Genomic DNA, 121,896 nt, shown 5'->3' on the forward strand with positions numbered 1-121,896 from the left:
ATAAAAAATGTCTTTAAACTTCCTAATGTAACACTATCAGACATTTTGCTATATTTTCCCCATATTTACTCTATGGAGATTATCTATGCAATTCATTTCAATAAATATTTATTGAGTGGTAGAATCATTTAACTTCTTGAACATCAATCTCCCCATTTATAAAAGAGGCTGCTACCAGTCCCTGAGAATAGTGGTCTTCATTGTCAGGACTGTTTATTATATAGCCTGGTAAATCATGGGCCACAGCTACACTGACGAATGAGAACTAAGTCCATATTCCTTCAGGCACCAGTGAACTGGTAAAATATGCAAGCTGAAAAGATCCAAAGCCTTGAGAATGTCCTCTGTTGATACAACCCAAATGCATGCCAGTTGTCATCCCTCATGACCAAAACACATCCCCTGGGCCACCGAATTTGCATCCAGAGGTCTGCAGCTTCCATGCTGCTGCTCTATGCATGATTCTGTGCTCCTAACATTCTGTGTTTTCTTAAAATTAATAACTTTATACTTAATAAGACAATTCTGTTTTATGAATCTGAATAATAATCCCAAACTGAAATCCACATGAATAAGATGGCTGACTTGAGACAGAGCCAACTACTCAGCAGGTGTAATAGCATCGACTTCATGGCTTTGGGTGAGGATGAGCCTGAAGGAAAATGGACGGAGTTTAGGCGTCCCAGAATTAGCAGTTAAAGTTTAAGTTGGCAAAGCATTGTTGACAAATGAGTAGGAAACTTTAATTCTAATCATGTGCTTACACCCTCATAAGTTAACACTGTGGTTCAATGAAAAATGTCCTTCTGAGAGAAGCAATTTTGGAGTGTGAAATTGATGATGACGTCTTCCAGAAAAAAGGCAGTATGCAGAAAAGTGCCTTGCACCTATAAGTTTCACAATTAGATAATTGCTTTTCAAAGCTTTCAAATTGTCCTAAAGGCACTAGGGATCATTTACTGACCCAGATAAACCCCAAGTTAATGAGATGAGTTGAAATATTCTATTTTAGTTTCAAAAATTTAAAAATAGAATTACCATGTTATCCAGCAATTCTATTTCTAGGTCTACAACATCCGCCCCCCCCCTGCCCCCCCCCCCCTCAAATTGAAAACAGAGACTCATAAATATTTATACAACCATTTTCATGGGAGCATTATTCACAACTAGAGGCCCAGTGCACAAAATTTGTGCATTGCAGGTGGGGGGTCCCTCAGCCCCGCCTGTGCCCTCTCACTGTCTCGGACCCCTCGGGGGATGTCTGCCTGCTGGCTTAGGCCATTCCCCTCAGGGAGTGGGCCTAAGCCGGAAGTCAGAAATCCCTCTCGCTGTCTGGGACCCCTCACTCCTTACCGCCCGCCTGCGTGCTGCTCTTTACCGCTCGGCTCACTGCTCCTTAGTGCTGCCACGGAGGTAGGAGAGGCTCCCACCACTGCCGCTGCACTTGGCAGCCTTGAGCTTGGCTTCTGGCTGAGCAGCACTTCCCCTGTGGGGGCACACTGACCACCAGGGGGAAGCTCCTGCATTGAGCGTCTGCCCCCTAGTGGCCAGTGCACATCATAGTGACTGGTCATTCTGGTCGTTCCACTGTAACGGTCACTTAGGCTTTTATTATAGAGATAGCTAAAAGGTAGAAGAAACCCAAGTGTCTATTAATAGATGATGGGTAATACTTGCAATAGAATATTATTAGCCATAAAAAAGAAAATCTGCCATTTGTGATAACATGGATGAAGTTTGAGGGCATTATGCTAAGTGAAATAAGTCTTACAGAGAAAGATAAATATTGTATGATATCATTTATATATGGAATCTAAAAAAATTAAACTTATAGAAACAGAGAGTAGATTCGTGGTTGCCAGGGGCTAAGAGTGGGGAAATGTGGAGCTAGTGATCACAAGGTACAGATTTCCAGTTATAAGACTAATAAGTTTTAGTGATCTAATGTGAAGTATGATGAAAATAGTTAACAAAACTGTACTTGAAAGTTGCTAAGGGAGTAGATCTTAAATGTTCTCACCACAACCTCCTCCCCCACACACATGCACACTATGTGAGGTGATGAATGTGTAAACTAACCTTACACATGCACGCTATGTGAGGTGATCATTTTACAATAAGTATATCAAGTTATCACATTTTGTAGCTTACACTTTCACAATGCTATATGTCAACTACATCTCAAAAAAGCTGGGAAAATATTTAAAGGAAGTCTTTCAACACGTGGTGCTGAAACAATGGACCCCTCAGTGTACAAAAATATAGATCAAGATACAAACTTCATACCATTCTCAAAAATAAATTGTTTAAAATAAATTTATTCCAAAATGAATCATAGATATAAATGCAAAACCCAAAACTATAAAGCTCTTACAAGATAACATAGGAGAAAATCTAATTGACCTTGGGTATGGTGAAACTTTTAAGATATAACACCAAAGGCACAATCTGTGAAATAACTAATAAGCTGGACTTCATTAAAATAAAAACCTGCTCTAATAAAGAAAATGTCAAAAGAATGAGAAGATAAGCAACACACTGGGAGATAATATTTGCTAAAGACATGTAATATTATTCAGTGCTTAAAGGAAATGAGTTATCAGAAATGCAAATCAAAACCACAGTGAACTATCACCTCACATCTGTTAGAATCAAGAAGACAAACAACAACAGGTGCTGGCGAAGATGTGGTGAGAACTTGTGCACACTTTTGTTAACTTTATTCATAAGTATATAATATTTTGATGCTAATATAAAGCATATGATTTTAAGCTTTACTTTCCAAATGTTTTTGTTGCTAATATATGGAAACACTAATATATCTACTGTCCCAGATTTATTTCATTAAAATATTTTAAGAAAATTAAAAAGCAAACCTATAACCTTAATTTTGAGAAATATAAACCATAGTGCAGGTTACTTACATATAAAATTTCTTTTTCAGATTTTATTTCCCAGTAATGTTTTCATTTATTGATTGGTTCTCCATTCATGCAAAAGTAGAGAATGTGGCAGATGGCACTATAAATAAAAACACTAAGAATTTAACTAAATGTCCAAGTTTCTATGTTCTCTGTCGTAGGCCTACCAACCAAGCTTTAATCTAGTAAATTTTAACTTAAACCAGACTATTAATCTAATAGTTAATAGTTAATCATGCCCAAATTCATATTAGAGGTTAAAAAAAAGCATTTTAGCCCTAACCGGTTTGGCTCAGTGGATGGAGCGTTGGCCTGCGGACTCAAGGGTCCCAGGTTCGATTCCGGTCAAGGGTATATACCTTGGTTGTGGGCACATACCCAGTAGGGAGTGTGCAGGAGGCAGCTGATCGATGTTTCTCTCTCATTGATGTTTCTAACTCTCTAACCCTCTCCCTTCCTCTCTGTAAAAAATCAATAAAATATTAAAAAAATAAAAAATTAAAAAAGCATTTTAAGCTTGTCTAGAAAATGTATTTGAGCAGGATAAAAACTGATTGACAAATTTAGTGCCTATGACATAAAATTTATATAATCTCCACTTCAACATTTTTCAAATAATGTAACTCTCTTTTCTTCTCTCAAATTTCTAAAGTTTTTATTCATATACTTTTTCCTTTTTTTCCAAACATCCCTATAAATTTCAACCACTTCTCATACACTGGTTTTCTTAATCCTATTTTAAAGGTAACTAGATTCACTTTTCTTGAATGAATCTTCATAAAAGAGGCTTCCTCTGGCCCCCATCATCTGGAACTCACTAACAGCATATGTCTGGAACCTAGAAAGAATTTGGGTAAATAATTTCAATGAATGAATGAACGAACGAACATATAAATGAAGTATATCTTAATCCCTTTCTCAACTTTTTCTAAATTCTCTAATTAACATCCCCATAGTCACACTCAATAATGGTTTTCAATTCCTAACTCCTATTGAACATTTTTTCTGTATTGGATATCACTAAAACCTCCCTCCTTGGTAGCTTCATCCTGTGTTTTTGCTTTAATCTCTTCTCTCTTTTCACATTATATCCCCATCATATTGTCCTGTTCCTTAATTCTCTCACTCACTTATATTGACTTTGTAGTTCTTTTCCTTTACACTCATTTCTCAAGAGTTCATCCAATTTCCAGTTTAGATTAATTTTATGGATCAGGCCTGCTAACAGCTCACAGAGCCTGTGTGAATGAATAAAAAAAAAATAAAATTAAAAAAAAAAAAAGCAGACCTTCTAGGGAGACAGCTCTATGAATGTACAAATTGTGAATATAAGCCAATAAGCCACCTTTGTGCAAATTTGAAAGATCCACCCCTTCCTTGAACTCAGCCAAGTACACAAACTATACAGAGAAGTCCTGTAAATGGTTCCCAATTCTACATTTCCAGCCAGGATACCCAGCCTGGATGACCTGTAAAGGGTTCCTATAAATACTCTACAGTCAAAATATCACAATTAGTCCCTTCCATCCAAGTTTCCGGCTCTCAAAAAGGATCCCTCATGCACTGTTAGTGGGATTTTTGTAAATTGGTGCAGCCACTATGGAAAATAGTATGGAGATTCCTCAAAAGCTTAAAAATAAAGTTGCCATATAATCCAGCAATTACACTTCTGGGTATGTGTCCAAAGAAAACAAAATCACTAATTCAAAACAACATATGTGCCCCTATGTTCACTGCAGCACTACAGTATTTGCAATAGACAAGATATGGAAGCAACTAGGTGTCTATCAATAGATAAATGAACACACACACACACACACACAGAGTGGGGCAAAAGCAGGTTTATAGTTCATATATTATATTGTATAAATAATATTGTATGCTATGATACTAAGATAAGACCCTAAAATCTGATGATTTTACTATTCTAGTCATCTCTTGTTGGAGACCATTATCATTTCAGTCTCTCTTCTTGGTGACTTTTCATGCTTTCAGAACAAAGTCTACCAAAAGCCTACAGGATTCTACATGACATGGTGCTCACTTCCCTAATCCCTGCATGAGAACTAGTGTCCTGATATCTCATATCTTTTATTTCCCCTGACAGTTTATCATCACTATAATTAGACAAATATTTATAAAATTATGTTTTATTTAACTAAGAATGTATGGATTATGTCATCTTATTCTATCTTTATGCCTAGAACCAAGTATAGCACCTAGCATATAGTAGGTAATGTGTATTTGTGAGAGAATAAATAGAAGTACCATAACAGTATAATTTTAAAAAATGAAAGGGTCTGGTAAAATATAGCCTATATTGAAAAAGCCAGAAATAACAGAGTGCAAACTCTGCCATGTAAACAGATGATGAAGTAACCATTAATCATTCCCACAGTTTGCAGAGGTCATGATTCCTCCAAGAGCACTATCAGTCTTTGCTACTGGTACAGACATTGTATACCAGTATTTCACAAGAACAGTCCCTAGTACTCACTATCTGACATTAACGTTTTAACTGGTCCATCACACTTCATTAATGAGAGCTGGCACTGACACAATTGGAAGAAGAAAAGAGCTGTTTAAAAATAAAACAATATTATTCATCTGTTTAATATTTTACAAGGAGAAATGGCATAAAAGCAAATAGGAACATATATGAACAAAATGTGCAATAGAAAATGGAAAAGGAAGTGAGTGTTGATTTATTTCTCCCTAAGTGTGTAAAACAGGAATGCCAGAACTCAAACTCCCCAGCCTCATCCATGTGGGATAGGTTCTGGCATGCCATTTTCTCTTTGTCCTGTGTCCAACTCTACTATTTACTGAATAAGCATATAACAATGTATGTAGCTCAGTTTGCTCATTTGTAAAAGTAGTATAATACTGATAACCTACCTAGTTATTTGTAATGAGATTAGAGGCTGGTGCACGGATTTGTACACTGGTGGGGTCCCTCAGCCTGGTCTACAGGAATTGGGCCGAAATCAGCTCTCCCACATCCCCTGAGGAGTCCCGGATTGGGAGAGGGCGGTTCTTAGGTGACACACCCTGGAATCGGGCTCCTTCCTCTGGTTCTGGGTATGTCACCCGAGAACCACAGCTGCCAAGTCACTGCAGCTCGACAACTCCTGCATTGAACGTGTTCCCCCTGGTGGTCAGTGTGTGTCATAGTGACCAGTCATTCCCAGTCTTTCTGCTGTTAGGGTCAGTTTTCATATTACCCTTTTATTATATAGGATAGAGGCCTGGTGCATGGGTGGGGGCCGGCTGGTTTGCCCTGAAGGGTGTCCCGGATCAGGGTGGGGGTCCCGCTTGGGTGCCTGGCCAGCCTGGGTGAGGGGCTGATGGCTGTTTGCAGCTGGTCACACCCCCTTCAGTGTGGGGGTCCCCACTGGAGTACCTGGCCAGCCTGGATGAGAGGCTGATGGCTGTTTTCAGGATGCCCGCACTCCCTTTAGGGTGGGGGTCCCCACTGGGGTGCCTGGCCAGTCTGGATGAGGGGCTGAGGGTTTTCAGGCTGGCCAAGCCTGCTGGCGACTAAAGCTCCCAGCCTCTCCTTTTTTTCTTTTTTTATTCTGGGATTTATTTACCTTCTATAATTGAAACTTTGTTGCCACTCCAGCTCCGAGACCACGGCCTGCTGAAAGCAGATATCTGGGGTTTGTTTAGCTTCTATAATTGCAACTTTGTTGCTTAGAGTGGGACTCAGAGCCTGGCCGCAGTAGGGAGGAAGCTTGGCTTCCTCCATCACTGGAGCAAGCAAGCCTCCTGCTCGCTTCAGCTGCGTGGTTGCCAGCCGCCATCTTTGTTGGTGGTTAATTTGCATATCTCGCTGATTAGCCAATGGGAAGTGTAGCGGAGGTACGGTTAATTTCAATCTTTGTCTATTATTATATAGGATAGTATTTATAGATGGAAATTTAATAAATTTTCTTGGCATCCAATTTCAATGTCAGTCACCAGTTCTATCTATCTGTTATTTCCCCAGTTAATCCTAAAAGTTTTAAATTACTATTTAAACTGATCAAAACACTACAAAGCCATAATTTAATCCCATTCACACCAATCACTGCCCCTTTGTTAAGATCTATGTCCAATGACTGTCTAATTTCCAGCCTTTAGCCCTAACTTAAGTTTGCATCTTGATTTAATAGGGTGCTATTTTAAGCCCTATACTTTTGCAATCAGCAGTCTGCTACTTACCACTCAAAGATAGATTACCAGCTGACACATGTCATCAAGACAACAAATATTTCTTCTCTGTCATGGTTTTTACAAACAAAGCAATTGACCTACTTCCCAAGACCCTATGGGATGTAAATTCTATATCAAATATATTTTATGCCCAGCTACTGTGGCTCATTGGCTAAGTGTCATCCTATAAACTGGGAGGTCACAGTTCGATTCCAGATCAGGGTACATGCCTGGGTTGTAGGCACAAACCCTGGTGTGGGGTGCAGGAGCCAGCCAGTCAATAATTCTCTACGATCTTTGATGTTTCTATCTCTTCCCCTCTCTTCCTCTCTGAAATCAATAATAAAAAATATTTTATCACAGTCATTTCCATCTTTGCCATTTTCCCCCAAAACATGGACATCTGACAGGTATGTAATGGAATTAAGAAATTTTTGCCTCTGTTAAGAGAACCTCCAGCACAGCCAGAGCCAAGTTTCAGCCAGAAAATCCCAGTGGAAATAATACCTGCTTGTCCTTATGACAAGTATGCATTGCCCAGGAATGCCAGAAATGGGAGACATATTACCTCAGCCTGGTGAGATGACTTGTCCACTCCGCCTGGCTCCTTCCATGGCAATTGCCCATCTGGTCCCACTCCACAGCATACAACATTTGAAAATAAAGAATTTTCTCAAGTTCTCAGATTAGAACATGGAAGAGGCACTTGGTAATACCAAGAGCCCTTGGCAAGAGGAAGGACTTCCCTAGGATATACATAGTTCCCAGGGAATGATATTAGACAGCAGTTCCTCAAAACTCACTTCCTGCCTCAGCAAGCACTTAAGCCATCAAGTTTTCTAGCGGTAACCCCAAGACGGAACTTTGGGAAAAAACAAATCCCTTCGAACCTTTCAAACAGATTAGGCCACCCAGCAAATATGGCAGGAACAACATCTAAATGTGTAGGTGGATAATTGGCAGTATTCTTGGTGGTTCTTTTATTCTCTAGCTCTCTGTTTCTGATCCCCTTTGAATTCTGACTTTGGCTCCTAATAATTCACCTTGGAAGTCATACACTGAGGGTTCATTTCAGACACATTCTTCTAGCTAGATCCTCAGCAATATTTCATGGTTCTGACCTAGTTTTTGCTTCTAGGCTTTAAATACTGTGAATCCTAAGAACTGTTTCCACCTTCTTTCCAGATTTTGTAAACCCGATGGGATTAGAAAGTCCTCCCAGGCCAAAGGGATCAAAGAGATTCCATTCATAGGGGATGTATAGGTATAGAGATTTACTCTTGCAGAAACAATAGTGTAAACCACTAATAAAACTCATTAAGCATGGCATAAACTTAAGAATTATACCAAAATGGTAAAATGAATAAGGTATACATTTTCTTACTTTCTTATATTAATCTTGGAAAGAGACTTACAAGAATTCAGTTTCCCCTTACCAAACAGTTCTCTTCAAATTGAATAGAGTAAATTCTTATATAATTTTAATTAAAAACCAAATGAAATTTTAAAAAATGTTTTCTTTTGTATTTCCAAATCATTTTATAGTCCTCTTTTTTATTTTTATTCATTAAGCTAGTTATATAAATTAGTGTCAAATAGTTTTACAAGGCTTGTGGGAAAAGAAATTCTCTCTCTCACCCATTTCATGCCCCACATAAGCTGCTACTTTCTTTTTTAATATATTTTATTGATTTTTCACAGAGAGGAAGGGAGAAGGATAGAGACTTGGAAACATCAATGAGAGAGAAACATTGATCAGCTGCCTCCCGCACACCTCCCACTGGGGATGTGCCTGCAACCAAGGTACATGCCCTTAGTCGGAATCAAACCTGGGACCTTTCAGTCCACAGGCCGACGCTCCATCCACTGAGCCAAACCGGTCAGGGCTAAGCTGCCATTTTCAACTCTTTGATGATTATTAATGTTAAATATCAAGCATATTCTTTGTTTTAAGTTTTAGGCATATTTCTATTGATTGTTAACTAATCAACAGTTGCATAATTTTAAATAAAGATTTTACTTAACAGTAATTGGAATGTAAGTTTTCTATTAGAAACAATCATTTCCATGGTACAATTGAGTGATATTATAATTTAATCATTTCTCTTCTGTTGGATATTTAATTTATTTACAACTTAGAGGAGAGGTGGACCTACATAAATTATAAATCAAATTACAATCCTGATTTAGGAAGCCAGGCTGCAAGATGACACTGAGTTTCTCACAGAAGGACTTTGAACCTTGAGGTGATAATTCCTTTTGGATTCTTGATAGCTTAACAGATGAACACTTGTTTCAAGAACAGGGTTCCATACAGTTGGAAGATTTACTAACGTGTCCTTAAGAACTAGCACCCAGCATGCCAGCTGGCTGGAAAATGTAACTCTTGGTGTCTTCCTGGAAAACAAAAGCAAAAATAACTAAAAAGATAGCCTATTGTTAAACAGTACTTTGAATATGATCAAAATCAAAATATTTTGAAATTTATGGTAATCTTTGCTAGCAGGAAAGCTGAAGAAGGCTTTTCAAATATGTCAATTCCTCCTCAATCGGGACAGAATGAAAGCCATCCTAACACTACTGGACAGTTGCCTGCTTTGACATCCAGAATGTGAATGGCCCACAGGGACAAGAGATGAGTGATGATGAAGATGACAAGTACTGACATCACCACAAGTCTTTTTAAAATCAGAAAAGCCAGCCAAGAAGCTATGACTTAAAGAGCCATCCAATGGCAAGTTTCAAGTTTAGTCAATTTTAAAGTTTTAAATAAAATTTTTAGTGAGGAAAATATTTTACTTCTCAAAATTATGAGAAGTAGTTATAACTCCTGCCACTATTGGTGTCTAGAACCATTTTCAATTCATTAATTAAAAATTAAAATACACAATGCATTAAGTCATAAGAGTAGTGGCATTACACAAGGATTGCGGAAACACTTTTCCCAGAATAAATACATGAGCTATTTCAAGCCTCTATGCCTTTGAATGTTTGGTTTTGTCTATCTAGACTCCTCTTCAATACTTCCCTGTATTGTCATTGGCCAGTGAACTTCTTACCACTCAAAACTCAGGCTCCAATAATCTCCTCCCCCACAGGTTTGCTAGAAGGTCATTCTCTGCCAACTGGCAGAAGCTGTTCTACCTCTCCCTCAGGACACTCAGTGAAAATCTGCCTCATCACTCTCCTCCCCAGTTGTCCTTGCTCACCCTTGTCCCAAGATCACTGCCCCTATCTCAACAAGCTCTTCCTACACCCTGTGAATTTCTCTGAGAACCTCTCAACTTGCAGCTGGAGAGGACCTAACCCAAGGACCTGCTACAGGAGGCTCACTGGGAGGCTCAGTCATCTAGCTAAGGGTTTCACATTCTAAGGTCAGAGAACCACCAAAGGCTTTGTTATCTACCTCACTGCAGGGACTACATAGAGGTGTCAGTTCAAAGACTTGCCATAACACCAACCAGAATTACAACTTCAGCACGACATTTTAAGGTGAAGACTAAGAGGAAACAGATGCCCTTTTGAGTAATTCAGGGCTTTTAAAAAGAGTCTTATTCCCATCACCGTACCGCTACCCTCCCAACAAAGCAAAGGAAGGGGATTCCAGAAGCATCACTAATAATATAACCAACATACAATGTATAATTTTATTTTCTTAATTTGGGTTCTCCTAGAAAAACTTTGAGACAAAAAATCAAATGCAAAAGTCATTTACTTGGGAGGTGCAGGAGGCACTGGTAAGAGAGAGGGGGAAGTGAGAAACGAAATAGGGGCAAGTGAAGTTAATTGTCACAGGAAAATTCAGACTCAGGGTAAAACCTATGCCTAAGAGTTTTCACCAACTCCAGTCAGCATTTTTTTAATGTAGTTAAATATTGTTTAAATGTCCAAGGATATGATTTTACTTTACTTATTTTTGTAAAGCCTTTGATATTTTTTACTTTATTTTAATTAAACTGATTGGGGTGACATTGGTTAATTATGTAGGTTTCAAGAATACAATTATATGATACATCTGTATATTGCATTGTAAACCCACCACCCAAAGTCAAATCTTCCATCACCATATATTTGACCCCCTTTAACCTTTACTATCCTTCAACCCCCTTCCCTTTTGTAAACACTGTTCTGTTGTCTGTGTCTCTGAGTTTTTCTTGTTTGTTCATTTGTTGTTTTCAGTTTTATATCCAACATCCGGGTTAAACTGTATGGTTCTTGACTTTTTCTGACTTATTTCACTTAGCATGATATTCTCAAGATCCATCCATGTTGTTGCAAATGTCAGTATTTCATCTTTTCTTATGTCTGAGTAGTATTCCATTGTATGTATGTACCATTTCTTTATCCAATTCTACTGAAGGATACTTTGGTTGTTTCCATGTCTTGGCCACCATGAATAATGCTGCAGTGAACATAAGGGTGCATATATTTTTTTCAAATAAATGTTTTCAATTTTGGGGGGTAGATACCCAGAAGAGGGCTGCTGGGTCATATGGTAACTCTGTTCTTAATATATTTTGAGGATCCTCCATACTGTTTTCCATAGTGGCTGTACCAGTTTACATTGCCATCAGCAGTAATTGCCACCAGCAGTAAATGAAGGTTCCTTTTTCTCCACAATCTCTCCAGCACTTGTTACTACTTGTTCTTGTTGATGATAGCCATTCTAATAGAGAACACAGTAATAAGAGGAAAGTTTATATCATTACAGGCCTATCTCAAGAAACAAGAAAAATCCTAAGTAAACAACCTAACATTACATCTTAAAGAAGTCAAAAAAGAAGAACAAAAGCAGCCCAACGTCAGAAGAAAAGAAATAAAAATTAGAGCAGAACTAAGTGAAATGGGGATCAAAAAGACTATACAAAAAATTAATGCAACAAAGAGCTGGTTCTCTGAAAAGATTAATAAAATTGACAACCCTCTGCAGGGATCCTCAAACTACGGCCTGCGGGCCACATGCAAATACAAATATTGTATTTGTTCCCGTTTTGTTTTTTTACTTCAAAATAAGATATGTGCAATGTGCATAGGAATTTGTTCATAGTTTTTTTTAAACTATAGTCTTGACCTCCAATGGTCTGAGGGACAGTGAACTGGCCCCCTGTTTTAAAAGTTTGAGGACCCCTGGGCTAGAGTCACTAAGAAAAAAGAGAAAAGACTCCAGTTAGTAATTTGCTAAAGTCTACCAGAGGAAGAAGTGGTAGTATTAATATCTGGACACTGTAAGTCTACCTCAGGTGACATAGTGATGGCAAAGTGGTCTCTAGTAGCAAGAGAGAAGCCCTTAACGTGTCAGGTTAATTAGGGTCACACCAAGAGTATCATCATGTAACTCAACAAGCATCTAAGTCTCCATATTTTAGCAGAGGTCAACTGCACCAATTAAGCACTTTTTTAACTTCTCAACATCCATTGCCTTCTTTTATTTCATTTGACCTCCTTCTTTATATGGAATAATGTTGCAGTCACAAGGGGAATGAAATTATATATTCATGAGGTTTTGAAAGAGTCATAGCTAGTGGCAGTTTGACTGCAAATCCAAGATTCCTAACTATTAAGTCAATTTTTCTTTTCATTTGTGAACCTCTTGGGCCTTTCCTTGACTTTCAATTTTTAAAATTATCCAAAGCCCAGGGACATTCTGACAACATTAACATCAATATATTGCTATTGTCTTGAACATAATGCTATTGATTCTGTTGTCAACCTAATGTTTATTTAATGATATCTCTACTGAAATAATACACTCTTATAATCTCAGAAATGTTAGGATAAACTGGAGGATCCACACACTTAGAGAGTTGCTATTCTAAGTTTCTTCAAAATATGCAGAACTAAAAAGATCCATTAATTTTCAGAGTGGGTTTTAAAGCCCCCTTTGGAAATATAAAAGATGATAAGCTCTTTTTATTTCCTATGTTCCCAGATGCCCCAATAGTGGAAAGAACTACCGCAGTGAAACAGGTGAAAATACACTGTCAGTTTTAAGAGCCACACATTAAGAGTGAGCACATTAGGTGGGCTTTCTTCTTACCAGGCATATTCCTATATTCCTGAAAAGGGGAATTTAGGGGAGTGAAAAATGGAGGAGAAAACCCAGACCATGACCCTGCAATAGTCAGTAAAATATTCCCCATGAGTAGTAGTTTTCCCTTGCAAAGAGCCAGCACAGAGGTATTGGATGACTGGTTACTTCAATTATTTTTTTCTCCCTAGTGTCTTGATTTTTATTTTTTACTTTCTGGAGTTTTTTCAGCTTAGAAGTACCAAGGGCTCACATTGGCTTTGTGTTTGTAAACATTTTATTTCCTTTTATTATTTCACTTAGACATATATAATGATGATTGATGGTTGTTTAGTAAGAATGATTCGTGGATGGCTATGTATTTTCAAGAGCTTCAGTGGTGCCTCTTAAAGAAAGACAACAAATACCACAGAGAGCTTTGAGCCACATATATTAATGTATACAGAGTCTACTTAATATCTAGAAAGGAAATAAAGCAATTATTGGAAAGATCGTCATTATATCTTTCAGAGATTTTCAAAAAATATTACAACACACTTTGAACATGTACATAAGAGTGGAAAAGAATGTGACTCTTCCTATCCTTCAATGTTGGAGCAGTTTTTGTGGTTTGACTCAGAGTAGTCCCCTAAGCCTACAAGGAGTATGGCAGCTCACAATTATGGCTACAGAGCAGAGTTTTCTGGGAAAACATGGTAACATGGTAAATCATTCATTCAACAAATGTTGTGAGGCACCAGGGATATAAAAGTAAAAATTTCATAGTCTTTGACCTCTCAGAGATGGAGTTCAAATGTGGAATGCAGTTAACTAAACAAGTATAATGCAAAATGAGTACAAATTAGGGTCTGTGTGAACACATAAGAGGGACAACCAATCTTAGTCTTTGGGATTCAGGGAAGGCTAGTAGTGGACCTTGTGAGACATGGAGGGGATAAAAATATATTTCAGGAAAGGGCACTATTGCAGAGGGAAAGCAAAATACAGCACTTTGGAGTAACTGAAGCTAGTTTTATTGAGTTTCACAGTAATGAGCAAGGACTAGACGCAGTGATGGCGAACCTATGACACGCGTGTCAGAGGTGACACGCAAACTCATTTTTTTGGTTGATTTTTCTTTGTTAAATGGCATTTAAATATATAAAATAAATATCAAAAATATAAGTCTTTGTTTTACTATGGTTGCAAATATCAAAAAATTTCTATATGTGACACGGCACCAGAGTTAAGTTAGGGTTTTTCAAAATGCTGACACGCCGAGCTCAAAAGGTTCGCCATCACTGGACTAGAGACTGGTAACAAATGGGGATGGGCAGGTGAGGACCTTATAAGCCATGTTAAAGAGTTAGAAATTTGTCTAAGCATAACAGTAATTTATTAAGGATGCTTAAGGAAGAAAGTATCACAATGTTGTGCACCTTTGAACAATTGCTCTGGCTGTACCATGGAGACTATTCTTGGAAAATGTAAGGCTTATAGGCAGAGAAATCCATAAGGATGCTCTAGCTATAATTCAGACAAAAGACAGTGGTAACCTGAACTAGAGTAGTGATAAGTAAAGTGAGAAATAGGTGGATTTACTAGATATTTAAAAGTAGACTTTACAGACCCTGGTGATTGGTTAGATGGGATGTCTGTAGGGAAGACAAGGAACAAATAGGACTTCTGTCTTGGGCAAATAGATAGATGCTCAGACACTTACTAAAGACTGGGAACTGAGGAAGAGATGCAGGTTTTATGTGTCTAAGCCACTCCTGAAAATGCAATTGCTGTTTTCATAATAAATAACAGCATTTATAAGTGTTTTTAAATTATATCAATGTCCTTTACTTTGCCACAAGTCACATAATACTATATATTTTACAGGTGAAGAATTCATGGCTTAAAGCAGTGGTTCTCAACCTTCCTAATGCCACGACCCTTTAATACAGTTCCTCATGTCATGGTGACCCCCAACCATAAAATTATTTTCGTTGCTACTTCATAACTGATTCATAATTTTGCTACTGTTATGAATCATAATGTAAATATCTGATATGCAGGGTGTATTTTCATTGTTACAAATTGAACATAATTAAAGCATAGTGATTAACCACAAAAACAATATGTAATTATATATGTGTGTTTTCCGATGGTCTTAGGCGACCCCTGTGAAAGGGTCATTCGACCCCAAAGGGGTCGCGACCCACAGGTTGAGAACCGCTGGCTTAAAGAAATTCAATGACTTGTCCCAGATTACACAGAGACACCAGGACTGGAACAAGACCTCATGTTGCTAATAACATTTCCTTTTGCACTCTGCCTCCCTTCCCTGCAAGCTGCATTGACTCTTATGAGCCACAGGGATAATAGCTTTAGTGGTATTATCAGTGATTTCCTAAGTGAGGTTCTGATGACCTGAGAGATACGATGCTGCCTTCCAAGCTATTCAATGCACTCATCCAGCACAGCAATTTCAATCCCCCAGATTGCTATCTTTACTGAGATCTTATTTTTAAAAGAACAACCTTGAAATAGTTTTTCTACCTTCCCCTTAAAAGTATTCCATAGCTAAGTTAGAAATACATACATGTTTTGAAAGGAATGTACACTCAGAAGTAGGTCCTTATGGAATAATTAAGTCATCACATTATGATATTTGCATGACAAAAATATCATAAAGTCTATTTTCTGACTACAGGTAGATTATTTTCCATGGCGGTTTTAATGTATTGTTCTATTTTCTGCAGCTATTTTCCTTGCATTACTGTCTCAGCATCATAGAAGTTTTCTGAGACAAGTATCCAGTATCAAAAGCTTCTCTGCTGATATAAATCAAGTGAAATCCAATTTTCCCAAGTTTTAAAAAAAACTACTACTAATAAGTGATAGATAGAATCTTCTCAATTTTAATTTTATTTCATACATATTTATTAAAATTTGGTGCCTGCTACAAATTATCTATATCAAAATTTAGTGTTAGAGGATTCTAGGAAGATGGTGGCAGCAATAAGCCTTGAATCTCAACATAACAGAACAACCACAAGGAATACACCATAGACATTAAGTGACAAACTACCCTCATGGACCTCAAAATGCAAGCAGGTCAAGACTATCTATAGCCACAAGACTTGATGGTATTAGCATTTGATGGAGAAAACAGAGAAAAGAAACAGGAAATCTGGTGGATCTAAGAATAACCCTAAAGCAGCCAACAACTAATCACTGGAAAACACAGCAGGCTGATTTGGAAACAGCAGTTAAAATCAAGAGAGGTTTGGCTCAGTTCAATATTGGATGAATGAAAGGAGTCCAATTGAGGGGAGATAAAAAGTTGAGGTGACTAGTCTCTAGACCAGTGATGGCGAACCTTTTGAGCTCGGCGTGTCAGCATTTTGAAAAACCCTAACTTAACTCTGGTGCCGTGTCACATATAGAAATTTTTTGATATCTGCAACCATAGTAAAACAAAGACTTATATTTTTGATATTTATTTTATATATTTAAATGCCATTTAACAAAGAAAAATCAACCAAAAAAATGAGTTTGCGTGTCACCTCTGACACACGTGTCATAGGTTCGCCATCACTGCTCTAGACCTTTGTACTCTTAATATATATATATATATATATATATATATATATATATATATATACAGAGAGAGAGAGAGAGAGAGAGAGAATATCACTGATCGGCTGCCTCCTGCATCCCCCCTATTGGGGATCGAGCCCACAACCTGGGCATGTGCCCTTGACCGTAATCGAACCCGGGACCCCCCAGTCCATAGGCCAATGCTCTATCCACTGAGCCAAACCAGTTAGGGCGACCCTTTGTACTCTTGAAATCAGCTTGCCAAGGCTCTATTTCAGGAGAGAGCCCACATTGAAGAGAAATTGCTGGGAGAAGAATCAAAATCAAGCAAGGTGTGTGAAACAGAGACAAAGGAAACAGAAGGTCCAGATAAAAGTGGGGAAGGGGAAGAGAGCCAGGAAACCACAGAAAGCAAGTTGCCATCTTTTGGAACACTACACTAAAACAGAAGAGGAGAGAATACTGTGAAAGGAGAAAATCTTTTTGAGCAAAGCCTCCTTCAAAAATTGCAGGAGAACTGAATTAACATAAGATTAAGTATTGGAATCAAATCCATACAAAGCTATTATAAACTAAGAAAGAGAATAAGGAGCAGGATAATATCCCTATAAATAAATTTTTAAATGATGGTGATTTGGGCAGCTTCACCAAGAAGCTGTAATTTTGCACTCCCAAGGGGTCTGACAAAGGGAAGATAGACGCATGCCCAGTAATGATGGGATGACATAGGAAAGGTACTTGCCTGTCAATGGTAGGGTCAGAGATGGTTGGCCAGAATGGGTGTGGCCACTGCAAGTGCATGAACATTTGGTAATACACAAGCCTCTAAACCAGCAGTTCTCAACCTGTGGGTCGCGACCCCTTTGGCGGTCAAATGACCCTTTCACGGGGGTCGCCTAAGACCATCCTGCATATCAGATATTTACATTACAATTCATAACAGTAGCAACATTACAGTTATGAAGTAGCAACGAAAATAATTTTATGGTTGGGTCACAACATGAGTAACTGTATTTAAAGGGCCAGAAGGTTGAGAACCACTGCACAAAGAAGTTCGCTCTCTTGGGATTCTTGTGCTCTTGCCTCGCTTTTGGCTTCCTTGCATTTGTCCATGCTTTCTCCATAGCAATGTGGCTCTGTGAATCCCACATGCAATGGACTAATGGACTGCAGCTGGAAACACAAGCTAAATAGCCTGATGCTCGACTGGACCAGGCTCCAACATGGAAAGGAAACGCAAACACTGGCTCTGATTTCAGCTCTACTGAAACCCCAGATATACTTCTTTTATAACTAGACTAAGGGAGAGCCTTTCTCAGACCCAGTGCTGCTGTTTTGGGCCCTGCAAAGTGTCTGACCAAGAAGGCAAAGAAAGTCCACCCCATGCTCTGCTCACCAAGCCCAGCACCCTGGCATGGGACTGCCTACCCCAATATGTCTTCTGATAGACAATCCATGTCACCAAGTGGCAGTTCTTCAGAAGTTGCCAGAAAGGTAATGCACCTTTACCCTAGAACCACTGAGTGAAAATATATAGGAGTGGGTCCCCATAACTTTTTATTTTTAAAATCCCCTATTGATTTCTAAGTACCCCATGGCTAAGGGCAATTTTAGAGACAGCACTGTTTCGTGTGCAACATCCTTCCAATACATAGGAATCAGTGTAGGCTGTGAGAGATGATTTCCAAGTTGAGTGCTGGCTGGTATTACACAGAAGCCTCTTCCACTTTGGTGGTCTTTATTGTCTTTGTCATGAATTGTATAATATATACTAGAAGGACAAAACTGAGTCTGTTTTGCACTGTATCCACAATGCATTCATTGCACAGAGCCTAGAACTGATTCAGTAAACATTTCTAAATTAATGTAAGTACAAATGGATAAGTGGGTGGGTGAATGGATGAATGAAGAATATGTTCAGCTGAACGTGAGTTTTTCATTAAACTGCTTTGTCTTCATAATATATGGGTTAAATCTAGGCAACACAGAATTAACCCAATTATAATGTAAAAATCTAATTATTCTACAATATGCTGGATATACATATTATTAAACAGATAGTTCAATTTTCTTCCACACTTTCAACTCCTGCCACATGGCAGGGAGAATATACATGTCATCTTGCTGCCACCCTTGCAATACATACCTCATATGTAAGTTCCCTTAATAAACTCCTGATGTAATGATAGGGTTATTAGTTTCTTTCTCCAGCCTTTGTCCCCAGGAAACTTTATATAATACTTACAGAAACGATAATTCTGAAAGCAATACGATGACAGAGAGAAAAAAGAAGACACAAATAAATTTTGAATACTCTTAAGTCAGGAGGATTTGGGAACATTTTATTTAGATAGTCTTAAATTTGCTTAAAACTGAGATTGCTCATTTAAGAAAAATGGAAACAAAGAAAAAATTAAATATTGGCAATTTAATAAACTATGGTAAGTTTAATAAAATTTATGTTTTCGTGTTATTTAACAATATGAATAAACTCCAGTAAGCCATCAACAATGACCATAGTTAGGCTTGTGTATAAACACATCCTATAAATGGAGGTAAAATAAGACTACTGGCTAAGGTAACAAGATGAAAAAAAAAAATCAAGGGTTTACAGTCAGACCTTTTAAAAAATTCCAGCTACATTAGGTGCTACCTGTATTTACATTAATTAATCTTGTTAACTTCCTTCTTCAAGCCTCAGTTTATTCATTTATAAGAGGCCCAGGGCACGAAATTCATGCACCTGTGTGTGGGGGGTCCCCTCAGCCCAGCCTGCACCCTCTTCAATCCGGGACATCCCTCTCACAATCCTGGACCGCTGGTTCCTAATCACTCACCTGCCTACCTGCCTGCCTGGTCGCCCCTAACTGCCCTGATCACCCCTTACTGCCTCTGCGTGCCGGCCTGATCACCCCTAACTGCCGGCCAAGTTGCCCCCAATTGCCCTTGCCTGCCAGCCAGATCGCTCCCAACTGCCCTCTCCTGCCAACCTGGTCACCCCTTACTGCCCCCCCCCCCCCCCGCAGGCCTGGTTGCCCCCAACTGCTCCCCTCTGCCAGCCTGGTTGCCCCTAACTGCCCCCCTGCCAACTTGGTCACACCCAACTTCCCCCCCTGCTGGCCTGGTCACCCCCAACTGCTGCCCCTGCTGGCCTGGTCACCCCTCACAGCCCCCCAGCTGACCTGATTGCCCCATGCAGCCTGCTGTTCAGTCATTTGGTTGTCCTTCACTAAACCCCTGCCAGCCTGGTCACCCCCACCTGCCCCCCCCCCACCAGCCTAGTCACCCCTCACTGCCCCTAACTGCCCCCCTGCCAGCCTGGTCACACCCAACTGCACCCCCTGCTGGCCTGGTCACCCCCAACTGTCCCCGCTGCCAGCCTGGTCACCCCTCACGGCTCACCCCACCGGCCTATTGCCCCACGCAGACTGCTGTTCAGTCGTTTGGTCGTCCCTCACTAACCCCCCTACCGGCCTGGTTGCCCCATGCATCCTGCTGTTCAGTCATTTCATCATCCCTCACTAACCCCCCTGCCGGCTGGTTGTAGGCAGCCATATTGTGAGGGTGTGAGGGTTAATTTGCATATTATCTTTTTATTATACTACCTCTTTGTTATATAGGATATTTCCTAGGATTGTGTGAAAGGCACACAAAAAGGGCCTAACAGTAGAGAGCACAGAGCAAACACACAGTATATGTTATTCTCAGCCACTGTTTTACTAACTGGCATGATTGCTGCTCCATGGCAGCACCAGTCTCTGGAATGCTGAGGAGGAAGCCAACTTCCCTGATTCCCAGAGGAATCATAGGCAGAGGAGATGGTGGGCCTGTGTGAGTGAGGGGCAAGGAAGTTTAGGAAAGAGTTATAGGGAAAAATAAAAAAAGGCTAATTTCATTGTCAAAATTTTACAGTTGTAAGCTTATAAATCTCCTCAAATTATTCACTTGCCTCTCACTCCCTCAAACTATCATTTCTGTTTATTTGTTTTAGAACATTTTTTTTTCATTTGCTCTCTCTGGTCTATCTCTAGTTTGTTTACTGCAGTATCCCTGACTCTACAAATTCATTCACCTCATGAAAACCTCTTGTTCACTGACCTTACCACTGACCAAAAATCCCTTCACGTTCTCACTTCCCTCTTTTTTTTTAAAAAAAAAAATATTTTTATTGATTTCACAGAGGAAGGAAGAGAGAAAGATAGAAACATCAATCATGAAAAAGAATAGTTGATTAACTGCCTCCTTCACACCTCACATTAAGGCTCAAGCCCAAAACCTGGGCATGTGCCCTGACCAGGAATCAAACTGTGACCTCCTGGTTCATAGGTTGGTGCTCAATCACTGAGCACACTGGCTGGGCTCACTTCCCTCTTTATCCAACTGGGTATTAAGAATCCATCTCTAGTATCACTCTTCTATATAGGTTATTCATTACCTTGCTCCTCTTTCCCTTCACCTACTCTTTTGAAAAATTCAAACTGGTTAACTCAACTCATTACACCTTATGTAGCTGAATACAACATGAGAAAAACACACAATTGTAGTCTCCCTTTAGATTTAAAATTACAGTGGGTACTCAGCACTGTCCTGCTATCCAGTTACATTCTCCTAGTAAATTAACTTCCTTTTTCTCTGAAAAAACTAATTTACACCTTTTTTTATGCTCAAATTTCCATTATCTCCTCCCTCCTTTCTCACTCTGTCCTGATGATCTAGACATCTATATCACTCAGAAAATTAAAAGCAATAGCAAAAAAAATTCTCCAACTCCCTACACCAAATCTGCTAAACTCCCTGTTCCTATACCCATATACTCTTCCCTGCTGTTGCAATAGTATCTTAACTTTTTTTGTTGTTGTTCCCTAAGGCCCACTGGCACTCTGGTGAAGCCTATGAACTGTTTTTAGACTAATGTGCTTAAATGCATAAAATAAAATGCCTAGAATACAAAGAAATGAATTATATTAAAATTCTACTATCAAAATGTTTAAAAACTTGTGATATAGTAATATGTGTGCTTCTTTATTAATGCATTATAACAGATGATCAAACAAGCAGTCTAATAATTACCCAATTTTAGTGTAGTTAGGAAAGAAAATGATATTTCATGGTATTTCCAACAGCGTTATGTGATTTGAAAATATCTGTATTGGTATCCAATTCTGATTTGTTGATTACATTCATTATTGAAGGAAATATTCCATTTCAATTGGCGATCAGTGAAAATAAAGATGTAGTTTTTCGCCCATTCAAGTTCATAAACTCTGAATTCCATCTATGGGCTTCTTGGAAGTTGATGAATACCAGATTTAAATGATCAGATAAAGCCAACTATTCTACTTGTCCAAATATTGACCATATGCTGGGCCAAAAGCAAATTTCAAGGGATTAAAATCTGACCTTGACACTGAAAGTAATTAGCTAGTTATTAATAATAGGAAAGGAGCAAAGGGGAGGCCAGACATTATCCGCATGTTATTTGGGTAGCTTCACCAGGAAGCTGCAATTTCACACTCCCCAGTGAACCACCAGCCCATTCCCCAAAGATCACTGGAGGAAAGGGTCCAACAAAAGGGAGATAGATGCATGTGCAGTAAAGTTGGTATGACATAGGGAAGATGCCTATCAAACCTGGAAACAGAGATCATTGGCCAGACAGGGCAGGGTCAATATAAGCCTATGAGAATGTGGGAATACATAAACCCCTAGACCAGTAGTTCTCAACCTTCCTAATGCCACGACCCTTTAATATAGTTCCTCATGTTGTGGTGACCACCAACCATAAAATTATTTTTGTTGCTACTTCATAACTGTAATTTTGCTACTGTTATGAATCATAATGTAAATATCTGATATGCAGGATGTATTTTCATTATTATAAATTGAACATAATTAAAGCATAGTGATTAATCCCAAAAACAATATGTAATTATATATGTGTTTTCTGATGGTCTTAGGCGACCCCTGTGAAAGGGTCGTTCGACCCCCAAAGGGGTCGTGACCCACAGGTTGAGAACCGCTGCCCTAGACAAAGGAGCTTGCTCTTGTAGCTCTTGGCTGTTGGTGCGCTCTTGGCCCTCTGGTTCCTTTGTCTTTGCTCCTGCCCATATTCCCTCCATAGCCATGTGGCCCTGTAGACCCCACATACAATGGACTGATGGACTGCATCATGGAACACAAATTATGCTAGCCTGATACTGTATTGGACTGTACAGACATGGAATGGAAACTCTGGCTTTGATCTTAGCGATATGAGACTTTTTTCTTGGTGGACATGAAGGAAATGAGACCTTGAAAACTCAAGTGTGTAATTTCACAGAAATAAAGCTTCCTACAATACCTCATCCTCCTGTGGAGGCCTCTGAAAATTCTTATTCCAACAGCACCCCCAAGAATCCCACTTCCACCAATAACAACCTCAGTGGAGTTAAACTAGAAATCAATAACAAAATGATAACTAGAAAATATATTTATATTTGGAAATTAGAAATACAAAATAGCCCATGTGTCAAGTAGTGAATTGAAGTAAAAATCAGAAAAGTTTTAATCTGAATTATAATAAAATTATAACAAAAGATGAAATATCAAAATTTATAGCCTTTAAAGTTAAATGCATGAATTAGAAAAAAAAAAAGGGGATGAAACTGAATGAACTAAGCATTCATCTCAAGAAGAAAAAGAAAAGCAAAATAAAGTCAAAGAAAATGTAAGAAAGATAAGAGCAAATATAAATAAAATAAACAAATACACATTAGAATGAATCAACAAAGCTACAGATTGATTCTTTGAAAAGGTTAATAAATTGGTAAAACTCTTGGAAGAGTGATCAAGAAAAACAAGAGATAATGTATGCTGAATAATCTAAGGAACATCACTATAGATTCTACAGACATTGAAATATGTCTGAGCATGTTATGAGAAATTTTATGCTGATAAACTATTGGAAATGTAAGTAATATGAACAAAATTATAATAAAGAACATTTACCAATATAAACAAAGAAGAAATAAAAATATGAATAGTCCTGTGACATTAAAGAAAATAAATCCATAATTTAAAACCTCTTAAAAATTCCAGACCAAGATGGCTTCTCCGGTGAATTTTTCCAAGCATTTAAGAGAGTTATCCTCAATCTTACAAAAAAACAAAAACAAAAACAAAAATCCATGTTAGAATAGAGGAGACGTGAACATCTTCATTCAATTTGTATTGTGAATCTACCATAATTTTGACATCAAAATATGACAAGGAACCACAAGGAAAGAAAATTAAGTTGAACTATACTCATGAACATAAACACAAAAATTCTAAACAAGGTATTAGCTAGTCAGAGTCAACAAACACAAAAGGAATAAAATATAATAAAATATAATAAATCAATGATTTATTCAGGAAAGCAAGATTGTTTTAACATTTAAAAATCAATTAGGCCTGGCCAGTGGTTGAGCATTGACCTATAAGCCAGGAGATCATGGTTCAATTCTTGGTAAGGGCATATGCCCGTTTGTGGGCTCGATCCCCAGTGTGGAGCGTGCAGGAGGCAGCTGATCAATGATTCTCTCTCATTATGGATATTTTTATCTCTCCTTCTCCCTTCCTCTCTGAAATCAATAACATTTTATTTTAAAAAATCAATTAGCCTAATTCATCACATTAAGAAAATGAGGAAGAAGAAAAAATCATGTGCCCTCAGCAGATGCAGAAAATGTTTCAGAAAAGTTGACATACTTTTATAATAATTTAAGAATACTTAGCATACTAGGAACTTCTTTAATATGATTTTTAAAAAATAGCTAAAATAATCTACACAATGTTAAATTTAGCTATGTTAATGAATATGAAATAGTTATAAAACCCTATTTCGTTTTCATAATACCAGCAACAATTTAGAAAATAACCTTTATAAAATAGTACCACTCGAAATAGCATCAACAAATCTATACAAATCTATATAAAAGCCTAAGTGACTGGCCGAGGCCAACTGGCCGACTGGCCAGTAGCTATGATGCGCAATGACCACCAGGGGGCAGACGCTCCAACCAGTAGCTATGATACACACTAATCACGGGGGGGGGGGGGCGGGGGGGGGGGCAGCTGACATTCAATGCAGGAGCTGCCGAGCTGTGCTGACTTGGCAGCTGTGGTACTCAGGTGACGCACCTGGAACCAGACAGGAGGGAACCCGATCCTGGGGTGCGTGACCTGAGAACCGCCCTCTCACAATCTGGGACCCCTCCAGGGATGTTGGACTGCCGGTTTCAGCCCAATCCGCACAGGCCAGGCCGAGGGACCCCAACAGTGCACAAATCCATGCACTGGGCCTCTAGTACCAAATAAGCAGCTCTAGTTACCATTTTCTCCATGAGGGAAAGCCTAAGGCACCCCAGGAGAAATGAGTAGGGAAAAACACAGTGGCAGTGTTTTTCCTGGCATTTTATGTTATATTTCACGTATTTAAAATATAAATGAATGTAAATTTAGGAAATCAATGTGTGAGATAGGAATTACACACAACTGTACACCCTACAAAATCTTCCAGATCAAAAAGATTACACCAAGAAGTATTTTAGAAAAGAAATTCAGGTTTATTTAGCTACAACATAGCAATACATTTTACTTCTTTTATTTATGAGTTTTGACAAACATTCAGTCAAAATTTATTTATGAGTTTTGACAAACATTCAGTTTGTGGTGGTATGTAACTACCACCACAAACAAGACAGAGAATAGTTCCCTTTTGTCCATTTTGGTCAGTCCTCCTCCCTCTCTCCAACCTTTGGCAAAGATCAGTATATTTTATGTTCTTAAAGTTATATATCTTACAGAATGTCACATGCCTCTTTGCTTCCAGAAATATATTTTAAAAGAATATACATAGGTATTCCCAAAACACTTCAAAATTTCCTCATTACATCATTTTATTATAGGGATTTCTGACTTTATATTCTAAGCACAATTCTAAGTAAATATCCGATGCACAGAATAGTCACATGTATTAAAACAGAAAAATGTAGCACAGACAAAAATATATAAAAATAAGTTTTAGAACACTTGCACAGTCTCTTCCATGTGCCAGATACTTTGCTAAATAATTTAATATATATTAAAAAATTTCATCCCTGTCATAAATACGTTACATGTAATACCTCATTTAATGCAAAAAATCTATATAGAAATTATTATAATCCAAATTTTATGGATGAGAAAACTGGGGCTCAGATAAAGTTATTTGCCCAAAGTCACATGGCTAGTAAATGGCAGAACAGGGTTCAAACTCAGGCAAGTTGGTTCCTTAGAAAAACACACAAATAAACAGAGTATTAAGTTCAATTTTATGTTGAATCATACAAACTTGGAAATTAAGGCTGACCCAGTCATGCAACTATGTATGCACACTAACAGATTAATGAAATCATAGCACACTGCATATGGAAAATAACTTACAACTCATCATCCTGTCAAATTCCCTCACTTTATCACCAGGGAAACAGGCTCAGGGAAAAACAAAAATTCGTCTAGTACTACTAGGCTAATTTATGGCTTACTTGGCAGTAAAATACAGGCATTCTCTTCCACGCTATCCTTAATCCCCTTGAAGCAGGTACTCATGCAAGTTGTCTATCACATACAGAGCACTCTTCTCAAAACCCTCAAGTGCCTATAGCCTCACAGACTCCGGAACAAAGATAGATGAAATGCCTTTTGCATAGGTGATTCTGCTTTATTCCAGGTGACGTGGTTATTCCAGGATCTCTGCATGACCAAAGGGGCCTATGTGATGTCTATTAGAAGAGCTGTGCCCTACAGGGTGACTCTACAGGAGAGTGACTAGAATATCCAATCAAATCATTGAAGTCCCTGGGGACTTTGAATGAGAGACACAGACTCAAGTTGACAGAGGGTCACGGAGAGAAAAAGCCAAAAGGCAGAAGTCATGAGGCACTAGATTCTATGAGTAAGCCAAGAACTTGAAGTAAAAGTAAGAACTGGTATCAGAATAAGTCAAACAGGAATGTGGAAGCAAAGTCGAAGGAACCAAGTCATTAGTACAGGACAGCCATAAGGTCAACATAGTGGCTTTTATACTACCAGGTCGGTGTGCTCAAGGTGCAGAATCAGAATCACTAACAGCATCAGAATCACTTGGAAACTGGTTAGAGGTGCAATTTCTTAGGCCCCATGCAGACTTGTTGAATCCAAAATGGAGTGGATTCATGCCAGATGATTCTGATGCACCATAAAGTTCAAGAACCAGGGCAGAGATCAGTAACTACATCCCAAAAGGACATTCATTTCCCTCCTTCCTTCCTTCCTTTTCCTAAATCCTTTAAATTAAAGCCTATCTCCCAGAGTTACCCTGGAGTTTCTGTTCCTTGCAGCAATTTAATTAACACTCATCTTCAAGTGTTGGAGAACTGAATATAATCAGTTTTAATGAATTGTTTGAACTTTGATTATTCAAATTAGGCTGCTCTTTTGCATATTAATATCTTTTCATATGTTAATTAATTCAGTAAATATTTAACTGCTTATCATGTACCGGACAGTACATAGCAGTGGACATACAAAAACCCATACCTTCCTAGAATTTAGATTATGACAAGAGGAAACAGACAATAAAGAGACAAATAAATAAAATATGAAGTGTGTCAGGTGGTGATATGTTATGGAAAAACAGTATGGGAGCAGAGAAGGTAGTAGGAAATGTGGAGCAGGCTTTGTGGACAGAAAGGCTTCTCCACTAAGGTCACATTTGAGTAATCACTTCAAGGCTACATGGGAGCGAGCCTTGTGGATATGTGAGGAACGGGGGATTGCTGAGGATTATAGGGATGGCACGGAGGCCAGCATGGCTGGAGCTGAAGCAGAGATGGGAAGAGCAGAGGGCACAGAGCCAGGGAAACTAACAGAAGGCTAGGTAGTTTAAAACTTTACAAGTGATTGTAAAGCCTTTGGGGATTATTCGTTAGTTTTGTAAGACAGGGATATTTTATTTCTCCAATCACATACTTTTGGGATTCTTTACTTGATAGGAATAAACTGCCTAGTCTTTTAACTAATGGGTTAAGTACAATTGTGCTATTTGAGAATACCAGACTGACCTAGTTGCTTTATGATTCTAATTCCAGGTTGGCCCTGGAGAGAAGAATACCCAAAGACTGATTTCAATGGTCTTAACCACCGTAACAAAGAATAAAGCCATGAATCTCCCATTTACTTCTCTGGAGATAAAACAAATTCTGTGCAGCATTTTATGTAAAGTGACTTCATCTGAGGTGAAAATGACTTCACAGCAATTCTCTTTAGGATAGAACTGATGATTGAGTTGGAAGGATGAATGGGTTACTTTCTAAAGCCTTTTGTTGCCAAGAACATAGAAAGTTCTATAAAAATGTTCAGCTTGACACAGCTCTAAGACCCAAATCCATTTAACAGATGGACCCAGAGTCAGAGTGATTGTTGATAGCACATTCCTTTATTATACACTGTCCGAGACATTGGGGGTCAGCAATGAACACAGCACAACAGTCCCTGCCCTGTGGAGCTCGCACTACAGATTAGGAAAGCAGAAAACAACACATAAACAGCAAGTAGGCTAATTTCAGATAGTTACTAGTGGTATGAAAAGAGAAGCAGGGCCAAGGAGTGACTGGTAGAGGATGTGGATTCCTACTTTAGACCAATTGTTCAGGGAAGCTCTCTCTAAGAAGGTGACATTTAAGTTAAATCTAAAGGAAGAGAAGAAGCCAGGCTTGCAAAGATCTGGGCCAAGAAGAATTCAGAGGGTTTATGATCCACAATAATTATTAACATTCATAGTGTTATCTAGGGCTGTCACTTCTTTTTCCCATACATTAAATTTTTTATCCTCACAATAATGTTGTAGAAAATTTACACTTGATATTACTTGACCTATTTTCCACATGAGAAACGACATTTCAGAGAGGTCTAAGAGCTTGCCAAAGACAGGATTAGTAGATGAGCCTTGGCAGGCATTCCTTCCTGACCCACTTTGTTGTTACTGTGATTCCAAAGAAAATGAATATTCTCTGGTTGAAAAACACCAATGTCACATAGAGGACAGGAAGAATATTATATTTAGGTTTCAGTTGTTTGCAAAAGATTAAAAAAAAAAATAAGTCACCTGTATTTTTTAACTATAGGTTTTAATTGCTCTTTATCTTTCACTTAAGAGTTTTAGTTTTGGTCATCTAGCTTTGAGGGACTATGATACTCTCTTATGCTGAGTCTTGATTTGCTACCCTTTTAATTCAAACAGTAATAGAAACTTAATATAATTTATTGAATGCTGAAGGATTTAATAAGACTTAAAGAAGTAACCTACAAAAATTTCTCCTGCATTTTGAGTTTAGGTATTCCTTATATTCATTGATTTTCAGAATAAATATATGTACAATTTCCAAATCTAGTGTTACCAGAGCAAGATCATCAAATAAGATTTAAAGCTAAATAGTTTCAAAAAATCCTATATTATAAAAGCCTAATATGCAAATTGACCAAACAGTGGAACAACCGGTCAGCAGAGGCAGGGCTGGCGAGTGGGCCACACCAGGCCAGCCAAGGTGGGTACCAATGGGCAGAGGGAGGGGACAGAAATCAGGGGGGCGGAGGTGACTGCTGTGTCAGAGGAGTGATCAGGGGTGGGGTGGGCCACTCACTGGCTGGTGCTGTTCCCTGATCAGCCCGCGTGTTGCCTCCCCCTAAACTGGCAGTCAGACATCCCCCAAGGAGTCCCAGACTGTGAGAGGGCACAGGCTGGGCTGAGGGACCGTCCCCCCACCCCACCCCACCCCCCCAGCACACGAATGTCATGCACTGGGCCTCTAGTAAAAATATAAAAAATGGGACATCTGTAATGCTTTCAACAATAAAGATTAAAAGAAAAGCTCAGGAGTCAAGTGAGAATGAACAGGTGATGTTATATGACTAGAGTCCATCCACAGTGTGAATACAGTAATATATAGTTTAAATAAATTTAACATATATGTGTTTAAAACATATTCCAAGTAAGGTTATCCCCTCAATTTTAATCAGTTAATGTGAAATTTAAAAGTAAAATCTCTTTATGTAGTTGGGTAGCAAAGTAACACTAATCATTTTTAACTACATTTTTTAAATATTTCTTTTACTGTGTTATTTATAATGTTTTATTCTTTATTGGAGATTTAAAACTATTGTAAAAACAGTTTTGGAAGCTCTGTGTCCAAAGTAGATGAGCTACTTTAACTTCTGGTAAATATAATATAGTTACACATTTTTATCTCATTTTATTGAAAATCATTAATGTGGAATAAACTGTACTCATTCAGAGTGTAAAAAAACACAAATACAAACTATTATCCTATTATTAATATTTGTATTAAGATTTATGCAATGTTATATTTTCTTCAATTTGTAGAGGCCTATATCACAGGGAAAACTGTGTTTTTCTGAAGATTCTTTTGTTCCTAGCCTCCTGAAAACATTGACTATGCAAAGAACAAAACATTTTTTCTAGCTATTATGGAAATGTTTAGTTCTCTTGATCAATTTGCAAAGATATTTCAGGCAACAAACTTAAGGAATATTCTTGTCATCTTTCGTGAAATGAGAAACTCCTTTTTGCCCCATGAATCTCAGAGGACTACAATAACACACTCAGCTGCTATGCACCACAATTAAACGAGAAAGGCTTCTAAAATTAACTGAAACATAGTATTTTGAAATTATAAGATAAAATTTTATCTCGTTTAACATTAATGCTGACTTTGCCACAGAGATCTATATTAGTACAAAATAATACAGTATGCATTGTCTAGGCTTTTGGAAAGTCACTACAAAAGGAAGGAAAACAGAGGGATAATAATAAATATTGGTAGTGATAATATGAAACAGGAAGTGCAAGTTGTGATAGTAATCCTATATAATAAAGAGCTAATATGCAAATGGTCACCACGCCCTCACGCCCTCACGCCCTCACGCCCTCACGCCCTCACGCCCTCACGCCCTAGTGCTGGGGCCTGGAGACCTGAGGCTGGGCCAGGGGACCTGAGGTCACGCCCCCCGCACTGGCGCTGGGCTGGGGGAACTGAGATTGCGCCCCCACCCAGCGGGGTTTGATGGGGGACCTGAGACTGCACCCCCCATCCTGCGAGGCTTGATGGAGGTGGGGCTGGCCGGGTCTCACACGATTTCAAGGTGTGCATGGATGAGCGGGGACTTGACTCTGGGTCCTGCGGCATGCCCCAGACTCTGACAGGAGGGAGATTTTCATATACATTTTACTAATTTTCTTTCATCTCTGACACTTCTATTATAGAGAAAGGGCAAATAGCAATATTAAAATATTTCCTCTAATTAATTCCCTTTTAATGTGCATGAATTTCATGCACCAGGCCACCAGTAGTATAATAATAAAAGACAGTATCTACTAGCAGTTGAAATGTGCCAGGTGACAGGTGTGAAGCTAAGCAGTTTGCTTGCCTGATTTAATTTATCCTAAGAACAACTCTATAATATATTTATATATGAGAACAGCATTGTTCAAATGGTATCCCACAAAATACTAGTATAAGGTAAATGGCATCTCATATCCAAAAAATACCACTGTCAAATAATCTTGAGAAACCTTGCATACAAATCCCCTTCTTACAGAATCACAATCAACATCCTATATAATAAAGAGGTAATATGCAAATTGACTGTCACACCCTCACACAAGATGGCCGCCCCCATGTGGGCACAAGATGGCTGCCACAAGATGGCTGGCAGGGGAGGGCACTTGTGGGCGATCAGGCTTGCAGAGGAGGGCAGTTGGGGGTGACCAGGCCAGCGGGGGAGGGCAGTTGGGGGTGACCAGGCCAGCAGGGGAGGGCAGTTGGGGGCGACCAGGCCCGCAGGGGAGTGAGGGCAGTTGGGGGCAACCAGGCCTGCATGAAAGGGAGGGCAGTTAGGGGTGACCAGGCCTGGTGGGGAGGGAAGTTGGGGGGGACCAGGCCTACAGGGGATGGCAGTTAGGGGCGACTGGGCCAGCAGGGGAGGGCAGTTGGGGGCAAGCGGGCCAGCAGGGGAGCAATTAGGCATCGATCAGGCTGGCAGGGGAGTGGTTAGGGGGTGATCAGGCTGGCAGGTAGAAGCAGTTAGGGGCAATCAGGCAGGCAGGTGAGCGGTTGGGAGCCAGCAATCCCGGATTGTGAGAGGGATGTCCGACTGCTGGTTTAGGCCCAATCCCACACCGGCAGTAGGACATCCCCCCAGGGGTCCCAGATTGGAGAGGGTGCAGGCTGGGCTGAGGGACACCCCCCCCCAGTGCACAAATTTCATGCACAGGGCCTCTAGTTAGTATATAAAGGCTCAAAGAATTCCTGCAGCAAAGAAATCTGCTTAAGCAGCACTTTCCAAACGCGTTATAACACTTCATGAGATCCCTGTGGAACACAGTTTGGAAAACACAACACTTTTAGGTTTTTAATAATACCCAGGTATATTCTAGTAGACTCGGGATAAGTATTTAAATCCACGGGAGCCTAATTCAAAGCATGCCATTAAAAACAACTACAGGAAATTTCACAGGAAAAACACTGGTAAATGATGTTAGTTTAATTTTTAAATAACATGCTCAATCTATTTTTAGGTTGTATACTTTCTGAAAGTAAAGATCTGAGTCTAATTGTTAATTTAAAAGAGTATAATACATATATTACTTCTTGGTATTTCCAGATTTTTGGATATCACATATCAACTTACTTTAACCCGAGAATTACTGCTAATGAAGAAATCAAGGAAAAATAAAGTTTTATCAAAGAAAGCCTTCCTCCAGTATGTGAAGTCAGTTGCAATTTGCAATAGAGAGTTCTCCATTGCAGGAAGTAGTAAAAAAAGAAGTTGATCTGCCCTGTTTGGTGTGCTAAATGCAGAATTAGTTGGGAGTTTATAGTAGGACCTTTAGTATTTTAGTAGTTCAAAGATAGTTTCTTCTACATTGGCTTGAATTCACCCTTCCTTCCTCTCCCCACTTTTACCTAAGGTTTCATCACTCCATGCCAAACTTCAGAGCAGGTCTGTGTGCCCCATTCCCTCCTCCCCAAAGTATCCACGCTGCATCTGCCAGGAAGATCTTCCTAGAAAATCACTTCAATTATGGACTTTCACATTCTGGGTTGCCAAACCAACATATCCCACAGTGAACTCCACAGAGAATGAACTCCTCAAAATGCATTTGCTATTCCAAGGGAGGGAAATATTCCAGTCAAAACAAAATTGAATTACCCTGGATGAAGCAAAGTTAAATTTGCTTCTTTACTGTAAAATTCTGTGAACTGTACTCTGCAAAAGTGGGCATATTGTTCAGAGTTTCTGAAACTTATTTGACCACAAATACCTGTTATTAAAGAGCATCTCATAGTCCCAGAATTTCTCAGAAGTCATTTCGAGAATTACTAACGCAGAATAGTAAGAAAAGGAAGATTTTGTCCCTGGTTTTAAAGTCATTATTTTTGGGCTGCATACTGCTCTGTCCAACATTTTTCCCACTACTCTCCTAAATCAATCCTGCATTACACCTCTCTCCTCACTCTACCCCTGAAAGTGCTACTCTTATTAATGCTTTATTCTACAAAGATTCCAATAAGCAAAAACCTTATTTAAATTGGAGTTTGGAGGGCCTGTAAAGGAGCTTGCATATCCTACCACTGATCATCAACTCCCCAAACAGGAAGACATGTACTTTTCATCTTAAACAGGAAGATGTTTTTAGACTCTGCTATTCCAGCAGGAAGGATGACCTTCCTCTATCCCTTCAACTACTCAGCCAATGAAAAGCTGCTACAATTCAGCCAATGAGAAGTCACTGCACTTCAAGCTCTCAGTTTCCACCAATGGACTCTTCATCTACAACAGTGCCTCTGAAACTTCCCCTTTTGTCTATAAAAGAACATTCTCTACTTTATTCTCTGGACTTACATATAGTTCAGCATTAGACTGCATGTCCTGAATCATAATTCTTTGTTGTTCCTGAAAAAACCCATTTTGATCGAGAAATATCAATTAATTCACTAAATAACTACTTATTAAATATCTATGATACATCATGCACTACTTAGTCCAATTCCTGCCTTCTAGTCAAACAGACAGACAGATAGGCAGGATTTATGCAAAATAAGTACTCTGACAGGGGAGTACCAGGTCCAATGCACAGGTGAACATCTAGCTCAGCCTTGAGAAAGCTTTCCAGAAGAAGTGTCCAAAATGAGTGAGGTGGGAATAACTGAAAACATTGTTCCAGGTAAAGGACATATGTAAAGAAATGAGAAAGACTATGTAGGATTTGGTACCAGCAAGTTGATCACATGACAGTAATGTATCCTAAGAGGGCAGAGTGCAGAACAATAAGGTGGGACAATAGGCTAAAGGCAAATTTTTCTGGTCCTATCCTTCCTAAAGAATTTGGATTTTATCCTATAATATAGACCAGGGATTGGTAAACCGTTTTCTTTTAAGATTAAGATAGTAAAAGTTTTAGACTTTGGAGGCTACATGGTCTCTGTCACAACTATCTATCATTGTCATTATAGTGAAAATGTAGTCATAAACAATAGACAACAAATGGATGTGCCTGTGTTCCAATAAAACTTTATTTAATAACAGGTAGTAGGCTGCATTTGGTCCATGGGGTGTAGTTTGTCCTACACTCACATATAGATCCTTGCTTCTCAAAGTTTTATCTGAGGTCTAGATGCAATTTCTGGAAACTTGTTATACATACAGAATCTCGGACTCCACTACGGACCTACTAAATCTGAATCATTTAATAGTTTCATTGTATATTCACATTTAAGTTTGAGAAGCATAAGTGGAAAACATTGAAAGATTTTAAGCCTGAGAATAAAATAATCAGCTTTGTTCCAGCTGCAATGTGAATCTTTCTGAACATTCCCCATCAAATATTTCCCAAATCTGTACACTGCCAACTTTGTTCAAATCCTAGCTTGAACCTAACTCACCCGTGAAACCACTTGCCACAAACCTGTAAAGATCACTTCCTTCTCTAATATCATACAGCATAAAAACGTGTTTTATCATTTGTTTCTGTGGCTTTCGTAAGTTATAATCTACTCAAGAATGAAAACTATATCCATGAATCTTTTGTATTTCCCACAAAACCTAACAATGAACTCCATGGAGGAAAAAGGTGCATTTCAAAAAGAATCTGCCAGTTTTGTAATTGGTGTCAGTAATTTAGACTGGGACTACAGAGTTGTTAACTGTGACACTGGTATCACTGTAGGGTGCATAGTTTCTTCTCCCACAGAAGCCAGCTACCATTGGGCTGGGAAATTCTCTAAAAAAGTGAACCTCTGTGCCATGAGTACTCTTGGATGCAGGAGGGCTGGGTCAGAGAAACTTCATGGCTCAGAACAAAGTTTGGGGGAAGAAAACAACTCAGAGCAAGGGCATCAACCTTGGATATTTCCTCAACTCTTTAAAGTCTGCTCTCCAGAAATATCCATCAAAACGTCGTTTCACCATGTCCTGCGCAGTTCCCAAATCAAGGCCCAAAAGTGTGTTTGGGTTCACTCGAGACATTTATGGAAATTGTTATAATCTTGTTATCATCAATCAAAGGTATCCAGCATCCCAGGGTCACCTCATCTTCTCCTTGGTGGGGATGGAAGGGGGTGTGGTGTGTGGGGATGGGTCTAAGTTGACCCTTAGCCTCATTCTTTATATCTTGGGTGATTTTGCATAAAAATAAACATGAGCTCCCAGTTCTCCAAGAAAATCTCTAGACTGGAATACTCAACATTTGGGGTGCTTACTCTCTCTCTCCAGACAGGCATGGGTCTGGAATAACTTACCAGAGCGAAGGTTCTGGATGCTAGGACAAGGAATGGAGTAGAACAATGCTGGTCCAAGGGCAGTATAACATAGAACCAAGAAGTAAGAACTGAGAGACCATCTGAGGGAACAACCAGAATTACAAAGACTGTCTGCTAACTAGAGAAGAAACTGGAACCATAAAGCAGAGAGAGCACTTGGCTAAGGGAAGGCAGACCCAGGACTGATTCCCAAAGGTATGGATGGAACTACAAGAGTTTATGGGGCACCAGAGGCCTTTCCTGTAGGAGAAGCTGCTACAGACACTCTGCATATCGGAACAATAGCAGTTTATATCTCTAGTTTTATAGGGCAGAAGATAAAAAGGATAGTGTCAGCCTATTTATCCCATAGTTGCTCTATATAATGGACATCATAATACTTTAAAAAACTTTTTCCATAAATGGTTTTAGGGAGATTTAGATTCATTACTGTTTAAAAGAAAACAGCTTTAAATTCTCTTCCCTGGCCAACTAAGTCCTTCCCCATGCTCATGTACAATGAGGACTGGCAACAAAACATACAGAAATCCCATCAGAATTGAGGCTTGGCAGCCACAGTTCAGTTTAATGTCTCAATATTATCAGGTTTTCTTCAAAGAAATTTCATCAGGGAGGCATTAGAAAAACAACAGGTTAGCTTTTCAGAAACTGCCCATAAAATGGTACAATAAATTACAGTAATGGAATAAAAGTTAACTTTGAGCACAATATACTAGGCGTTAGCACGCTATACAGATGATCTCACACTTCTCATAAAACCCTTTCAAGATAATGTTTTCCCCATTTTATAGATGAGGAAGCTGAGGCACCAAAGGGGCCAGAGCCAATCTGACTCTGCTTTTAACTAGCACACCATGCAGTGTGCCCATTACCCTAGGGAACTCTGCCTTCTGAAGTGATCATTTTTCTAATGTGACAGAACATCATCATCAGTGCAAAAAGGTTGTTTGAAACATTCCCTTATTATGACTGGAATAAAGTACCTTTAATTAAACTTAATTCTAAAACTTATAAGTTGTTTTGTTTTGTTTTTATAATGCACATCAGCCTAAATGTTTCTCCAAAGATAATTTCCATCAATTACCTCTAGGTATCTTCCTGTAAAAAGAAAACTAACAGATTCCAATAACACTGAATTTAATTGACATGCAATGATTTGCATTACATTTTAGCCCACACAGTTTTTATGTGAATGTTTCAGACTAGAATATGGTGAAGTCACAATGAAAAATAAAGATGAATGTGCTGAAAATATAGCAATTAATCAATTTTAACATGTTAAATGAAAATTAAAGAAGCTCTTTTTAACAGAACAAGTGTTTTGTTTTGTTTTGTTTGTTTGTTTGTTTGTTTTGCTTGCTTCAGAAAACCTATAGGGAAAATGGTTAAGTAAAATGTGTTACTCATTAAAGACAGTGGCTGTTTTTAAAGAATATATATATGTTTATTATTTATTTAAGTTATCTTTAAGAAACATGAGACATATGAAATTCTGTAGATTCTTATTGATAGATCTTGTTTGGAGCATAAAGAAAACTTTTAAAAACAGTTCACCGCTTTATTCCTTGAAAATCAAACTTGCTTTGTCAGGCTGGCAAGACTCAGTGGTTGAACCGTCAACCTATGAACCAGGAGGTCACAGTTTGATTCTCAGTAAGGGCACATGACTGGGTTGTGGGTTCGAACCCCAATGTGGGGCATGCAGGAGGCAGCCAATCAAGGATTCTCTCTCATCATTGATGTTTCTATCTCTCTCTCCTTCTACCTTCCTCTCTGATATAAAAAAAATATATAATTTTTTTTAAAAATCAAGCTTGCTTTAATTATATATTTTATCTTTTACAAACTTTTGTTAATTCCATAAATTCTGAATGTAAAAGAAATATAGACCATTTAGTAAGAATTTTGACCATAAGTATCTACAAAGTACCTGGAATATTTTAATGAACTTTAAAGGTAAATAAGTTAAATTATTGAGTATCAATTATGTAATAATTATACCATTTGTCCTCTTAAACACATTATCAAGAAGCTGTGTGGTGCATATTGCTATCTCCATTTTACAGATGAGAGAGCTAAGACACAAAAAATTCAAATTACCATTTGAATATTCTTCATATTCAAAATATTTTTGAATTCTTACTGATATCAAGCAAAAATCCTTTGGATCAAATAGATTACAATAACCTGGAGTGAAGTGAAAATGAGGTCAGAATAAATGATTATGATTATAATGATGTTGATAATATTTAAATTTTTTCAATGTGCCAGGCATTATGTAAAGCATAATTAAGAAACTTGTCTCACTTCAAAGTTAAATTTCTTAATTTTCCCAGGATTTGACACAAAAAAATGTGTAGGAAAATTTGTCAAACTTAATTTTATATAATACATTATAAATCTATTAAAATTATGGCTGTGAATCCTATAAATAATGGAAAATGCTTACAGTATGATAGAGTTCGAAAGGATGATACACATTTAAATGTACTACATTCTACAAACATATAAAAACAGCCTTAATTAAAGACTAGAACAACAAATATATTTGGTAGGTAGAATTCTAAAATTATCTCAAGAGGCCCATCCCTTGTTGAAACCTATGAATATGATAGAATTTCACTCCAATGATTATAGCATTTTATATAACAAAGATATTTTTGCAGATGTAATTAAGGTTCCTAATCAGTGGAGTTCATCAAAAGAAAGTCTATATTATAATTCATTCTGATCTGATGAGATCTTAAAAGAGGGATCTTGAAGACAGAAGAGATGCTCCTGGTGGCCTGGCAGAAAGAAAATACCTGGTTGTGAACTGCCTGTGAATGGCATGTGGCAAGGAACTACGGGCTGCCTCCAGCAGCTGAGAATGGTTTCTGGATGACAGCTAATAAGAATGGTTTCTGGCCCTAGCTGGTTTGGCTCAGTGGATAGAGCGTTGGACTGCGGACCAAAGGGTCCCAGGTTCGATTCCGGTCAAGGGCACATGCCTGGGTTGTGGGTTCGATCCCCAGTTGGGTTTGTGCAGGAGGCAGCCAATCAATGATTCTCTCTCATCATTGATGTTTCTATCTCTCTCTCTGCCTCTCCCTTCCTTTCTGAAATCAATAAAAATATATATTTTTTTAAAAAAGAATGGTTTTTGGATGACAAGTAAGAATGGTTTCTGATGATAGCTAGTAAGAACATGAGGACTTTATCATATAACCACAGGGAACTGAATTCTGGCAACAACTTTAAGAGCTTGGAAGAGGACTTGGAATCCAAGATAAGAACAGAGGAGCAGCTAAGTTGTGCCCAGATCCAAAATGGAGTTAAAAATAGTGTCTACCTCATAGTGTTATTATAAGAATTAATGAGTCAATTCATGTGAATTGGTTGAAACAATGAGTCCAACTTATTATCTATTGTTAGGTAATAAATTAGCCTTAAATTTAGTAGCTTAAAACAACATGCCCTGGCCTGGTAGCTCAGTTGGTTAAAGCTTCATTCTGACATGCCAAGGTTTCAGGTTTGAGCCCTGGTCAGGGCACATACAAGAATCAACCAATGAGTGCATAATAAGTGGAACAACAAATCAACCTCTCCACCTTCATCTCCCTCTGGCCCTTCTCTCTTTCTCTAAAATCAATTAAAAAAAAAACAAAAGTCACACGCTATCACCTCAAAGTTTCTGGGTCAGGAATGCAGATGAAGTTATCTAAGTGCTCTAGCTGAGTCTCTTCAAACGCTGAAGTCAAGGAGTTGGTCAGGGCTGCAGCCGAGGCATGACTAGAGAGGCATCAGCTGTCAAGTTCATTCATGTGGTTGTTAGCAAGATTCACTTTTTCTGTCATTGTTGAGCTGAGGACCTCAGTTCAATGCTAGCTACTGCCTGGAGGCTGCCCTTAGTTCCTCCTCACAAGGGCCTTTTTCACAGAGCACCTCACAGCATGGCAGCTTGCATCAGCAGAGAAAGCAAGCAAGAGAGTGTGAATAGCCCTGGCCGGGTGGCTTACTTGACTGGAGTGTTGTCCCTACACCAAAAGGTTGTGAGTTTGATTCCCAGTCAGAGCACATACCTAGGCTGCAGGTTTGATCCCCACTCAGGGTGTGTACGTGAGGCAACCAATCGATGTTTCTCTCTCTCTAATACATATATCCTCGGGTGAGGTTAAAAAACAAACAAAAATCTTACCAATTGCAACAGCATCAATGGACCTAGAGGGTATTATGCTAAGAAAAATAAGTCAGAGAAAGACAAACTCCATATGATTTCACTTATATGTTGAATCTAAAGAACAATATAAATGAACAAATAAAACAGAAACAGAGTACAGTCTGATGGTTGTCAGAGTAGGAGGGTGGCTGGACTGGTGACAAAGGTGAAGGGATTGAGAAGTACAAATTGGTAGTTACAAATAGTCATGGGATGTGAAGTACAGCATAGAAAATACAGTCAGTAATATTACAATAACTATGTATGGTGCCATGTAGGTGCCGGAATATCAGGGGAACACTTTGTAAAGTATATGATTGTCTAAACATAATGCTGTACACCTGAAACTAATACAAAATATTAAATATAAACTGTAATTTTAAACAATTAGAAGATATATTAAAACCACTTTAAATGATGCTTTAAAACATAAAAGACTGTTCTTCATTTGAAAAAAAAAAGTGTTGATAATCCAAATTAAGGACAGTAAGTGGTGATCCCCAACCAATATTTTCCTGGTGAGTCAAATTCAAGATTCCTAGCATATACAGCAGAAAACTTCCACTTTTTAAAATTTTTAAGTTTATTATAACTTCTCTTTCTGTGACAATGTGTTTTCACTGATGGGGCATCAAAGATATTTATTTTTCTCCAAAGACATTTCAGAGACCTTACAGCTTCCTCACCAGATTCACAAGGGATAAATGATTTGGCATTGCATATGTGGTTTCATTCCCCTTTAATATTTGACATTATGCCAGATCGTGATTTTAAACACCATAACTCACTCAACATAATTATGCCTATTTTATAGCTTGCTACATTATATTTGCTAGGTTATTCATTGTTGTCTGAATACTCATGGGACAAATGTGAATGTATTTCTTTAGTTAACAATGCTTCAAGCAAAATGCAGACAATATTAAAATCAATGTTTTCTTTGACTGCTAGCAACATACACATTATGGAAAATATAAAAGAAATTATTTATTTGAAGATTAGTCATGTTACACTAGTATCCAACAAAGTGACCTAAATATCAGACATTAGATTTTATTTTAATGCAATATAATGTAAAAAGAAATAGGAGATAGGATTAATGCATGGAAAAATAAGTATATTTTTACCTTCTTAAGGCAATTTCAAGATAGTGTAGTGTTAATGAAAAGACCTGGAATCTTGTACTCAAGCAAATATGATTTTCCATTTCTGCTCCACCACTAACTAGCTGAGTGATACAGCATGTACTAATTAACCTCGCTGAGACTTTATTCTTATCTGCATAATAGGAAAGTACATACTACCTTCTAGGCCATTGTGAAAATTAAATACAGTAAGTGAGTAAGGCATCTAAAAGTGACTGAGCAGTGAATAATCATTTCATGATGTTGTTGCTGTATTTATTTTTAGAATTTGAAGTGTTGAATGAACAGTTGCATGATTTGTGAATTCTTGACCTTGATGACATTCTTTTGGGTGAAGTTTTATGGTTAGAATCACGATTCTAAAAATATTAAAAGTCATTTTTAGAAAAGAATGCTGCTATGGCCTTTCTCTTAACAGTTTGATATGAGGTTACAAATAACACACAGAGGGCTTGGCAATTGTCTTGCAAATCAAAGTTGTCTAATAAATAGTGGTTCCTATTTTTAAACTAGAAGCCCAGTGCATGAATTCATGCACAGGTGGGGTCCGTCCGGCCCATCCTGATTGGGGCAATTGGGCCAGGCCAGCCAGGGGGAGGGGATGTGGGAGGTTGGCCGGCCAGCCCCCTGCCCCCTATTGTGGAGGGGACAATCAGGATGGGGGGGCCAGCCTGGGGAGGGGCTGTGGCCAGCCAGGGGAGGGGCTGCAGCTGTCCAGGGGAGGGGCTGCAGGCGATTGGCAGGACAACCCCACCCCCAATCAGGGTGAGGGGCCTATCAGGGGTGGGGCCAGTGTGGGGAGGGGCCATGGGCAGTTGGTGGGCCAGGGGGAGGGGCCTTGAGCAGTTGGCCAGCTGGCCCCGCCCCCTGGTCAAACTCCTGGTTGAACTCCTGGTTGAACTCCCAGTCGAGGGGACAATTTGCATATTAGCCTTTTATTGTATAGGAATTTGACCAGTGTAGCATACAAGATAGTTACTGCTGAAAAGACAAAGTGGAATCTTCCTGGAAACATGGCAAATTGAGATTATGTCAGAAGCGTCATTGCTGCACACGGTAGAAGAGCTATCCCCCTACCCCTCCCTAAAGGAAAACCCACAAATATCCATCATATAGAGAAACAGGTAACTTCTGTTTTAAGCCTAGTTTATATCATGTTTATATAAAGGTAACATTGGCCTTTATAAATTTAAGTTATATCCTAAATCCAAACTAAATTTGTATGCAAAGATTTAGAGTATATGTAATAGTGATTAATTTTAGTCAGCTCTCAACAACAATTTATTTAGAATTTTGATTTCTCAAAAATATACATCATTTTCCTTCCAATGTCAATTTGAGAATGTGTCAATTTCTCACAATGTATATAAACTGAATATTATTTTGCCATTAGAGTTACAGGATAATTTTTTGAATGGTATGTCTAATCTCAAAAACACGTCCATTATTAAAAGATCATAATTTACTCTGCTATGGATATTAAAAAGTATCTCTACAATGAAGAAAATCAAAACCTAAATAATTCAAATTATGTTTATATTATGACTTACAATATTCTCCTCTGGAAAAAAAATGTTGACATTTTTTAATGGTTAAGATTTCAAAAGGTCTCAATTTATTTCAGAAGGTAGTTTGTATCAGAAAACATCGACACAGTGATAATTACATCAGTAATGCTGAAGTATAAATTTCTATTTACTCAAAGCCTCACTAAAGAATTGTTCAAAAGGTGCCAGAGGAACTGAGAGTAAATTAGCTAACAAATGCAACCCACTAAATCAGCAGATAATTGATCAGACCTTTTCTTTCTCCAAGTGCTGTTCTAAATCCTTGGTATACAATGATGAATAAGATACAATAACACCCCTCCTCCTATAGTGCATGATGAAGAATGAAAGACCTCTGTCTAAATGATCACTGTAAAATATAGTGAATGCCACTCAATGCTGTACAAATGGGAAAGTGATACTAAGATTTTCTTGGGGGTCAAGAAATAATCATGAAAGTTGGTAGAATATAGAATAAGTTGTAGAAATACAGTTGACTATTAAGAGAGTCATTAGTTTTCACACTTCAAATTAATAATTCAAACTTGTAGTCATGGTGTTCATATACACATTTTTTGAAAGATTACTCCGGAAGCTTTGTGGAAATGGATTGGAGTGGGTGAGACTGGAAGCAAGAACACAGAAAGAAACATATTTCAAGAAAGGAAAATTAGTGCAGAGACAAGTAAATGGAGAGGAAAGTTGGATGTGAAGATATTCAGAAGCTAAGATTCAGGAGACTCTGTGAGTGATCAGAAAGGAGGGAATGGAGTAAGGAAAGAGGGTAAGCCAGGGTTCTTTAAGCAGGGTACCTGGAACAAAAACATCAGCATGTCCTGAGAATTTTTAGAAATATAGTAATTCTCTGGCCTCACTCCAGACCTTTTGAATCAGAAACTCTGAATATAGGAGTCAACAATTCATGTTTAATAAGCCCTCCAGGTCACCCTGATGCATGACAAAGTTTGAAAAGCACTTGAAGCTATTGGTTACCAAGCATAGCTGCACATTAGAATTGCCTGGGAAGCTTAGAATAAGAAAATTCTGGTTTAGTTGGACCAGACTATGACCCAGACAACATTATTTTTTTAAACAAATTCTTATTTAAATTTTTCATAATTTTATTAAGTTTATTGGGGTGACATTGGTTAATGTTATATAAGTTTCAGGTGTATCTACAATAATAAAAGTATAATATGCTAATTAGACCAGACATCCCTCTGGACATCCTTCCGTACAACCTCCTGGATAAAGCTGGGGCTGCGAGGGAAGCCTGGGTCCCGGGTGCCAGAGGGAAGTCAGTGCTGGCTGCTAGGGGAAGAAAGGCCTACTCTTGCACGAATATCATACATTGGGCCTCTAGTATCTTTATAATAAGATAACTGTACACTCTATTGTGTGCCCAGCTAATTCATTGTGGTAGTCCAATTGTGGTAGACTGCTGGCTCTGGTTGAGATGCTCAATGGATATTACTGATACTCACCAAGGAAAGGAGGAAGGTTTAAGAGAAAATCTGATGCCATTTACCCAGGCTAACTGTATTCTGTTGAATTTCAAAATAAGCACACCTGACATTTATTTGACTAGCTTTTCTGTAGTTTGTTTTACGCAAACATACAAAATTAACATAAGTATCAAAATATGGGCACATTACAAGGGCATCAAATTTTCAGATGTTCTCATAACACCTTTTTCATTCATTGTATATTTTTTAAATATATTTTTTATTGATTAAGATATTACATATGTGTCCTTATCCCCACGTTACCCCCTCCCCCCTCCCCCCCCACTCATGCCCTCAGGCCCCCTCCCCCCCCCCCACCCCGTTGTCCGTGTCCATTGGTTAGGCCTATATGCTTGCATATAAGTCCTTTGGTTGATCTTTCCCTCTTACCCCCACCCTCCCCTACCTTCCCTCCAAGGCGCGACAGTCCAATCAATGCCTCTCCGTCTCTGGATCAGTCCTTGTTCATCAGTTTATGTTGTTCATTATATTCCACAAATGAGTGAGATCATGTGGTATTTATCCGCTCTCCAGTTCCATCCATGCTGTGGCAAATGGTAAGGGTTCCTTTTTCTTCTTCCTCTTCTTAAAGAATACCTTTCAGCATTTCATATAATGCTGGTTTGGTGGTAATGAACTCCTTTAGCTTTTTCTTATCCGTGAAGCTCTTTATCTGACCTTCTATTCTGAATGATAGCTTTGCTGGATAAAGTAATCTTGGTTGTAGGTTCTTGCTATTCATCACTTTGAATATTTCTTGCCACTCTCTTCTGGCCTGCATGGTTTCTGTTGAGAAATCAGCTGACAGTCGTATGGGTACTCCCTTGTAGGTAACTGACTTTCTTTCTCTTGCTGCTTTTAAGATTCTCTCTTTGTCTTTTGCTCTTGGCATTTTAATTATGATGTGTCTTGGTGTGGTCCTCTTTGGGTTCCTTTTGTTTGGGGTTCTCTGCGCTTCCTGGACTTGTAAGTCTATTTCTTTCACCAGGTAGGGGAAGTTTTCTGTCATTATTTCTTCAAATAGGTTTTCAATATCTTGCCCTCTCTCTTCTTCTGGTATCCCTATAATTCTGATGTTGGTACGCTTGAAGTTGTCTGAGAGGCTCCTTACACTATCTTCATATTTTTGGAATCTTTTTTCTTTTTTGGTTGGGTATTTTTTGTTTCTTTGTATTTCAAATCTTTGACTTGATTCTTGGGATCCTCTTGTCTGCTGTTGGATCTCTGTATATTATTCTTTATTTCAGTCAGTATATGCTTAATTTCTACTTGGTCCTTTTTCATATCCTCGAGGGTCTCACTAGATTTCTTGAGGGTCTCACTAAATTTATTGGCGGTTTCCATTAATTCTTGAAAAACCTTATAAGCGTGGTTTTGAACTCTATATCCAGTCGTTTGCTTTCCTCCATTTCTGTCATTTGTGACCTGTTTCTTTGTCTCCGCATTTTTTTATGCTTCTCTGTGTTGGTAGAGTGGTTTTGTGTGCTAGGTGTCCTGTAGGGCCCAGTGACTCAGCCTCCCCCGTTACCTGAGATGGACACTCTTGGTGCACCCCCTTGTCCATTGTATCTTTTTGTAAAGTAATCTCCAGAAGCTCTACTGGTATATGCTTTAATTTCTTTGGAAGCATTATTTTTAAAAATATTTTTTATTGATTTTTTACAGAGAGGACAAGAGAGGAATAGAGAGTTAGAAACATCGATGAGAGGGAAACATCGATCAGCTGCCTCTTGCACATGCCCTACTGGGTATGTGTCCGCAACCAAGGTACATGCATGCCCTTGACCGGAATCGAACTTGGGACCCTTCAGTCCGCAAGCTGATGCTCTATCCACTGAGCCAAACCGGTTAGGGCTGGAAGCATTTTTGAGATTATGAAATTTTCCTATTCTTCTGCTAGGCTAATGGAAACTGTTTCAGAAATGACTTTCTGGGGCTCTAAGTCTAATTTTTTCCTCCACTCCAAGTGTCAGTCCCAACTTCATTTCCCTACCTCTGCCCTTCCTAGGATCTCTGATAGATCCTTCTGCAGGCCCAAATTCACCTGATTTTCTGGTTAGATCTGAATCAGGTAAGACGTGTAGCCCAACATATCTTCTGCCTCCATCTAGAGATACTTTGGTTCAAATCACCATCCCCAAACTACTTTTTTCCTCTTGGAAAATGTCATATGAGATCTCATTTTCTATATAGAATAATCAATGAATGGTTGAATAAATACCCTGTCATTAGTTCATTTATTCAACACATATTTATTATGCAATTACCATGGGCAAGACACTGTGCTTGGAAGTGGGGATATAAAAATGAATATGCCATGGCACATAGTCAAGCATTTGGCAGTCTTCTTAAAGGAGTTACAGTGTCACGTGTGTCTCCCTCCTCAAGGCACAAGTGAGGCTCACCTGATGCAAATGACCTCCCTCATACCAATAAGGCCTTGAATGGCCTCTTGGTTCACAACAAATATTCTACACTAATTTTTCTTCCTTTTTTTTTTTAAACAAACACGCACATGACACTTATCATGTGCCAGGCACTGTTACAAGAATTTTACAATTATTAATTAATCAGTCCTCAGTCAACTCTAAGAGGTAGGTTCTATTGTTATTCTTCCTTTATGATGAGGAAACTGAGGCACAGAGAAATTAAATAAATTGTCTAGTTCCACAGAGCTAGCAAGAGGTGAGGTTAGGATTTAAACCCAGATAGACTGTGTGCTTAACCACACATTAAGAACCTGGACTAAAGGAAGAGAGAGCACTGATGAATTTCATATTTAGTAATAAATGGGAGAGTAGAGAAGACAGACTTTACCAGTATGAGGCTTGATAGACTTGGAATCAGGGCCAGCTCTGCCATTAGCTGGCTTCCAAACTTAGGTGAGTCACCTACTCTCTCTAAGCATCAGTTTCCACCTGTCCAAAATAAGGCACTGACTAATGATCTGAAAGGTCTTTTGAAGCTCTGTAGTTCTTTTAAACAGCATATTGAGAATTGAAGCTCTTCCAAGGAAAAATAAAATGGGTTCTTTTTAATTCATGGAACTATTACAGGGATCCTATGTGTGCAATAATATGGTCTACTCTTAAAATTCATTGTGTTTTAGACTTTTATTTACAACTAGAGGCCTGGTACACAAAAATTTGTGCACTCGGGGGTAGGGGGTCCCTCAGCCCGGCCTGTGCCCTCTCGCAGTCTGGGACCCCTCGGGGGTGACCACTTGCTGGCTTAGGCCCGCTCCCTGGGGGATTGGACCTAAGCTGGCAATCAGACATCCCTCTGGCAGCCCGGCAGCCCTCAGGGGATGCCCATTTGCCAGCAGGGAGCAGACCTAAGCTGCAGTTGGACATCCTTAGTGCTGCTGAGGAGGCAGGAGAGGCTCCCACCACCACCGCTGTACTGGCAGCCATCAGCCTGGCTTGTGGCTGAGCAGAGCTCCCCGCTGTGAGAGCGACTGACCACCAGAGGGCAGCTCCTGCATTGAGCGTCTGTCCCCTAGTGGTCAGTGTGTGTCACAGTGATCAGTCATTCCCAGTCCTTCTGCTGTTAGGGTCAGTTTGCATATTACCCTTTTACTATATAGTATAGAGGCCTGGTGCACGGGTGGGGGCTGGCTGATTTGCCCTGAAGGGTGATCCGGATCAGGGTGGGGGTCCCACTTGGGTGCCTAGCCAGCCTGGATGACAGGCTGATGGCTGTTTGCAGCTGGTCACACCCCCTTCAGGCTGGGGATCCCCACTGGGTTGCCTGACCAGCCTGGGTGAGGGGCTGAGGCCGTTTTCGGGCTGGTGGGCGACTGAAGCTCCCAGCCTCTTTTTTTTCTTTTTTTTTATTCTGGGATTTATTTACCTTCTATAGCTTTCACTGGAGCTGAGAGCCGGCTCCAGCTCTGAGGCTGTGGCTGGCTGAAAGCAGGTATCTGGGTTTGTTTAGCTTCTATAATTGAAACTCTGTTGCCATCACTGGCGCTCTAAGCTCTGAGCCCGCGGACGCCTGAAAGCAGGTGTCTGGGTTTGTTTAGCTTCTATAATTGCAACATTGTTGCATCTGGAGCTCAGAGCTGGGCTGCGACAGGCGGGGAACCTTGGCTTCCTCCGTCACTGGAGTAAGCAAGCCTCATGTTCGCTTCAGCTGCCTGGCTGTCAGTCGCCATCTTGGTTGGCAGTTAATTTGCATATCTTGCTGATTAGCCAATGGGAAGGGTAGCAAAGTTATGGTTAATTACCATGTTTCTCTATTATTAGATAGGACTAGAGGCCCAGTGCATGAAATTCATGCGGGGGCAGGGGAGTCCCTCAGCCCAGCCTGCACCCTCTCCAATCCGGGACCCCTCGGGGGATGTCCAACTGCCTCTCACAATCCGGGACCACTGGCTCCTAACCACTCGCCTGCCTGCCTGCTTGCCCCTAACCACCTCTGCCTGCCTGATCGCCCCTAACAACCTCTGCCTGCCTGCCTCATTGCCCCTAACTGTTCCCGTGCTAGCCTGATTGCCCCTAACTGCCTCTGCTTCGCTCCACACCTGGGACCCAGGATTCCCTCCTCCGGCCAGTTGCAGGCATCCAGGACCCAGGCTTCCCTTCCTCTAGCCGGCCGCAGGCACCCAGGACCCGAGCCAGCTTCGCCTGGGCTGGCTGCAGCCGCAGAGGGCCGTGGGGCCGGTGGCTTGTCCCTCTCCTGGGCCGCAGGCGCAGGCACAGCCACTGGCACCCAGGACCACGAGGCGGGCGGCTTGTCCCTCTCCCAGGCCACAGCCTGGCTCATCCCCATTCCTCTCTCCCCACTGTTGAGTGACTGAGCCATTACACCATGATGGCATGAGGGCATGATGACCATTTGCATATTAGCTCTTTATTATATAGGATTATATAGGATAGGATGATACGAATTGACACCTAAGTCTAGGATAATTACAGTGGACCTCAAGAAGGAATGTATCTGCCAAGAAGGATTCCTCATGATTAACTGAGAACAAATGCATTACTAGAATCTAGCAGCCATTGCAGAGGACCCTCACATATGCTGCATTTCAGGAAAAAGCTGCAGACGAACCTTCAGCCTCCTTCACTCTGCTCCTGCTGTCAACCCTTATAAAGAAGTTCCTGGTATCATCTTTCAACCAATGGACTGAGACCTGCTCAGACCACTCTGAACTATGCAGCTATATTCTCTTTTGCTGACCAATCAGAGCAGCTCCATTATGACCAATCGGAATGCTCAAAGATAATATGATGCTATATGAACCAATCAGGTTGTGCAAATTTGGATTCCTCATTTGCATGAAAGTGAAGCAATTAAGAACCAGGATGGGAACGTTTGTTACAAAAGTAGCCTCCCCTTTGTCTTTGAGGAACATACTTTCGGTTTCCGGAGAAGGCTGTTTCCCCAGTTTGCAAACTGTTCTCTTGAATAAAGTTTCTCCTCTTTCTGAACCCCAGATTTGGGATTCTAGTTGATATTAGATTGGTGGCAGCGAACGTCTGTTGATGAGGATTACACCAGACTACATTTATTTTTAACTTTTGAGTCACCCATCACAACTCTGGATTCCTCATTTGCATGAAAGTGGAGAAAATGAGGTATGAAAATTCTAAGTCTCTAGAGTCTTTATAAAAACTAGCTTGAAAATATTACAATACATTTAGTTCTTGGACAGTAAGTAAAACTTAAAAGTCTATATCCATCATCTGGGTTACTCTCTAGACTTAAAAAACACACACACACACTAACTCTGAAGTGGGTAGAAAAGAAGGGTGAGTTACAATTCTATGACTTTTATGCTTACATGCAAATTGCACATGCATATCTAGGGGTTGGTGTCAAACTCAGGTTTAAGTGATGGAAACTGATTCATCTATTTACCTGGTTCATAAAGGCTCAGTGCCTAGGCAATCAATCTAACTCTTTGTAGAAAGACATGTTATTTGACATTTTTACCACAAAACCTTCTATGTCCTCAATATGCTATCTCTGGTTATTCTTAAATACAATCTCAGTTGGCAAAAAAGGTCACTATACCAGGACTCTTAAAAGCTTCAGAGAAGCACTTCACTAGATTCTAAAGCACTCAAGACATATCTCCAAAGCACAGGCAAACCTCCAGAGTCTCCTTCAAAAATTACTCACAGCCCAGCTACTATTGGGGCCATCAAAGGCATAGGCTCAGGACCACAGAGTTAAGACCAAAATGAGTTATTTATTCTGCTAATTCCACAAGGAATAGTTTCCATATTATCAATATCTCTAAAGCCCCATAAAATAACATGGTTCTGTCAACATCAACTTCAAATAAACACTCCAAACCTAAAATTCCCAGCAACAGAAAGTCAGTTTTTCTTTGACATAGAGCTGGGACTTGTCATTTCCAACACAACATTAATCATGTCGAGTATTTCTAAGCAATCCAGAAGGTTCATGCCATATACTAATTTATCAATAGTTTTGCCCAATTTGTACATGACAAGCCTTTTATGTAGGAGTAAGACATTTAGCCAGTGAGTAAATCCAGCTGAACACACAGCATCTCAAACTATACAAGAGTTTTGTTATCTAGTTGTAATCATGAAAATGTTCTTTGACTTCTCAAGAGAGTCAAATGCTTGTGATGGTGATTAAAATAGAGAGGCTCATAAACTTTCCAAAAAAGAAATCGTTTCTGAATAGAAAAAAAAAAACTCTTTGGAGAAATTTCATGCCATAGAAAATTATTATATTGTACATACTGAAGATTTTAAAATGTAGCTATTGCAAATGTTAACTATCTATTGTCATTGGCAAATGGCAAATGATAGGGAATACTGCTAACTATTGGTTAAATCAACTATACTATAGTAAGATTGTATATAATAAGATCACAGTGTAGGTGAAATTACTTATTATATTGTGAATCACTTTACAAATAAAAATAACTAAGAGAAAAATGCTAAGATGTATCATTATTTAATGGCGCTGGAGTGTAATAAAATAGACCATTTCTGTAACCCTTTGAGAAAAGAAGAAGTTATAGTTATATTTTGCCCCTACGCCACTCATGTTTCCACAAGTTTCCAAAAAGAAATTTTGTTTTTGGACAAACTACATTAGAAGCAAAAGGAGGCGAAAAGACAGAGACAGAAAAAACAGAGAGAGTAAGGTAAGGAGGAGAGAGCTAACCTAAAGAGCTAAAAGGTTTATATATTGCATGTACTTAATTGTGGAAAAGTGGAACTATAAAAAACCGCACTTTATAGTCTCATAATGTGCTTGCTGCCTTTTTCAGTAAAATGAGGGGAGTTTTATGTTTGTTATGCGCTGTTTAAATAGTAGAGTAAAATTCTCTTCTGGAGATAGGTTTAAGAGAGACAAGTGTGTTTTACTGCTTTTATTAATAAAATTCTAGCTAGCTTGCAATTTTATTACTTTAACATGTGTTCAAAAATCTTGTTGAGTAAGTTTAAATCTACTGATAACTTCAACATCTCAATATCAAAAGCCTATGTTTTTATTTCTAAAGATGTATTACTTTCTTAATGAGATCCAAGAAATGGATTTTAGCATCACAGATATTCAGAACTGGAAGAACATTTCTATGTTACTCAGTCTGACCTTCAGTTGAAATTATGAATTATTTCTGAATTGTCCCAGGCCAGTGGGAACCCAGGTGCTCTTTGAACACTTTCCATGATAGGGAATCTTACTACTTCAGGAGATCTTCAGTTAAATTTCAAAGAGTTCTGGTAGGTTCTTTTTAAAATTCATATATTCACTTTAAATTTTTCTGATCTCCACTGCTTAGACATATTTCTCCATATAGAGAAGCAAAGAATAAATCTAATCCCACTTCCACACGAAAACTCCATAAATGCTAAGGAAAGCACTTTGAAGAGGCTCTAGCACATAATATCCATTCAATAAATATAAGCTATTATTACTTTTATAATCAAAACCCTAAAAACTTTTTTTCTCAAACTTCCCATATCTAGTTTCTTTAAAATCCCCTCGTTTAGAATGTTTTAAAGACCTCTCTCAGTCTCAACTTCAAACCATGCTCAGGACACTCAAATTCTTTTCAGAGAAGTTGAGAATCTGACCTAATAAGACAGGATGCCATGATGCTATCGTCATCTTTTTACCATTTTTGTTTGTTTACAAAGAGAGCTCACTTCAACTCAATATAACAAATATTTATTGAGTGTCTACTCTACAGATGACTCAATACAATCTGAAGTTTCCCACCAGGTGGTTCTGAGAAAATTATCACACAGGTTTTCCTTTGCTCTTTTACAATCATTATATATAGCAGTGGTCACCAACCGGTGGTCCGTGAGGTCCGAAAGGTTGGCAACTGCTGATATATAGAACTGTTTATCCATTACCAATATTCAAATCCATGTTTATGCTTAATATTAATTAGTTCATTAAAAATTGATACTATTCATTGGATTTATTTAAGAAAACCTGACTATATTGATATTAGTATTATATCATAAGTATATTAGAGGCCCAGTGCACAAAATTCATACATGGGAAGGGTCCCTAGCAGCTGCCAGCTGCTACCCAGGGCCTTCCTTTGTTCTGCGCCATTCCCTGGTGATCAGCACATGTCATAGGGAGCGATCGAACTCCTGGTCGGTCAAACTCCTGAGGGGACACTTTGCCTATTAGGCTTTTATATATATGTATAGATATAAAATACAAATGCTTGTTTTTTAATAGGCTAAGTCCTAATACAATCAAATTCTATAAAAAATATTTCAGGCTTCATTCTAATAATCCTCTAAGAAGATTCCAAGAATCAAAGAATATTCAAGATAATACAATTCTAGTATAAAGAGAAAATTGGGGGAGTCCTGTAAAGTATTTCAAAGAATTTTTACTATAGAATATGAATATAACATAGGCTCTTTGCTTTAACTTGAAGCAAATAAATTCTTGAGTTCCAAATATTTAACTTAGGCTTCATTATCATTATTATCTTCAGATTGCATTTTACAATATTTACTAGGGGGATTTCCAACCAAAAGCAGTGGTAAAAAAAACAACATAGTGGTGAAAAGATATTTCTACTCAATTCTCCTCTACAAAAGAGAATGAAAAACCACCCTCCTCCAAAAAAGAAATAAAAAAGGGAACAAGACTCCATATTTAATGAAGCTAATACAGTGAGTTTTGTACTGAAGACAGTAGAATGACAAGAGCAAACTCATATCTCTGTTGTTAAATTAACTAAACAAGGAGGCTATTAGAAGGAGGTGGTCTACAAAAGCAAACCAGTATCTAAGCCTGTAAATGCCTCCAGGTTAGTAAATGGATACTTAAGGACAACTAATCACAAACAGACAACAAGGATTTAAGCTACAGTCAATCTATAATTTTCTTTATTGGCTCTTGTTGGTGAAGCACTCCTAACCACTACTGATTTGGGGCTGTTAGTTTGAACCACTTTGGAAAATACCAACTTGGTCCACCACTTCTGGCCAAACTTTCTGTTCCCACTCACATCGGAACCTATTGGTTTTAGCTAAAACAGAGTATAGATTTTAAAAAATAATAATAACTATATTACATATAATATATATATATATATATATATCCTCAAGCATTCATATTACTAAACAAGAACCAAAATAAATAAATAATAATGCAACCCAAGAAGTTAAAAAAGAAAAAAAATTGATTTAATTTAATGGGTTAAAAAGAAGAAAAGCAGTGCATTGATAAATAAATCCAAAAGCTAGTGTTTCCAATAAAATAGATACCCACTCCCATCTAATCAAGAAAAAAAATTGCTAAAACACAAATATTCAAAATGAAACCTAGGAGAGAAATAGTCAAAATATGGGAAAATTGTATGAATTATTAGAGAGTGATTAGCTCAGCTCTATGCAAATATGTTTTAAAATCCAGATAAAATAGGCAATTTCACTTCTTTTTCCTTTTATTTCTATAATTCATTCCACTTTCTCTTATCCCTTAGGGATACAATCTATTGGGTTTAATGTTTATACTTCTTGTTTGTAGTTTATGTCTTTACAAAATGTGAGTCAATGTTGCATTTATTTGTTGCATCAATTTATTTCTAACACATGTATATAGTATTGTATCATACACTTTCCTTCAGTTACTTGTGGGGGTTTTTTAAGCACCAAAGTTTCTAAGATCCATCCATACTGCTCTGTGTACAACTGACCAGTACTTTTCATTGCTATGTGTATCCACCACATTTTACATATTCTCTCTTCCAGTTATGACCATCCAGATTACCTCCAACTCACCACCCACACAGCTAATACTATAATAAATAGTGTCACATATCCACTTTTAAAGTTCTTATTTCCTTCATATACAACAGGCACTTATCTACATATATAAAAGCCTCAACGACCAAATGACTGGAACAACTGGTTGACCAGTCGCTATAGTGCACACTGACCACCAAGGGGCAGACACTCAATGCAGGAGCGACCCCTAGTGGTCAGTGCACTCCCACAGCCAACCTTCCATGGCCAGCCAACCTCCCCTGTTCCCTCCCCCCACCCGGCAGGCCCTGTCCAGCTGGCCCCGGCCAGCAGCCAGCAGCCAGCAGCTGGCAGGCCCCGGACAGCCTGGCCCTGATCAGGACTGGGCAAGACAGCTCCAATAGGCCCCGATCGCCGGCCAGGTCTAAGGACCCCACCCGTGCACGAATTTCATGCACTGGGCCTCTAGTAAATATATAATATATTTAGGTTTATGTTACTGTTCCTAGAACAACTTTTTGGTAACTACATAGTCATATTTGTCCAACTCTAAAAGCAAGATTGGGCCAACAATTCTAATGTTGAGAATTTATCTTACAAAAAGATACCTTGATATATGTATAAGGATGTTCACTCACATTCTTTTTTAGAAAAAAACTATAGGGTGAAAATTTTACATGCTCTTCAATAAGGAACTAATTAAATTATCATTTATCCATACAGTCAAATATACAACAGCTATATAATAGGAATGAAGTGCTGATATGATCTCCAAGATGAGTTGATCCATAAAAAAATAAGATATTAGTATATTACATATATAAATAGATTCTATTTGTGTATACATATGAAACTGTGATTAGTCACTACTTCTGCACAGTGAGAGCACAGTTTTCATTTGTAGTTTTGTTTGTTTTCCATTCCTTTACCATTATATTTAACCCATTTATAAGTCTGACTTAATGGCTTTTTATGTCAAATTCTCTCTGGGACAAATCAATTTTAAAATATGGAATCTGTATCTATCAATTTGTCTCTTACCCCTTACCTTTCTAGGCTGGGCATATACCCTCTAACCCCAATGCCTACCACCACCAATAACAGAATATATCAGCCCAGTTACCTCAGGTCTACTATCTCTCTCTCCCCACTCCCTTCTGTCCCCTCTTTTCATTGCACTTTTTATTAATTTGAGCATTAACTGGGAAATGGCATAATATATACAGTGACTTTTGGGGTTCTGATATGCACTGGACATGGAAGGAAAGGAGGAAATAAATGCCTCAGCACAATAGCTTCCTCTTTACTGTCATCCATCAGCGAACCCAGAACTGGTGATGGTGTAGGATTTCCCTTTGAAAGAAATTGCCAGTTATGGACTTACGTACACCATAAACTCATCATTAATTATTCTAAGCTCTTAACATGCTTTTCATCTGAGCTTTTAAAGTTCTTCAGGATAGGTATTATTATCCTGTCTATAAAGATAGAAATACTGTGCCATACACAAGATTAAGTGTCTTGTTGAAGGATTCATAGCAAGTCCAGTGAGAGCTAGAAATCACATTCATGTCGTCAGATTTCGTTTTCTCCACCACAGTGACCAGAGAATCAATATCACTTTTCACCTTTACTGGACTATTATTTCTAATCCCTTACTGTATCTCTCTTTTATTCAAGATTTTAAAAGTCTATAAATAACCTTTTCATTTTAAATACACCTAAAAACCCTGGGGTAGTTCTCTATACAAAGCCCAGAGACAACTCTGCCCTTGTGAGCAGGCAATAAATGAGGAAAAGGAAGAAGTTGATTTAATTGCCATCTCAGTCACTGAATTACAGTATCATCTTGAACAATCGATTCTGTCTGCATGCACTAACTTCTCAGCTGTTAGATTTTGGATACAATTTCACTTCCCTTAGGGAAGTAAGAGCTACTGAGATAATTTCTTTAAGATCCTTGGAGCTCAGTAATACTAAATGAAAAGAAAAAACAGGTGGCCACCTACATCATTCTATTATTCTATTAGAGTTAGGGCCTCAGAAATTTGTATTGCCTCAGGAAGTTCTCTTCCTCAGCAATCCCTCTGATTTATTGATGCACAGGATGTTTGCTATGTCAAGAAATCTAGAGAACAGGGCAGAAAAATAAAGTACATACAATCACGCTTCCATAATCCAGGGTTCTGTCTCTGGATAACCCACTAACCAGCAGTGTAACTTTAGGTGGGTAATTTACTTTCCATGCCTCAGTTCCTTCATCTGAAAAATGGGGCTAAAACTAATACCCTCATCATAGTATTGTGGGATTAAATTAGTTAGTACATGTAAATAACTAAGAAAAATGTCCAGTGCATTATAAGAACTAAATAAATGTTAGCCATTTTTAGCATTGTTGTTATTATTAATTATAACATATCCCATCTAATAAAAGAGTAATATGCAAATTAACCATCACTCCATCACTCCATCACAAAGATGGCAGGGGCCACGAAGCTAGAGTGAGCAGGAGGCTTGGGTTGCCCCCGGTGATGGAGGAAGCCAAGCTTCCCACCTGCCCTGGCTGGTCCTCAGCTCCACTCAAGGCTATAAAGTTTCAATTAGAGAAGATAAATAAATCCCAGATACCTGCTGAAAAAAAGAATAAAAGGACAGGCTGGGAGCTTGGTTCACCAGGGGGCATGGCCAGCTTAAAAATGGCCATCAGCCCCTCACCCAGGCTGGCCAGGTAAACCAACAGGACCCCCTAACCCTGAAGGGGCTGTGGACAGCTGGAAAATGGCCCTCAACCCCTCACCCAGGCTGGCCAGGCACCCCTGTAGGGACCCCCACCCTGAAGGGGGTGTAGCAAGCCTGAAAACCACCTTCAGACCGTCACCCAGGCTGGCCACACCCCCATGGGGTGAGGATCCAGGATGGGGGGGTTGGCCAGCCTGCAAACAGTCATCAGCACCTCACCCAGGCTGGCCAGGCACCCCAGTGGGGACCCCCATCCTGAAGGGGGTGTGGCCAGCCTGAAAACGGCCCTCGGCCCCTCACCCAGGCTGGCCAGGCACCCCAGCAGGACCCCCACCCTGATCTGGGACACCCTTCAGGGCAAACCAGCTGGCCCCAACCCGTGCACCAGGCCTCTATCCTATATAATAAAAGGGAAATATGCAAATTGACCCTAACAGCAGAACTACTGGGAATGACTGGTCACTATGACACACACTGACCACCAGGGGGCAGACACTTAATGCAGGAGCTGCCCCCTGGTGGTCAGTGTGCTCCCACAGGGAGAGCTCTGCTCAGCCACAAGCCAGGCTAATGGCTGCCAGTACAGCGGTGGTGGCAGGAGCCTCTCCCGCCTCCTCAACAGCACTAAGGATGTCCGACTGCAGCTTATGCCTGCTCCCCGCTGGCAAGTGGACATCCCCTGAGGGCTCCCGGGCTGCCAGAGGGATATCTGATTGCCAGCTGAGGCCTGATCCCCCGGGGAGCGGGCCTAAGCCAGCAAGTGGTCACCCCCGAGGGGTCCCAGACTGCAAGAGGGCACAGGCCGGGCTGAGGGACACTCCCTAAAGTGCACAAATTTTTATGCACCGGGCCTCTAGTATAATATAATATATAATATTATTACATAAAATGTAGATATGTCTAAATCTCACAAATAACTCAAACATTCTACCAATTGGAGATTACTTTGAATTGAAATGCTATTTTAGTTATATCAAGAATCAACAATTTTTTGTAAAAAGGCAGATAATAAATATTTTTGGCTTTGTAGGTCACACAGTCTCCCTCACAACTACTAAGTGTTCAACTCCATTGTTGTAGCTTGAAAGCAACCGTGAAAAGACTTAAACAAATGGTTATGGCTATGTTCCAATAAAACTCTATTTACAAAAAAGAGACCATAGTTTGCCAACTCCTAAAATAAATCAAGAAATCTTTCAAAGTCACTGTTTTTATTTAGTTAAGTAAACTGGGACCTTAATAAGGAAATTACTCCTCCTGCCAAAAGACATGAGATAAAACATATTACCCATTACCATGCCCCAGGTATCACCTCAAGGCAAGATGATGATGCTCCTACAGGAGAGAGTGCTCAGATTAGAAAGCAAAGCCATAGCACTGGGCACAGAAAGAGATGCCACTCCCAGGGCAATGAGTGGCATTCACTTGGCAAAGGACTGGAAAGAGCAACCATCTTTGAGAATATGGTTAATAAAGTTTGGGTACATAAAGCGAACATTAACCATTTATAGATGTGGAGACAGAAATTTCTGAAAATACTAAGAAAGGCTTTACTTAAAAGGAAGCAATACCCTAGTACACACTGACATGGGACAGGAGCGAGAGGGAAGACACATTATAATCAAGGATCAGCATAACATGGGACATGCCAAATGAAAAGAAATCAAGGCCAGGCCAGAACGAAGAACTAGTCTCATAGTTACTGAAAAGTTTTCACCCCCTCAGCTCCCTAGTGAAAAAAAATTTAAAAATTAAAATCAGAATTCCTTTGTACATCACTTGCATTGATAATACTTGGCTCAAGAATTTATTCTAGCCTTTCCGGCAGTGACAACCTCCCCACGACAATATGCTTCTCTCTAAGGATCTCCTCCGTCCCTCCCCAGAAGAGAAGAGGAAGCACCTGGTGCAGAGCCCCGATTCCTACTTCATGGATGTAAAATCCCCAGGATGCTATGGAATCACCACCATGTTTAGCCAATTGCACAAACAGCAGTTTTGTGTGTTGGTTGCTCTCCTGTTCTCTGTCAGCCAACAGGAGAAAAAGCAAGGCTTACAGAAGGATGCTCCTTCAGAAGGAAGCAGCACTAAAAGCACTTCAAATGAAGATGAGTAGGAAACCATCAAAGACATTTTGGATTTTTTTTTAAAAAAAGATATTATTCTACCCTTGAGATAACAGAGATACTGAAATAATTTCTTTGAAATCATGTAGCTCAAATGGACCCCGTGAAAATAAGGTATAGGGGTCCCCTTGCATTATCTCATTACTAATTTAAGGCTTGGTCAATTTGTTGTGCATCAAGACATTTTCATCCTAAGCATTAAATATTTATTGTATTGAATCCCTTAGGATGAAAGGTTTTTTTCAGAGAGGAATTTAAGGAAGAAGATAGTATGAAAAATGACTGGACCATAGTTTCACAAGGATAGAAACTATAATGTTCTTTACCACTAATGCACATTGTCTGACCTTTAGACACTCGAATGGATGTTGAATGAATGAATGCAAGTTCATAGCATATAATCATATTTAAAATGGCTATGTATTGTTGCTATTTTTATTCTGTAGGATAGGTTCAGTCATTCTTAATCTATTCAACAGCTTCACACAGCTCTATAAAAATTCTCCTCCAGATATTATCTTTATTAATGGCTAGATGAACCTTACATAACTACCAGATGAGTAAAATTGATTGCACAGTGACCATTAATAACAAGCCTTATTTCTCTTGATAGCTGTTCTACATTAACATATGAACACACATAGGTATATATAGATGTACATACATACATAAATACCTCCAAATTTTTGTCTCATCCAGGGAACAGGTTTAAAAAAATCATAAAATTTCCCATTTGAGAGACCTTTGGATTAACAATGTATTTAGCAGATTTCAAAATTAGATTCATGAAGTTAGTCTCTTTGACTTGGAGCCAAATTAAATTGTGTCCTTATTCACAGGACACAATTATATGCATAGTAATCAGACAGTATTAAATATTGTAGGTTTCTGATGAGACATTGAAAAAGAAGGAAATAAATCACAGCAATTGGGTTCTCCTATGATGCCAAATTGATAGTCACTTTTTTTGAAAACCATCAGCTAAAGCAGAGTATGCATGTATTTTATATAATATAGATATTAGATATGTACAATCATATATATTATACATTTATACATTTATTATACATGATTATAAAATCTAGATTTTACTTCTCTGTTTAAATGTATCTGTGTGTATATATATATATTCATATGAATAATTTATGAGATCTTTCATTTCAGCTCTGATTATTAAGTTAGCAAAAGTCTTAAACTGGGCCAGTCCTCTACAATGTTTTGGCTACATAACACCATATTTCTAGAAAGAGAAATATTATCATTTTCATGATTAATTTATCTATGATACCTTTTTATTTTCATAAAATAAGACTAAATGTTTCCATTGGTCCTGTGTTTACTACAGATGTTATTTTGCCATATTCAACTAGACTTTTTTTTATGCCATTTCCCATTCTGGGGATTTTCAGATATAATGTAGACTTTTAGAGAAATGAATAGCCTGCAGTGCTTTGCAAAGTTATAATTACATCAAGGAGTTCATAAACTAAAAGCCTAATGAAATTATTGCCGTGTAATTCTCTGTGGGTTGTTTTATAGTCTGTAATGCTATATTTGGTATGTGTTTTAAAATAATCAAAACAGCCCGGCCATTGTGGCTCAGTTGTTTGAGCACTTACCCATGCACCAAGAGGTCGCTGGTTTGATTCTGGGTCAGGGCACATGCCTGGTTTCAGGCTTGATCCCCAATAGGGGGCATACAGGAGGCAGCCTATTGATGTTTCTCTCATTGATGTTTTTATCTCCCTTCCTCTCTCTCTAAAAATCATTAAAAACATTTAAAAAAATAATCAAGGCAGCAGTAGGACAACAATAAACAAGTCTTCACCTAAGCTGTTCTAGCATAATCATAATTTCTATTTAAATAGATATAACTTTATTGCAAGTGAGACAGAGGAATGAGTCTCACAAGAAAGAAAAAAATTTTTAAGGCACAAGGGGCTTCTTAGACATCTTTCTTCCTAGTTTTCTAAAAGTTATGTGTAAGGAATTTTGATTATTTTATTATTAGCTCATGAGGATATTGAAAAGGAAATGAGATTATGGTTAATGGAAGAATTTACAACTTTCAAGAAATACACACACACACATACATATACATAAAGCTTGGTTGACAGTTATTTATAAGTTAAAAAATTGAAAAATGAAGATATTCCAAACATGCTTTTTGACAAAGGAAAGCAAAAACAAAACTTTATCATTATTAACATCCACTGGGAATGTTCCCAAGCATGAGGTGCCAAGAGGGGTAATTGGAAAGTCTGGGTCTGTTGCGATTAAGAATGCAGAACAAGACTATGATTTCTAAATCTGGCTCTACCACTTTTGACCTGTGTGGGAGCAACAGTATACCTAACTATAATAGGATGAGCTAGATTAGCACTCAGTTGTTACAATTGAACCTCAAACTCAGCCATTTACACAACAACTTTTACTTCTCACTCATACAAAGCTACTATAGGTTCCCACAGACCTCCAGGGCAACCCTGATCCTTCAGTTGGCCCAACATTTCAGGCTGCTTGAATCTTATGTCATCTTCATATTGATAAGGGCCTTCATGCCATAAAGGGAAAGAGATAGCTTGGAGAATCTATTACAAGCTTCTATCTTTTATTTGATGACAATAGATTTTTTAAAAAAAATATTTTTATTGATTTCAGAGAGAGAAAGGAACATCAATGATAAGAGAGAATCATTGATCAGCTATCTCCTGCATGCCCCCCCACTTGGGATCAAGGCCATAACCCAACCTGGGCATATGCCCTGACATATGCTCTGACCTGGAATTAAACTGTGACCTCCTGGTTCATAGGTCAACACTCAACCACTGAGCAACACCAGCTGGGTGACAATATTGATTATTGTGAAACAGGCAGAAAAGAAAATTAAGATGAAGTTAACCCAAACTATTTAAATATTATATTGTCCCTTGAGAACCTGAAAGGGCCTAAAAATAATCCATTCAAGCCCTCTTATTTTACAGATGTGAAAGCAAACACTCAGAGAAAGTATAAAAACTTTTGTCCAAGGTTATACAGCCAACAACTGCAAAGTCTGCAGTAAAACTCAGATATTTCTCCTAGCTCCCCTACTGGCTATAATTCCACCAACTTTTGGATGTGTGCTAACCTTTGGATGTAGGCTTCTTTTGTTATAGCCTAGAGACCAGGGTGACATTCTGGTAAGATGTCTCTCTTCCAAATTTATACTTAATAGAAAACCCAGATATGATGGTAATGATAGAGGGAATGTCCCTAGACATCAAATGGAATTGCAACAACCATTATTAATGTCTATTCATTTTTAACAGTGTGATACTGATTGTCCAACCCAAATGAAAATCCAGAGTTAAATACCATATTAAATAATAATATTTTTGCATATGGCAGGAAAGAATAAGATCTGAGAGAAGAGAGAGGATAGCATGCCACAGAACACTGAACATAGTAAAAAATAAGGTCTGTTTATCATTTTGTGCTTTCTGAAGCAACATTATTTTAAGATGAGTTTGCCCCAGATCTTTACTCGCACCACACTGTAAGGCCTATGTTAACAGTAGGGAGAGCTAGAGTGCTGTGCTGTCACAATGATTGTGTTCCATTTACAGAGCAAAGGGGAAATCAAACACCATGTCAAGAATAGCAAAGCGCCTACTGTATTTATTGAAATGTATGGCTGGCAATGCTTAATACAATCACTTCCCACTTGAACAGATTCAGGTTCAAAATGTAGCTTCAATTATCTCTAAAATGAATGGCATGCTCAGAGCTCTATTAGCTCTTCCATTAATTTAGATCGTAATCATATCAACTTTCTCCTTTCCCTTACCCCACTTCCATTCAGACCCCTCTGGTCTTGAGGCTGAGCTGAGAAGGAATGCAGTAGGGTAGCCACCCCAAAGCATGCTGGGAAACGGCGGATCAGAACTACTGCTGTCAGTTACTTCTTTGCTAAACATCTCCTCTTGCAAAACTGACCACTGTTTAAATCAGTTCAGAGATGCAATGATTCTATGCAATAGTCCTGGCAACACTCTGGCCCTATATAATGTAATCTGACTTTAACAACAAGAAATATTATTTATTCAAATGGTGACTCGCTTAACTTGATGACACAGTCAGAAAATAGTTATATTCCTAAAGCTAGTATGGCTCTATCAAAGATTCTGCAAAATCTTCTTTAGTGTAATGAGGACTGTAACGACATTTTTGTTTATTATTAAGTACAACATATACAGGGTGGGGCAAAAGTAGGTTTATAGTTGTTTGTATGGAAAATAATATAATAACTAATAAATAATAATACAAAAATAAACTGTTTTTCCTACTCACAAGTGTAACCTACTTTTGCCCCATTCTGTATTTAAAAAAACAAAAACAAAAACAAAAAAAACACAACCAAAGCTGGTACCTCCTATTCTTTTAAACATGGCATTGATAATATTCTTCCTCCAATAGATTATGAATCAGAGAGGTCTAGATAAGAATAAAAGTAGCCCCTTCATGGTATAGCTTGGACTTCTCAAAGATGGTATTTGTCATTCACATCAAACCTGAGCAAGTATTCGGGCTAGTTTTATATGTTAAAACCAGAGGGGAAGGCTTAGCAAGGACACTGCTTCTTGTTTCAGATGAGGCAAGCTGAAAAGATGGATATCATTTGGCTCATACACTGAACTCCCCTCCCTTTTGTTCCTGCTTCTCTCCTGCTTGGAGCTGGCTCCTCCCTCCTTCCTGCAGCTCCGAGAATCACTGGCTGATTGAAGAACACAGCCGTTCAGATGGGGAGCTGTGCTCTGTGTCTCTCTCATCCTCTCTCTCTTTCTCTCCCACTTTCTCTCTCTCTGCCTCTCTCCCTGAATCGGCAAAGCTGAAACCTACCTGATAGTCTCTCTGCCTTTGAATCCAGCTCTGGAAACAAATGCATCATTTTACTGCTCTTAAAAAGTGAAAAGAGTTTGATTTTCTCCAGCTACAAACTGCTTTGCTCCATAAGAAGGACCCTAAAGGACCCAGACAGCATTTTTTTTTTCCAATCTGCCTGAGGAGCTTTTGCTTTTATGCCTGAAACTTGATGGTTTTAGGGAGGAGGTTTTGGTTGGGTTTGTTTTTAATGGGAATGTTGAAAAGTTTCTTATTGATGCTTTCAATGGAATCCAATTTTTAATATGGGTTGAGTCAGATCTAAAGGAGAAATGCCTGACCATTTTCTGCTCGACTGACGGGGGAACATGTAGAGGGAAACTTGGTAGGAGAAAAATGAGATCTGATTTGCAACTAACAGCTCAGCTTTATTTTGAGAATATGTACAGGCTCAGGGAAAGGGAAATTAAATATTGACCGAGGACAATGTCTGTATTTCTCAGTAACTTAACAAATGACTCTAGTCTATGGAAAGAGAATCATAATTCGACAGATCTTTTAAATCCACCAGGAACTCTGAACGTCTACCTTTTTTGCCTGACGTGCTTACTGACTGTCGCAGCCCTGGCAGGCAGCATCTATTCACTAGTTTCCCTGCTGAAAACGCAGAACAGAACTGTTGTGTCCATGCTCGTGGCGTCCTGGTGTGGGGACGATCTCCTGAGCGTCCTGTCGGTGACCATCTTCATGTTTTTGCAGTGGCCAAACGAGGTCTTTGACTACTTCCAGTCTCTGTGCGCCACCTCTGCCTTACTCTATCTGTGCCAGGGCCTCTCGAGCAACTTGAAGGCGACGCTCCTAGTCTCATACAACTTTTACACGATGCGCAGGACTGGAGGGAGCCAGGCAGCCTCCAGAAGATCCAGCCAGGTGCTCGGCGTGGCCCTGACGGTGTGGGCAGCCAGCCTGCTGCTCTCCGCGCTCCCACTGTGCGGCTGGGGCGCTTTCGTGCGCACGCCCTGGGGCTGCCTAGCGGACTGCTCCAGCTCCTACGTGCTGCTGCTCTTCGCCGTGTACACTTCAGCCTTCGGACTGCTCGCCGGCCTCTCGGTCCCGCTCATTCACCAGCTGCTGTGCTCAGAGGAGCCGCTGAGACTCCATGCCCACTACCAGGAGATTTCCCGCGGAACGTCCACCCCCGGGACCCCTCCAACTGGGGAGAGAGTGCTGTCCCTGTGCCCAGAGGATGCTCTGGGCCCTGCCCTGCGTCGCTTCGCGGCATGCTCCCCGAACTCGGATGCCGTGTTGGGGCCGGGGCCGCCCGGGAGGGTGGAGCAGGAGCGCGGGCAAGGGCGCAGCGCCGCCGCTGGGGCTGGAGCCTGCAGGCGTGAGGACCCAGGGACTCTCTATGGCACCAGGAGCTTCAGCGTGAGCACAGCGCAGAAGCGCTTCTCTTTGATCCTAGCGCTGACCAAAGTCATCCTTTGGCTTCCCATGATGGTAAAAGCGCAGTTGCTCGCAGCGCGCGGGTGTGTGTGCCAGACAGCGTGAGTGCGTGTTGGGACCGGGCGCCCCTGGTTTGGGGAATCACCGAGAGTCCGCTTCCAAATGTAGCTCTCCCGGTTTTAGAGATGCGCTTGTAGGAAGGCAGTTGAAGGGCAGCGCTGATCCGCAGAGAAGCCTTGATACCAAATGCTTCTTTCAAAATATTAAAATTGAGGAGGGGGCGAGGAGAGCTTTGGGGCATTCGCTACTGAGTTTTCCAAGATCTGTCGTGGCCAAGGGTGTTCACCTCTCTCATAGCAACCCCTGGGAGTATTCAGAAAAGGAGGCAGTTATATAAAAAAGAGATGTGTTGTTGTTTCTCCCCCATCTTCTGTTGTTATTCCGTTCTCCCCACTCCATTCCTGCCTGGTTAAGAGGAAACGCCCATCCCATCTGGAGAGGCTCAATCAGAAGTAGAGAAGAGAAGGGACTAAACAGGCTTTTGTTCAAGCCTTCACAGGGATCCCAGTTGAGAAGCACCAGGGCAGCACCCTCTATGACAGCTGGCCTGCACAGAGGTGACATTCCAGGGATGTGACAAAGGGCCATCCGGGGGACCAGGCTGCACAGACACTTGCCTGTTTTCCCAGTAGCACCCCAGATCCCCATTGTGGACTGTGCCTCCTTGGTGGAGACCTGAGCTGGCGGCAGGCAAGATCAGACACTCAGGAGTGTAAACCCCCAAAGTCCTGTTCTGTCTGGAGCATCTGAGATCCCAGGAGACCACCACTAAAGCTAGGGGTGCCAGCCCAGAGGCAGAACTTCCGGCTCTAGGGCAGGGAAGGGGCCAGGAAAAGGAGTCTGGGACAGCATGCTTGGGGGAAAGGTCTGGGGAAGTGAAAGTGTGATGCTGGGATATGTCTGAAGCTCTCTCCTTTGCAGATCCACATGGTGGTCCAGCACGTGGTGGGTTTTCAGAGCCTTCCCTTCGAGTCACTCAGCTTCCTACTAACCCTGCTGGCCACCACTGTAACCCCCGTATTTGTCTTGTCCAAACGCTGGACCCACCTGCCCTGTGGCTGCATCATCAACTGCAAGCGGGATGCATATGCAGTGGCATCCGATGGGGGAAAAAGTAAGTCCTCCTCAGTGTGGTGGTTGGGAGCAATAGCATACAAATACAGAAAAGTGGTCTATTGAGAAAGTTGCCCACCGAGTAGGGGGCGAAGAGTCCAAGGACAAATGTAAATGGAAAACAGAGGAAAGAAATTATAATGTGACAATTTTTGGCACAGTGCTGGAAGGAAGTTTTAAGTAAGTGGGTTTAAAACAGCGCTGTGAAGTGCTTATACATTGAATAATAATTTCAGGTAAATTCAACGAGGGCTCTTGGGCATCCGGTCCACCATAGCTCTTAGCCCAGAGTAGGAAATAAATTCATCTCCCAAGTCTACATTAAGAAGCCTGCATCTGAAAAGAGATGAACTCTCTAAAGAGTTAAAGATTCATTATATTATAGCCCATTATTATTTAATGGAACAGTACAGAAGAGCATTTTCAGTATTTGCTGCTTGTATTCTTCCAGGGTTTAGGAGAGTTTTTAGAGTAACAATAAATGCCTGGAAACAGTTCCAAAACAAAATTTAAGTGTATGCCTCTGCTTTTAGAAAAACACAAAACAAAATCCCCACCAAATACCTGAGTTTTTTTTTAAAAAAAGGACAAAGCATATAAAAAACATTAACAAGTCGATAAATTCTAACCGTCTATCAAATGTTAACCTCTTGCCACTAAATTAATGAACCAGCTTCTTGTAGTATTTAAAATTGTGAAAAAGAGTCTAGTGCCAGTGAAAATGGAAAGTCTGAGTTAAGTGGTTCAGGACAGTTCTTTTAAGAAGTGAAGAGCACCCGTATCAGAGCTGAAAAGTAAAGCAATGCAACAGACGTCACTGCAAACGGTCGGGAGTGTTCTATCTGACACGGCCGAGATAGAAGGGCGTAGGGCAAACCAGCAGAATCAACAATAACATTAAAACTTCATGTTTGAAATAAAAACCATGCCTTTCAAGATCAAAATAATAGTTTTCTGTATCTTGCTCTTGTTTGTATTTATTTTAAAATTCAGGGAAGGCCCTGAAATATGTAGGCATACAGAAAGAGACATGGATTCTAAAATAAAATGTGAGAAATAATTAATTTAAAATACTTATAGTTCAAATGACTCCAAGACTCAAGGGGCATTCTTTGAATAAAAATGATATATTTTCACTGTCTGAGGATTCCGCATAAATTTTCCTTTTGCTAGGACGACACTACAGAAAACCCCAAAGATGGCCTGTCCTCAAGTATGCAGAGGCTTGATTAATTACAGTACCTTGATTCTTGGGAGTGTGACTCCGATTTCACATTTAAGCTTTTTCTCCTCAAAAAACTAAGATCCCCCCTTTAAATCTTTATCAGTGAACTCCAGAAACAAGAAAGGAATTTTTCCCTAACTCAAACTTGCCACAGGTTCATTATGCAGATGGAAATATAATTCCACATCTCAGCTTCACTGAATGGAAACTGAGACTTGCAACCTGATGATGAGCGTCAGGAATAAAAGTACTCTACAGAAATAACAATTCTCTCCAGCAGTCACCTGTATTATGTCTCAAAAGAAAAATGTAAAAAAAGAAAAAGGGTTTTAACAGTCTCAGGTGGTAGACATATGCATTGGATATGGCTTTCAGACTCATTTTGTTTGCATGATATGTGTTCTTTTTAAATTAAGTAGTTAAAATATTTTATATCACAATCAGATTTTAAGCTTTAATTGTGAACAAAATCAGAGTATCTGGTGACATATTTCTCTGAAGAATTATTTTTATAAATTGATATAATTACATATGCATACATTGTAATTAGCAAGTTATGATTAAAACGAAAGACTACAGCTAATCATGCTTTTCAGAGTTTTGTTTTTCAGAATAGATACATTATATCTCCTTTTCTTAAGTGTAGTATAGACTTCAAAAGATCCTGACTATATTCTAATAGTCTAAGTTACTTGTCAGTTATTAGTCAAGCCCTGTTAACTCTTTTATATTGTTATAACCTATTACATATATTAGTTAACTCAGTCAGTATTTACCATAATGTTAAGGAAAGTCACTAACAAGAAGTGTTTTTATTGGTTACATTTCATAATTAATGCACTGTCCCTAACTTAAAGACAGCACATCTGAGACATTATGAGAGTTTTCTAATTAATAGTTAAATTTTTTATACATAAAACTGATTTAAAGACTACTGGGTTCTTGGAATTGGATGTATTTCAAGCCTCTCATTGTGCAAGAGAGAAACACTAGGCACAGAGTGAAAAAATGACTTGAATTTGTGAGGCATAATTTCTTTGCATAATTGACAAGAAGTAAATGAAGATAGTTTTTAAATTCATAGTAATGAGGTTGAATGCACTTTCCTAATTTTATTTACTATGTATATTCAACTGTTGTTTATATCTACTTTCCTAACCATGGAATTTTGTTTTTGTTTTTACTTAGCCAAGAGAAACTGCTTTGAATTCAATCTATCATTTGAACAAAGTTATGGAATTTATAAAATAGCACATGAAGATTACTATGGTGATGATGAAAATTCTATATCCTATCACAATCTCATGAACTATGAATGCAAAACTCCAAAAGATTCTCAGAGAGACACTCCTAATATCTTCAGTGCCATAAAAGTGGAAATCAGCACTACACCCTCCCTGGACAGCTCCACACTTAAAGGAATTAACAAGTATACGAATACTGATATTATAGAGGCTAAACAGGATTCCCGAAATGAAAAGGGCGTTGGCCCACTGCTCTTTGAAAAAACAGGTGATACTCACTATGAAGAAACCACCTTTTTGGAAGGGCCAGAAAGAAGACTTTCTCATGAGGAGAGTCAGAAACCAGACCTTTCAGACTGGGAATGGTGTAGGAGTAAATCAGAAAGAACTCCTCGTCAGGTACAGTAAAGATTATTCTTCCTGTGAAATTAAAGTGAGAACAAATATGACAGGCAAAAAAAATTCTCAGTTGCATATTCCATTCAATCAAGTCCAAGTCTAATTACACTTGCCTCAATTAATTTCCATAATACTAAACTTTATTTTTGAAAGGACTTTACATTTTCATTCCATATATATATATATATATATATACACAAATATATATCTATATATACACAAATATATATCTATATATACACAAATATATATATATATATACACAAATATATATATATATATATATTTGGGGATTAAAAGAGTTAAATAGATTATTTGAGAATTATAGGGCAAGCAATCTACTTAAATTCAGACTAGACCCTCAGAAGTTGTTTCAAATTAGTTAACTTGTAGGTTTTATTATTCCTTCACCCAAAAAGTATTTGACACCAAGATAAATTTCTTTTTTTAAATGTAAAGGCAAATATTTATACAACTAGTGGTGAGAAGGATAGTCCTGCTGCAACTATTCTAGACAGGTTGCATGTTAATCTTGCTAAAACTAGTCCCTCTAGTTCTCCTTAGCAATGAAATAAAGAACTATTCCAGAATACACACAAGTGAATCTTTGCAAGCCCTACTGAATGTCTATCCTTTTAAGGATGAAAGAAAGGTTTTATAATATCTATACTAATAAAAGGGTAACATGCTAATTAGGGCAGATGTCTTCCAGACAACCTTCTGGACGTCCTTCTGGACAAAGCCACAGTGGCTGCGAGGGCCGAGGCTCAGGCAGCTGTGGGCGGCTTCAAAGGGCCGAGGCGTGGCTGTGAAGGGCCCAGGCTCAGGCCGGCAGTGGCAGCAGCAGTGGGGTAATGGGGGTGGCGCCTTCCCCTGATCCACCAGGTCACTTCCTGCAGAGAGAGGCCAGACTGTGGCTTAGGCCAGGGGCTGAGACAAAGTTGGTTAAGGGGCAATCAGGCTGGCAGGGGGGCAAGGTAAGGGTGATCAGGCTGGCTGGGGGGGAAGGTCGGGGCGATCAGGCCAGCAGGCATAGGCAGTTAGCTTAAACCAGCAGTTGGACATCCCCCGAGGGGTCCCAGATTGAAGAGGGTGCAGGCCAGGCTGAGGGACATCCCCCCCATACATGAATTTCATGCAGCAGGCCTCTATCTATACTAATAAAAGAGTAATATGCTAATTAGACTGGGAAACCTTCCAGACATCCTTCCAGACAAAGCCATGGTGGTGGGCCTAGGCAGAGGTGATTAGGGGCAATCAGGCCAGGGCAGTTGGGGGCAAGCAGGCTGACGGGGGGGGGGGCAGTTGGGGTGAGCAGGCAGGGAGTGGGGGGCAGTTGGAGGCAATCAGGCCGGTGGAGGGGGCAGTTGGGAGCGAGCAGGCTGGCACGGGGGGCAGTTGGGGGTGATCAGGCCAGCATGGGTGGCAGTTGGGGGTGATTAGGCCAGCAGGCAGAGTGGTTAGGGGTAATCAGGAAGGCAGGCAGGTGAGCGGTTAGGAGCCAGCAGTCCCGGATTGCAAGAGGGATGTCGGGCCTAAACCGACAGTCGGACATCCCCTGAGGGGTCCTTGATTGGAGAGGGTGCAGGCCAGGCTGAGGGACAAACCCCCCACCCCCGCCTCCGCCGTGCACGAATTTTGTGCACTGGGCCACTAGTATAATAATAAAAGCGTAATATGCTAATTAGATCAGACATCCTTCCGGATGACCTTCCAGACGAAGCTGGGACTGTGAGGGAAGACTGGGTCCCGGGTGCCAGAGGGAAGCTGGTGCTGGCAGCCAGGGGAAGGAAGGCCTACTCTTGCACAAATTTGGTGCTTCGGGCCTCTAGTGTTTTATAAAAGTGAAAGAATTTATACATTAATTTCATCCCCTTCTCTCCTAGATTCCAAGCTGTCTAGAATGGGAAACTTCTTATTTTATTGAAATTTGTAATGTTATATTAATATGAGATTATTCTTTCCTCCAAAGTCTCATATCTGATAATTAAATTTAATGCTTTCCACACTATTTACTAGGCAGAGAAGTATTTTCCTACATGATTTGATGGAAATCAAAGCCCAATTGCTCCCATTCACTGGAATCAAAAGCATAGCTCTACAAATATCTGCTAGAAATAGTGCCTTCATTATTGGACCATATAATAGCAACTGTGAATATGAGCAGAATAATCTGAGATTTCTTTTATTCTCTTTTTATGTTTCTTTTATCCTTATTGATTAATTAAAACTACTAATCTTACTCTGACATCAGCATTTTAAAAGTTGGTTAATAAAAGAAACTATATTATTAAAAATAATTATTCATAGTTTCGTGATTTGATATCTCACCAAATATTTTCCATAAGTTAAGAAATACAGTGAAAAGTGTATTATCGACAGGACACAATGCTCAGTATTTTTAGAACAATATGGTACCCTGAATTCCTATTATTTCAGCATCAATTTGCTCCTGAATAATCTAAACTTCCTGGTTCTATGTAATACTTTTTAAGTGTGTGTGTGTGTGTGTGTGTGTGTGTGTGTGTGTGCATCCCAATAACTTGCAACTACCTATGTGCCACTGCCCCATCCCATCCTCATGCATACCCCTTAGGCATTACAGCTATCTTGAATCTTCCTCATCATTTTTTTGTTTTATTGTCTTAGCATAAATGAACATAATAAATGAACATAATTCTAGCCCAATATATTGTTTAGTTTTCCTTATTTTGAGCTTTCTAAAGATGGTATCATACTGTACCTAGTCTTCTGGGACTTCCTTTTCTTCCACTCAACTCTATTTTCTTATGTATTTTCTTACAATATTGGCTATTATCATCTAAAACATAACAATTTAAAAGTCTTGGTTGTAGGTCAGAGATTATAATCAAATAACTACACTTATAAATATGAAAGGATTAGACACTTTACATATCAATATATATAGTCTTAAGAGAATGAAGAAACACAACTTACCACAAACCTCTTGTAAATCAAAAAATAAAATTGTATGGAAAGCACAAAACTTTTATCAACCCAGATATCTTTGAACTATAAAAATTTGCTTACTGAATATTAATATTTTAACATTTGTGAAGAGCAAGTAATTAAGGAAACTGATCTAAAATCATGGCTTTAAAAAAATTATTAGTGGTAAAATAGATAATAGGATATTTAGGAAAGGTAAAATTTACATTTCCAGAGACTAATTGAAATTAATTGAAATACTATCATAAATTTTAAAACAATAGTAAGGAATCCTTAGGCCATAGGCTAATGTTATTGGTATAACTTTCTTTGCAAAATTGACTATGGAATTTAAGGTTAACATTATAAAATATATTTAGGATTGAAAAGCTTATGAGAACTTTTTCTATGACAAAAGCCAGGTGTAAAGTCTTACTCTATTCTTCAGCAGCAAATATTTCCTGGGGATAGATGGTGACTTGGAAAGCACTTTCATTTCATCCTTTTCTTCCAAGACCTTCTTTGCTCGGAAAGCTATGTTAACTTATGTATCTTATAGTGATATATTAAACTGTAGCAGAGGGGCCCGGCCTGCATGGCTCAGTGGTTGAGTGTCAAGCTATGAACCAGGAGGTCCCTGGTTCAATTCCTGGTCAGGGTATATGCCTGGGCTGTGGGCTCAATTCCCAGTTGGGGGCATGCAGGAGGTAGCCGATCAGTGATTTTCTTTCATCACTGATGTTTCTAACTCGCTCTTCCTCTCCTTTCCTCTCTGAAATCAAATAAAAATCTATTTAAAAAATAAACTGTAGCAGACACTGCAGCAACTTTATGAAAATACTATCTCTTTTGATTTTTCTATGGTTGTGCTTTCAATTATGTAGGCTCAATTTATCAGCTCCTCTCTAATGGCACCGACATAAAATAGTGTGAGTTCTTTGTTCTCAGGCTTTAAAAAAATCAGGTTTGATTTAAAATACATTTAGTAAGCCTTCCTTTACAATACACATTGGTTATTTTATTAGAGTTTGTGTTAGTAAACAAATTCTCAGTACATTTTGTTGGAAATCCTCATGGGAGTGAGTGTCAGATCAAGGTTAAGGTGTAAAGAAGATAGTATTAGAATGGCATTAGCAGGGTTAATTTTAAATGTGATCCAATAAACTTTATCAGAGTAGGGCTAGCCCTGCTCTTTAAAGTGTGTGTAAGACTGCAATTCATTGTTAAGCTTAGCCACATAATCACTTCCTTTTGGAACCCTATAGTGTAGAATCCTAAGCAGTTCACTATTAATTTTCATTATAGTCAGAAAAATAGTCATGAGAAATGTCAGAGTTCTTCTGTTATAGTTTTAATGTGGTATGAATGTACCTCAAATGAAATAATGATTTTTCCAGAACCCCAAAGACTTGTCATCTATGAATAAAGAAAATTGGATTTATAAAATAATTTAGAGGCTTGTGGGTGATCACTATAATTTTCTCTTTTAATACGAAGTTCAACAAATTTCCCATGGATTTCATTTTCTTTTCTTTAACATGTTGTCTTAAAGATCTAGAAACTCATTTATTTATTATAAATTAGAAACAAAGATATGAGGTAACTATGCCACTTAATCCCACTGGTAATTCTATCATTATAGCACTTAAGGTGAAAGGCTCTCCACTATGTCAGTAGAATATAGAAAAACAGTTCTGAAACAAACCTTCTCAAATGAGTATAAGCAGGGGGAAGTGCTTGCATTTGATTAGCTACACAAACCACTTGGCATTAGGTAGACTAAACCAACAAGAAGTAACTTTAAAGTCACATAAGAATCAAAGAAATTTTATGTTAAAAAAAAATACTTTATCTAAAAAGTTTTACAAGTTGTATTATTTGCTAATATTGATTTCTATAATCTTTATAATATTACCAGAGGCCAGGTGCATAACATTCGTGCACGCATAGGGTCCATAGACCAGGCCAACAATCAGGGCTAATCTGTGGGGCGACTGGCAGGGCTATCAGGGCCCCGCCTCCCGCCACCGCCACCAGTCACCTCCCTCTGCACTGCGACCAGTGGGGCGATCAGGGGCCCCCCACTGGCACCTGCCTTTGGCTGGCCTGGGGCCTGCAGGCTGGAGGAAGCTCCTGCATTGATATGTGCCCCCTGGTGGTCAGTGCATGTCACAGAGACCAGTTGTTACACCGGCCACTTTGTCATTCCATCGATTTGCATATTAGGCTTTCATTATATAGGATTATTTATTTAAGTAATTTTCATAGAAAACTGTAGTAACCGAAAGCAGAACAAGACTATATTAGGTTCTTAAGATCAATATGCAAGTAAGTCAAATGGGGATGTTCAAATGTAGATTGTAATTGAGTAGATTTAAGGTAGGGTCCAAGATTCTGCATTTCTAACAAACCCACAGGTGACTCTGGTACTATATCACAGTCCCATACCAGACCTACAGAATCAGAATCCCTGGGTTGGTTCGGATGCACATTAAAATTTTAAAAGTACTGGGTTAGCTTCTAATCACTAGGAGATGGATATTAATTTAAAGAGTAGGGCTAGCCCTAACTGGTTTGGCTCACTGGATAGAGCATTGGCCTGCGGACTGAAGGGTCCCAGGTTTGATACCGGGCAAGGGCATGTACCTTGGTTGTGAGCACATCCCCAGTAGGGGGTGTGCAGGAGGCAGCTGATAGATGTTTCTCTATCATCGATGTTTCTAACTCTCTATCCCTCTCCTTTCCTCTCTGTAAAAAATAAATAAAATATATTAAAAAAAAATAAAGAGCAGGGCTAAATTTACCCTCTAATCTATGCCAAATAAAGTGAAATAAGACTAGAAAAATACCCCAATACATAATCTCTTTAATCCCTCTCCCCAAAAAAGTGCATATTCTCTTTACATTTTAAAAAAGAAACTATTAAAAAATTAAATTGGGCATTGAGATGTTAAGTGTTTTCTCTGACATTGTTAGCTTAACAATTGCAAATGCTTCACTTATTTGCTGAATAACTTTCAACATTTTTAATTGAAGTGAAGATTAGAGAAAAATTCACCTATCAGATCTGTAGCTTCAAGGCAGTCATCCTAACACAAATGACTGACAGGAATACAGATGTTTTATATCTGGTTATGTTCATTTGTCTGGAGTATTTCATTCATTACTCCACTGTTCAGATATCTGAAAATTTGTTACACTGCTTTTAAAAATAATTTATAACCTTGATTGTTTTATGATTATACAGTAATATAATTATTATAGAAAATTTAGAAATTGCTGATAAGCAAAGAAAAACACCCACTTGCAACCATCCAGAGCTAACCACTGTTTACATTTTATCTAATAAAATTTTAAGCTCTTTCTTATAATTTTGACAGAAATGGATCATATTGCATGCTTTGTTTAAAATGTTTTTCTCCACTTCAGAGTATAATTTTCACCTGATTTAAATTGTTCAAGCCCCGTGTTCTAATATATGGTATAGTTTAGAATAACTATTTTGAGTATGGCTGAAAACATCCATGAGTGTAAATTTGTTCACAAGTATTTAAAATGAAGGGAAATGAATAAACTAATTCAAATATTTCATAACACATGTTGTGATCCTCACAGTATGCATCTTTGCTCAAATGAAGTAAAACTGAGCTATCTTATTGTTCACTTTCTATAAATCCAAGGAGATTAGCCTTAGATCAAAGTTTGTGTTGAATCCTATAATTCACCTTTTAAACTAAGAATTCTGTTAAAAACAAACCAAAAACTCATGGTTTAACAAAACCTTAAAGGCCATAACCGGTTTGGCTCAGTGGATAGAGCATCGGCCTACGGACTGAAAGGTCCTAGGTTCGATTCCAGTCAAGGGCATGTACCTTGGTTGCGGGCACATCCCCAGTAGGAGGTGTGCAGGAGGCAGCTGATCGATGTTTCTCTCTCATCGATGTTTCTAGCTCTCTATCTCTCTCCCTTCCTCTCTGTAAAAAATTAATAAAATATATTTAAAATAAAAACAAAAACAAAAAACCTTAAAGGCTATGTATTGGAACCACCCCATCTGGCTTGAATCTTTTCTACAACCTCTTATTGAGTGGCTAGATTATCCCTTATGTGACCTCAAGTGCCTGGAAACTCAATTTATTTTTTAAAAGCAGGCTCACTTAATACTTTACACACCCACACACACATTGATTTTAGAGAGGAAGGGAGAGAGAGAATGAAACATCAATGATGAGAATCATTAATTGGCTGCCTACTGTACGCCCCCCACTGGCGATCGAGCCCACAACCAGGGCATTTGCCCTTGACCAAAATTGGACCCGGGATCCTTCAGTCCATAGGCCAATGCTGAGCAAAAACGGGTAGGGCAAAACTCACTACATTTTAAAAACTTTGTTGTGAACTTATTTTAGATTTACAAAACAGTTTTAAAAATAGTACAGAGTTCTATTATTGCCAAATAACACAGATACTTACTGAGCATCTGCTATGTGTCATATATAGGTCTAAGCACTTTACATATAATTGCTCATTTAGTATTCACAAGGACTATCTGACAGATATTATTACCCAGTTTTACAAATGAAAAAATACTGGAACACAGAAAAGTTAAGCCTAAAGTCTATCATGAACAGAGCCTGGGAGCAAACTCAGGCAATCTGATTCCAGAGACAGTCCACATATCCATTACCATAACTGCTTCAGAGAGATAGTTTATGGCTAGCAAATCATTACTTACACTAATTTCTAATCTATTCACCTCACATAGGACAATTAATATCACCCAGGGAACCTTTAAATATGCCCCCACCCCACCCACAGAAATTCTGATTTAATTGGTCTGGAATAAGATTGGGGTATCAATATTTTTAAATCCTTGTGTGTGGATACTTGCAAAATATATAACCAACAAAGGACTTCTATTTAGAATATATAATTTATAAAGAACACCAATAGATCTATGAGAAAATGACAGATACCTGACAGTATATAAGCAAAAGATTTAAACTAGTATTTCATATAAAAGGAAATATAAATATCTGTAAACATACAGAAAGAAACACCACATATTTAGCAATAGAAAGCATTTCCAGCATTGCATTTCTAATGGACAGTGCTACCCTACAACATGTTTGTTTCTGGAAGCTCTATTTGTAATAGCCCCAACATTTAAGGATAAATAAAAGTCCATTATTAGAATGGATAAATTGTTAAACCCTATATAATAAAAGGCTAATATGCAAATCGACTGAATGGCAGAATGACCGGTCGCTATGATGCTCACTGACCACGAGGGGGCAGACGCTCAATGTAGGAGCTGCCCCCTGGTGGTCAGTGCGCTCCCACAGGGGGAGCGCCGCTCAGCCAGAAGCCAGGCTCACGGCTGGCAAGTGCAGCAGCAGTGGCAGGAGCCTCTCCCGTCTCCGTTGCAGCGTGAAGGATGTCCAACTGACGGCTCCTGGACTGCGAGAGGGCACAGGCTGGGTTGAGGTACCACCTCCCCCAAGTGCATGAATTTTGTGCACTGAGCCGCTAGTATTTTTATAATAGAATACCATGCACAAAACTGGTCTTTCCTCCTTCACTCTATGAACCATACTTCTCTTAATGCATCTTAAGGTCACATTCACTTACTCAGCAGCCATATCGCACTGCTGGTGATAGTGTTTAACATCCACTATCACCGTTAAGGCCTTTGTTCATGCTGCTGCTTAGCCATTTGGTACATTTGTAATCTATTCTTTGGACCCAATTATATCTCCGTTCAGTTTCTCTTGTTCCATTTAGTCCACTCTTCTATTACTTTCAACAGCTTGTTCTAATGCTACTGAAAATGGTTTTGGATGCTTATTCTTTCTAAGACCTAACTTGTATACTGTCGTTCCAAATTTGTATCACCCATGGTTTAATAAATCACCCTCCGTATTTTTATCTAACTGTTGGTTAAAAATGTGTAGCAAGACAGGGCCAAAGACAGGCCTTCTGCATACTACTAGAAACAATTCCCCTTGTTCATTTTGGTTTACTTAAAAACACTTCAATATTTTGGTTCTAAGAGTTATTAATCTCTTTAGTTGCCCTTGCAATCAATATATGTTCCTCCCTCTTGTTCAGATGGATGTCATTAGGATATTATGACATGCTTTAATGAAACTAATACAAAATTTTCTAATGCATTTCTTTTATCTGCTGTTAATTAGTTTAGTGACTTTAGTCCATAAATACTATTCATAGAAACAATATGGATATAAAGATATATGCTCCCTGCCTTCACAGTCAAGTGTAGGAAGTAGACTTTCAAGGATACCTCCTAAAAGGTGTACTTTCACCCTAGCCAGTTTGGCTCAGTGGATAGAACATCAACCTGAAGACTGAAGGGTCTTTGGTTCTATTCCAGTCAAGGGCACGTACCTCGGTTGCAGGCTTGATCCCCCACTCTGGTTGGGGTGAATGCGGGAAGCAACCAATGGATGTGTCTCTCTCACATCGATGTTTCTCTCTCTGTGTCTCTCCCCTTCCCTTCCACTCTCTCTAAAAGTCAATGGAAAAATATCCTGTTGTGAGGATTAACAACAACAACAAAAATAAAAAAGGTGTACTTTCACTGAGAGCTGCACCTCAGTGAGAAAAGGGCAGACAGAATATAGAGAATGTACTTTTATATCACAGAGGATATAGATTGATAAGTCCAGCAGCCATGAGGAAGAAAGGACTTGGTCTAATTAGACATGGTCTTAGTAAACTTAAACTGTGTCATCATCTTTTAACTTCTTTTCTTGGCTCTCAAATTTTCATCAGATCTTAGAAACTTTCCAGGAATAGATGTAAATATCACTTGTCTAGTGTATTGATTTTTCTTCTTCTCATTTGAAAAGTGAGTAACATTTGCACATATCCAGTGTTCAATTTCCCATTAGCTTAAAGGTCATCAACAGTGTGTATACAGCAACTTTTCTTAGTAACTTTGAGTGCAACTCAAAGAGAAATCTTGAACTCTTTTGCAGTAGCAAGGTTCTCTCCTATTTTGTTTCTTGTTTTAAGTTGTACTTCCTTTGTCCTCACAAATGTTTTCTTTATTTTTTATTAAATTTATGGGAATTACATTGGTTAATAAGATTATATGTTTCAAGTATACAATTCTATGATACATCATCTGTATATTGTATTGTGTGATCACCACCCAGAGTCAAATCTTTTTCCATCACCATGTATTTGACCCCCTTTGCCCTTTAATACTTTCCACCACAACCCTTCTGTCTGGTAACCACCATACAACTGTCTGTGTCTATGAGTTTTTGTTTGCTTGCTTAACTTTTTCTATCTGGCTTATTTCACTTAGCTTGATATTCTCAAGATCCACCTATGTTGTCACAAATGGCAGTATTTCATCTTTTCTTATTGCTGAGTAATATTCCATTGTATATTTGTACCACATCTTCTTTATCTAATCATCTATTAAAGGACATTTCAGTTGTTTTTAAATTTTGGCCACCGTGAATAATACTGCAATGAACATAGGGGTACATATATCTTTGTGAATAAAAGTTTTCAAAATTTTCATGTAGATACCCAGAAGAAGGGTTGCTGGGTCAAATGGTAACACCATTCTTCATTTTTTGAGGAGTCATCATACTGTTTTCCATAGTTTACATTCCCACCAGCAGTGAATGAGGGTGCTTTTTTCTCCACAACTTCTCCAACACTTTTATTATTTATCTTGTTGATAGTAACACCATTCTAATAGGTGTGAGGTGGTATCTCATTGTATTTTCTATTTACATGTCCCTAATAGCTAATAAAGTTGAACAACTTTTCATATATATGTTGGCCATTTGTATGTCTTCTTAGGAGAAGGGTCTATTCAGGTCCTCTGCCCATTTTTAACTGGTATTTGTTTGGTGTTGAGTTATATGAGGTCTTTCTATATTCTAAAATTCCTTTACAAAGCACAAATAGGAAATTAGAACGAGGATATCTGCTTTTCTGCATCATCTCTTGACTTAATGGTGTTCACTGCAATCAGTGGGCCTATCCCTTTCTTTGATCTCCTGATCTGAACATGTTTCCAAAAGCCCTCTTTGATGCCCTTACTATTTTTATAAGCCCCAGATCATTTTCTTAATTTAGCCTTCAAAATGCCAATCATTCCATCTTTGGCAATGAGTCATTTGTTCTACAGGTCCCCCTTAAGACAGACCTAACCTATACTGAAGTATAGAATATACTTTTTTCTTCTGTAACTTCATCACTTACAGTTATATAGCCAGAATTATAGTTCCTTTGTTTTTTACTGATTTCAGAGGAAGGGAGAGAGACAGAGAGATAGAAACATCAATGATGAGAAAGAATCATTGATTGGCTGCCTCCTGCACGCCCCCTACTGGGGATCGAGCCTGCAACCCAGACACGTGCCCTTGACTGGAATCAAACCAGGGACCCTTCAGTCTGCAGGCTGATGCTCTATCCACTAAGCCAGTGATGGCGAACCTTTTGAGCTCGACGTGTCAGCATTTTGAAAAACCCTAACTTAACTCTGGTGCCGTGTCACATATAGAAATTTTTTGATATTTGAAACCATAGTAAAACAAGGACTTATATTTTTGATATTTATTTTATATATTTAAATGCCATTTAACAAAGAAAAATCAACCAAAAAAATGAGTTCACGTGTCACCTCTGACACACGTGTCATAGGTTCGCCATCACTGCACTAAGCCAAACCAGCTAGGGCCAGAATTATAGTTTTGATATTCATATCTGGTTTATTTTTTTTTCAAATTTGCCTTCTGAAAATGTAAAGGTATACAGTTTACTCTGTCCAAGCTTTCCCTTCCAGACAGCATGGATTCTAGGAATAGTTATCTGTCTCCTTATGTGTCCAAGTCTTCCTATTTTGCCAATTATTTTCCCATATTGGTCAGAATCTATATATATATATAAAAGCCTAAATGACCAAACGACTGTTCAACCGGTAGCTATAATGTGCGCTGACCACCAAGAGATAGACGCTCAATGCACAGGCATGGAAACATGGAACAGACAGATGAATCTCAGAGGGAAGGGGGAAGGGGAAGGGCGGGAAGAGATTAACCAAAGATCTTATATGCATACTTGCCAGAGTCCAACCCCAACAGGTCCAGGGGTCCCCAAAGGTGTGGACGGAGTCGGCGAAGAAGGAATGACACGGAGACAGTGTTCAGTTGATCAGCAGCCTAGCCAGGATCTCTAGCCAGGATCTCCAGCCAAGTTCTGGTCTGGATCTCCAGCGAAGTTCTGCTGTTTATTGTCTTGTTACATCCGTATTTATCCCAGTTGATTTTAATCCTGTCAATTTCTATTACAAAGGTTAGGGCGTTTCTTATCTCCATTCCAGGGAGTAAAGATTATGTAGCTTAAGCATGATTGTTTGTAGTGATTAACTACCCGCCTGGCACTTAGTTAAGGAGTTTCATCCCCTCCCTGACTTCAGGGAAAAATTCCTACCTGGGGAAACAACCTTTCTAGGAGAGGCATCCCCTCCCTGACTTCAGGGAAAAATTCCTACCTGGGGAAACAACCTTTCTTGGAGAGGTGACCTTGGTTAAAACACACAGCGCTAAGGGGAGCAAACATATTAAGAACAGTATGCTATATACGTCAGGTCCCTTGAAACATATGCTGTGCAGATGTTTCTTTCCTGCAGCGACTGTGTCAAGCAGCAAGGATGGACCGGCTTCCGGCAAATTCCCCCTTTTTTATTTTTTAAATGATAGCGCATGCAAATCAGTGGCCACCTCTCAGATTGGGCCATTTAAGTCTCAGAAGAAGAGTGGCAAGCAATGATAAGTGAGCACAGCTATAAACATAGTGGATGGAGCGCAGAAGGAGCCCCATTCCTGTAGAAGGTTGCCAGCCTCTTCAGTCAAGGGATTTCAGCTGTCCTCAAGTTGTTGGTTTGGTTGTCTTTGTTGGTCTGGCTAGCGGGCGGCGTCACTGGCGACAGGCTTCCCGAAGCGTCAGCAAGTTGAAGGGCTGCATCAAAGGGTCCATCAGGGCTGTGGTTGATGGAGGTGTCGATGTCCGAGGAGGAGTAAGCTGTGCCCTCTGGATCCAGCTGATATGGAAAATGGGGGTAGTAGAAAAAGAAAAGAAAGCAAAAGAACTACAAGGCATGGAAGTGTTTAGAAAAAAGAGGGAGAAGAAAGGAAAGAATGCAGCATCCTGACACAGCCCTTTCCTTCAGCTGCCCCTTTCCCTGTGGTCCAAGGTAGAAATGGGAAACAAGTCCTGTTGCAGTGAGAGGGCAGCTGCTGTCAGCCAGTCTCTGTCTTTACCTGGGTCCCGATCTGAGCTGGGCATGGGAAGCAGGAAGCAGCCATGGGGACAGGAGACCTTCCTCAGAAGGGGGCGAGTGTTCAAGCCCCTGAACCATTGGGGGGGTGAGGATCTGTGCCCCACCTATGTTGCACCCCAAGTTTTCTCCTACTGGCCCCCGACTGTGCCTGTCTTAGGTTGCCCCACCCTGTGGAGTCTTACCCGTCGTTGACTACCAGCCATCTCTGGGCCAAGTAGGGTGATGTGAGGTTCAGTTTTGTCTCCTTGATAGCCTATGTCCCTCTGGCCTCCATGCCCAGCAACTGCCTTTGGATTCCCTCGCCTGCTGGCGGGGCTCTGGCATTGATCATAGGGAACTCAGGTTTCTTCTCTAGAGAGGGCCCAGCTTACGCCATTGGGCCAGAGACAGATCCATGGTACCAGCCACCATGAGGCTTCAACCTCAGCATGAACAGAGAGCTCAGGCAACAGCTATGGGCAATTGGATTGTAAGAAGAGGGTCCCTCTTGGCACAAGGGTAAGAGGCACCAATACAGGACAAAGGAGAGTCCTGGAACAGGGCTTTCTCAGCCCAGGATGTCAGGCTCTTGGCACAAGACAACTCCATGTATGGGGCATATACCAAACACCCCTAGTCACGGCATAAAAGGGAGGTGCCCTTCCTGGAACAGTGGGGTAGGGAGATTCTAGAAAACGCTGTGTTCAGGAAAGAAGGAGAAAGGCCAAAGAACCAGCAAACAAGTAGTTAGATTTTAAAAAAAGGAAAAAGGAAAGGAGATGTGGGGCAAAGCTGGGACATGTGGAAAGACAAAACGGAGACACATGTGATCCTCCCAATGGACAGATTGTTCCAGCTCAGGTCTGCACATCTGCTGCAGACGGGCACTGGTCAGGTGTGCTATGATGAGGCAGAGATGGCGGGCGGTGAGACATAAGGTCGGACTAGACGGTCTGGAATCCACACAGGTGAGTCTGCGTCCTGTGGAAATATACAAGCATATCCTCTCCCCTGGGTTAAAAGTACATCAGGTCCCTTCCAGGCTCCTGTAAGCAAGTCTCTCCATTTGACGAGGGCTTTAGGTTTAGTTAGATCAGGGTTCCAATGCCTGTACATCGGGGAATTTCCCTCAGAATCTACATTTAGTATATTAATTACAAATAGAGTATGTTGTAGAACATGATGAGGAGAGGAATATTTAAACTCATTTTCTTGTAATATTTTGTAACAGGAGTAAATCAAACACCGCTGGGGCTATATAATAGAACTCCCATTTGAGATAAGATATCTCTTCCCCATAATGTAAAGGGGATAGTCGTAATTACATAGGGACAGAATGTTCCTTAATGTTGATCTTCATCAGTCCAAGTTAGAATCTGAGAACTCTTTTTTACATTAGATGCCTTGCCTAGTCCTACTAGGGAAGTGGAGGTGGTGTGCGTGGGCCATGAAGAGGGCCAATCCTTCTCTGCTATGCAGGAAACATCTGCTCCTGTATCCAATAGACCTTCAATTGGTTTTCCCTGAATTTGTAAAATTTTTGTAGGTCTAGTAGCATGGATTTCTTGTATCCAAAATGCTGCATCACTAGATCCAAAGCCTCCGGCCCCTCTAGCTTCCTGGGTAACAGCTGTCCCTATTTTATGTATTGGTAACAGGATTAATTGGGCAATTCTCTGGTTGGGCTGAATCTGTATAGTTGTGGTGGGTGGGGAAAGTAAAATCTGTATTTCTCCTGTGTAGTCTGCATCAACAACTCCTGGGATGACTAAGATTCCCTGTAATGAGGTGGAGCTCCGTCCTAATATTAAACCTACAGTTCCCTCAGGCAGCGGCCCAGACACTCCTGTAGGAATGGCTGGTACTGGCGAGTCTGGGGTTAGTACTGCATGAGTGGTTGAGTGGAGGTCCAATCCTGCACTGCCTGGGGTTGCCCTGAAGAGGTCACTGACTGATCGAAATTTGCAAAGGGGTTGAAGGTTGATGCCCCTATTATTGCAGGGGCCTGGGGCTGGCCCCTTCTCAAGTTTCCCGATTGAGGTGATGGGATATAACCTCCTTGGGAGCTATTTGTAGAGTTTAAAGGCCGACCATTTTTATGGTATTTTGATCTACATTCCTTTGCCCAATGGAATCCTTTCTGACATCGGGGACAAACGGTTTTTGGAGGATTAATATTATTCCCTAATGTATTTCCAGGCTGTCGAGGAGCTTGCCATCTGGCCTGAGTATTATTATTATTTTTATTTGGGCATTCTCTGCTAAAGTGCCCAGATAAGCCACAAGAGTAGCAGTTCATATTTCTTTTATTACCTGTAGTATTGCTGGCTTGTCCTATAGCCTGTACATATTGAGGGTATGTCTCCCCTTTGAGAGCTGCAGCTATAGCTACACCCTGTATAAATGCTGGACTTACATCAGCACACTGTTTTATAAAATCATTTATAGTTCCTGTTCTGCGAATCGGCCTTAATAAAGCCTGACAGGTATTATTAGCATTTTCAAAAGCCAGTTGTTTGATTAGGATATCGGCTGCCTCTTTGTTATTGATTACTCTCTTGACTGCCTGCATGAGGCGAGAAAGGAAATCCTGATATGGTTCCTCGACCTTCTGTTTAACCTCTGTAAGGGTGGTGGTTTTTCCTGCTGTATAAGGTAGGGATTTCCAGGCACTTACTGCACAACTGGTTACTTTGGTAAGTGCCTCTGTGGGCATATTCATTTGCTCCTCAGCCGTGTTAAAATCACCTTCTCCTAATATCATGTCTAGGGTTATTCTTTTTCTGGTTTTTTCGCTAGTGGCTACAGCTTTCTTAGCAAGATCTTCATATTCAGTTTTCCATAATAAGTAATCGCCTCCTGAGAGACAGGATTTACAAACCTGTGACCAATCATAAGGAGTCATCCATTTACTGGCTAGGGTTTCTACCAAGGTTTGTGTGTAAGGAGCTAGAGGTCCATATTCAGAGCAGGCCAATTTTAATTCTTTAAGTACTTTGTAAGGTATAGGCTCCAAGGTGGGGTTTCTATTCCCACCAGACTCATTCTCATATGTAACTGGGAAGCAGAGTGAGAATTCAAGATCTCCATTAGCTTCAGCTTCTCTTATTGCCCTTTGAAATTTAGACATGGAGCTCATAGGAGCCACAGGACCTGGTTTAGGCTTCCTTCCTAATTTGGGGAGCCTGTTTTGAATGGGAGGGCCATTCTCCTCTCTACTGACTGGAAAGGAACAATGGTCATGTTTATGATATTTATTCTCCTCCCGATCAGTAGGCATAGCTAAATTGCTTTTAGATTGAGCTGAAGACAATGATGATGTGTCCTCTCTGGGTGGAGCCGAGGGACTATTTAAATTTTGAGAAAGTTCAACCGTTTTTGCCTCTGGTGCCAAGGTGTCACAGATTGAATCCCAGAGGGAAAAGAAACATGGCAGGACCTTGTCAGATTCATGGTGTTTCTTTAATTGCTTTCCTACTTCAACCCAAGTTTTCAAATTAACAGTTCCATCCTCTGGAAGCCATTGACATACTTCTTCTATAAAACTTTCTGTCTCACTGGGAAAAACCTCAACTCCAATTCTGCTAGTAAGCATATGCATTAAAAGATTAATACAGAGTCTTTTTTCTTTAGACTCAGTATGACCCATCTTGTCAATCTAAGTTCTGTACTAACTACTCGCTTACCCTACTTATTCTCTATGGGGGGGGGGGGTCTGCAGCACCCTACGGTGCAGTCCTATCCGTCCCAAGTACGGGGGGACTTACCTAAGGGAACCCTGTTCGGGCGCCAGATGCCGGAGTCCAACCCCAGCAGGTCCAGGGGTCCCCAAAGGTGTGGACGGAGTCGGCGAAGAAGGAAGGACACGGAGACAGTGTTCAGTTGATCAGCAGCCTAGCCAGGATCTCCAGCCAGGATCTCCAGCCAAGTTCTGGTCTGGATCTCCAGCGAAGTTCTGCTGTTTATTGTCTTGTTACATCCGTATTTATCCCAGTTGATTTTAATCCTGTCAATTTCTATTACAAAGGTTAGGGCGTTTCTTATCTCCATTCCAGGGAGTAAAGATTATGTAGCTTAAGCATGATTGTTTGTAGTGATTAACTACCCGCCTGGCACTTAGTTAAGGAGTTTCATCCCCTCCCTGACTTCAGGGAAAAATTCCTACCTGGGGAAACAACCTTTCTAGGAGAGGCATCCCCTCCCTGACTTCAGGGAAAAATTCCTACCTGGGGAAACAACCTTTCTTGGAGAGGTGACCTTGGTTAAAACACACAGCGCTAAGGGGAGCAAACATATTAAGAACAGTATGCTATATACGCCAGGTCCCTTGAAACATATGCTGTGCAGATGTTTCTTTCCTGCAGCGACTGTGTCAAGCAGCAAGGATGGACCGGCTTCCGGCACATACTAGAGGCCCCGTGTACCGGTGGGGTCCCTTGGCCTGGCCTGAGCCCTCTCACAATCTGGGATCCCTCAGGGGATGTTGGGCTGAAACCAGCAGTTTGTTGGGGTTGACCCCCACAGGCCAAGGGACCCCACCGGTGCATAAATCTGTGCACTGAGCCTCTAGTTAGATTATAAGAAATTGTTCCCTATTGCCTCTTGTACTCTCTATGAGATAAAAGTGTTAACAAAGCAAGGCAAAAATATGGTAATCTACCTTAGAGTTAAATATACCTCCAAGCAGAGTCACTGGAAAATATTATTTTGCCTCTAGGCAAACACAGATTCTGCCTTCATGACTATATCTCTATCCCAGAGCCATCTTTCCTATATATTAAGCCATGATTAAGCAGTCTAAATTCAGTTCATTGGCACCATCTGCAAAACCAGAACAGTTTTGAAAAAACAACAACAGTGAATTAATACCACTTACTAACAAGTCACCAATTTATGATAGGTCACCATTTTAAGCAGTTATAAAAATAAAAGGGAAAAATCTTTTAAGAATTTTAGAAAATAACCTTGTGTTTTGCATTTCACCCCCCTGAAGAACCAGCCTCTCCTCTCAGAAACAGGCAGGCTGGAGTTCAGTCTTGCCTTCACTTTTTTGTGCCCTTGTATCCTCATTGAAAATATAGGAAAATAACAAAAGTGATATTGTGAATATTAGATAAAATAATTCATATCAAATACTTATTTCAGTGTATAATGTATAACATACTACATTTAATGACATACTATTATGTCATTCATTCATTCATTCAGCAGCTATTCTTTGAATGTATAGATGCCAGGCACTATGCTTGGTGCTAGTCGTAGATAGAGCAGTTAACAGAACAGACATTCTGTCATCATAGAGTTAATCTGAACAAACAGTGAAAACTAAGCAGGGATGACAACCCATTCTTCTGCCTGCCAACTCAATCAAGCGGTAATAACTGTGAGCATCACTGAACAAATGGTATTGCTTCCTCTGAGTCAGTTCCTACATTAATGAGATGAGTAATGGCCACTTTTAATTATTTAAGATCCATGAGCATACACAGAAATAGTTGGGCTTTTGAACTTTCCATTTAAGCCAAATTTCAATTTTAGTAATTATAGTCTGCTTACTTCATTTCCCCATGATGTATCAATGTTGTCTTTCTTTTCTTTTTTAGATTACACTCAAAACTTCCTGTTTTCAACTGTGTATATTGGGAGACAATAATGGTTTCAATTCAGATACAAATAGAAATAATCATTCTAAATGGTCTATTTTTTAGTTTAGAATAAAAGGTCATAAAAATTAGCAAGAAAAATATCAGAGATTGATGAAATGGATACAACTCTACTAGCCTCATAAACTTTCTTCTCCAGTGAGTCTTTATTTCAAAGAATAAAGATTCTTTCCATTTAAAGTTTGAAAACATTTTTATCAGAAGGAAAAAGGGTGTTTTAATCATTATCACAGTTATTTGTATAGCACTTAACCATGTATAAAGAACTTTCACATTTATTGCTTAATCTTATCTTCTCTCTAGACAGTCATGGAAGATGATTTCATTTGCTTTAAGAAATAAGTAAAATGAAATAAAATCAATATTCCAGTGGTATAAATATATGCCTACAATTTTTATATAAACATAAATGTTACTGATTGATATAAAGGATATGTAGCAGACAATTTACAAATAGTATTAAAACAGACATTACTTTTTATTGTAAATTCCATATAGCACTTGATTCTTACAGAAAGCTTTTGTTGATTTTTTACCAAAATCTTAAAACCTTAGCCAAACTACAGTTGCAACTGGCAAATAGATATAGTTCCAATATGAATACTGGTTAATATTTTCATACATTAATGAGTAAGATGAAAGTGAAACAACAAAGACATATGCTGTCTCCTGTTTGTCAATGATATAAGTGAATCTTTCATTGGATTGGATAATAGTTTTCCATTTTCTGTGCTCTTCTACAGAGATACCCTCCTAATTCTTATATGTATTATTAATTATCCATATTTCCTTAAGTCTAGGCAATTAATAAAAGAAAAGAATCAAGTACTAATATATAGCATTTGCTGACTTCCATGGTATAAACACTCCCACTATGGCTGACTTCAAGCTGCCAAAGTAACATCACGAATGCAGAGTTAGGAAGCGATATGAAGTAGCACATTATGTAGTATTTCCAACGTATACATGCAATAGATGTAAATAACTCAAGAGTATACATAATAACAACATGTAATTAAATAGGAAGTGGTGAGTTCTTAGTATTCACTATCTTTGTATTTAATGTAATTTAATTTCCTATTTTATATAATTTAATTTTTAACAACTAGCTCTCAAGATTGATAAAAGTTTAACCAGTCAGCACGAGCCAGCCCCAGCTCATCGCTGACATCCTCCATTTATTCTGTAAGAGGACTCAGCATGGAACACGCGCAATAACCCTTAGTGTCTGATCGCAAGAGCCATACTCTCTTCTTTCCTGCCAGCTTCTGTCGGCATGAGCATTTCTGCCCCCAGCACTTTTAGAATCGGATTTTTCCTCTTTTCTCATTGATGAGTCTGTCCTTTACCAGGCATCTTACCCCAGAATTGGTTTAGGCATTTGGTCTTCCTATCAGGCTCTTAACTTTTTCAAAATAATAGGGATTGGATCTGCTTCTATTTCAATGCAATCTCTAATTCATGAACATTGACTTTCCATTCTCCCTCCCTCCCCCCTTTCCCAATGGACATACAATACAGAACAGTGGGAAGAATTCAGATGTCTAAGTTTCATGTCTAGTATTATAAGCTTTAAACTCAAGATCATATCATTTAGTTCAATGTTTAGTAATCTTTTTAAAAGCTATATTCTTTAAAGTAAGAAGGAACTGATAGATCATTCTCATTTTTTTTTTTTTACTTATCTCCCTCTCTGCCCCAGGTGGGTGGATATAATTACCTCCAGATATAATTTTGATTTTTAAATATCTGAATATGATACCCTATCCAACTATACAATGTTTCATTTATATGGGTACTGCCCAATAGGAGTTACAGTAAGTTTTATATTTAGGAAGACTTTGAAGCAAAGAAGAATAGTAAAGTTAACTTAATTATAGACAGAAACATTTTTAAGCATCCCAATGTAGCACAAGTCACCAGATGAAAGAACATTATTGAAATATATACAAGTATAATGATCCCAGCAGGCCTAGTGTCTCCCTTGCTCATCTCTCATTAGGGGGATAAGCAAGGTCATTTCCAAAGATGATTTGAACCCATTTCCCAGGTGATTTGGATAAGTTTGGATGCACTCTATCTCCAGCATAAGTGATCATTTTTTCCTTTATACCTTTTAAAATGCATCTCTCTTTCTACCCTGTTTTCAGTTGTAAGTTTTTATAATTATGTGTCTGCTATCTCCACTAGATTATGATTGAATCTTTTTTAATCTTTATATTTCCCAGTCTTGTGTGGTGCCTGATGTGAATTTAATATTTCATAATGATAAATGAATAAATCATCTGGGCATCAACCACTATCAGATTTTCCTGCAAGTGGTTATATCTTCTTGGAACTCGGATGAAATCCATTTGTTCTTCCTCCTCTCCTGCATTAACTCCCACTTCCACTCACCAGGGAGTGCCCTCATATAACAAAGCGATTTCTCTACTTTATGTGTTTACATTTGTGAAGTGTTTCGCTTAACAGTGATCCTGGTTTTCCTAATAGCAGTCAATTCATCAGTAAGGATTCTGTTCTTCCCCCATCTGGGCCATAAAACAACACAGTTCTGTGCTAGTGTAGCCAACCTCCAAGCCACACAGATGGACTGAAGTCAAATTGTGGGCAATAGAGTCAGATATAAGAGAGTCAGGGAATGGTAAGTAATAAGTTATGATCTGCCTGCCAGCTCCACAGACCTTGCTGGGGAGGGAATAAGGGCTATGTGTCTGAATGGTTCACACATCAGTATGCTTTCCTCCATCCAAATCAAAGTAGGCAACAACAACAAAAAAATCACTATTCAACGGTTCTCAACCTGTGGGTCACGACCCCTGTGGCGGTCGAACGACCCTTTCACAGGGGTCGCCTTAGACCATCCTGCATATCAGATATTTACATGACGATTCATAACAGTAGCAACATTACAGTTATGAAGTAGGAACGAAAATAATTTTATGGTTGGGTCACAACACGAGGAGCTGTATTTAAAGGGCCGGAAGGTTGAGAACCACTGCTTTAGATACTTCTGTGCCTTAAGGCGAGTTACAAAAATCAGTGGCCCTCCACACAAACCATGCTCAGGCTTATTTTTCTCACTGTCTTGTCCTTCACCTCATTTTCCTAGTTAAAGCACAGGGGTTCGCAGGATGTGTTCTGTTTAATAATAGAGAACAGCACATATTTCCAGGCTGCTTCTTTCTTCTCAGGATAGATTTTTCAGCACTCTGGAGAGTCTCGGGGCTTGCCTGGCGTGATGATAATAATGTACTCTCTCATAAGAAACCCTGGTTCTTCAGGTGGGAGCTCATTTGTACTCCACCATTCCCACAATAGAGAAGAAGGTACAGCTTTTGGAAATGAAATGAAACATCCAGAGATAGTAGATGATTGAACTGGAAAAATAATTTAGGCTCACTGATTCCTACTCTACAGAAACTGAAGGACGCATGAGATCTGACCTGTGCTTGGGTCCAGTCAGGTTTGCGTTTGTTAGGTCACTGCATCTCGACCTCAGGCAGTATGGTGAGAATGTGAGGGAACTTCTGATTGGGCCTCTATTATTCACTCAAACATTCACTGAGGGTTTAGGTCAGTGATGGCGAACCTATGACACGCATGTCAGAGGTGTCACGCGAACTCATTTCTTTGTTAAATGGCATTTAAATACATAAAATAAATATCAAAAATATAAGTCTTTGTTTTACTATGGTTGCAAATATCAAAAAATTTCTATATGTGACACAGCACCAGAGTTAAGTTAGGGTTTTTCAAAATGCTGACACGTCGGGCTCAAAAGGTTCGCCATCACTGGTTTAGGTATTAATATTCAAAGGCCAAAAGACAGCCCTTGCCTCCAGAAACTCAAAGATCAGGAAGAGTGAGAGGGCAGAGACAATGACAGTATCTCAAAATAATTGATTACTACGGTTTGTGCAAAAGTGCTACAGGCACAGCTGATTCTGCCGGAGTGAGACCTGAAATCATCACAGCTTTCACTGTGAGCCTTAAACGGAATAATAGTTCACCCTGCAGAAAGGGCGGGAGGAAGAGAGCACAGTCCAACACCCAGAGGCATAAAGAGGCCAGGAACTCTCCTCATTTCATTTTGGTATAAAATTTCTGTTCAAAAATTGCAGTGATAGGTATTGTTTATATATATTCAGTTACACATTAAAATTTTTAACTGAATTTATTGGGGTGACATTGGTTAATAAAATTATGTAGGTTTCAGGTATACGGTTCTACAATACATCATGTGTATATTGTATTGTGTGCTTACCATCCCAATTTAACATGCAGTGCACATAATCCTGAAATTCTTTTGGATATTTCTTTTAAAGGGAAAAAGAAAACAAAAATATACTTCAACCTTTTTTCCAAAAGAGAAAAGTTAATTAATCCCAGATGAACACAAGAGAAATATATACATTATTATAATATTTTTAAAACACTGACTCTCCTCTTCAGACATTCCTAACTTTATTAATTATAAATGCCCTTGCAAGAAAAATTATAAATTAATACTTTTAGACAACCAAATCTTAGTGTCAGCTCCATGAGGATTAAATTGTTTCTTTTTTGTACCGGATCCTGTGTTGTTTTCAGCAATACCTTTCACAGGGATTTCTTGTCCAAGAGAAAGTACAGTTTCTCTAAGGCAAGCCCTAGGTGGAATTAAAGAGTGGCAGGTGGTCTCTCCTAAGGGCCTGACAAATGTTGCCTTAAGGAACTGATTTACATCTCAAAGGGCCTCCCTGTGCAGTCAGGGAGATGAAAACAGCTCAGCTGTGGATTCCTGATATCTTTTAAAATATCTGTTCCTATGATCAGGAGTCCCATCCTGAGACAGCACCACACTCCTTCCTCCATTGAGTGTTTCCTTGAGGTCAGGCCTGAATCTTTTTGGTGGGAACTTGTCAGGACAAAGGCAGACATGTATTCTTGGGTCTTCAGAAATGATGTCTACCTCTTCACAGTTGTATGAGTTGTAATTGTTGGTCTCTGGAATTTTCTACTGATCTACAACTATAATTGATCCTTTTTTGACCTTCAAGTTCCTCAACTGGAAGGGAATAAAAATACTCATCTCACAGGGTATTGAGGTGAAATAAACTAAAAGTATGAAGCATCTTTCAAATATTATTCATTAAATATACATTTATTCATCCAACTAATATTGGTTATAAGCCATTAGTCATTCCCCTTATCTGCACCAAAAAGTCAGGAAGTTATAGAAATTTGTGAAAGTTACTGCATTGGAGAGCTTTATATTTATGACTGTCCCTCAAACAGTCCCTAAGGGTATAGTCCATGTGAAGACTTGATGGTCAGTAAAGAAACAAAAAAGGAGCTCCCCTAAAATCACCCAGCTGGTGAGCAGTCTGGTCAAGATTCTACCCAGTGTCAGACTCCAGGTTCTCTTTTACCTTTCTTCTCTCCCTACTCACTCCCCCCAGCAGCTATGAGAGGACTAGGCAGTCACAGAAAAAGGACAAATGGTTGATTTATTGAAATTCTATGAGTTAGCACCCAAGGGTATCATGCTTCTGGTAAGAGTTCCTCTTCTGCGTTGTAAGCTTCCTAGTACTCAACACTAGTACAAAACACAGAAATGCCTACTCTGGATTTTCCATCTCCAAAGAGTCTCCAGAGATTGGAATAACCTGAAAAGTCATCATCCTTTCCTTTTCCTATAGCAAGCATACTCCAACTTTCTTTTCACCCATTAACTTTTCTACCTAACAACATCTAAACACCAAGTCCCCAGACACAGACTTGCCCATATACAACCCATCAGCTCAGATATGCACTATACATGTGTATCCTTTAAGAAACACACTCATATCCGCTTAAGAAATAGTATTTTTCAAAGCACAGGCATGCAAACAACCATACTTACAAAGCAAATAATATGCATTTGAGGTTGTTGTTTATTTACATGTCCATTGCGGGGGAGTCCATAGGAGAGGTTGGTAGGAAAGAAGGTGAAGAAGAGTCAGCAATGACCCATGTACCCCCCTTTTCTGCCTAGAAGTACTAATAACTATTCTATTGTTATTAGGTAGCTAAAAAGAGTAGTCATCCTGGTAATGGAATCCCAACCATCTAAGTAAGTTAGCTCTACCCTGACACAGAGGTATAATTATACATAAAGGCATATAAGCCCCAGAACCTTGGATAATTTTCTTGTGGCTGGGAAGAATTTGGACTCTAGCTTATGGCTCTGGAACCAACTATGTGACACTAATCAGGCTTTTGCCTTTGTTTTCTCATCTGAAAAATGAGACATTCAAGAAAAACAAAGTTTGCGACTAAATAACCTTCAGGTCTTTTCCAGCCTTAAGATACTGTGGTCTATAATTCTTCCACACACTGCAGTGTCCCAAAATCTGACTTCAAAAAGCTTCTCTCTCCAAAGCATTAGGGTTTTCTCTACCCCAGTTATGTAAACCCAACTTCTAGGCATCCGTGGCCTAAACTATATAATTGCGTCAGTTGGTATTTCTTATTATGTGTTTATTTTCTTTCCTCCTCAATGGTCAAGGTATGACTGTAGCACCTCTGTTTCTCAAGCATATGCCTGTGGAATGAATATACGACTCTGATTACTGGGGAATTTGCCATACTGAGTATAAATTGGAACTTTGTCATGAGAAAGGCCATAAGTGACTTGACAAAAGTTTTCAAGAGTCATCATATAACTATATCCAGTCAACAAGCACGTGTAACCTTTCAGTGTGCCCAGTACCATATTCACTGCCAGAGACGGAAACAAAATAATTGAAAATGGCACTTCCTTTCAAGGAGAGGAGTAGGTACTCACAGCCTCAGCCAAACCCTACTAGAATGGTCTCCTATCTTGGGACTACCCATGACTTAAAGGAAGCAGAGATGATAGTATGTGGTCTGAGAGGGTTTAAATGTGGCCTGTTCCAGCCCCGTGCTTATTTTCAGAGCTTACACGTTCCCCAGTTCTCCCACAGCTGAGTCAACTCATTTCATCTTCTGCAGATCCAGCCTCACTATTTATTTTCAGAGCAATTTGGCTTTAGTAGGCTATAAATAAGTAGCCTCAGGCCCACTGTCTCCATTCATTCAGGCTTATTATAGCAGCCCCTTTCCTGAAAACTGGCACCAGATACCAGGCACAGGCACTGTGTCCTGGGTTGCCCTCACTATGATCTAAACTGCATTTTCTACTCTTTGTCAGCCCTAACCATACCACCCAATTACAGAGTCCATGTAGAAGACAGAGCAATTCAACAACAATCAATTTCCTGAAGGAGCAATTTCTGAATGATTAATTCATTCAGTTTAATAAATGTATCAATATAACAACAATTTGTTTTAAGAAACATTCTTTTTTAAATATATTAAATAAATTTGGATATATCCTTTTAGAGGATATGATCAAGAATATTCAAGTTTTACTTGAATATCATCAGGAATATGTTCTTCTTGAATATATTAAATTTGAATACTCTTTTTATGAATCCATCAATGAACTAATGAACCTTATGACCCTCAGCATTTACTAAATTGAACATTATTTAAAATACAGCTAGAGAAAAATGTATTAATTGAATATATTCAAAAGGACTATTTTTTTGCATGAGGTTTTTATAAATAGTAAATTGGATCAAATGGTCACGTGAAAAATTGATCTTTTAATAAATTGGCTTTCTACAAAATGACTTTTGGTGAAGGGATCTAGAGCTAGATGGGTGCTGTGTCTGTGCTTCCATGGACTATCTCCTATTGGTCAGCCTTTCAGGATTTCTGTGTGTTTCCTATACCACCCACCCCTGGCTGAGCTCTGCTACATCTGGTCCCTGGTGTTGACTGGAGAACGCCACTTCCTGATGTAGCTGGGTCTTAGCTATGTGACTGAAATGCTATGCTAACTATCTCATCTTACCCAAATGGAGACACATAGTGCTGAGATTCAACTCCTCCTTCCCACTCCCTCCTGTTCGGCCTCACTGATAAATCTCAAAATACATCAGACCCAAAGGCCTGTCCTCTTTTTCTTTCAAATACTTAGTTTTTAAAAATTTCCTACTCTCTAATAATAATGCCAGAGTTATAAGGAAACTTGAAAACCAACAGAGAAATACTAGTATATTAACTCCCTATTGTGAAAAATAAATTTTCTGGTTTTTAGCAGAATAACCTTGTTGGAAGATTTCTTACTGTTTGGAGAATGATACAAGAAGTAGGGCAGCAAAGTAGGCAATTTTGGTATCATTTTGATTCATTTAAATCAGTGGTTCTCAACTTTCTGGCCCTTTAAATACAGTTCCTCATGTTGTGACCCAACCATAAAATTATTTTCATTGCTACTTCATAACTGTAATGTTGCTACTGTTATGAATCGTAATGTAAATACCTGATATGCAGGATGGTCTTAGGCGACCCCTGTGAAAGGGTCATTCAACCCCAAAGGGGTCGCGACCCACAGGTTGAGAACCGATTATTTAGATTGAGGATATTTCCCCTTACTCCCTTGTGAAGACAAATGCATATTCCTAAGAAATTTGTGATAGAATTTAATCACATCTTTTAAGAAAAATAGTGCATATCACCAAATTTAATTTTGAATGTTGTAACTTAATAACATTTGACTTCCCTGATCTTGTACAAATGGACTTCAAATCCTTACCTTTATTTCTCCAATTAGATCTTAATAAGTTGTTAATTCGTTCCACACTATACATTGAAAAATCTGTTTTATCTTGCAGTTCTTCACCCCACTCCCACCAAATGTAATAACTTTGTATTAAGTATCTTATAGCAGTTAGACATTTCTGATATGATAGGGAACATTTAAGAATAATTATTGGTTATAAGAAAAACGTGGAGACCAACAGAACAGAATTAACTTTAAAATACAGCAATTCAAACAAAAAAAAAACCACACACTTGTTGGCACTCAATTTAAAACTATAAAAAATATCCTCAACATCATTAGAAAAAAAATGCAAATTAAAACCACAATGACATACCACTACACACCCACTAAAATGGCTGCAATCAACTGGACAGACAGTAATAAGTATTAGCGAGGATAAAAAGAAATTGGAACAATACTGGTAGAATGTGAAATTGTATGCCCATCTTGGAAAAAAGTTTGGTAGTTTCCAAAAATGTTAAATATAAACTTACTAGAGGCCCAGTGCACAAATTTGTGCATGGGTGGGGTTGGGCCGGGCCGGCAAGGGGGGGCGGTGGTGCTCGGGGACAGGGAGGGGGGCAATTGGGACCCAGATCAGGCTGGTTAGTTGCCACAGTGTATGTCATAGCCACCAGTTGTTCTAGTTGTTCCGGTCGCTGGGCTTTTACATGTCTAGATACAACCCAGCAGTTCTGCTCCTAGGATTATACCCAAGAGAAATAAAAACATATATTCCTGAAGCACTATTCATAATAGCCCCAAACTGTAAACAAACAGTACAAATGTCCATCAAGTAGAGAATAAATAAAAGCTGAGGTTTACCCATACAACGGGATTCTATTTGGCAATAAAAAGGAATGAACTTTATGATTTATGAGAAAATATAATATGGTTCATGATAATTCTCAGTATAAAGATCCATTCAGCATGTTAAACATTAACATTCTGCCACATATAGTCCTCTGGTGAAAATAATGTCCTAGTTTTAAGAAAACAAACTAGCCTAAAGGTATTTTGGACAGAAATTTATATAGATTTAATACCTACACAGAGCCCTATGGTGAGCATTGTTGATGGTACTGAATAGAGTTCAATAGAGAGGAAAAAACTTTTAAAATGATGAAGTCATTTGAAAAAATACAATATTCACACAATGTAATATTTTGGCATGCAACTATTGAGGACAAAATGTTTTTAAATCATTTATTAATTTTTAAGGTAATGTTTCCTATGTAACAAAAATAAAATTGTGTATTAACAGATAGTTTACTCAAAGGAAAGGAAGCCAGCAATAATAAAAAGTGACCCTTGGGTGAACATTTGAATTGAAATTTCATATTTAGTATTTCCTAAGGAGCACAGGATATTAGAATCTCCAGAAACAGACCTCTGTCCAAAGCTGCTAAATACCTAGTTCTAAATATTTCTCTTTGCCCGAACTGTACCACATTATGTAAGACTTGGAAGGCTAGCTGGAGAGAACAAGCCTATTAAGTGCCTCTGCAATAGTATTCTGTTAGGAAGGTTGGGTGGTTTGTTGGAAATGCCAGTAACTTTGCTCAGCCCATTCCACGTGTTTCTCTGAGAATTGAAGATGCACTTCCAATGATGGTACCACAAAAGTAAGAGATAAGCCAGCAGTTGACTTTTTTTCAATCTTTCATTGCTTCCTAAGATTTGCCATGAATTGTTTCTTCTATTAAAACTTGCTCCCTGAGAGAAACTAAGATGGCGGCATAGGTAAACACCGGGAAATTGTCGCCTCACACAACAATTGAAAATTACCGCAAAGGACAGAGCAAACATCATCCAGAACAACAGAAAGGCTGGCTGAGTGTAAATTCTACAACTAGAAGGAAAGAAAAGCACACTGAGAGCCGGAGGAGCTGCAGAGGTGAAGTGCAGAGGTACGGCGGCTCGCGCGCGCGCGCACGAGTAAAGGGGGTGGCACCTGAGGACGCGGCTGTCTTTTTGAATCACAAGCTCCCGACTGCTCTGAACTCCGGTTCCGGGAAGTCTCTGGGGACCCAGGACTCATACGGGGAGAAGCTGGTCTGTCGGGCAGTGGGCGAACTTGAAGGCGGCTTTCCCTCAGAGGTGCTTGCAGCAATTAGCGGGTCACTGAGACCCGCGATTCCGGGTGGAGAATCAGCTATAGCTCCTTGATCCGCCCTTTGATTCCCTGAGACCCCGCCCCACCCAGGCTGCGGCAGAGGCTTTTGCATGTGAATGTACCTAACTGCAGCCGAGCCAGGCAGACCCGGAACTTCCAAGAGAAGGCCCAAGGCCCCGCAGCGGCTTGCATTGCTTCACAGCTGAGCCTCTTCATGGCTCCTGCTGTGTGGCCTCAGGCAGAGGCTGAATTAGCACCTCCTTAGATCCAGGAGCCACTGTACCCCGTAGTCAGAGGGGGACCATCCAGACTGCAACTCCTCAGATCCATAAGGGACACACTCAGGGAGCAGACTCAGTGAGCACCAAAGCCCCACTGAAGCAAGTCTTGCCCCAGAAGGGTGTCTTCAGCACAGAAGTTCTCCCACTTCAGACACAGCTGATTCTCACAGCCAATTGGCCTGGAGGTCAATTCCTCCCAGTGATCCTACAACAACCAAGGCACCAAGAGTGCACCAAGAGTGTCCACCCCAGGTAACGGGGGAGGCTGAGCTACTGGGCCCTACAGGACACCTGGCGCGCAGGGCCACTCTATCAACACAGGGAAGCTGCCAAAATGCGGAGACAAAGAAACAGGTCACAAATGGCAGAAATGGAGGAAAGCAAACGATTGGATATAGAGTTCAAGGCCACGTTTATAAGGTTTTTCAAGAATTTTATGGAAACCGCCGATAAATTTAATGAATCCCTCAATAAGTATAGTGAGACCATGGAGGACATGAAAAAGGACCAACTAGAAATTAAGCATACACTGACTGAAATAAAGAATAATTTACAGAGATCCAGCAACAGACAAGAGGATCCCAAGAATCAAGTCAAAGATTTGAAATACAAAGAAACAAAAAATACCCAACCGAAAAAGAAAAAAGAAAAGAGATTCCAAAAATATGAAGATAGTGTAAGGAACCTCTGGGACAACTTCAAGCGTACCAACATCAGAATTATAGGGGTACCAGAAGGAGAGAGAGGGCAAGATATTGAAAACCTTTATGAAGAAATAATAACAGAAAACTTCCCCTCCCTGGTGAAAGAAATGGACTTACAAGTCCAGGAAGCGCAGAGAACCCCAAACAAAAGGAATCCAAAGAGGACCACACCAAGACACATCATAATTAAAATGCCAAGAGCAAAAGATAAAGAGAGAATCTTAAAAGCAGCAAGAGAAAGACAGTCAGTTACCTACAAGGGAGTACCCATACGACTGTCAGCTGATTTCTCAACAGAAACCATGCAGGCCAGAAGAGAGTGGCAAGAAATATTCAAAGTGATGAATAGCAAGACCTGCAACCAAGATTACTTTATCCAGCAAAGCTATCATTCAGAATAGAAGGTCAGATAAAGAGCTTCACGGATAAGAAAAAGCTAAAGGAGTTCATCACCACCAAACCAGCATTATATGAAATGCTGAAAGGTATTCTTTAAGAAGAGGAAGAAGAAAAAGGAACTCTTACCATTTGCCACAGCATGGATGGAACTGGAGAGCGGATAAATACCACATGATCTCACTCATTTGTGGAATATAATGAACAACATAAACTGATGAACAAGGACTGATCCAGAGACGGAGAGGCATTGATTGGACTGTCGGGACTTGGAGGGAAGGTAGGGGAGGGTGGGGGTAAGGGGGAAAGATCAACCAAAGGACTTATATGCAAGCATATAAGCCTAATCAATGGACATGGACAACGGGGGGGTGAGGGCATGAGCGGGGGGGGCGGCGGTAGAGGGTAATGTGGGGACAAGGACACATATGTAATATCTTAATCAATAAAAAATATATTAAAAAAAAAAAAAACTTGCTCCCTGGCCCTAGCTGGTTTGGCTCAGTGGATAGAGCACCAGCCTATGGACTGAAGGGTCAGGGGGTCGATTCCGGTCAAGGGAACATGCCCTGGTTGTAGACTCGATCCCCAGTAGGGGGCATGCAGGGGGCAGCCCAATAATGATTCTCTCTCATCACTGATGTTTCTATCTCTCTCTCCCTCTCCCTTCCTCTCTGAAATAAAAAAAAATAAATTTTTTAAAAATGCCCCCTGGGCTATACACACTAATCCAAATAAATTTGGTATGTCAGTATTCCTCTCCTTTGTTATAAAAAATATTATGATATTCACTTTTGTGCATTTTGACCAAGACTGGTATAAGTCTGGAAAACTGCTTCATTCCTGGGTGTTATGAGGAACTAGAGCCCTTACCCCAATCACTGACCATTTGGGACTCCTGGAGAATGTTAAGACTTGTGTGAGTCTCTTTCACTATGTGGACAAGCTGTTAAAGAGCTCAGACTTTTAAAAACTGACCAGACAAACAACTCTAATCACCCTAAAAGTCATTTTCTTTAGGAGTTGTGTTTTTTTTCCATAGCAGCTTTCCCCCCACCCTATTCTTCTATTAGATAGAAAGATTAAAATTGCTTCTTCCATTTCCTTTTCATTCATTCATTTGATAAATATTTATTAAGGGACTACTACATGGCAAAAACTGTCTTAAGCACTAAGAATGAAGAAATGGCTAGCCATCTACTTCTCTCCATGGATCATTATTGTTTTCTGAAATCCCACACACATTCTGGTGCAGAAGAGTTAAGGTGTAGATGCGTAAAACAAAGAGTGCAGAGAAAAGCAGAAAAGAATACAGAATCCTGGAACCAAGCCCTGTACATTCTCTTTAGCCCTTGTATACAAGAAGGTGGAAGGCAGGATGAACTCTATCTCTTGTTCTCATCATGTGTATTCCTAAAGTATACAGTGACCATATTTCCTTGAATAACAACAATAAAATCTGATGATCAATTCTGACAAATATAAACACATATGACAAGAAAGGATTTTATAAACTGGAAAAACTGTCTTGTGGCTGAGCAGCGCTCCCCCTGTGGGAGCTCAGTGACCACCAGGGGGGCAGCTCCTGCGTTGAGTGTCTGCCCCCTGGTGTTCAGTGCATGTCATAGAAACCGGTCGTTCCGCCGTTCAGTTGATTTGCATATTGCCCTTTTATTATATAGGATTATTCTTTCCATAGGAATAAAAAGACTAGTCAATGGGTTACTTTCACAGAACCCATTTCCACTGAAAGCAAGTGGTTAATTTCCCAGAGTGTGCATATGGCTCATGCTCTATGTATAACTGCAGCATTAGCATTCTCTTTTTTTTTTTTGAGATCCAATAATATCACTATGATTTTTATTTAAACTTTCTAAAGAACCTTTGTAATAATATTTTTAAAAGAACTACTATAGTGTTTGCTGTGTGGGATGGGAAGATTTTGGAGACCTTGCTTCTAAATCAGCTTTAGAAAACAATTTCCACAGTTCATGTTCTATTGCTTTGTAAGTCATGAGAAGAAAGAAAATTTAAGTGTGAGACAAAAGAACAAAGCAGTCTTTTCATACTCCTTTGAGTTTAAGATTTGAAATTTTACTTGTTGTTTTCTTCAAAAGCAAAATCAGTTGTGTTAGGTTTTGTCTTAACAATGACTTCATTATTTTTATAAAAATAACATATGCTCACTATTTTTTAAAATCAAACAATACATAAAAGGACCAAAGAAGAGAGAGGCAAATAAAATTATACTACCTAGAAAGAAACATAGCTCTCTGTGCACATATACAGAGAGAAAGATAGATAGGTGGATGGATGGAAGGAAAGATGAAAGGAAGAAAGAAAGGAAGGAAAACTATTTTATAATCCCAGTCCCTGGAATAGTGTCTGGCTCATATTAGGTACTCAATAAAAATACAGTGAATGAAAGGATTAGAATGTATAATTTTTTTTCAGGAGCCATACTGCCCAGATTAGAATCTCTTGTCTACCACTTGTTATCTGTTTAACCTTGAAAAGGTACTTAAGATCTCTGTATTTCAGTTATCTCACCTATAAGATGGGGGTAATAATAACAATCACCTCATCAAGGACATTCTCAAGTGAAACTGGATTGTGTGTGTGTGCACACATGCATGTATGTGTAGTAATGAAATATACAATGTCTATTAGTAGAATTTGGTGCAGCCACTTTGATTCATGTTGAAGTACCAGCAGTTTCATCATTGCTTCTGCACCATCAGTGAACATGTCAACATAATGAAAATGGCAAATAATTTAGCTTTAGCATTATGAAAATAGTTTTGACTATCTGTATATTTTAAGAACCAATGCTCCAAATCCCCTCTTGCCAAAATGGAGTCTATATGCCAGAATTCTTGGATATTTTTAAGAATATCACCCTTCTTTCTGTACAACTACTTATGGAAGTGAGTGAATCTTTTGTTTCTTTTTGAAGCCACTACTTTTAGAAGCTTATGCATGAGGCTGAGTGCTCTCTTTATTTGGTGGCTGCTTGAATCCATGGCTGCTTTTTTCCCCCCCTTCATTTTATTATTGAACTAGAGGCCCGGTGCACAAAAATTTGTGCACTTGGGGGGGAGGGGGGTCCCTCAGCCCCGCCTGTGCCCTCTCGCAGTCTGGGACCCCTCGGGAGATAACGCCCTGCTGGCTTAGGCCTGCTCCTGGGTGGCAGAGGGCAGGCCCATTCCCTAGGTGCAGCCCCTGGTCAGGCTCAGAGCAGGGCTGATTGGGGAGTTGGGGCACCACCCCCTGTCATGCACAGAGCAGGGCGGATTGGGAGGTTGCGATGCCACCCTCAGTCACGCTCAGGGTAGGGCCGATTGGGGGGTTGGGGCACCACCCCCTGTCACACTCAAGGCAGGGTCGATGGGAAGGTTGCGGCACCACCCACTGTCACGCACAGAGCGGGGCCAATCAGGGGGTTGGGGCGCTGCCCCCTGTCACTCACAGAGCAGGGCCCATCAGGGGGGTTGGGGATCCGTACCCTGTCACACACGGAGCAGGGTCGATCAGGGGGTTGGGGAGCTCCCCACTGTCACACACAGATAGGGCCGATAGGGGAGTTGGGGCACCACACCCTGTCACACTCAGGGCAGGGCCGATGGGAGGTTATGGCTCTACCCCGTCACACACAGAGCAGGGCCCGTTGAGGGGGTTTGGGGCGCCACACCCTGTCACAAACAGAGCAGGGCCGATCAGGGGGTTGGGGCGCTGCACCCTGACACACACAGAGCCGCAGGGCAATCAGGGGGTTGGGGCGCCTTCCCCTGTCACGAACAGAGCAGGGCAGATAGGGAGGTTGTGGCCCCACCCCCTGTCACACACAGAGCTGCAGGGCGATCAGGGGGTTTGGGCGCTGCCCCCTGTCACGCTGATCCTGGTGCCAGGAGGCCTCGTGGCTCCACTGATCCCGGTGCTGGGAGGCATATTACCCTTTTACTATATAGGATAGAGGCCTGGTGCACGGATGGGGGCCGGCTGGTTTTCCCTGAAGGGTGTCCTGGATCAGGGTGGGGGTCCCGCTTGGGTGCCTGGCCAGCCTGGGTGAGGGGCTGATGGCTGTTTGCAGCTGGTCACACACCCTTCAGGGCGGGGGTCCCCACTGGGGTGCCTGGCCAGTCTGGGTGAGGGGCTGAGGGCTGTTTTCAGGCTGGCAGGTGACTGAAGCTCCCAATCACTCCTTTTTTTCTTTTTTTTTAAATTCTGGGCCAGCTTTAGCTCTGAGGCTTGGCTCCAGCTCTGAGGCCTTGGCTGCTGAAAGCACATATCTTGTTTGTTTGGGTTCTATAATTGAAACACTGTTTCAACTCCAGCTCTGAGATCCCGGCTGGCCGAAAGCAGGTTTCTGGGGTTTTGTTTAGCTTCTATATTTGTAACAATGTTTCAAACTGCAAGCGGCAGCGGCCGGCAGCGGCAGGTGGGAAATGTTGGCTTCCTCTGTCACTGAAGCAAGCAAGCCTCATGTTTGCTTCAAGCTGCCTGGCTGCTGGCCGCCATCTTGGCTGGCAGTTAATTTGCATATCACCCTGATTAGCCAATGGGAAGGGTAGCGGACATATGGCTAATTACCATGTTTCTTTTTTATTAGATAGGATGAGATTCTGTGGCTGAACTATATTCAACCACCTTCACACATAAGTGCATTTGGGTTTTTTAATTAATTAAAAATCACTGTGTGTTTTTTTTTACTATTAAGGTTGGGGTTTTCTTTCATTTTGCAGCATTTTGTATTTAGTCAGAGGAACAGAAGCACTATGACTGTTATGGGATAAGAGACTCATTCAGAATTGTGGGGAAAGCTGGGGAAGTGAAGGTCTGGTTAAGAAGTTGGAGGGTCAGAGATGAAGTTACTAATCAGTCAACTTGAGAATGCCAAGTATGTCCAGCCACCAAAGTAAGAATATGAAGGGGGAATTTGTGTAGATGTCTATGAAAAACTGTTGCCTCTGAATAAACTACAACCTCTGTGGCTTCACAGCCAAGTATCTGGATGTAGATCAAGGCCATTGCTGGTCAACAATACCAGTAATCAGGAAGAAACACCAGATGAGGAGCAGGAGAGGTAGATGACATGCTCGTTCTTGCCAGGCACTCTTCTGTCTCTGAATCTGCCTGTGAAAAGAGCTTTAGATGATTATGGCCACTGCTCTGTTTCCACCTTCCAAATATTGAGCAAGTCCCTGTCTTGATCAATTCTAACCTGGAAACATTCAAGGAAGGGGATCCTTAAGAATGGAATTCCCAGCTTAGCTATACTGACTAAAAACCACCAGTGTCCAATGGCATGTATTGTCTTCTTTTAAAGGTATAAAATATTAGACTTATCAAATAATTTTTTAGATAAAATATATAAAAGAAAGCTAGAGAATTTTGACACTACTTTGCTAAAAATGTAATTTTGAAAAAAATTAGAAGAAAATCCCATTAATTTATATAATTTGTAATATCCATATAGGCTACATAGTGTTGAATGATTCTTTTTTCAAAACAGATTAAAATTCTTACAATTATAGTCACATGAAAGTTATCCTTAGTGTACTCACTATAGACCTATTTATTTAGTGTCAGAGCATGTACTGTATTTCAGGGTCTCCTGCATGCCACTGAAATGCTCTTTAAAAATAACTTTATTGAGGAATATTTTACATATTATATAATTCTGCCATTTCAAATGTACAAGTCAATAATTTACCAAGTTGTATAATCATCACCATAAATCCATTTTAAAATATTTTTCTTATACCAATTAGATTCCCATGTGCCCACCTACTCTTAATCTATCACCATCCCCTGTCCCAGGATATTCTTAGTCAACTATTTGTCTCCATAAATTTTTTGGGGTTTGATCTTTTTACTATATTATGCTGTCTGATAAAAACAATTTTGTTTTCTATATTTTTACAAATAACATTAACATTAATTTAACATCTTTTCTAGGGTAAGAGTAATATTACCAAAAATAATTGTATTTATTTTTTGAAACTGTGTTACAAATGAAAATATGTCTTCATTCCTGATCTAATCCTGGTCAATGAAGTATGAGAAAATTTTTTCATACAACCATTTTCAGTAGTATATTCCGAACTGATACAATACCCAACTGAATGACTGTTTATTATTAAGATAAAAAACTATTTCACTTCATTTTCATTCAGTATTATTCTGTATTAGTTTCATATATACTGCAAAGTGGTTAGATAACCATTTACTTTACAGAGAGGTCCCCCTGATGCTTCAGGTACCCACCTGGCCCCAAACAGAGTTATCACAAAATTATTGATTATATTTCATATGCTGTAATCTACATCTTTGTGACTATTCTGTAACTACTAATTTGTACTGCTTAATCCCTTCAGCTTTCTTTCTCAACCCCCTCTGACAACTGTCAGTCTGTTCTCTGTCTATGAGTCTGTTTCTGTTTTGTTCATCTTGTTCTTTAGATTCCACATGTAAGTGAAATTATATGATGAAAACTTCCATTTATTAGGATTCATTTATTTCTATAAAAATCATATTTTTCTAAATAAAATCAATGCATACTTTATTTCAAGGTACAATTTATTCTCTATTTTGTTAGAAAAATAATTAGCAACACATGAAAATAAATAAATATATATATCATATCTGAGTTGAAATGTCATTATTAGAAATAACAGATTTAGCATCTATTACACCAGAGAATGGAAAAACTTATCCAATATTCTCAAGAACAACACACTTAAATTCAAAATTCCCACCGGATTTCTTATAGCCTTGATGGTTGTGCTCATGGGCTCAGATAAAATTTTTAAAAAAGTATGAACTGAAAATATGAGAATATGATTTTTCATAAATAAAAAATAATATAAATGCAGTGCTATATTCATTTTAGGAGGTTATATTTTGGCCATGAAGATCAATGTAGAATAAAAATTCATGCTGAAACTTATTTTTATCAGATTATTTATCAGAATGGTTCATCATTTGCAATAGATGTCATCTGAATAAAGCATCAGAATATATTACAGGTATTTGAAAAGATAAGACTTTGTTTTCAATTCTATTCAGCTATAAATTGGCTTTAGGGAACTTCTATTATTCCTTCAACTGAACTTGAATTCTTTTCTCTACTTCTCTGCATTGCTAACACTATAAAATAAAATCCATTTACCCACAAAATAATATAATATTTGTATTATAAGGAGCCTTACAGGTTATATGTGCTTTTCTACTCAAAGTGTGGTCCAGGAGCCTCAGCATCATTTGAAAGCTTTTAGTAAGTGCAGAGTCTCACCACAGACATGCTGAATCAGAATCTGCATTTGCACAGAACAAAAGTTTTTAATTTTAATGACGTCTAATTTATAAACTTTCCTTTTATGGATCATGCTCTTTGCCAAGCCCTTGATCTCAAAGGTTTTATCCTACGTTTTTAATAAAAGTTTTATAGTTTTACATTTAAGCCTATGATCCATTTTGAGTAAATTTTTGAATAAAGTATGAAACTTAGTTCTAGGTTAATTTTTTTGCTTATGGATATCCAATTGCTCCAGCACCATTTGTTTAAAAGGCTACCTTTTCTCTATTGAATTGTTTTTGCACCTTTGTTAAAAAGCAGTTGGGCATATATGTGTTGGTCTACCACTCCTGGGTTCTCTTTTCTATTCTATTGATCTATGATCTACCCCCTCCACCAATAACACAGTCTTGATTATTGTAGCTAAATTGAAGTTAGGTAGACTTATTACTCCCACTATACCATTTGGGGGGGGGGGAACTAATTATTCTTGAATAGAAATTTTAGAATAATCATGTGAATATATGCAAAAAAATTTTTTTGATGGGATTTTAATAGGAATTACATTAAACTCATATATCAATTTGGGGAGGACATCTTTACTATGTCGGGTCTTTCAGTCCATGTACATGATGTTTCTCCATTTATTCAGATCTTTCATTTCTTTCATAAATTATATTGTATCCAGCATATAAGTACTATACAGGTTTGTTAGACTAATACGTAAGTATTTCACTTTTTAAGCGATTATAAATGGTACGGTATTTTCAATTGTGATGTCCATATGTTAACTGCTATATAGAAATACAAATGACTCTGGAAGTTTAACTTATAGACAACTTTTACTAGCTCATTTATTAGTTGTAGGAGTTTGTGTAAATTCCTTGGGATTTTATACTATGAACAATCATATCATCTGTAAGTATTATTAACGGTTTAGTTCTTCCTTTCTGATATGTGTTCCTTTAATTTCCTTTTCTTGACTTATTTCACTGTCTAGAACTTCCAGCACTAAGCTGACTAGGAGTGGTAAGAACTGACATCCTTGCCTTGCTCTTGATCTTAAGTGAAAGGAGTGTCTCACCGTTAAGGATAATGTTAGTGGTTAGCATCCTTATAGATGCTCTTTATCAAGATGAGGTACTCACTCTCTATTCCTAGTGTTCTTTCATAATAAATGGATGTTGAATTTTGTCAAATAGTTCTTCTGCATCAATTCATATAATCATGTGATTTTTCTTCTTCAGCCTATTAATATGGTGGATCACATCAACTTACTTCTGAATATGGAAACTAGCCTTGTTCTGGAATAAACCCAACATAGTCATAGAGTATAATTCTTGTTATTGACTGCTGAATACCATTTGCAAATATTTGTTAAGGATGTCTGCATCTATATTGAGAAAGGTGATGAAGTCTACAGCTATAACTGTGAATTTGACCACTTCTTTATTTCTCTTTTGCAGTCTGCTTTACAGGCTTTGCCGCTCTGTTGTTTGACATATACACAGAATTACTGTCTTCTTGGTAGATAGATTCTTTTATCATTATATAATAATCTTTCCTGTCTCTAGTAATTTTCTTTGCTCTGTAGTCTAATTTATCTGATGTTAATATAGCCATTTTTGCTTTATTTGATTGATGCTTGCATGCTATATCTTTTTCCATCCTTTTACTTTCAGCCTGCCTCTATCATTACATTGGAAGAGAGTTCTGTGTAGACAGTATATAGTCAGATCATGTTTTAATCCACTTTAGTAATCATTGGCTTTTATTTTGTATATTTAGACAATTATAATAAAATAGGGCAGAGGAATATGCTGCCTGAATAGTACGTGAAGATTTTAAAAGTAACATTACATTACCTATATCCTCCTAAGCTCCTTATATCAACTACTGCTAGTAGGCACTAGCACTAAAAATCTCAAAAACGTCATGGGTTCCTCTCTCACCTCCCAATAATAGCTATTACTTATGGAGCACTTTGTGGGAAGCACTCAACTAATCATTTAACATGCATGAGCTCATTTATTTTTCCTATTTTGCAAGTGACATAACTGAAGCTTGGAGAGGTAAGGATTACAGGGATAGGGGCTCAACTGAGTTCAAAGGCAGGTAGGTGTATGTGACTCTATAGCAGTACTTCACTCTCTTGTTCCCATAGGACTTTGCAGGTTCTAGGTAGATTAGGAGAGTGAGGTGTTATTCATATTTTATCTGCCAACACTATGACTTGAAGTAAGAGCAGAACAGCTAAGAGCAGATTATCCTTGATTTGGATTTGACTATGACATTTACTAACTTGAGTTACCTCACCATGACTCAATTATGTCATCTACAATATTGGGAGGAGGAGTGTTTCTATTTTATATGGTTGATGTGAAAAGTATATAAGAAAATGTTCAGGGTGGGGCAAACATAGGTTTACTAAACATTTAAATGAAGGTGACTATGACACAGGAATATTTGGGAGTTGAATATATGAAAATAAAATTCTAAAAGTAAATTATTAAAAATCTAGTGAATTGTTTTTTCCACAAAGTTCTTGCTCTCCCTGCTATTTTTTAAGTGTTCCTGTCTCTTATCTCCCAAACCACCTTAGACGGTCAACATGACTTATTACTCAAAGTACTGTACTTTTACATGCCTACGTTACCCAAATCATCTAGAGATAATCTGTATGATCTTAATTTATATTAAAATTGTCAGTCTCTTGAATTGCTCATGAGTTAATAACAGAATTCTAGTTTCCAGGGCAGAAAACCCATGATCCACTCTTGGTTAAGGCAGATTTCTTTTTCTTTTTTTATTAAATATATTTTATTTATTTTTTTACAGAAAGGAAGGGAGAGGGATAGAGGGTTAGAAACATCGATGAGAGAGAAACATTGATCAGCTGCCTCCTGCACTCTCCCTACTGGTATGTGCCCACAACCAAGGTACATGCCCTTGACCAGAATCGAACCTGGGACCCTTGAGTCCATAGGCCAACACTCTATCCACTGAGCAAAACTGGTTAGGGATAACGCAGATTTCTTATAAAGTGACAGCATGATGTAGTGGAAAGAGCACTTAACTTGGAGTTAAGAAACCTGAGACCTGGTACCAGTCCTGCTATTATTACCTACAACAGGCCTGGTGCACGAATTCACGCACAGGGGAGGGAGAGCCTGGCCTGCGCTCTCAGCCTGGCCTGCGTTCTCTTGCAGCAACCCTGGCCTGCAGGGATCAGGCCTAAACTGGCAGTCAAACATCCCTCAGGGGATGTAGCAGTGTGCCAAGCAGCAGGTGGCCAGGGAGGAGCCCGAGCCACGGCTGGGCACCGCTTGCATTCATCCTGGCCAACTGCACCTTCTACCACCTACCTCTCAGTCGGGAGAGGCTCCTGCCGCTGCAGCTGTGCTCGCCAGCCATGAGCCCGGCTTCTGGCTGAGCGATGCTCCCTCTGTGGGAGAACACTGACCACCAGGGGGAAGCTCCTGCATTGAGCATCTGCCCCCTGGTGGTCACTGCATGTCATAGCAACTGGTTGACTGGTCATTTCGGTTGTTCGGGCATAACAGTCGCTTTGTCTTATATATATATAGATGTGACCCTGGGCAAGCAGTTTCCCATCCAGGGCTGTCAGTTCTCCCAATATCAAATGAGAAATTAAAACTGCATGACCTCTGGTGATTGCTAGGATCCTATGTGCTATCCCAATATATTTTTCTTGAATGATTTAGATAATCAACAGCATACTTCATCATGTTAGGAGAAAATTTTGGAGCAACTCTTTTATATTGTAATTTCACTCCGAATTCACCTGGAGGCTGAAAGTGAAGAAGAAAAAAGATTCAATATACCCAAGGCCAGTCAGTCTGAATCAATTATCAGAGCAGATTATTTGTGCTAATGTGTTTACATGGCATGCTTTCTCCTCCTGAAGCATTTCTGAGATTTAGAGACTGCTTTTCATTTTCAAACAAAAGAGCTTCCAGCCACCTACACTCAGGAATACAACAATAATGGATTGTCATTATTCCCAACAGTTTATGCTAATTCATTGACTTTCAAGTGGGAAGAAAGCAGAGTACTAAATGAGAAGTTTTATGTTCTCTGAAGCTATCATTTTTTATCATGCACTAAACTTTTGCACACAATTCAGTCCCCTAATATTCTATTTTATTTTTATTAAAAAATAGGTTTTTATATGTTCTTCTGATGTACTTGTAACTATTATCATTTAATGCATAGCACTGTTAAAATATAAAAAATGAATTTTAAGCAGCAACATTTTAAAAAGATTATCTTATTTTTTATGCTTTAGGAAGTTAAAATATGGAATCCAAAAAGCCTACAAAGTCATTGTTTCAGATTCATTGTCATGCACACATTTATTCACCTAACTAAATACATATTTTTAAATTATGTTTTTATTGCCTTTTTTGGAGAGAGAGAGGAAGGGAGAGGGACAGAGATAGAAACATTGATGAGAGAGAAACATCAATATAGATGGCTGCCTCCTGCATGCCCCCTACTGGAACTCGAGCCTGCAACCAAGGCATGTGCACTGACCAGGAGTGGAACTGGTCATTCTTGGTGCATGGGTTGACATTCAACCATTGAGCCACACCGGCCAGGCTAACACATATTTTTAAGGGGTTGCCACATGCCAGCCACTGTGATAGATAGGAGAGAAAATAAAGAGCAACAAGGAATCTTCCTTTAAGGAGATTTCAGTCTGTGTGGATTTAACAGAAATGCCACAATTCTAATCTCCAGAAGAAAATGGGCAGTTATCAAACTCTGTAAAATGTCTATTTACATATGTTTTTTAGTAATATTTTGCATGAAACATTACATTCATTTCCTAGAGCAACCATAACAAATCACCACAAACTTAGATAGCTTAAAACATCAGAAAGCTATTGACTCACATTTCTGGAGGTCAGAAGTCTAAAATCAAGGTGTAGGCAGGGCCTTACTCCTCTGAGGCTCTAAGAGAGGATCCTTTCTTCTTGGTTTATGGCAGCGTAACTCCAACTGCTGTCTCCTTTCCATGTCCATCTTCCCGGTGTCAGTCTATGTCCAATTTTCTCTTTCCTTAAAAGAACAGGAGTCACCAAAATTAGGGTTCACCCTAATCCAGTATGACTTTATCTTAATTTGATTATATCTGTAAAGACCTTATTTCCAAATGAGGTCATACTCACAGGCTGTAGGTGGAGGTGAACTTTGGAGGGGACACTGTTCAACTCAGTACAAAGATAAAAATAAACTAAACCAATATTAACAGTTTTTTATATTATCTCCTTCTTACAATAATGTTAATTTTCTCATTAGGTTTTATTGCTTTTTACTTTTGGTCTTTTTTTGAAATTGTTCTTGAACTTTATCAATGGTTTGCAAATCTATAGGCTACATTGCAGCTTGTGACTCAAGTACTATAATTATTTTTTTTTGAAATGGAATTCTCCATTTATTTTAACTTAATGTTAACATTGACAGCTTCTTAGACTCAAATGTTTATAATACTTTTTCAATAAAATAAGTGCGGAGAATCTAATACAGACCCTGGCCACTGTGAAGGTGCTATAAATTTTTGCCTGGCGAGGGCCAGAGGACCTTTTTCCTTTCTGATAATTATTTTTCTCCATCTGGTTTGTCTCCTTTCTCCTAACCTAAAAATAGCACAAACCCAAATATAGAATGTTCACAAACCCCAAATGCAAAACAAATCCCAAACAGCACAAATCCCAAAAGCAACACAAACACCAAACTGACTACCAAACTGAACTCTGAGGTTGACTACCATCATAGGCAACCCACATTCATTACTCTACCCCTGTATCTTGATGACCTCTAGTAATATTTTATATTCTCTGCCCCCTCTATTACCTAATCAATTTCCATAAGCAAAGTCATCAGCAGCAGCATATAATTTATATATATATATATATATATATATATATATATATATATATATATATATGCCAAAGCGACCATTATGGTGGAATGACTGGAATGACCAGTCGCTATGATGCACACTGAGCAGGCAGGCAGGTGAGCAGTGAGCAGTTAGGGGCAAGTGGTCCCAGATTGCGAGAGGGATGTCCGACTGCTGGATGTCTGACTGCAGGGATCAGGCCTAAACTGGCAGTCGGACACCCCCCGAGGGGTCCCGGATTGCAAGAGGATGCAGGCTGGGCTGAGGGACCGCCCTCTCCTATGCACAAGTTTCGTGCACCAGGCCTCTAGTAAAATATAAATGTTGAAATCCTTCCCCATCTACTTCCAGAAAAAAGTTTTTTCAAACCTTTTCCTATGCCTACAATATGTATATGTGTATGCCTGTGTATCTATCTTTTTTATGCCTGTAAACATATAATTTACTGGATTCATTTCTGGTAGGTGTTTTTCTACAAGAAAACTGGATCATACTATTAATATTATTTTACAATTTACTTTTATAACTTAAAATGGTATTTTTACTCATCTGTAAACATTGAGCTCTGCTCTGGGAAGGATTCTTAAGCCTCCTTTTCCCTCCCTCCACCTCGGTTAAGTGCTATTATTCCACATTCTCACAATGTTTCAGCTTGGATCTACTGTAGCATGAATCACAGGAAAATGTAATTGTTTACAAGCTTCGTTATTTCTGTATTCTATGGGCTCTTAAGACCTGAAAGCCTCTTCATTCTTGCTACAGGCCTACCAGCTAGCCCAGTGCTAGCACTTAATAGTAATTGAATGTCTGTTCTCACAGCTTCTGATTTCTCTCCATTTTAGCCCTCCCTCCATATCCTGAAAGAGGTGGAAAATTCTGCTGATTTTACTCAAATTCTGTCAGGTCCCTCCCTGAATCTCTATCCCTATTCCTACTCCCTTAGTCCAAGCTCCTATTTTCCCTCCACTAACGCAATGTTTCTCTAACTTAAATAATAGTCTCTTTTAAAGAAAACATTTTTTATGAACTTGTTGAATCAAATTTTTGATTTTGATGAAAGACATACAAACAAAATTTGGCATAAACCTTACACTAATACTTCTTACATAAATCTAAAACCAAAACAACTTAAACATTACTTTCATAACCAATAAAATTAAAACTACTGAATTAGCCTTAAGTGAATGTACTATTTTGCTAAAACTAACTTGCCAATTTTGGATTAATAGTATAAAGATATATGCTCAGAACTGTTTCTATATAATCTGTCTCTGTGTTTTTACCTTTATGACTCTCAAATGGAGACCATCATTTTAAATAAGAATGTTTCAATATTTGCAGAAAAATATACGTATATTTCATATTCATGTTACTAGTGTATTACACGTACATATATATACACAATGTGTCAGCACATATATTCAGCTATTATAAACATGCATGAAAGAAAAAAGATGTCACAAAATAATTTTGATAACAAAAGATGTAGTGTGCTATTTCAGAATAATGAGACTTCGTGCTTAGCAAAACTCTGGCACTATGCAACTCTCAAATATCAATTTTAATGAGCTGTCATTTGATAACTCAGTAAAGCTTGTTTGTTCGTTTGAAGATAAGGTTAGCAAGGGAGAGTTACTAAAATGTGCATTATGTGGATGTATAAAACCAGACACACACAAAAATTATTTATCACATTTGCTTTTATATTAACTGCTCATCAGTGATTCAAGTTGGTATATGGTATAAAGACATGTTATGCTGTTGATGCTCTAACAAGTGTGCTTTAGAAATAGATGTGCCAATACTGCTGGGCACTGGTAACTCAGTTTTCTCATCACATTTTTCTTTTTTCTTTTTAAATATATTTTTATTGACTTCAGAGAGGAAAGGAAAGGGAGAGAGAGAGAAAAACATCAATGATGACAGAAAATCATTGATTGGCTACCTCCTGCAGACCCCCTCCTGGGGATGGAACCTGCAACCTGAAGATGTGCCCTAACTGGGAATTGAACCCTGACCTCCTGGGAGGTCAACATTCAACCACCCATGATCAAGGGGGATTTATTACTGGGATGCGAGGTTGGTACAATATCCGCAAATCAATTAGTATGATACACCGCATAAACAAATCAAAGGATAAAAATCATGCAATCATATCAATAGACACAGAAAAAGCATTTGTTAAAACCCAGTACCCGGTTATGATAAAAACTCTCAGCTAAGAGGGAACATACCTCAACATCATAAAGGCCATAGAATGGCAAACCCATGGCGAACATCATGTCAAGTACAGCATAGGAAATATGGTCAGTAATATTGCAATAACTGTGGATGGTGCCAGGTGGGTACTGGAATATCGAGGGGATCACTTTGTAAAGTATATCATTGTCTAACCACTATGATGTACGCCTGGAACTAAAACAAGATAATGTTGAATGTAAACTATAATTGAAAAATAGAATTTTAAAAAATTAAATAAATAAATACATTTGCTGTACTATTAGATGCTGTGCACTCTTCCACATGGAGGCTAATTAGCTATTGTCATCTGAGTGTCCTATGCTGCCAAGATGGAAGTGTATGACTTCTGATAGTGATTAAGGCAAATGTGTGTGGGCCATTAGCTTTTTACCACCAAAGCTATAGTCATTGGTTTTAGGCTGTGTGCCTTGCCCATACCCTGTATTGCCTCTTGTTATTAGAATCTTTGTGCCCTGAAACATGTCTGGTGACTAATGTGAAATGAAATTAAAATCCTGTGTCTATCTCAAAAACTGCTAAAAATAAAAACAGAACACACACACCAAAAAACACATTCAACCACTGAGCCACAGTGGCTGGGCACATTTTTCTTTTTTTAAATATAATAATCCATAGGACTCTGTTTATGCAACATTCTATATCAAAGAGAAAACTTGTAAACAATTTTTTAAGTTCTGATGTAGGGTTTTTTTAATCTTCTTCCAATAAATTGTAATGTAAGGAAGTTCAGCTTTCAGGTTAACTAGCTTTCAGAATAAAGAAGGCTGTGCGGGGTATTTATAATTCACATTATTAAATGACAGTCAGATTTTCTGATTATATAAATGTCTGTCAATTTTGATTTTTTTAAAAAACAGAAATTTCTGACTTTGATAACAAAGGTTTTCTCAGGATGGAAAACCTTTAAGTTGGCCCTTTAATTTATGACTTATTACTCAGAAAGAATGGCTTTTAAAACTGTAAATTTAAAACTATAAATCTTTTCTTTTTTTCATTTTCTTTTTTTAAAAAAATATATTTTATTGATTTTTTACAGAGAGGAAGGGAGAGAGATAGAGAGCCAGAAACATCGATGAGAGAGAAACATCAATCAGCTGCCTCCTGCACACCCCCCACCGGGGATGTGCCCGAAACCAAGGCACATGCCCTTGACTGGAATCGAACCTGGGACTCTTTAGTCTGCAGACCGACGCTCTAACCACTGAGAAAAACCAGCCAGGGCATCTTTTTTTTCTTTTTTAATGTTTATGTATTGATTGATTTTAGAGAGAAAGAGGAAAGGGAGAGTGAGAGAGAAATATCAATTTATTGTTCCACTTAATTTATACACATTCATTAGTTGCTTCTTGTATGTGCCCTGACCGGGAATCCAACCCACAACCTTGGAATTTTAGGACAGCGCTTTAGGAAACTGAGATACCCAGCCAGGACCTAAATCTTTTCTTGATTCTTAATATCCATTTCAAATACCACCCTATATGAAATCTTCTACCAGATGTTGTCATGCCTTACTTAAATCCACAAAACTTGGTTCCTATCTCTAATAGACACTTAAAGTTTTATTTTGTTTCTTCACGTCTATCTCACCCAATTACCTGTGAAGTCTTTGAATCAAGTATAGTAAATCTTTATATAGAGGCCCAGTGCATGAAATCCCTGCATGGGTAGGGTCCCTAGCGGCTGTCGCCTGCCGGGTGGGGGGGGAGGTCCCTCCCCCCGGCCACCTGCCAACACCGCAGCCAGCCCTGCCCCCTGGCTGAACTCCCAGTCAAGGGGACAATTTGCATATTAGGCTTTTATTATATAGGATATGTATTATATGTATAGTTTATAGTATATCTGTACAACCAATTTAAATTCAGGATAGTGCACATAATAGGTACTCGGCAAATGTTTCATGAATGAATGTATAAAAAAATAAATAAAAGTCACTTCTCCTTTGCCAAAAGTTGTTGCCACTCAAACAATTCTCTGGTATCGCAGTGAACCTAAGAATTGTCCCTCTGTCTCTACTGCTTCAGTCAACATCACACATGTGAAGTTGGTGAAGTTCTTTGCCTCAGCAGAAGGGTAAACTGATCTTTACAGTGTAAGATTTCAAAGTTTATGAAAGGACAAGGCCCTCAAGTTAGGTTCCCAGGTTCCCTTTTAGGTAAACAGAGCTCAAGATTTCTCCATAGGGAATAACGGAAAGCCTAGTGACATGTCTCACATGTCCTAGACTGTACTTTTCATGGTCCCTAAATGCAAGGAGTGAGACATGATGGCATGAGGCATCCTCCTGTAAAAATTCTCCAAGTAGGTGAGAATCCAAACTATTCACCAATAGCAGGACCCTGGTCCTGGGCTTTCTCTAGCCACTCTTAGGTCCATATACAAAATGCCCATGGCTAACAGGGTGACCCACCATTCTGGTTTCTTTGGGATAGAGAGATTTCCTGGGATACTGGAATTTCAGTGCTAAAACTGGGACAGTCACAGACACACTGGGGAGATTGAGCATCCTAAATTGGCAAAACACCATGAGCCTTCATGCGAATTCCCCTACAGGAAAAACGCTCTTAAGCCAACACCCTTAACACTCCTCAGTTAGTATCTCCAGGCTTTACAGGGGACACATGTAGAAAAGTATAGGTTAACCATCCTATAGCCCCTTCTTTTTGAATGAATAAAGGGTTATGTCATTTCTTTAGTTGCAGTAAAGGATCCCAAGCCACAGCATGCCACAGAATCACCCGGAAGGCTTATTTAAAGTACAGATGGGTCAATGTTTGTTTGTTTTTTTCTCTCTCTCCCTTCTTCCCTTCCACTCTCTCTAAAATTCAATGGAAAAAATATCCTCAGGTGAGGATTAACAAAAAAATCAATTAATTAATTAAATAAAATAGAGATTGCTGAGCTCCACTCTCAGAGTTTCTAATTAAGTAGTTGTGGAACGGAGCTCAAAAATCACACTTCTTACAAGTTACAAGGTGATACTGATGATGCTTGATCTAGAGACCTAGGTTTGAGAACCTCTGCTCTAGTAGTTTGGCATATCTTCTTCTGAGACTAACATGTAATTAAAAAAGGAGCCCATTAAAAGAATAAAGGTATGAATCAACAACATAAAGTACAGACTATCATAAAATTTGGTATTATTTTCTTCATTTCTTAATATTTCTCAATGGTGAGTACAATTTTTAAAAGAGTTAAATACACAAAGTTTTAAATATAAAAAGGTTTAAATTTTTAGGCAAGTTTTTGCAGAGATAATTGGGGGAGTTCCTGATCACTGGGTTTACTTAAACCACTGTGATTTCTCTGTGGAAAAATAAGCATACTCTAGCACAGTTTCAGTGAAGCGTGGTTCCTCTTTTGTGTGCGCAAACCTAACCATTGAAATATTTTTTGTACCTAACCTGAATCATAGTTCTCTCTGGCATTCTAAGGGGGACTGGGGTGCTTTCAATCTATGCAAACCTCTCAATGTTACTGACTATGTAGCAAAATCATAAAAGCAATTCTCGATTATAAATTGCATTTAATTTTATGCTCATATTCTTCTCTTGAAAACATCTACTGCTGCCCATCAATACACAAATTTTGCTTTCGGCAGTAGAAATATCTCCCATATCCTCAAAGAAAGGTTCCTGACTGCCCTCATTTAGATGTTGTATTTGACCTAGAACAAACTGCATGATGGTGGAATTTAAAGCCCTTATCTGTGAAAGGTTTCTAGGGAAATAGATCTCTATTGGCAAAAAATCACCATTTTGATGAATAAAATGACTTTCTAAATGGCCTAATCTCAGAAACTAGTTTTCAATAATCACCATTTCGTTTTTGTCCCCAGCGTTCCGGTGGTGGCCTTGACATTCCCTTGTGTGCGTTCCAGGGGATGGTGTCTCTCCAGGCCCCTACAGGGAAAACACTATCTCTTTCTACTTATGAGGTAAGCACAGAAGGACAGAAAATAACCCCAGCCTCTAAGAAAATAGAAGTCTATCGATCCAAAAGTGTTGGCCATGAACCAAACTCAGAAGATTCTCCATCCACATTTGCAGACACCAGTGTAAAAATACATTTGGAGGTTCTTGAAATTTGTGATAATGAAGAGGCCTTGGACACTGTGTCGATCATTAGCAACATCAGCCAGTCCTCCACACAGGTCCGATCTCCATCCCTACGCTACTCACGGAAAGAAAACAGATTTGTTTCATGTGACTTGGGAGAAACAGCCTCGTATTCTCTCTTTTTACCCACAAGTAGTCCTGATGGTAACATCAACATCTCCATCCCAGACACCGTTGAAGCACACAGGCAGAACAGTAAAAGGCAGCATCAAGAGAGGGATGGCTACCAAGAGGAAATCCAGTTGTTAAATCAAGCTTACAGGAAGAGAGAGGAAGAAAGCAAGGGTAGCTAGTGACCACTTGGTCTAGTACAGGCAAGAATGGTGCCTCAACTCCACCCCGCTAAACTAACACCTTTGTTCTAAGGCTCTTTGATTTCCTTTTTCATTTGTTGGTTTGCATAAGCTTTACAGATATACTAGGTACTTATTTGTACTGCAAACAGCTGGAAATAGTGCAAACATTTAAGTGCTTTTGATGTGTCACTTTAATGATCACACACTGTGGTAATTAAAAGATTTGTTTCTTATCCAATTTCTAAAAATCTTTTCTAAATCAAATCTTGGCCGAGTTTATTAATGTTTTGCCAATGTTTGTCAACATCAGAGTAAACAAAAAATTATTTAAGCTTGATGAGTATACTGTTCCCATGCATGTTTCTACACATAATGTTGGGCTTTAAACTGCAAGGGGGAAAAAGACATTTGGGGAATGAAAGAAATGCAGCAAAACTCTTGAGTTGTGTTGGAAGAGGCTTGCCGAAATGTGATTAGCAAAGCAAGCTTATTACAGGTACAGCTTTAACTTTGCACTGATGTCTAGAAAATATATTCTTGTATAAAATTGCAAATTAACTTCCAACTTCAAACCATGCATGTCCCTAGTCCGTAGATAGTTGTTTCCTTCATTTCTATAAAATACAAATTGTTTACTGAATTTTTAAATTTTCTTTCTCTCTTTAATGTAACAGTGTTTTCATCTTTTCAGTATGTCAAGACTGCTCTTAAAACAAATACTTTGTGTGTTTCAAGTGGAACTACAAATAGTCTTTAACTGAAACATTATTAGGAAAGGTTGTAAATATAAACTTCATCATTTCTCGAACTGTTCACTTTAATTGAATGGAAATTGAGGAAAAACTGCCAAATTAATTTCTGTGAGGTACACCCAACTAGACTAACAAAATTTCTGGGTAAGTAGAGAAAAATCCTCTAAGTCCAAAACAAAAGTGTCTGTTTCTAAAGCCGCAGATTTGACAAACTTTCTTAGCCATTTTTAAAGCACAGAAAATTTTAGTTCAAATAATATTCCAACTTTAGGTGCTTTTTTCTTTCTCAAAGATATGAGTATCTCAAGCAAAGAAACAATTCAATATATTTTATTAAATGATTGCTAGGTACATATTTCAAGATTAATGAAAACCAATATTTAAAGAGCATGAGAATTTGATTGGAAAATAGTAATACCCTTTCTCCCTTCTGTGTCCCCACCCTCCCCATCCCCCATCTCCAACCCCCGACCCCCACCCCTACTGTAATTGGGCCTATACTGTGGCAACTGAAAAACAAAAACAACTTGGTTGTTGAATTAACCACACCATGGATACACTTAAATGCTCTGCTGTATTGACACTACACCAGGATAATTTAGCCCAAAGCCACAGCTTGGAAGGCTAATCAGTATCACATTAGTAACCTATAACACATCAAACTCCAACCCAACAGTGGTTGAATCTACAAAAACCCTCTACAGGGCCTGTGCCTAAGCTTGAGTGTTTCCTCCTCCCAAGCCT

At 39.2% G+C, this 121,896-nt stretch overlaps 1 protein-coding gene and 1 pseudogene across 1 annotated transcript; both read left to right on the plus strand.

The window, feature by feature from the left end:
• The first annotated feature begins 58,797 nt into the window (after nucleotides 1-58,797).
• LOC118677242 lies at nucleotides 58,798-59,045 on the plus strand (annotated as a pseudogene).
• A 4,928-nt stretch (nucleotides 59,046-63,973) lies between these two features.
• GPR149 (G protein-coupled receptor 149) lies at nucleotides 63,974-121,424 on the plus strand. Its single transcript, XM_036350936.1, has 4 exons — nucleotides 63,974-65,437; nucleotides 66,365-66,557; nucleotides 68,970-69,424; nucleotides 119,825-121,424. The coding sequence occupies exons 1-4, from the start codon at nucleotides 64,424-64,426 to the stop codon at nucleotides 120,395-120,397; spliced, it is 2,235 nt and encodes a 744-aa protein (XP_036206829.1). The 5' UTR covers nucleotides 63,974-64,423; the 3' UTR covers nucleotides 120,398-121,424.
• Nucleotides 121,425-121,896: the final 472 nt, after the last annotated feature.

Source organism: Myotis myotis, unplaced genomic scaffold (genome assembly GCF_014108235.1).
Source record: "Myotis myotis isolate mMyoMyo1 unplaced genomic scaffold, mMyoMyo1.p scaffold_m19_p_2, whole genome shotgun sequence".
Taxonomy (NCBI): domain Eukaryota; kingdom Metazoa; phylum Chordata; class Mammalia; order Chiroptera; family Vespertilionidae; genus Myotis; species Myotis myotis.

Excerpts from the sequence above, each read along its gene's own strand:
- GPR149 (XM_036350936.1), top strand. The coding sequence starts at position 64,424 with ATGTCTGTATTTCTCAGTAACTTAACAAATGACTCTAGTCTATGGAAA. Across the intron at positions 65,438-66,364 it reads TCCTTTGGCTTCCCATGATG|ATCCACATGGTGGTCCAGCA; the intron begins GTAAAAGCGCAG and ends TCTCCTTTGCAG. Across the intron at positions 66,558-68,969 it reads GGCATCCGATGGGGGAAAAA|CCAAGAGAAACTGCTTTGAA; the intron begins GTAAGTCCTCCT and ends GTTTTTACTTAG.